This window comes from Hoplias malabaricus, chromosome X1 (assembly GCF_029633855.1).
Source record: "Hoplias malabaricus isolate fHopMal1 chromosome X1, fHopMal1.hap1, whole genome shotgun sequence".
NCBI classification, from domain to species: domain Eukaryota; kingdom Metazoa; phylum Chordata; class Actinopteri; order Characiformes; family Erythrinidae; genus Hoplias; species Hoplias malabaricus.
In genome coordinates this window covers 12,813,998-12,956,650 of record NC_089818.1, presented here as the reverse complement: position 1 = coordinate 12,956,650, position 142,653 = coordinate 12,813,998, and the positions used below count along the sequence as shown (strand labels likewise).

The window sequence follows — 142,653 nt, the reverse complement described above, 5'->3', positions numbered from 1 at the left end:
GGAGGAGCTAACAGGGTGAGTTTTTAACCACGCCTGAATCTCCTGAACCTTCTCCGCTCTGAGAAAACAAAAACACCATTATATCCATTAACAAGATTAGAACTGACAAATATATTTGTCTTTATTTTACTATAATTTGAAACTGTATGCCCATGTTCAGACATCTCTAAGTGAGAAATCCTTGTATGGTTGATGCCTATTGACCTCTGAATACTGAAAACTGCTTGCTTCTAGACAATATTTCAATATCAATATATAATTGCAATATAAAATGTTTCAATAAAAATATGATTTTTTGACACATTTTCAATATTTCAACATACATTATTTGCAACATCTGTCACTGACTGACGTTCGTTATATATCTATGTTGTCAATTCAGCACAATCAATTTAAAATTTAGCTTTAAAATATCAATATTTACAAAGCTAACTGGTTTATGTTTGACGGTGATGTCATGTGGCTTGTTGGTTCTTGGAAGTCTTTCAGTGGATTTTATACTGTTTATACAGAATTATATCATATCAACCAAAATTAAGAAATATGTTGTGATATTAATTTTGCCCATAATGTCCAGCCCTAATCTAGACTCTAGTTAACTACATCTGTCATCAGTCAAACGTTAGATTAGGAGGCATTTCCTCTACACGCAAAGGTATAAAACAATTCAAATGGTAAATAGTGAAATATATTCTTGTATTATAGCCTATAGTAACTTCTACTAGCAAACATATCTCGAAAGAGAGACTAAGTTCAGGATAAGTGTGAAGGGGAACTGTGCAAAACAAACACAAAAGCCATGTGCTGTACCCATTCTCATCATCTCCAGGCCAGATATCATCTTCGTAGAAGACGTCATCGTGGCTGTTCCGGGCCACAAAGTCAAACACCTCTGCAAATCTCTCCAAATACTCGGCTAGCAGCTCCTCCACACCAGCTGAGTATAGCCACTCCTTCTCTGTTCGCTTAGTGTAACCTGGAACCTCCTCATTCTTCTTATTGAATTTGAGATTCAGACCCACATTAGCCCTCTGCTCTCCATGAGGACTGCGGAGGAAAAGATTGACAACATCTTAACAACTCAAAATATAATCTAAGCCTAAAATATATGACATTAGCAGCAACAACAAATCATCCTCCACATATTTTATAAGCTCTGCATTTCCTCTGAAATTATTCTGCTAATATGTTACAGTTTAAAGAGACTCCAGTAGAAGAAGGATGCTAAAAATCAGAATGCTCTTTTTGTGTGCATCAATTAAGCAGATGGAGGTGATTAGTAGCGTATTCTAATAAAGACAATAACTTTACTGACTTTTTCTTGGATCCTCTTCCGATGAAGATGCTTCCGGAAAACCTGGAGACCAGGTAGCTGGTAATCCCTAGACGAGAGGCGAGGACGTATCCAGGACTGTACTTCACTGAGTATTTCTGAAACAGCAATATATCTGTCAGTCTTTGCTAATAGCAGTTTATTTCAGTCCTCTCTGTTTCCTACCAGAACAGGTGAACAGACTGTTAAACTGTTTGCTGTATATCATCATCTTAATTTATGACTTGAACAAAACCACTGCCCTGAATAACAACAATTAAATAAGCAAATAATATTTAAAAATGCATTCATATAAACAGGTGGGCTCACATGCTGGTTCTGAATTAAGGCATCGAGTTGAGGTTCACATGGCATGGTGAAGACCACCCGGACACGGCCCTCGCTGATGACATCACTGGAATCTTGCACCTAAGACGAGGGAAAATACACCGTACATTTACAAATCAACAAATCACCACCGTTTAAAAAAAATCTGTATAAAAAAATTATTGAATTATAAACAAAGCGAGTGGGTTTGGTCTGAAATGCTACAAAAATAAATCAAGAATTTCACAAAGTTGTAGAGAATGGAACCAGACATTGTAAAAATAAAATGTTTCTAAAAATAAATAGTTATGAATATATTGCCTTCTGCATCATTTTGAGGAGGTACAACAAGATGTGCTACAGCATAAACAGATTCCTAAATAAAAGATATTAATCAGATTCACATCAAACCACACACAGTCACTTAGATAAAGTTATGGACAGCCATTTCAGCAGCCCTCACCTCTCCAAGGGCTCCGTAATATGGGTTCCCAACCATAAACACGCTGGTTCCCAAAGGAAACAACTCCTCCAGAGTTTTAAATCGAGACAAAGACGAGTCAAAGGCCTTGATGTCCTAAAGAACACACACAACATCAAAATGAAAATGTGTTTTATGGTATATGCGCTGAAGTGTAACAAGTCCTGGGCTAAATAAATACACTCCAGTTTAATTCGCAGGCTGTTCCAAGCAGAATCTGTGGCAAAACCTTGAAAATAATATATGCTTTATATTTACTTTATGTTTAAACCTAGCTAATGTATGTTTCATGTTGTTTGTGTTGTGTATTCTGTAAATTATGTTTAATCTATGGTAAATTAAAATTTCTATTGTATGAATTTCACTTCTTTTACACAGGTGTCAACTGAGAAGTAAATCTCTTCATCTATCCTTTAGATGAGATATATCCACACACACCTATCCATCCAGTCTCTTTGTCTCCCACCTATCCACCTCTTTGTACATCTATCAATCAATCAATCAATCCACCTATTCATCCATATATCAGGGGTGTGTCTAAAGGGGTGGCGCCAGACTGGGAATTGCCTAGATTCAAACCTAAAGGAAATGCTTAGACCTCAATGTATGTAAGGTGGTTTAAGCTGGAATTACCTTGACAATTGTTTGAAAAGGGAAAGGCAGGATCTGTTTTCCCCACTGTTTCTCCAGATGGACGCTGCCATTCTGAGTGACGATGTATTTCCTGCCGGTCAGCAGCTGAGTGTACAGTAGGATGTCTGTCTCGTGAATCACGATCCCTTTACGTTTGTTGTGGCTGTAAATAAACATATGAGAGGCTATATGATACACAGAGAGGGTAATGTGCTATTAATTCTTCATGAATATTGTGAATCCCCTGCGTACGTGTCCTGTGTGTTCAGTGTTGTACAGTTAGATGTGTCACTCTACAGGTAGAATTTCCTGTGTTAGTGTGACACAGGGATTCTGACTCTCATTTTTGTGCTTTTGCTGTTTGGTGGGAGAGTTAGCCAGGTTGCTAACATGGTGGTCATATGGTGTAATATTTATAACAGAAGAGTCTGTGATTAAATAGTGTTGATAAAAGAGTAAGAGAAGTGAAATTTCCATTAGGATCTGGAGTTTGATTTTGTGTTCTTTTGATTACTCGCATCATTGTGGATGTGAGAGATGTCTCCTCTCGCAGTAATCTTTACTAGAGATCTGAGCTGAGCCTTTGGTTGAAGTCGCTTGATGTGACATCATTTGCTTTTTGGGGCACAGCAACAAAACACAGTGGAAACCCATGGAGCAAGAAAAGCAAGAGCCAAAGAAAGCTGAACAGCTTTGGCTACTGATTTACTGAGTCTGCACACAAAAAGGTGGATCAAACCAGATTTTAAAGCCATCGATGTTGGAGATCCAGAAGGAGTTAAACCAGTCTATTCAAAATGTATGAGGTGTTGCTGAAAGGCCACTGGTTTTGATTTGTAAAGTAAACCTTACTATTCTGTAAGGCCCTGGACATCCTTGACCCAGTCCTTCTGCTCCTTGTCACTGAGATACAGCACTTTAACCGGAGGAGGAGAACTGCTCATATACAGCTTCTGTACACCAGGGGGTTCCTCCAGGAAAAACCTGTGAAAGAGAGAGAGAGAGAGAGAGAGAGAGAGAGAGAGAGAGAGAGAGAGAGAGAGAGAGAGAGAGAGATTACAATTAGGCTGCAGTAATGTCAGGGGTCAGTAGGTTACATTTATGTGGAAATATAATTTATATATTAATTATTCACAAATAACTCACTTTGTCTCTCCATCAGAAACAGCCACCACCCTTGCCTCCTCTAAATGAGGCCAGTTTACAAACACAGATTTCCCCAAAACTAGTGCTGCTACATCCTCCACAATCTGTACACAAACAAGGGAATGTGTCACTTGATGAGGGGTGTTCAAACTTACAGCAAGCTCAGTACTGACTGTTCTGTATTTAAAATGTAATACTTAAATGCAATATTAATAAACAATATTAATTTAAAATATAATAATTCTGATTAAATCCATGGCATGGGCCCATTAACAGTTGTTGCGATACAGTGACACAATGCAGCTCACCGGCACCCCCTGCTGGCAGGGTAAAATTTCCAACATCATGTTCTCTCCTCTGCTGCTCTGCTGGAACACCATCACTCCGATTTTCTTCTTATAAAACTGAGAGAGAACCAGAATATCAGAGTTAATCTTATCATAATCTGGTCTAATCTGGTGATAATCTGAGTTAATCTGATGTGGATGAGGTTTACTTTGTGGCGGATGTGTTGAAGCGTGGGGAAGCCGCAGAAGTACAGAGTGCTGCGGTCGATTTTGCGGTTCACGTAATCCAGAGAGACTCGCCATGCACCCATAGGCACCGGGGTCACCCTAAAAACACAAACACAGGCACACAAAACACTATAGACAGTTTGTATAAACTTTATAGAGAAGCATAAAATGAAACATAGGCTCTGGATCAGCTAAACATGGGCCTAAAATCCCCACGTCCAATATCAAATATTAACCCCCCAGCACTAGGCTGTGGAACAGTGGAACTGTGTTCTCTGTAGTGAAGAAGCGCCATCCAATACCTTTATAACGAGTTGGAGTGCTGTTTGCAATCCAGACTTAATCAACATTATCAAGCTTAGTAAACTGACTTTATTAATGTCTGAATACCATCAAATCCTCATAGCAATGTTGTGGTACCTGGTGTGGCAGTGAGAGATGCTGGGGAAGATGTCTGGCAGTGGAGAAGCGAAAGGAAAATCCAGCTGTTTATCATAAAAATACAGACAACACTCTGAGTGCCTGTTCCTTTTCTTCTCTGATTGAGTCAGGTGAGGAGTGCATGGCTCCATGGCTGCCAGCAGCCGTTTCTGAAGAACACACACACAAACAGAGAGAGAAATTAAAATACACAAAAAGCAACAAATATATTTTAAAGCATTTGTGTGTAGCACAGTGGTATTTCAAAATTCAAATATTATCCATTTATTTTATAGTAACAGCTGCATAAATGAAAATTGTCATTTTATTAATCAAAAATAACATACAATTGAAGTAATTTGAAAATGGCCTGAATTTGTTATGAGCTCCATCAGGAAAAAGTGCTGCAAATGCATGTGATGGATTTGTTCTTGGGAATAATATTGCATCCAGAAAAATAAGTTTTGGTTTAGAAAATTTAAAGATGGAAATTCCGATGTTAGTGAGTGAATGTAGAGAATATTTTTTAATAAAATAAAAATTGTCATTTTAAAATTAATACTTGTACTCAATACTGTTACCTAAAAAGACAAAAGAGCATGAGAATGTTTAAATGATTTGGAGACTTAATAATAATATTTAACCAACACAACCAACTGAGTCTGTGTTATTTATTCACCTCATCAATGAAGGGGATGAGCACCACTGCTTCCCACTCCTGCTGCTTCCCATTCAGGTCAGTTTTAAAGTCCAGGGGATAATACTCGATGATGGGGGAACTCTGGGATGTCATCAGGGGCTACAATAGAAATAACACTGTAAACAATGTGAACTGTCTTTAGATTCCAGGGTAAATTCAGAGACAAAGCAAACCAGACTCCAGAGCCTATACCAACAGGGAACCAGGTTATTTAATCCCTAGTGCTAAAGAGGTTAAGCATAAGAGAGGGTAACTGCAATAAACCAAGTTAAAATCCTCCAGCTCCTCTGTGTAGGCATGTTTAAATTTGCACATTTAGCCTTTTTTCTCATATGAACTCCAGGTCCGCAAATTTTCCGGAGTGGGCCTTTCAACATGTGGAGTACAGCTGGAGATTTTCTGTGTCAGATACATTCTAAGGGGTGTGTGTATTACCTGGTAACCTGAGGGCAGCAGGTCTTTGCTGGCTGCAGGCAGGACGGCGAGGAGCTGCTCAAACGGCATAAAGGGCTTCCCCAGATCAAAGGTCAATTTTAGGCCAGCAATGTTTCTCACATCAGACAGGAAAGGGGCATAGTGGTAAGGGTAATACCTATAAAGCACAAGCAAATCTGTAACCTCCTCCAAGCATTCTTCTTCAAACTATGAAACCCATTACACTGACTGTCCCAGTCGTTTCTGCTGCTTTTTAGTCATAAAATTAATTTACTGCTCTTCTAAAACTACAAGGGAGTTACATTTATTTTCCATAAAACCAGCCTCTGTATTTCTAAACTCATTTACTATTCTCTGAGCTCCACAGACCTTATTGGTCTCTCTCTAGTTCTCCACATACTGCTCTGCATACATTGTTAGACACTTTTCTACTGTTCTTCAATGGTCAAGACCCACACAGATCAGGAGTAGCAATAAAACTGTGTAAATACAGATAAGCTACCATTTCTGACTTTACATCTACAAGGATGAACAACAATTTACGTGTGTCTAATAGAGTGGTCAATGAGTGGTCACAGGTTTTAAAACATATCTGTGTATTTTGTTGCTGGCTTAAGATGATAACAAAGCTGTCCTGACTAAATAAGAGTGTAGGGACATGATTTGACCTGGGCACCCAAACTTTAACACAGTTGTTTCCACTGTTTTCTTACCAGCTCCAAGACTGTACTCCGTGGTAATAATAATGAAGAATCCACTGAATTCCTTCCACATAGCAGCAGGCCTGATTGGCCAAAAACTCACTGAAAAAAACAGATGGAGACAGAGAATAGAAATTACATTATCTATAATCACGCAGAGCGTACAGCCTCAGTCTATACAGCTTGGGGCTTTGCTCCAAGCTTTTCCTGGCTTCTCCCTTGGCTCACTGCCTCGCTGGGGACATGGTGCATGGCCAGTAGCGAATGAAGCCCCTGCATCCGCTAGTTCTATACTGTAAAATTTACTTTTATAGTGCTCATTTCCTCAGGTTTTATATTTATATTTAATTTGCATTCATATACATATATCTTAACACTTGTTTTGATTTCCTTTAGCTGAAATACAAATTTGGACTCATCCTAATCCATCCTAGCTTCAAAACCATGAAGCCAAATGGACCTGGTTCAAAAAATTCAGGGACTCACTCAGAAACGACTTCAACTCCCATCTTGGTCATGTAGTAAGTTCTCTTATACTGCCGGAACTCTGCCTCAAACATATCCTCATCTTCACCATCCTCCTCAGTGCCTTCTGATGCATCAATAAATAAATAAATAAATAAATAAGGGATGGGGAAAAGGGGATTAAGGGGAAAAATTCAGACTGAATCAGCATCACTTTAACTAAAGCCTCATGGATTAACAAGACAATTTTACCATCTATGCAGCCTCTCTCAACTCTTTGTAACATCCTACGTTCCCATATTAAAGAACTATATAACATCTGATAAGAGTTCCTCAATATGGGAACGTATAATGTTCGCATATAAAAGTGTTTTTTGGGAATATATTATTTGCTATTTTTAAACATTCAAGGACAGCATATTGATTAATGCAAAGCCAAAGTAAATTTTATGAAGGTTAATAGGTGTGTGTGTGTGTGTGTGTGTGTTTGTGTACCTCTGCCTGAAGCACTGCGTGAGTCTTTGCCTCCATCCAAAGCAGCAAGACAAAGAGAGTTTTCAAAGGACTGAAAGGAAAACAGAACAATTATAGCTAACACCAGGAGCTGTTCCACATGTCAGGATTTCTCAGTTAGCCAGATAAACAAAGTCCAATTAAAAACGGATCCTTCAGCTCTTTTCTTATTGTACAGGCAGCAGCTTGCATGTTTGTGTTTTTTGTTGCCCACCTTGCTCTTCTTGCCCTTTATACTCAACTCCTCCTCTGCTGCCTGACCGGCCGCTTCATTCAGATATTTATTTCCTACTTTGCTTTCAAACCACTTCAGATCCACAAACACCTCGCTGAAATGCTCCCGGTCAAACTGGAGGACACATCAAAACAGAGTACAGATTTAACATCCCTGTAACTGCAGAAAATGTATATTACAAATTTGAATAGTGAAGACGAGAATAAGACAACGTTAAGGTTTCAAACTAAAAGCTCTGAAACAATAACTAATGTACAATTTATTTCTAAATCTTTGACATTGTAAAACAGCTGTTATACTGACATCTAGTGGCCTAGATGTGTCAGAATTATCATCAGGTGTCATAAATCATTAATCAGAAAGCACTGAAATCTCACCTCAGACAGTTTCTCTAGATACTTCTCAAAGTGCACTAGATTTAGATTTCCATTTTCATTGAGGTATCCTACAGAGGGGCAAACAGACAGAGGGAGGTTAACACATTACCAACCAAAAACCCACCCACACATACATGCTCACACAGTCAACTTTTTCTCCTAAAGGAAATTAACCTGGAGTGTGTCTTTACAACAATAACAGCCTCTAATTTTCAGGGAAGTCTTTACACTATACATGATATCATTGTTGTGAGTATTTGATGGTACCCATTAAAACATGAGTGAGTTGGTGGATGATTCCACCAGTTCTGGATCACAAACAACTCCAACCCATCCCAAAGGTTTTGGATGGAGCACCATCTCTCCTGAAAAGTTTCACTGCTACACATCCCAGTTTTGGGGGCTTTACACCCCTCTGGTAGACACTTGGCGCCGAGAGTTGTGACTTTAAGCCTTTGAAGCTGGTCCAATGTATGTTAATACATTGGTTAATGCTCTTCTATGGGCACCATTAGTAGCTGAGTTCAATAGTTCACGAATTACACAGAGTGTCTGAATACTTTTGGGTAGAGTGAACACAGGGAATGTCTCACCCCCCAGAGTGGGCAGGACGCTGATGTAGGTGCGGTACAGAAGGGGCAGGGCATCATGGTTGATGTGAAGGTGAGGGAGGTGAGGGATGAAGTCGTTTCCAACCAAAAAGCCCATCAGAACCCAGTCATCAATGATTCGTTCCAGATCGTATTCAAATGAGATCTGATCCTAAGATGCAAAGCAGAGAGAGAGGGGCCTTGATCAGTCAGGGTAGTTCCGATCTGGTTATGCAACTGATTATTACCTAACAAAACTAACAAGGCATATTCCTACAGAAAAACAGCCTCTTTTACATATCTTTAGTTTTGTTTTTTGTTTTTTTTATGAAAAAGGCTCCTGACCCTCAGAGAGGAGAACTCATAGTCGATGTACTCCCTCATGAGTGAAAGATGGAGCAGGTGGAAGGTGGTCTCCTCTGGAGCTGTTATTCTGAGAAAGGAAAAGAATAAACTATGCTTAAAATACTGAAATTTATCAGCAATGTCTACTCATAAACACAGATATAGCGTCATATGCACGCATATACCCTTCCCTGTGACAAAAACAAACCTCTTCTGAGACTTTTTCCCCCCAAAGCGTACCTCCTCTCTGAGGAGAGAGAAGTGAGGCTCATGGCTGGTGAGACCAAGCATAATCTACACAGAGAGAGAGAGAGAGAGAGAGAGAGAGATTCAAGCAGTTTTCATATACACACACAGGTTTATAAATATATATAAAAACACACCCACATACCAGGTCAGCGTCCAGGCCATAGAGGCAGTGTCGTGTGTTCGGGTCATGGCCAGGTTTAGCTATTTCGGAGCGAATAAACTCCATTATCTTGTGCTCACCTTCTCCGGGGGTCTACAAGATAAAGACAAGATTAGTGATGATCGCTCCCACACACAATCAATCAATTAATAAAAATATAAGGGTCCACTTTAATTATCCCCACCTCATGACCTGATAAATACACTCTGACCCCCTGCCACATTCTGTCTGTGGAGAGTTTATTGTGAACAAAGTAATTGAGCTGCTCCTGAAGCCGGGCCATGAACTCCGTCCCTACACAGACACAGACACAGGGTGAATAAACCAGAGCTCATTCCTTCATCACCTCAGCTTTCACAAACCTCTAGCACATGAGAACCACCTTCACATTTGCTTCCTACACTACACGGAGCAGTGCCAAATTAATTAATTTGGTGCTTTCATAACATCAACCCTAAAAAAGATTACTTTTGGGTTTTTTGTTAGGCACCTGAAAAGCCCCAACCCCAGTGCAGCGATTTTTACTCTGGATTCAGTAACTCCTGATAATTGTTTACAAACCTGGTGTGATGCAGTTGGAGTCAAATCTTGCCTCTGTGGGTAAAACCTCGCCTTTTTCCAGAGCCTTCTTTATTTTATCCTCCGCTTCTTTAGCAGATCTAAACACAAACAGAGCAGAATATTTTGTATTGAGAAAGCAGAAGAAGAGTGGAGTTTTAGTCGTCTCAGATTTAGTCTCAACAGTCAGAAGAACATTATTGGGGATCTCTCCTTTGGTGCAGTTTTCTAAACATTAACCCTGTCACCAGGAGATTTCCAGTTTGACTCCTGGTGATGCCTCGGCATCTAAGGCCAAGAGTCCAAGAGAGCACAAACGTCCTCATACATTGTAGGTGGTAGGAAGGCCATCCATTTCACTTCATCACAACGTGCATTGTGCTAATGAGCACAGGCTTCCTCCTGCAAGCATGTTGAGCTGTCCAGTGAGGTTGAATTAGTGGCAGAGGAATTGCATGCTCAGATTCCCCCTCCAAGTCTAGTGACACTGCATGACTGAATCCCAGCTAATGGTGTGGAATAGGTGATAACACATAACTTGTGAGAAAACTCAAGTAAACATCTTTTAAAATGATGTGTAATATTTGAATAAAACTGTGATACATATTACAAAAGAAAAAATACTGATCAGTAAGTATCCATCAGGAAAACATTAAAACTCCTTTGGTTTTATCAGATTTCTGAGCTAAACTCATACCTGAATCTTCGTCCCCGCTGTTGGTTCATTTTTGCTCGAGGAGCAACACCATCCACTGCCATGAAGAAGACTTTCCGGGGCTTGATGATGCGGAAGAGCACCTCTAGATAGTGGAAGATATCGGCAAAGATCTTCTCCTCCGTAATGCGGAAGTGCACATCCTCATCGTTCGGGTGCGAGCACTGGTGGATGATCCCATTCATGTCCAGGTAGAGATTATCAAACTCTGGGATCTGGGACAAATGACAACATGTGTTAAAAAAATAAATGTTTCAATTAATTATAATCCTCCTTTTATTTAAACTGGTATGAATACAATTCTGAGTTAACATAATTGTTCAATAATTTTAACAACTAATGAGGTAACCACATATTTGGGTTTTTAAGAGTTATATACAAATGTTTTTTTTTATACAAATCTGTTGAGCAGATTCCTCAAAATGTTCAGCATATTTTGTTGTAATTTAGGAAGCCTTTAAAATGTCACTATTATCAGGCTGGTTAAGAATTAAACCCAACAGGCACATTACTGAATATTTCAGTTTGAGACATATGCCTGAACTAAATAAAGATTTTAGAAATATAAATTTTAGTCCATAATCTGGAAGCATGTTCAGTGCCATGTCCCATAATAATTTTATGTGAGTAAATTTTAAAAGAGTCGGTCTGGTTCCACCACTTTCCCCTGTCCTGAGACTTAAATTATGTTTCTCTGAAACAGAGCATTTCAGACCATACCAAAACAAACAAATCAGGGTGTTTATAGCTTTAGCAAATATATAATTCGAGACTGTGATAATGGCATGAACTTTGCCTAAATAATTACGTTGGAAGAACATAAAGTATACCACGTCAGAAAATTTCCCAGCCTTTGTGGGAGGCTTTATTGCATTGTGTCAGTGTTAGCAGGCCAGAATCATAATGAAAATTCCATAGATTAATTAAAAAAAAAGTGTACGTGCGGTGTAAAAAGCTGAAGAAAGTAGAATTATAGAATTACAGAGAAAGAACTACACCCTTAAACACCAGGCAGAGGGGAGAATGTATAAAAGTCCCCCTGAAGTCTATATTTAAACCCTCAGCAAACAGCAGCTCCAAAAACAAACACACAGCAAATACGCTAACGTGGGGCTGGTTTGGGGCTGTTCCTGGATCCAAACCGAAAGAAAATCCAATTCTAAAGACATGTTAAGACATGTTTGTCTTTTAAATGAGCAGGCCAATAGCTTTCATCTATTTTATAAACTGTATTATTGTCTCAAACCGAGAGATTCTGACCTTCTGTTCCTTCACCACTTCACTCAAACAGGGATATCTCTCAGAAATCCAGCGATAAAATTTAGGAACCCCCATTCTGTCCGAAACGAGGGTCTAGCGCGTCCTAAAACAGAAGAATAAATCTCAAGAAAGTGTCCAGAGGTAGGAGAAAACCAGCAAAAACTTTGCCGAATTTGCTATTGCTATAACAGTGGGGGACACCGTAGATATGAGTGTGCAGCGGAAATGTCCGGGCGAGGGGCGCGTCTAAAATCCTCGCTCCTTGCTCCCTCTGTAGGGCACTAGTTTGTGAACCAGGTAGGCAAAGTGGAAGTTAAAGATTAGCTTGTTCTTTTAAAAATATGTGAATGACATTGACATGCAACTACACACCTAAAAGAATAAAATATCTAATTTAAATATAATGAAGAATAAAATAAATTTGGGGCGTGTTTTTAAGAGTTTTAACAATATTATTCCACATGCACATGTGTAACATAAACTAAACATTTTAACCAAAAGTATTTGACAGACACACATTACTTATATGTCTTTTTCTTATCACATGACAATAAAAATTATATATAATTATATATAATTGTAAAAATGATATTTATTAAACACACTAAGACCTGAAGTGAAAGTATCGTCCTCATTACATTATGATATTTAGCTATAAATTAAACCTTATTTAACAGATTGTTTAGAGAGATAATCTTTTAGAACAATAACTTATATTTATCAAGTGTTGAGTCAGAACCACTGTAAATACGTAGCGAGGTTAGCTTAGAATCATTTATAGTGTTCACCATTTCTTATAAGTCAACATGTATGTGTTTCTCATGATATGTATCTTCTTTCCGTGTGATAGTCCATTACTCTTGCCTTGTCAGAGGTGAAGAAAATGTTGTCAGAGGACCAGCATAGGAATGGTAATACTAAACCAGTCTTTCCTGACTAAATACTGTAAACACTGGTTGATTTCAAAGTAGTTAAATTGCATTTATTTTATTTCACTGGACGGACTGAACTATTTTACAGGGTAATAAATTTGTTATTACCTAAGTAATTTTACAAAGTTTACATTGAAAGTAGAATACACAGCTATATAGTTTTGCTTCAAGAGTAAGAGCTTGAAAGATTTTTTTCATATATCACTCAATATGAAGTCTGCATTACAGAAAATCCTGTTTCTGAATTCTGAAACTGACATTTTTTTTACCATAATAACTGACTTCTGTGGAGAAACACTATGTATGTTTTTTTTGTTTTTTAAATAGTGTGTGTGTGTGTGTGTGTGTGTGTGTGTGTGTGTGTGTGTGTGAGAGAGAGAGAGAGAGAGAGAGAGAGAGAGAGGGATTACGTTCATCATGAAGAACCAAAATAACTACAGCACCAAACTTCCCCACTGACTTCGGTAAAATAAGGTTAAAGTGAGTATTTGATTATGTATAAGTAAATATAAATGAATAATCACATTAGATAATTCCATATAACACTGATACAAAGTATCCTAAGGGTACAAGACAAATGTGGGAGTCCTAAAAAAGATAATTGTTCTGTATACAACAAATAGCTTAACAGTAAAACAAAACAAAACATTGACAGTAAGATTAGTTAATTATTTTATGTTAAATGTCATGCAAAGGAAATAAAGATACATGATATACGAAGACAATGGTAAGAATAAACATTTGGCAGTGGTTAGATTTTTCCATTGGAAGAAGAAACCAAAAGTAGGTTTCTTGACATCTGAAAACTGAAAAATGTTAATGGGCTGTATAGTTTGATTTTATTTGGCTACCAGAACCTAAAATTATTTGCACTGATAGTTGGAAAATTGGTGTAGGCTACAAATAAACGTTTTACTTTATGACACTTAGAGTATCTTATGCTGATAAGATACTTTACTTATAATCAAGTTGGCTAATTAACATAAAGGCAAGGCAAATTCATTTATAGATAAACTTTTACACACAAGGGCAATTCAAAGTGCTTTACAGAGTGAAAAGAAACAGTAAAAAACAGTTAAATTAAGAGCAAATATTTAAAAAGCAAAGTCATTTAAATCAATTAAAATTGTGCAATAAAAGGCATCATTAACATGATTCAAACAATTAAAATAATACAGTAAAATACCTGTTACATATTCGGCTTTCTTTTGTAGTTTCAATCGCGCGACTTTTTACCAATAGCACCTCAATATTTTTGAAAGATCTGTTAAGACGAGTGGCTGCAGAGGAAAATGATTGACAGGTGCAAAACGCGTCCCGTTACGGTTCAAAACTCTTATTTTAGTGTCCAAATACGGGACAATTCCGTATTTTATGGGAACACTAGTCCAAACACGCATGTTGGTAGATGGAGTGACTGTGTGAAACTGTCAACAGGTGTGTTTGTGAATAACTGGGTGTGTGAGTAACATTGCCCACAGGTGTGTGTGTGAGTGAATGGATGAAAGTTTAATAATAGTAATAGTATGGTACTAGTACTAGTTTACTCTGTACTATTTAAAATACTGCAGCATACATTTAATATAGAGCAAACACGTCTAGTTACAGTTAAAGTGCTGTTCAGTTACAGAAGCCATAGCCTATGAGGTGCACTACGTAGGGAGAAGAGAGCCGTTGGGAACAAACCCGGAATCTCTGACGAGGCGACTTATGTTTACATTAAAATATAAAATGACAGAGGACTGTTATGATGTGAACTAAAGAAAATGACTTTTTGAAAGGTTTTAGTGAAAAAAAGTTTAAAATGTATTTTCCGAAAAAGTGTTTTATAAGCCTTTATTTTGTCTGTTTTTCTGAATTGTAAAGCTGTGCTTTCAATAATCCCTTCCGGACTGCACAATAGGAACGGTAGGAACGAATGAATACGTTTGATCTTCAGTGGGTAAATATATATTTTTAGCTTTATCGTGTTAGTTTTGTCATAATACATTTGTTTCAAATAAACAAAACTGTATTTGTGTATTTAGCATAAATAAGTGGGCTTTAAATGGGATATACCTTATAATTGGTTGTACAATATTTTTATTTCAATTCAATTCATCCATCATATTTAATATGTGCTTATCATAAACCAAATTAAATCAATAAACCAATATAAACAAAAGCATCACTTACAAAAACTAATTACAATATTTACTGTAACATGTGGAAGAACATCTATTTATTTATTATTTACAATCAATGTGAAGATGTGAAGCATCTTCCAGAATTGGGTAATAATTCACATACTCGTTCACATACACACTTCACACACGCATTCACTCGCATCTATTCCCACTTACTCAATAATTCACATGCTCACTAACATCACATATGGATACACTCGCTCTCTTAATAATTCTCACACCTATTCAGTGCTTTACATCTGTAATAAAGTGTCTTTTTTTACTACAAAAGTAATCTCCAGTAAAAAAAAATGCATTTATTAAACTCAGTTCTGATCATAAATAATTCCAGCTGCGAAGAGTCCAGTCATAACATCAGGATCCAGCACAGAGTCCGTTCAGCCAGTGCCAGGAAAGAACAGCAGATCGACTTAGATTCTCTGGAAACAAGTGTGCTGTGTCTTTCCTCCAAGGGAAATTAATCCATTCTAATGAACCCAGTTCTCCTTCATTGGGAAGTGTGTCTGGGAATAAAAGAAGAGTCCAAAAATATATTACAAAACTCACTGAAAGGAATAATACTGAGAGTTTATTCTGGATAGAAAGCCACATATTTTTGAACATGAAGAACATTCAGTGTCTTAAGTAAAACATGCTTCTCCAAAAGCAAACTTTATAGGAGAAGGCAAACTTCAATGAAAGTTAATGTACATTCCAAATAATTTTGGAGCATTTCTATTAGTCCATTAATTTTCACACAATGTGAAGGTCAGCTGCTGTGTTCAAATGACTGAAATTGACATAAATGGAGATACATGTTAGCTTTTGGACATGTTCATATTCATATTCATGGCCTTGAAATGTTTACTTTTAAATGAGATTATAATCATCACAACTTTAATGAGGGCTGTTGTAATTAAAGTTGTTATCTTGTGTGTAAAACCTCATTCAACCCTGAGTCTCATAATAGCTGGTATTCAAGTGAAATCAAAGCTCATGTAGTGATAAGAGTAGCAGGAATAGATCTTAACTAACTAATGAGCTCTAGAACTAGGGATTAAGAGCTAAGAACATCTCTCAGAACAGGAGCTGAAGGGTGTTCCACTCTGTTCTTCTCCGTCTAGATCACACATGAAGCAGAGGATCAGAGATTGAATCTTAAAGGGAAGTCCACAGATGTTTCAAATGTTCTCCGTAATTCAGTAGCTGAGATGTGAAGGGTGTGCAGCAATGGACCGTAGAAACTCAGATTTCTCTTCAGTGTCTGTGAATGGAATCAGACGTCTCCATGTCTCCAACACACACTCAACATTTTATTCCCTCTCCACCTCCACTAGTACCTCCACCACATACAGAGTCTATATGGAGTGATGATGATGGAGGACAGTGAACATCTCAATTCAATCAGTGTGTGTCCTGCATGTCCCTCTCCACCAGGACTGGGTTTAAACACCACCACCTTCTCCAAACTATGGTCACACACATTAGCTGTGTCTGTCCCACCATTTACTGTCCTCACTTTTTGTGAGGGAGGGCGGCATGGTGGCGCAGCAGGTAGTGTCGCAGTCACACAGCTCCAGGGACCTGGAGGTTGTGGGTTCCATTCCCGTTTCGGGTAACTGTTTGTGAGGAGTTAGTGTGTTCTCCCCGTGTCCGTGTGGGTTTCCTCCAGGTGCTCCGGTCCGCGTGGGTTTCCTCCAGGTGCTCCGGTTTCCTCCCACAGTCCAAAAACACACATTGGTAGGTGGATTGGCGACTCCAAAGTGTCCGTAGGTGTGAGTAAATGTGTGACTGTGTGTGTTGCCCTGTGAAGGACTGGCGCCCCCTCCAGGGTGTATTCCTGCCTTGCGCCCAATGATTCCAGGTAGGTTCTGGACCCACCGCGACCCTGAATTGGATAAGCGGTTACAGATAATGAATGAATGAAAAAACTTTCTGTGAGGGGAATTTAGAGGAGGACATCTGGTTCCATTCAACTCCACTGTTAACTGCTCGGACTCTGCAAGTTTCTCTACAACCAGAGCTGTCACTGTGTTTACATCCCAAACATATAAATTTGGTAAGAATTTCAGAAGGTGGGTGGAAATCCTCTTCAAGTACATGTCTGGATTTCCTCACCTTTTTCCTCACATTTTATCTGCTTAAGGAAAATTAAACTCCATTTTCATTGTGTCCTTTGATGATGTGATGTGGTGGGTAGTGGATGATGGAGCCTAAAACACCTGAAACACACAAATACACTTCAGCACTGAGAAAACACAAGATACTGAAGATCTATTAAGATCTGCTGTGGCATGCAGTTGCCTGATTTCTAAACCTGAGGTCCAGATTGTAAACTCTTTTGGGTATTATTCATGTTTATAATAAATGCAAGTTTTAAAACACACATTTTATCTGAGCTGCTAATTTGCATTTGCTTTATGTCATCGTACTTAAGTACATTGACACATCATCCACACCTATAGCAGAGTTTAACCAGAAGGAGGTGTTGCAGAGGCAGAACCAACCACAGTAAGTTTTTTTCTTTTTTTTTTATCCCACATTTTAAGCAAGTGACATAGCTGAAAGATTTATGAAAACACAAAAGGTCTTAGTGTGGAGTTACCCATTAAACATATTTTAAACATGACTAAACAGTTCTAATTATTACAGACCAAATGACTGGGTGAATGTTATTCTTCAATCTTAGTTTTACTTTATCTAATCTTATTGTCAGTTTAATGCCGAAGTGAAGTTCAAGAATGAAAAAGTAACTGAAATTATGACTCACCTCCAACAGGACCTGAACCAGAGAGATGAACAGAAAATAGAAACAAAGAGAAAGGTCACATTCTTTTTAATAATCCAGTCATAACATGCAATAACCTCCAACTACCTTTTAAATTCTGTCTCTTATAAATAAAGAGCTGCATTTCTGCACAAAATACATTATATATATGTAATATTACATTGCAATGCATATTACACACAGCAAATCATCAGTAAAATAAAGATAAACCTGTGTGAATGACAACACCATTTCCAGAAATGTTGGGATGCTGACCAAAATATAAATAAAAACAGAATGCAATTATGTGCAAACCATTTAAACCCTACATTTAATTGAAAGTATAACAAAGAAAATATTTCAAATGTTGAAATCATATGGGGCGGCACAGTGGCGCAGCAGGTAGTGTCGCAGTCACACAGCTCCAGGGACCTGGAGGTTGTGGGTTTGATTCCCGCTCCAGGTGACTGTCTGTGAGGAGTTGGTGTGTTCTCCCCGTGTCCGCCTCCGGGTGCTCCGGTCTCCTCCCACAGTCCAAAAACACATGTTGGTAGGTGGATTGGCGACTCCAAAGTGTCCGTAGGTGTGAGTGAATATGTGTGTGTGTCTGTGAAGGACTAGCGCCCCCTCCAGGGTGTATTCCCGCCTTGCGCCCAATGATTCCAGGTAGGCTCTGGACCCACACAACCCTGAACTGGATAAGCGGTTACAGATAATGAATGAATGAATGAAATTGTATGAAAATGCTACTTTGTTTTTTGAAAAATATTTGCCCAGGACGGGAAACAAAAGTCTGGTAGAAAAAATTAATGAGGTTAATTTTCAACATGTCTATGGCATGATTAGGTTTAAAAAAAGTCAAGATGGTAAGGGGTTCACCGCGTTGTGTGGACAAACAGTGAAATAATTCAAGAATAATGCTTCTCAATTTGATTTCATCATCTAGAGCATATAATATCATTAAAAGTTTCAGAATATCTGTAGAAATCTCTATATGTCTCTACGGGATAAGCCCAAAGTCAGTATTATCTGGCTGTGGTCTTCGGGCCCTCAGACAGCACTAAGACAGGTTTTTGTAGGTGAAATCACAGCATGGGCTCAGAAACACATCCTGTGGACACAGCTCATCACCACATTCACTAACACAAGTCACAAATGCAGAGAGTGTCCATGATGGTGTGGGGGCGGGGGCATTAGTGGTGTGTACTAGTGGGCATGGGTGACTGTCACACCTGTGAAGGCACCATTAATTATGAACAATATATACCGGGTTTTGAGGGAAGGCCTTTTTTATTTCAGTGAGAAAAGGCCAGTCCACATTCTGCATGGATTACAACAGCACGGTTCGTTAGAGAAAGAGTCCGGGAGCTAAACAAGTCCAGACCTGTCACCAACACAGTAATGGAGAAATGGGGTTTTATTGTATTCATAATATTATTCAGATAAATTAAATTCAACACGTTTTAAATTCTTTATACAGCAGTTACTAAATAAAAAGGATTAGGCACATAATTCAGACATAAGAATGCAGTGGGTCCGGCACCTACCCAGAATCACTGGGCGCAAGGCAGGAACACACCCTGGAGGGAGCACCTGTCCTTCGCAGGGCAATACACACTCAAACATTTACTCACTTACACACTTATGGACTTTTGAGTCACCAATCCACCTACCAATGTGTGGTTTTGGACCATAGGAGGAAACCCACACGGACACAGGGAGAACACACCAAACTCCTCACTGACAACCACCTGGAGCTATGTGAAAGTGACACTACCTGATGTACCACCATGCTGCCCTGATTTGTCTCATGTTTTCTATTTTTTATTTTCCTGCCTTACACCAGTAATGTTTTATATATTGTATTTAATTGTCTATATTTATTTTTATTGTGCTTATTTCATGTTATTCATGTAAGGCCCTTGTGCAGGGTGACACACACTCACACATTCACTCATGTACTTACCCCTACACAGTAAATTCACTACGGGTAAATCAACACTATTAGCATTAACTTAACATTGAGTGTGTTTAATTATTACACTAACAGTGTTAATTTAACACTGGTGAATTTACTGTGTATGAACACTTTTGAGTCACCAATCCATCTACCAACGTGTTTTTGGACCGTGTGAGGAAACCAGAGCACCCGAAGGAAACCCATGTGGACACGGGGAGCAAACCAAACTTTTCAAAGACAGTCACCCAGAGCGGGACTCGAACCCACAACCTCCAGGTCCCTGGAGCTGTGTTACTGCGATACTACCTGCTGCGCCACCGTGCCTCCGTTTCAATAAATGCAAATAATAAATATTTTTGCCTGACCGCCTACCAGGCTGGCCTAGAAGAAGCATTTTCGCTTACTGACTGACTGAGTGACTGACTGACTGTCTGCGCCATATTTCACAGAACTTAAGGTGGTGCTACTACAACATCTGTTGTTAGTTCAGCCACATTGCAGTTCGTGAACAAAATTTGAAACTGTTCAGCATGTTTCCACCAACATATACTTGTTTGCGAACCAGAAAAATAAGTTCCCAGCTAGAACCACACAACAGTAGGTTCCCCTTCCACACTAGCAGGCCACAAAGCGACAAACATCCTGTCATTTGCATTTGTGCTGCCAAGTATGATCACCCTAATTTAGATACATATTATTATTTCACAGAGAGAGGAGGACTGCTGAATTTGTCTTGTTTTTCATGAGTGTCTGTCTTTGTGGTGGGGAGATATTTTGTGGTGTTAGTGTGTTTATAAAACTCACATGTTTTACTCTAACCAGGTACATTGAATAAATAAGTAATTGTAATTCTTAAAATCAACAAAATATTCTTGGTCTTCTTTGTTCTCTGGTGGTAGATAATTTCATATTTACTTTTAAATAAAATGAACAAGAAACACACTGATGCCTATGTTATATATTATGAACAAAACTTTGTGCTCCTTTTTTCATTTCTGCATTTATTAGTCCTGCCCTCCATATTTTCTGTACAACTCAAATCACATAATAAAAACTACATGTAAACAAAGACATTGATATGAAGCACCAAAGCTTCTCTAGGCCTTCCAATGACAAGGGTATGTCTTTTGGGCTTTCCTGTTTTTTCAAATGCCAGAAACAACTCTGTGACAATAGCTATATGGCTAAAGGTGTTCCATCAAGGCTTGCCAATTTTCTCTTTGCTGTTAATTTTAACAGGATGTGTGAGTGTGTGTGTGTATGTGTGTGTGTGTGTATGTGTGTGTGTGTGTGTGTGTATGTGTGTGTGTGTGTGTGTGTGTGTGTGTGAGAGAGAGAGAGAGAGAGAGAGAGAGAGAGAGAGAGAGAGAGAGAGAGAGAGAGAGAGAGAGAGAGAGAGAGACTCACCACGTCTTTTGGCGATCTTAAAGCTCAGCAGAACAATGCCAATCAAAAAACACACAGCCAGGACAGAAACCACTAAACCAACGATGAACAAGTCTGAAAAACACATGCAAACCTTACATTAGGTGAAATAACATTGATAGGTCTGAACTTACGTGGTGGCTTACACTGTACCACACACTGGCCTAGCTGAAATTTACACAGAGTTGGGAGTGTATATGAGGAGATACATCACTAAAATGTTTTATAACTGTAGCAAAATCAGTACAAATGTAAATGTACAACAAAATGTAGTACAAATCCACAACGACAAAGCAGAAGTGACTGAGACACCTCCAGACTATACTACAAACACAAAACCAGTAAACTCTCAGGAGCTCACAGAACACAGACAGGAAACAGACCAACTACAATACACCATCACACACATGAAAGGCTACACGTGGTATACCACACAAGCCAAGACAAGGGACATGGCAGGAGCACATGGAACACATGAGACCTGTCGGTATCTATGATAACTAACCATTCCCAGGTGTGACAGACGACACAGGTAAGGTGAAAAAAAGCAAATGGACAGGAGTGAGACCTGACAATGTTGGGCATGCAGATACAATAATCGTGTTCCTTCCTCTCTGTGTTTACATCTGGTGAATGAACAAAACATGCCATTTGACAAGGGGGTTGTTCACAAAGCAGGATTTCTCAGGATTTCTCACAATGACATTGATCTAAAGACTGATATAAACACTGAGATTGATATAAAGACTGAAAATAAGTGACATTGATCTAAAGACTGATTTAAACACTGACATTGATCTAAAGACTGTTGTAAACTCTGACATTGTAATAAAGACTGATATAAACACATATTGATAAAGACTGGTGAAACCACTAACATTGATATAAAAACTGATAAAAACACTGACATTGATCTAAAGACTGATTTAAACACTGAGATTGATATAAAGACTGATTTAAACACTGAGATTGATATAAAGACTGAGGTAAACACTGAGATTGATATAAAGACTGAAAATAAGTGACATTGATATAAAGACTAATATAGACACTGACATTGTTAGAAACAGTGATGTAAACACTGACATATAAAGACTGATGTTAACACTGTTGCAAACAGTGAGAGAACTGTATGTATTTTCTTCTTTTGTATTGTTTTGTGAGAGTTTGTTGTAATAAGCAGGCCGATAACCCCAAAAAGTTTGCAGATGTGAACCTGAATCTTAATGGTTTTTCAAAGGGCAGCACAACAGGAGCTCCTTTTGAGGGAACTTCCCATCAGCCGTTGTCATTGATAATCAAGACAATGCAAGGAGTCACAGAGTAGTTGTCTTTGATCTTCAAAACCCTGCTAGAAATTTTCTGTTCTGGAAATCAAACTGACCAACAACAGTTTAATATCATCTGTATGCTATATGTTTTCCAGAATCTTTTCATTACTTGAGGACAATGAAGGGTTTACAATGTTTTCAACAATATGCAGTCAATGACTTCATGATAGTAATTTCCTGGTGATTGAGAAAGAGAAGTTGTGATACAGATGTAAGGGCACATACTGATTTAATTTGCCCGCACACCTTTCAGATATTTTGGGTTGATGTAATTAAGGCAGATGTTTAGAAAAGCTTTTTGAAAGACTTTGCCTTTTAGGTCTAATATTTATACAATGCTGTTGCCTCAAAATCAACTTTGATATTTTAAGGCCTATTTAACCACTGTAGGCCCTGAAGTTATTTTACATGGATATTTCCAAAACCACAAACAATTTGCTGAAAGGTTAACTTGGGAAACATGATATTGTATTCGCTTATTTTTCAATTTTACAAACTACTGTTCGATTCCCTGAAATGGGAACTCTGAGCATTCGAGCCCTCACATCCAGACTCTGTAACAGCTTCTTCCCACATGCTATCAGCCTGGTGGCCAATCTTCATTAATTGCACATTCCACCAGTAAGAGCAGAGTGTGAAGGTTCAGTTAGCAGGGTAAGAGCACAGTTTTGCTCAAAATATTGCAATGCACACAACATTATGGGTGACATACCAGAATTCAAAAGAGGACAAATTGTTGGTGCACGTCTTGCTGGCGCATTTGTGACCAAGACAGCAAGTCTTTGTGATGTATCAAGAGCCACGGTATCCAGGGTAATGTCAGCATACCACCAAGAAGGACGAAACACATCCAACAGGATTAACTGTGGACGCAAGAGGAAGCTGTCTGAAAGGGATGTTCGGGTGCTGACCCGGATTATATCCAAAAAACATAAAACCACGGCTGCCCAAATCACGGCAGAATTAAATGTGCACCTCTCCTGTTTCCACCAGAACTGTCCACCGGGAGCTCCACAGGGTCAATATACACGGCCGGGCTGCAATAGCCAAACCTTTGGTGACTCATGCCAATGGCAAACATCGGTTTCAGTGGTGCAAGGAGCGCAAATTTTGGGCTGTGGACAATGTGAAACATGTATTGTTCTCTGATGAGTCTACCTTTACTATTTTCCCCACATCCAGGAGAGGTACGGTGTGGAGAAGGCCCAAAGAAGTGTACCACTCAGACTGTTGCATGCCCAGAGTGAAGCATGGGGGTGGATCAGTGATGGTTTGGGCTGCCATATCATGACATTCCCTTGGCCCAATACTTGTGCTAGATGAGCGCGTCACTGCCAAGGACTACCGAACCATTCTGGAGGACCATGCGCATTCAATGGTTCAAACATTGTATCCTGAAGGCGGTGCTGTGTATCAGGATGACAATGCACCAATACACACAGCAAGACTGATGAAAGATTGGTTTAATGAACATGAAAGTGAAGTTGAACATTTCCCATGGCCTGCACAGTCACCAGATCTATATATTATTGAGTGACTTTGTGGTGTTTTGGAGGAGTGAGTCAGGAAACGCTTTCCTCCACCAGCGTCACGTAGTGACCTGGCCACTATCCTGCAAGAAGAATGGCTTAAAACAGGACTTGTGTATGTCATTCCCAAGACGAACTGACGCTGTATTGGCCACAAAAGGAGGCCCTACACCATACTAATAAATTATTTTGGTCTAAAACCAGGTGTTTCGATTTCATTGTCCAACCCCTGTACATGCTCCATGAAAACACTTGAAGCCAAATTTTTAAAGATCTTAGAAATGGATTCAATATTCTTTAAGGATATTGCCATAACAAGCTCTGCCACCTGGCGTTGTATATAAATTTATGGAGATAGGCATTGTCTATTCTGTTATGGTTAACTTCATTGTTTTGTTTTTAATGCTTTGGACTCCTATTGTACATGGTCATACCTGTAGTGACAAAACAGTTTTGTAAATCTCCATTACGGAGAATTAAAGAGGGAGTTGATAGAAATCATATGCCTTATTCTCCTTTTTACACTTTTTCCTGCAGAGTTTTGTCTCTGGGTCTGTATCTCCTCTTTGCACAGAGGTGATAGCTTTCCCCTCATCAACTCTTCCTGCTGAATTTCTAACAACAGTGATATAAACAAAGATATAAACAGTGATGTAAAGAGTGATATAAACACTGGCTTTGTTATAAACAGTGATATAAACACTGACATTGTTATAAATAGTGATGTTTACACAGTGACATTGTTATAAACAGTGACATAAACACTGACATTGTTATAAACAGTGATGTAAACTCTATTGCAAACACTTTCACTGATGTGAACTGTAATGTAAACACTGATATAACTCTGACCTTGATATAGAGACTGATATAAAGATTGATATAACTATAAATATATTACTATAATATATATATATATCTATAAATATATTATATTGATATAAAACAGATGTAAACAATTACGATGTTATAAAAAGTGATGTAAACAATAATATAAACTTACCTGCTGAATTCTCCTTGTGATTTAACCCTGTCTCAATTTCCTCACAATGATCCAGTAGGTGTTTTGTGTCCAGCCCAGTCAGAGAGTCCTCCTCATGCTCCTCAAATACAGTCCAGGTCTGCTTTACTTTATCAAAAACTAGGAGATCTTTACCGTCCACCTGTAGGCGGTCACTCAAAAGCACCACCCTGTGTCCCTTATAGAGACATTCTCTTTTAGCGATGTCTTCTGGGGTTTAAAACACAAACAACAGTAAGTAAATATTTATCATATTTATATTTTTATATAAAACAAAGAATCAGATTGCATTGTAGCCTCTGAATAAACCAGTATATGCTCCAAAGGGTGGGTCCTTGGCATGGGGCTGTCATGATTAACCCTCTACTGTTGATGAATGCACTTCATTTGATGTGTATGGATGTAGTTTAACATTACATGATGCCTCTCAAGGCTCAGTTCTCGCCCATTGCTCTTTATACTCTCTACATGCCAAAGGGCTAATAAAAGTCCAAACAAAATATAAAAGCTAAATAGAAATGGAGAGAACGAGACAGCTTCAAATAACACTAGCAAGCAAAAGTAGATAATAAATAAAACTTTCAGTTTAAGAGATTAAAACTAAAGAGACACTTTGTTTGAGCACAACTCTGGCATGTCTCCTCATTTCCTGCCTTTGTATTCCACTCGTCTGATTGGTTTTTTTTTCTTTGTTTTGAAACAAAGAAAAATAGCTCCTTACTGCCCTCCCTTTCCGTTACACATTGGGAAACACATGATCAGATATTTCCTGAATCTGTGGAATCTGCCCTGTCCACTCCATCTCACCAGATCTAACACCATAAAACATACCATTATTCCAGTGAATGTGATGCTGTGTGTGTGTGTGTGAATGGTTTCATCTCTTCTTGTGACAGTCGAGTATTATTTGAGTTTATCATCCAATCCATAGTTTTAGTGGTTAATAAATACTTCATTATGTTAAATTAAGTGTGCAGTTGATTTAACAAATCCATACGATCAGGGAGGTACACTTTGTCCTTCACATTTGCTCACAACACATATCTTTTTACTTCTAATGTGCATATTTTTTCCTGTTTATTGTAATTATTTACATTTACATTTACATTTATGCATTTGGCAGACACTTTTATCTTACAAAAGAGGATCTAACATTCAAACTACAGCACAATTTATACAAAATACCTTACATTGAGTGCAATATGCCAGGAAGTAATAAGTGCATTAAAGAAAGACTTTCAGTGCAAGAGATACTCTCGGAAGAGCTGGGTCTTCAAGGATTTCTTGAATGCGGAGAGGGTTTCTGTTGCTCTGATAGTGCTTGGAAGCTCGTTCCACCAGCGTGGTAAAAATTATATATCCTTTTATTGAGCAGATAAATAAGACTTGCACAGTACTGTATGTTCTCTGTGAAGCTCATCAATGGGCACTCATAAGTAATACTGTGTTTTTACAGAGTTCTGATCCAGTTCTCTTTGAAAACTATGTCACCAGATTCTTGAGATGCTATAGAACAGGTTCCTGAGCCCTGTCTGATAGCCCTGAAGGACCCTAAAGAAATTCCTGCTGATGTCCCTGATGCCCCTGATAAACAAAAAGGCGTGTGATGTAAAATAATAAGGGCCACTGCACTATTGTGATTGGGTCTTGGAGCAGGTTGAGAGCACTCTCAAAGAATGAAGAATCAGTTCCTGCACAGTTCCCTGTTCTCCTGTCTCTTTATCTCTGGGAAACGACTCAGAAAACACAGTCAGCTCCTCACGTTCAGAAAAACTGTATAAACATCTTCTGAAATGAAGGACATCACTGAGGAGTGTGTTCCTGATTCACTATAAATGCCTCTAATCCTCTGCGAAAGTTTACACTGGCTCTAGTGCAACAATTCTGTGAGGATCTAATCATCACTGAGAGTCAGGGGCTGGAGTTAGTGATTAGTTCTAGGTCACGCACTCCACTCCAATTCATCCCAGAGGAAGCTCTGTTGCGTTAAAGACGGTTATTCAGAAGGTTAAAACACTTACCTTCTGAATATGCCATGCAGAAATTCCACACAAACATCAGCTTTAAAATCCACTGCATCTTCTTCGTTTCACTCTAAATTCTGGACACTGCTAGCTTTCACTTTCACAAGGAACTGTGTAAACACACCACACACTCTGCAACACGTCTTCAAAAAAGAAAATGTGACACAGCTTTAATGCTGGACTTTAAATGCTTCAACCAACACCACCACCCCGCCCCCCTCCCCAAACACATGCACACACACACACACACACACACACACACACACACACACACACACACATATATGTACACACAGAGGATAGGCATCGTACAAAACATCATGGTCCTAGGAGAGATTTGTTTCTACTTCTAATGTTTGTTCATTTACAGTTTGAAACAGTTGAAGGCTGTGTTTATCAGTGTAGATTATATTCTGAGTTGAATTGCTCACAACAAAAATTCTTCTTAAAGCTTCAAAAGAAGGTTTTTGAGCACAATACATCTTTTGTGGTGCTGCACAGAAGAAACATGTCTTTGCTGATATGGTTCTCTAAGGTTTAATGGTATTAAAATTTTTTTTCAAAGGTGTAGCAAATGGCTGGAATTTTGGGTTCTTTATAACAACCACCCAGGTCAGGATCAAGAACCAGTTGACCAAGTTAAAGCTCACATAAGCATTCAAAGCGCTCTGGGACTATCTATGGTTCTATGAGAATTCAGCGAGTTTACAGAAAAAGCCCCAGGGAACCTCCTTTTAAAGGGTGCAGCACTCGTACGTCAGGAAAAATGTTTTGTACAAATAAAAATCAATAACACTCTCTCTCTCTCTCTCTCTCTCTCTCTCTCTCTCTCTCTCTCTCTCACTCTCTCTCACTCTCTCTCTCTCACACACACACAAAATAAATCAGTCCTAAAATAGGCTCTAGTTTGAAAATTAAAACACACACAATTTGTTTCCTTGCAATGTGGGGACCTCACATTGACTTACATTCATTTGTGGAGACATAACCTAAATATTAAAATCCCAAACCTAACCATTACTCTTACCCTAAACTTACTCTGTCCCATGATTTACACTGTGGGGACTTACTTTTGGTCACAATGTGAGTGTGTATACAGATTTGGTCCCCATAATGCAAGTAAAACAGAGCAGAGTGTCTTTGTAGATCCGTATTATTGTGCAAGCCAGTATGTATATACTTATGTATATATCTTAATTTTCACTATGTACAGCAATTTATATCTTATTATACATCTAATATATGTTATACATTTTACAAATTGTCACTGTCCAATGACAAACATGTACCTTCAAAGTAGCAGCTTTACAGGAGAAGGTCATTTCAGTTGAAGGCCATTTAAAAAGATTTTGTTCCAAGTAATTTCTAAGCATTTTTATTGGTCCATTCATCATGAAATTTTCACACAGTGTGAAGGACACCTGCTGTGTTCAAATAATGTAGTAAACTTGAAAAGGGCAAAATATTTTTGATTAAATTACATATTGTATAATGTATATTGTTGTAGAAATATTTATATTCATATTCTTTGTATTAATTTTTATTGCCCATTCTTGCTCTTGCTTGCCTCTGTCTGTACATAATGCTACTACCTTCTGGTAGATGTTAACTGCATTTCATTGCGTTGTACTGAATATCTATTTATATTTAACAACATTTACCGAATAATTCAAAGTCAGACTATTATATAATATATGTAATGTTAAGAGTAATAACTGAACACCAGTCATGCAGTTTAGGAGGACACACAGAACTGTGTTTAAGTTGTTGTGTGAGAGAAGTGTGTCAGTGGGTCTTCTCATGTTTTTACAACACTGTAGTCTTTACCATGTACTGGACTCTGACTCTTCTTTACTGCCACATTCTCGTATAATGAGTGATAGAGTGTTTAATCTTAAAACCACAGCTTTAAACTTCACATGTTTAAGTTACTCCACAGTGTGACTCTTTGAAAGCAGCTTCATTTCCTCATGCAGTTTCTGCTCTGGGTGTGTTACATTGACTTGGGGGGTGGGTGGCCTTAAGGTTGGACAAGCAAGCCTGAGGCCAGAGGGTACAAATCCCAGGACTGGCAAGAGAAATTGAGCAAGGCACTGAGGTGGTCGGCAGCCCCCTGCTCCGGTTGTGTGTGTGTGTTTACTGCTCCTAGTGTGTGAGAAGAATTGCTCACTAGTGTGTGTTGTGTGTGTTTGTGAGTTCACTGCCACAGACAGTAAAATGCAGAGAAGCAATTTCTCTAAGGGGTCAATAAAGGTGTTTTTTCTTATTCTGTATATTTTCTGGAGATTTACCCTATCCTTAGCCAGAACTATGACTAACCCTAAACTTACCCTAACCCTAACCCATCTAAAAATGTAATATCTCTTCTTATGAAGAAGTCCTCATCCTGTAAATGTATATTTTTTGTAAATGTATATTTGAGTGCAATAAACACTGTGTCCTGAAACATTTCATTCAAATTAAAGCACTAAAAAGGATCAGTGAAATACAGATCATCTACACAGTTGTCCCTCTCTCTCTGTTTTACAGACATCATTCCTCAGACAAACCCAACAGAACAAAAACATCATCACACCTCTGACCCTCTAAAACTCTAAACCTTAAACTGATTTATCAATAGAATCACTCTGCTTATAAAAGCTTAATGTTTACCTGGTGTGATGAGGTGAAGGCCTGCCTCATCACTAAATCTGTAACACGTAGTAGACCATGTGTTAAAAATGTATATGTTTTAAAAGTGTTTACCTGTTTCTGCTTGTCCCTCAGGTAGCGTGGTTAGAGAAGGAGAGGTCCATCCAACTTCCTTTTTTTGGAAGCCGAAGGGCCCTCTGTTGACTAGAAAAAGGGGGGTAGGTGATCTAATATGGTACCTGTAGAGGAAAGAAGGGAACAGTTGGAATGAGATTGAGTATAATTACTGGTAAGATGAAATATATGTCATACGTATGTTTATTTTTAGGGATCAGATCTTAGGAATGAGGATAATGGAAATTAGTTTTAAAGAGGTACTTCCTGAATGTGGAGAATGGGTTGGCTCAAGTTAATTAGGGGGCGGGGCCGAAACCTATAAAGGGGAGAGAAGGAAAGTCATTAGGGAGAGCTGGAAAAAGCTGTCCTAGAGGGCTAGGCAAACCTTAATTTACTGATTGCTGTGAAGTCAGTGTGTGGTACTTTAAGAAAATAGGCCTATTGTTTTCTTTTTGTATGATCCTTTTTACTTTTTACTTATTTTTCTTTTATTATTTTTGTGTTTGGAGTAAATAAAATAAAGTTAAGCGCTTGGGGTGAAAATAATTTTGGAGTTTGGAGTGATCCTTGATTGGCGGACCCAGTTTCCTGTCCTTCCACTCAGTCCCATGGGAACGGTTATTTCACTACTTAACACCTGGCCAGACAGTTCTCAGGTTTAAAATCTAAATAGATCTTAACAGTTTCTCACTGACTAAAACAAATCCTGCAGAGTTGTGCACTTTGATGTGAAACAGGAAACACAGGCCACTAGCTGCAGGAACTATGCGGTTGTCATAGGTCCCTGTGAGACAAACAAGAGCATTTTCAAAACAATATACGTTTTGAAGTGTGAGGTTCAGCATATACACTGCAACACATGCAGATATGAACAAAATAAGCCTACTGAGTATCAACTGAGCACAAAGATACAATATCAATATGTACAAGTATACTGTATGTAGATGTACAGTTCAGTTAGACTGTGTACTCATCTATCTAATGTACTGTACGTACAGCAGAAGATTTACAGAGATATGAGGTCTGTCCTGCTGCGTCACACACTCACTCTCTTCTCTTTTCACTGTGTGTTTAGAAAAGGTCTGAACTGGAGTCCATGGAAAGTCCATAAATGGATCTATTTGGATGAAGCTGGGCTCAGTGAAGAATGAAAGAATGACTTACACATAGTTTTTAAACACAAACAAAAATTAATGTAGTTTTTAATGTTAGATTATGCATAATTCCTAAGTAGTGTGTATTGTCTGATGGTGTAATGCAGAAAGTAACATGAGAGGGAGAGTGAGAAAGAAATGAAAGAATATGAGAAAACAAAGGCGAGAGAGAAAGAGAGATATATGAGGTATTGGGTAAAAAGATGAATAATGGAAAGATAAAATCAGAAACAGGAATTATGGTGCAGCAAGACAATAAATAGAAAAAGAGAAATGGATACGAGAGCGAGAGAGAGCGCAACAGAAAGAAAATGCATGAGGCTTCTTATGCTGAACTGTTACAGTGAGCTGCGAGAAACAATGTTTAGCAGTGTGGCAGATTGAATGAAATCAATGCACCTTGTAATATATGTATGAACACAACTTCTTAATTTCACATGGTTTTATAAAAATTATAATAATTTACTCTTTCCAAAATAAACTTTTTTGAGCACAGCAGCTGCTTTTTACCTTGTGTGAAATGTTCTTGATGCATGGACCAATAGAAATTATCCAAAGTTAGTCATAGAATCTTATGACATTGAATTAAAGTTGAAATTAAGGAGCATTTTGACTGCCTTCTGTAAAATGACTGTTTTCAAGATGTTGATTTTGTAACAGTGATGATAAACACAGTAAAACAACAGAGAAAACAACATGGCTGAGCTCAGCTGTTATTTCTGTGGCAGAACTTATCAATGAGATTGGTAGAAGTCAAACGGACATTTATTCCCCTGTAATCCAGTCGTGTGGATGTGGTTTAACTTTGCTCTGGTCCAGTCTGTCACTGATCTACAGCTGTTTACAGCTCACAGTCACAGGATCTGAAACATATCAGTGTGTCATGTGGGATTTATTATGGTCGCACAGTGCAAAGCAGCACACACGGAAGCCACCCTAATTACCAACTGAAATGCAATAGCAACCAGAGAGAAACACATAAGCAATTTTTACATTTTAATAACCATCCAGGTGCTTGTGTTGGATGATTAGTTTTGACACTCCAGCTTAACTCAGATATGGGATGGAGCTCCTTCACTCCAGAGAACACAGCTCCACTACTCCACAGGTACTGTTACACCATCAGGCTGTAAAAAAAACTGTACAAATTAATGTGACTTGACTCATTATAAGGGGTGTTTACAAATCTTTGGACAGAGAGCGCTGATCTAAACATAATAAATGAATAAACAGTGTGAGGTGTAAAACTAGTATTCATGATTCTCTATTATTCCATTACTGGTCACCAGGGGGCAGTAAAAGACAGGTAATTTGGCAGGTCACTGAACTGAAGGGGTCGAATTCATATCTGAACTGATTGATGGTTTTATTTAAAATACACACACACACACACACACACACACACACACACTCAAAGCATATCTTTGACTGTATCATCTTTTTTTTATCCTCATCCTCAGCTTGACATTTTAAAAGATTTATTGAGCATTTCATAATTTTGCTCAGTACTGTGGGACCAAAAATGTTCTCCAACAAATTTGGGCAAAAGATCTTCATCTGTTTATGACTGGTCAGACTTTATGTAAACTGTACATGTGTATAATACACACTGTGTAATATTTGGATAATTATATGTCCAATATGTCATGCTCATAATTTTTCAAAGTATTTGTACATAATATGATGCATGTGGTAATGTGATTAATGTGATCTCTAATAGTTCGGTGTGGAGTGAAGTTTGGGATCTATGGGCTTTTGTGGAATCCCACTGGTTGTGGAGCTTTAGCTGAGGGAGACATCTTCTGATCCGCTTCACATGCACAGGCTTCGGCTTGTGAGGTGGTGGAGGTGAATGAGCTCAGTCCATTCACACTTGTCCACACACAGCACAATAATGACGCTGTCACTGGTTACTCACGCAGTAAACACGTCCATTATCCTCTCTCTCACTCTGTTTCTCACTCTCCTCCTGCCTCTCTCTCTCTCTCTCTCTCTCTCTCTTTTCTTGCTACAATAAAACATAGAAGGGGGGGGGGGGTAAACTATAATATCAAACGTGCAAATACATTATGGAAACCATAACATTGGAGGTGTGTAGAATAGCAGCTTATGCAGAGTAAAAGTGCAATTTATTGATAGCAGCAAATGTTTTTTGTGCGAGAATCTGAGGTAGTTCTGGTGTAATCGTGATGTAAAGTGCAAATACTGACTTAAAAAGTTTCATTGTCAATGAATGAGTTCCAGATACTTTCCTTGCACAAGTATGGTGTAATGTGCAAGAAGTTGATTTTGAAAGTGTTGATGTATTGAGTGTGTTACAGTCTGGAAGAATGGGGAAGGTAATGAAAAGAGTTCAGCCTCCTGAAAGCCTGATGGATGAAGCTGTTCAGAAGTCTTGTGGAGCAGGCTCGGAGGCTCCGGTACCTTTTCCCTGAGAAGGCAGAAGGCTGAAGAATGAGTGTAAAGGGTGGGAACAGTCTTCAGCAATGCTGAGGGCTCTACGGCTGAGGCAGGGAGTGGTAGATGTCTGTAAGGGAGCACTGAGGGGTACCAGTGATCTTGCTGGCAGTGTTCACTATGCGTTGCAGAGTCTTCTGGCGCGAGGCATTACCACCTCCATACCATGAAGTGATGCAGCTAGTGATGATGGTCTCAATGGGTGGGACCCGTGCGTTCCTTAGTTTGCGGAGGAGATAGAGACAGGTTTAAGCTTTCTTGGCCAGCATAACGGTGTTGTTGAGCCAGGAGTGATCTTCAGTGATGTGCACCCCCAGAATTTTGGTACTGCAGCACCATTGATGATCAACGGGGGATGTTGTGAGCGACCTCTACTGAAGTCAACCACAATCTCTTTGGTCTTCCCAACATTCAGGAGGAGATTGTCTTTGCTCCACTGGAACAGTTGGCTCACTTCATTTCTTTAGTTGGCTTCAATGTTGTTAGTGATGAGGCCCAGCACTGTCGTGTCATCTGCAAACTTGATGATGTGGTTGGTGCTGTAGCTAGGTGTACATTTGTGGGTCAACAGGGCAAAACGCAGTGTGCTGAGCACACATCCTTGTGGGGCCCCTGTGTGAGCATGATGGTCCTGGAGGTGTTGTTGCCAGCCTGCATGTACTGTGGCCTCCCTGTAAGAAAGTACAGCACCCAGTTACTGAGTGAGGTGTTGAGTCCCAGATGTCTGAGTTTTTGTATTAGTTGAATGGAAAAAATGTGTTGAATGCTGAGCTGTAATCCAAGAACAGTATCCGCACATAGGCGTTCTTTGAGTCCAGGTGAGTGAGAGATGGGTGGAGAGCAGCAGAGATCGCATCCTCTGTGTATCTGTTTGATCTATAGGCAAACTGAAACGGCTCATGGGACAGAGGGAGGATAAACTTGATGTGTGGCATGACCAGCCACTCAAAGCACTTCGTGACAATAGAAGTCAGAGCAGTGGGCCGATAGTCGTCATAGTCGGATGAGAGGGGCTTCTTTGGCACAGGTATAATGCTTGTGATTTTGAGACATGCAGGAACAACAGCTTGGTTCAAGGAGATATTGAAGATGTCAGTGAGGGCATCCTTGAGCTCCCTGGCACAATCCTTCAAAACACGCCCAGGTATATTGTCAGGACCAGCAGCCTTGCATGGATTTATCCTGAAGAGGGTTCTCTCCACGTTGGCTGAAGACAGACATGTGGCCTGCTCATCCTGGGGGTGAGTGGTCTTCTGTGCTGGTGCATTGTTTTGAGTGTCAAAGCGTCCAAAGAAGTCAATGAACTCAAGTGAGTGAACAAGCGAGCAAGGTAGAGAGAGATGTGTGTGAGACTTGATTTCACAATAGTACTATAAACGTGAATTACACTCAGCAGCAGGTAGGAAGTCCTCAGGAGGAAATTGTATTCCTTCTTCTACTGGTCCTTCTTCACATTCACCTAGTGGCCTGTAGGTATCTGAGAATTGTACCTAACTTATTTTATACATGGCTGCTCCCCTATGGGAAGCCCAATCTATGGAGTTGCTCATATTTGGTGGTAACTTATGTGTCCTTGGGTTTGTGAACAGCGCTATATAAGTTGAACTCATTATTATTAACTACAACTGATTGCTCTTGTAAACAGGGAATGTGTTATACTGTCTGTGAGCAGGTCTGTTCTCCCTTAATTCCTGATTCTTGGAACCTTGGTTCTTTCCTGTGTGTCTGTGGATATTTCCCACCATCCAAACACATTCTACCAGGTGGAGTGATTGTGTGACACTGTGCACAGTTGTGAGTGTGTGAGAGACTGGGTGAATGATCAGAGTGGGCCCTGGACCCACAGTGACCCTGATCATGATGAAGTGCTTAGAGAAGATGAGTGAATGAATGCATGAATGAATGAATGAATGAATGAATGAATGAATGAACAACAGAATTATATCAATATATCAATAGAAACAGAAATATATGAATACGAAGGATATGAATTGTGTATGCATTTTTGTATATTACAGGAAGAATGTTCCACTGTGTTAATTATTCATTACACAATCATGCATATATTTGCATGTGATTATCTGCTGCAGGGTGTATTGCTGTATTTGGCCGTGCTGTATGCGTGTGTGTCCTTCATGAATGTATGAATGAGTTCATTGGCTGAGTGTTGTGGTTATTTTTATCTCTCTCTCAGGCAGGGCATGAAGGAGAGATGTAGAACATGTGGGAGGAGCTGAAAGAAATAAGAGAATGGTTTAAAAAAAGGCTTTCTCTCCTTTTCTGCCGTTTTCTTTGATCTTTTCTATGTTTTTGTGCGTGATCCACAGCAGGTTACACTGCTGCTTCACTCCACCTTTCGACAAATCTGACCTGACATCTCCAGCAGAGAACACAGCTAAACCTCTCTCTCTCTCTCTCCCTCTGCTTCATCCTCCTCTCCTCTCTTCTTCATCCTTTTCTCGTCCCTTTATGTATCTCTAAGTCTCTCTTTCACTCCTTTCTCTCTCGTCTCCTTCTTTCCCTCTTCCCATTTCTCTTCTCTTCTGTCTTGCACTCTTTTTCTTTCCATTTCTTTTTCTTGTATCCCCTTTTCTTTCTATCTATCCCTCTTTCTCTCTCTCTTCTTCAACCCCCCCTCTCTCTCTCCTCTCTGTGATGTTGTATAACTGTGAGTTGAGTTCACTGAGGTTTTGTCTCTAATTAAAAGTGCTGCCTCATTAAGCTCCAGTGTACAAGAATTAGCTGCAACATGAAAGCATTCTCTCTCTCTCTCTCTCTCTCTCTCTGTTCTTCAACTCTATGGGTGTTGCCTCTTTAACATGCACTCTAATAATCCTGTAATAATCAGACTAATAACTTGTTCAGAATAAAGAAGTATTCATAAACATTTATAACCATGATCAATCAGTCTCATTCCCAACACATAATCCTTTAATGCTAATAAGGATTAAAAGATCTGACATTAAAACCTTTATATAAACACACAAATCAGAGTAATCAAATTTACATGCGGTCTAATAATCCTGAGACATCTAGTAAATATCCAGAACATCTTCAATTAAAATAAGCAGATATTTGGTGATGCCCACCCTTGTCTCCACCCTGGGACTATGTGGAGCAGTTTCTATGATGCACGGCAGTCCCCTTGCTTATGAGACACTGTTCGTTGGTGGGATGGGCTGCTCTCTAGGTGCCTGAGAATGTCCTCTACCTGGATCAGGAGCTGTTTCCTCTCTATGGTAGTGAATGATGGTGCAGCAGCAATGGTGAGTGATGCTAAACCTCAAGCACCACATTTTCCTGGTTGAAAGGAGAAGCTGAACATGCAGTGTCAAGGGGTGAAGTTATACCTCAGGGGCTGTGGGTGGTGCACTCCAGCAATGTCAGCACCAACTACAGCAACACAGACAATGACAACAGCAGAGGTGACAGAGCAGGGCAACTGCACCAGTGGTGCAGGTACATTTCTCCAGCTTCCAACATCAGATTAAAGACTGAAAATTCACATGCTGCCTGGTATGTCTCTCACCCCCAAGACAGTGGGTACTGTTACAGGTCATCAGGGTAATTTACTTTAACTAACCCTGGTTTTATTGTTACGGCTGATTGATGTATACGTATTTGTGTAAGATCTCATGCAGTGGATGAGGGTTTAATAATACTGCCTTGGCCTATTTTTCATCAAATGTCTGAATATGGATGATGTATATACACCCCAAAGGCTGATATTACTGGTACAGTAAAATATTGATGATGTAATTAAGTGTTCATTGATGCATCTCTTCACCCAGATAGACAGAAACCAGTCCTCCATTACTGAGGTGGAACTGCCTCTAATTTGGCAGCATTTTCAGACTCAACCCTTTTACTATTGAAGCTGCTTACGTCACTGAGGATTTCCCAGTGTGTGTGTGTGTGTGTGTGTGTGTGTGTGTGTTTGTATGTGTGTGTGTGTGGACTACCTAAATCTGTCCTAGCAACTGAGCAGTGCTCAGTCCCAGAGGAGAGAGAGCTTCCATCTCAGAAAGCGGAGGAAAGAACAGAGCACTACTTGTTTATCCTTTGTCTAACCCTGAGGAAATGTAGCAAATTTCATTAGTTATTAAACTGCAATAATAATGATCATAAATAAATATAATTCTTATTACCCATAGAAATGTTTTTGTTCATTATTTGTTCTAAATGGTTATCAAAGCTTTGAGGTCATTTTATGATCCCATTTCTCTATATTAGTGTGTGTGGGTGGATGGGTGGATGCATGTTGTAGATTTTTACATTGTAATCTTCATTATCATCATTAAATATACTTACTATTGTCTTTAACTTTTGTCTATTAGGAATCATTGCTTTTGATGCATGCAAGAGTCATTTGTGCGTGCGTGTGTGTGTGTGTGTGTATGTAGGGTTTTATCTTATAAACGGATCACTGAACATGAATCTGGGGGTTAAATTAATGTGCCCTTCCCCCCGCTCTCTGATTGGCTGGAGTCGGGATTAACGTCATCGCTGCTCAAAATGATTCATTTGGTTCCAGTGATTCGAATCATAGAACTCGCTGCAGCTGCCGCATTTTTCCATGTTCGGACACTGAATCGTGAATCATTCAAATGTAATATTAAAAGGCTTTTAAATCATCAGCAAAATAAATAAATATATCATATAATGACAATAAATAATAAATAAATAAATATATTATTTTGCTTATGAAATGTATATAAATAAAAATAGATATGAAGTCATATTATTACTGTAAACGTTATAATGTATTTATATTGCACCATATAATATTTTTTGTGACGTTTGATCCTCACAACTGCTCTGCGATTGGCTAGTGTAAAGTGGAACGTGCAGACCAGCAGCCAATCAGCGTCCAGCGAGAAGAACGAATCGATTTGATGATTCATTTATTTGATGATTCATTGATTCTTTACAATGATTCATTTATGTGGTGTGATGCTGATGAGCCGCAGCTCATTATAAAACCTGAGCCTTAGTCTCGGTGCACCATCAGATACAAACCACACACAGAACATCCACAGCACACACACACACACATACACACAAACCAAACACACACACATATACACATACAAACCAAACAATGTCTAAAAAAGAGGAGAAACTCGCGGAGGAAAAGGCTGAATCTGAATCCAGCTGGAAACACCTCATCTATAATCCCAGGACTGGGGAATTTGTGGGTCGCACCGCCAGCAGCTGGGGTAAGAAACAGAGGGGCATCATTTACACTCCGAGGATAATCTTTACAGCGGAGATACCTTATAAATTTAGTGCATGCAACTCTGGTTTCTCATGTGGAAATAGGTGCTGAAATAAATGACCGGTGCAGTGCATCGGATACAGCCAAATGTGATCCATGAGTTAGATCTAAAAATTAGATTTACAACGGAAATCTTCGTTCCCGTTCATTTCATGGGTGGCTTTTAAGTCCAATAGTGCATTAAATCTTAACCCTGAATTGGTTTCTTCTGGGCATTTTCAGTTCCACCTTAAATGGTGCGTGTCTCTGCCGTATAAAATCGATTCATCCAGCTGCTTTGGCTTCTTCCTGGATTTTTTAAAATGGTGTACCATTTAGGGTAGAACTGATAATACTTTTAATAAGAAGGCTTCATGTCATGAAAACAAAAGCATCCTCCAATAAGAAACGGACAATCCCATTTACAGGCTGAAAATAATGCAGCTGAATTTTATTTATATTTTCGTGCACACGTCTGTTCTTCACCTGGATGCAGGTGCTGTAATGAATGGCTGAATAAAAACCAAAACAGTGCATTGTTTTCTGTATTACTACATTTGAAAAACATTTGATTAATAATCTCAGTTGAGTAAAGAGGGCATTAAAAAGGCTCCTATTTGGAAATTTCAATTCCACCTTAAATGGTATCTTGGTTCATATACAGAGATGAAAAATGCATTTATACACCGTAATAAATATTTACTGCTGAGTTATCTTGCTATTTTGTGCATGCAGCTGTACACATCTGGAAACAGGTGCTGAAATGAATGGTGCTATTTCTTGGGGTGTATTTTGCAAATCTAATACTAGGTTGTGTTTTAATGCTTCATTTACCATTTTCTCTCTGTCTGTACTGTCATTGCTTCTAATTTGGTCCAATGATACAATCTTGAAGTGTCTTTTTTTTTTTTTAATCTTCATTCCACCTTAAATGGTCCAAATCATAGTACACAGCTATTCAATCAAATCTGTATATATCTGCTCGGATTCCATTTCATTAAAAAATACCATCAATTAGCACAATTCTACTGAGTCTAATAATGTGCCAAATAATGGCTGGCTTCTATGTGGAATCTTCCCTTCTAACCTTAAATGCTGTACCATTTAAGGTGGAATGGAAATTTCCAAGGAGGAGCTGCTGGCGATTGAAAAGGCTGCGGAGCAAACACAATCCCCTCTGTGTCCTTCCTCTTCTCAGGAATGACATCAGTAAATGAAATTGAACTCACACGCATTTCACTTATCATTGATTGAGTAATGTTTTTGTATTTACATTATTTAGCGTGTTTTTCTGAGTGTTTTTTAGCCACTGAGATATTTCAGATTTTGCAGAGGCCTGTTCTGTTATAGACATTGAAGTGATTTGACCGTGATGTTAAAATGTGGAGTGTAAGTGTCACTATTTAAATTGACATCAATTACATGCTTTTATTTGCACCAAACTGATTTGTCTTTGGCATTTACCTAGACAGCTATTAGAGATTAGCTATTAGTTATTATCTCTGGATTTATTCAAGGTCAAAATATGGCTGTTTTTTATGTGATGCTAGTGTTGGGTGGATCACAGTTTATCATCCTGTCACACTGTTTCCGAGCATGACCGTGGAGTATAGTAAAACGAGTGGGGGTTGGGAGGGGGGAGGTGGGGGTGTGGTTGCTTAATTGGGGTAGACTGGACACCTGCTTTTGCAAATAGTTTTTCCTGGAATGAAGGGAATGGACATCGGTTTTGATGTCATTCAGGTATGGGAGTGTCAGATCCTGATGTTTAATGACTGGGAGCTTTACACCCCTCTAGCCCACCTTTTATAGCAGTATTTCAGTGGCCTTCTCCTAGATTTATGTTACAATAAATAACTTTTATGATTTAAAAGTCATTAACACAACAAATTGTTGTATCTGTGATGGATTATTCAGTAATTACTTTGTTATTCATTTTTGGTGTAGTCCAGTTTGTATGAGAATGGCAGACTGAGGTGTGAAATCACATACAGACCCTTAATACATTTTTGGATATGCACAATGATATCTGATTGGATGCTGATATATCATCAGATTTTTGGCAATAAACTGTCAGCATTAAGTGAGTGTCACACTAGACATTTACACTCTGAAAAAGAATCGGAGCCAAGGCTATGGAGTAAGATTACTGTGAAAAATAAACTCACTGGACTCACAGGTAAAATGCATTGAGCAGACAACCAATCGATTTGATATAGTGCACATGAGTGGTCTGCTGCGCCTTGTTGTATTTGTGAAAAACACACACAAAATAGACTTTTTACTACAACATTAGTATTTATGCACAAATTTAGATGAGCATCCACATGTGTATTTTTGACAGTAATATTACTCCATACAAGACAGGGTCAGAAGATTGAACTGTCATCCATTTTGTTGCAGATCGCTACAAATTCCCTAAATGACCCACTGTCACAGTAAATCACAGGTATATACCAGGCTGCAGCTCACCAAATGTGTACCATTTTGTAAACAGCACAGAAATATATTTAAAAAAATTATGCCTACACACAGCTACTGTTAGCATTTTCTCAATTTCAGAGCTAGGCTATTTGTCTGTGTGTGTTCTTGTGTGTTCTTACGGTCTCGTGTAGTTGCTTGACGTCATCTTCCACTGCAGAAGTTTCATTCCAATACTCAGGAGGACAAACACCAAGAAAGTGCCCGGACATTGTTCTTGATCTGCCGAAAATAACAAGGCTGCATCGGTTCATGACTGTCCAGCGGGAACAACCTGAAAATCCTATCAATCGTTCACTGCACGCATCTCAAATTTACTCTTGCGGGGTCACTTTTCAAGAACTTTCTTCAGAAGAACGTTCTTTTAGAGAAGTCAATTTTTTATTTTTGGTATTGAGAAACAGCCCTAGGGTACTGCTGTACAAAGCCCAACCCCTTCAGATCACCACAGCCAATCCAGCAGTGCCATGGTTGAGAATTTAATTTCATGATTCAAATTTAACCAAATTTGAACTTTTTGCCCTGGAAATCTGCAGTGTGAAATTCCTCATGCATTGTAATTAAATTACAATAAATTGGATTTTACTTATAACAACACTGCCTTATTTATGAAAACATACGTTACTAATTTTATTGGACACTATGATTTTATAAGGTGGCGCAGCAGGTAGTGTTGTAAGCACACAGCTCCAGGGACCTGGAGGTTGTGTGTTCGATTGCCGCTCCCGGTGACTGTCTGTGAGGAATTGGTGTGTTCTCCCAGTGTCCACGTGGGTTTCCTCCGGGTGCTCCGGTTTCCTCCCACAGTCCAAAAACACACGTTGGTAGGTGGATTGGCGACTGAAAAGTGTCCGTAGGTGTGAGTGAATGTGCGAGTGTGTGTGTTGCTCTGTGAAGGACTGGCGCCCCCTCCAGGGTGTATTCCCACCTTGCGCCCTATGAATCTATGTAGGCTCTGGACCCACCGTGACTCTGAACTGGATAAACTGTTACAGAGAATGAATAAATTAATAAATGACTATGATTTTATAAACTATGTAAAGATAAATTTGTAAAAATCCTGATCTGACATTTCTTCAGTTTGGTGTTTCAGCTGATTTAACCCATCTACAGACATGTATTTTATATTTATTAGAAATGATTATGACTCTGAGTACCACTTTGATTACCTTCCTAAAATCCTTGAGGATGGGTCTACATTTGGTGTGAAGAAGAAAAAATTGAAGATTGTATTTTTTAGTCATTAAATTAAAGTTATCTCACAGACCCAACATGCTGTAAACTCCTGACTCTGATTCCCTATCATCTTGCAGGACTCATCCTCCTGTTTTATTTGGTGTTTTATGGCTTCTTGGCTGGAATGTTCAGTCTCACCATGTGGGCCATGCTCCAGACTCTGGACGATAACGTCCCGAAATATAACGACCGTGTCTCCTCCCCAGGTGAGTGCTCACCACAGACATCCAGCACAGAACACAAAGTTATTACACTCTGAAAAACACATGGGAACGGTTCGGTATTCACCCCGACCGCAGCGGAGGGATTGGAGCATGGAGTACACTTCTGAATATTGATTTTTCCCGAAGAAAGGAATGTAGCTTATAAATAATGAACCAAACTGGTCCAATAACAGAAACAGGGCGTGAATAACAATGACCACACACACTGTTATGGGCATATCACAGGTCTTGTTTACTGTCTACATGAGAAGTGTAATTAAACAAATATTTTTCTGCATATTTTGGTTCACAATATTAACATATATAGAATATATCTTTCCTGAACGTCTTTAGAAGTCTTCATATGTTAGAGAGGTGGTTGTAGCTCTGTTCTCCTATTTTTAAGGGTTTTATGAGGGCAGACCTTCAGCTCCAGTAGAAATCTTATCCTATTTTAAGAACCTGAATAGAATCTCAGATCTCTAGAACAGAGAACAGGGGCTTATGTAATTAATAAAAAAATCAGCATGTAGTTATTATAAGGGTTTATGTCATAATTATGAAATAATACATATTTTGATTATGAGAGTATGTGATTATTATAAGATATTACAATTGATTTGATCAGTTGTAACATTGATTCAGGTCAGAAAGACCATTTGGTAGCCCAGAGTAAAAACAAAATAATGAGATATTTTCTTGTAAATACAAGATGCTGTATGTCATAATTAGGACATGTAGTTCGTCTTATGTTTGTTATATTTTAGAATAATGAAAAATAATGAGAAATTATTTCTCATAATTATGAGGTGATGTATGTCATATATATGCCATAAGATGTCATAAAAACGGCATGACATCTCATAATAATAAAATTTTTTTCTCAGAATTACCAGATGTTTATTTCATGATGGCAAGAGATCTCAATGACAACATGTTAAAGGACTTTTTTTTATTATACACGGCAGCACTACATTTTGTAAATAACTGTGTACATGTGCAGTAAATATTTCTGAGAATGTAGCCAGAGGAAAAGAGAGAGAGAGAGTGATTGAATGTGATTAACAGTGATGACACTGACAGCTGTCCTCTGTTTTCAGGATTGGTGATCAGTCCGAAGTCAATGGAGATTGTGTACAACAGATCAGACCCTTTGCAGTATCAGGGGTTTGTTCAGCATCTGGAGGCTCTTTTGCAGCGTACGTCCTAAATCCTCTTCTTCACCTTGACTGTCATCATTTCTTTCCGCTGACAAACACAAACAGAGTCACACAGAGAACAAAGCCCAGATGATTTCTGCCTTCAGCTGGGGGACATACCTAAGTCGATGTTTACATGTTTCCTCATGCACCATTTCTCCTAAACTGCAGGCACTAAGTGTGTTCCTCTCTTCACTGCTGGAACAGCCTGTGCTCTCCTGGGACTCTGTGTTATATTATATATAGTGGCTGTAAGGATTTGATTGCATTCAGCCACATAGTCATCGGTAAGGGTCAGGGGCTGATGTTGGTGATTAGTTCTGGATCACACTCACCACTCCAACTCATCCCAGAGGAACTGGATGGAGCTCCAGAAAACACAGTCCCATTCCTCCACAGTCCAGGGACACTATATTGCTATGGTGCAGTCCTGGCACTGGACATGTTGAGCTTAGGCTCATGTGTAGCTGCTCCAGAGCAATCTCGCTGCGTATTAGTGTTTAATACTATTTCCCTCTCTCTCTCTCTCTCTCTCTCTTTCTCTCTGTCTATTTCTCTCTCTCTGAAGTGAAGTATGAGCTGTGTTCTGCTCTGTGTTTTAGAGTACAATGACTGAGTGTGTGTGTGTGTGTGTGTGTGTGTGTGTGTGTGTGCGTGTGTGTGTGCGTGTGTGTGTGCGTGTGTGTGTGCGTGTGTGTGTGCGTGTAGAGTACAATGACTCTGAGCAGGTTATGAATGAGCTGTGCTTGGCGGGACAGTATTACGAGCAGGACGAAGTGGAGGTGAAGAAGGTGTGTCAGTTCCGGAGGACTTCTCTGGGACCTTGCTCTGGTTTGACTGAACCTGGCTTTGGATTCAGAGAGGGTCAGCCCTGCATCATTGTCAAAATGAACCGGGTCAGTACAAAACCCCCACACACACATACACACGCAAATATGTACACTATGAAGTGACCCCTGCTAGATGGCGAAAGAGAATCAAATATTTCACATTTTTCACTGAATGAACCAAAGAGGGTCTCCCAAATGGAGAAACAGCCATGTTTAAAATAAGTTTAATACTGAATCTCTGCCAATCGCTTCTCGGCCACTAGGTGTCAGTAAATCATCGGCTTCATAACCTGAAGAAGAATCAGTTGAAAGACTAATAGCTGGTTTAATAAACATCCACTTTAAGTTACATGTAACAGTGTGTACTCCTTTTTCTTATTATTATTATTAATATATAAATATTACTATTATCTACAGATTATCGGCCTAAAACCAGCTGGAGATCCATTTATAAACTGCACAGTGAAGGTAAGTGTGTTGTTTAATTAATGATGTGGTAACAATTTCATAAAGTCTTCAACTGGAGTAAAATAAATATGAGTTTTCTGGAATCTTCTCTGTTGATGTTTCTGAATGTGTGATTAACATGGGTGTCGTATTTTTTTTTTGGTAAAAATTAGTGTTTGATTTCAGAGGAACCACAGTTTTGACTTATATTGTTATATTTTCCACGTCATCCAACAAAATCTTACAGTTATATTTTCAGCAAAAGAAACAAAATCATTAAACATTTGTTTAATCTTTAAAATCATTCAAAGCAGATAGTAGCTTTTCCACTAGCACGATTAAAGGGTTTATCATGTAGTATAAGCCCCAGTGACTGTAAATGATTAACTGATGGTTGATTTAAAAAAAAAAGTTTTTATGAGCTGTATTTAGTAAGCGTTTGCAATCGAGTGCAAATCTGATTGTATTAACCTGTGCAATTCAATCGTTTATTAGCACTGTTAGCTTCATAGCTCCAGCTCTAAAATAAAGTAGATGAATTCAGACTCCAAACATGCCTCGGACAATCACTTTCATTTGGGGTCAGTGGAAAATCTTGTATATTTGATTTCTGGCCAAAACCTTTAACAGTTGAATTGTGATACTAAAATCTGAATTAAACCAATGTGAAGGTTGTCGGACGAAAGTTACACCCCTGGTAATTACAGACTGTAACTGTGGGTGTGGTGTTGTCATGGTTTAGTTTATTTATTTTTGGTGGTCTGCCTGTTCTCCCTCCGTGTCTCGTCCTCTCTCAACAGCCTGTTCTTTTTTTCTTCTTTTTTTTTGTTTTCTCTTCTGTTCCTCCGTGTTTCTGTTGCATGCCGCCAGTTGAGCTCCTTGTAAAGTGATGGGTAAGATCACTGTGATGCTCATGTTTACACTCCCTCCTGTCTCTCTTTCTGTGTGAGTGTGTGTGTGCGCGTGTGCGCACATATGAGCGTGTGAGTGTGTAGCAGGAATAAATCACACTGTAAGATCAAAACCTGCTCACACTGTGGCCACACACTGCTCCCAAACTGCATTAATCATTCAGTTTTAAGTTGAAAACATTATTAAAGATAGGTTTAAGGTCAGAGTTCGGGTTAAAGTTAAGTTGAAGCGTTACGTAAGTGTAAGTTTCCACAAAATGAACTGTCGGTGTAATTGCCCCACAATGCATGAAAAATAATGTGTGTGTGTGTGTCTGTTTTATTTTTGTGTATGTGATGTAACCCTTTCATCCACTTTATTTTACACACATTAATGTTGCAGGAATGTGAGGAGTGAAAGAAAATGGGGAAAAGAGTGTAATAGATCACAGTTAGTAAACGTGTGTGTGAGTGTGTATGAAATTGCAGACTGTATTAAATGTGCTGTGAGACAGAAAAGTGAAACCAAATATAATAAGAGCTGCATTATACATTTGGCAAGTTTTGTTTGGTTTCTGGTAGAAATATATCACTGCAGAAAACGTGTGGATGAACATTGTGCAATGTGTGTTGTGCTTTGTTTCCCTGGGTGGATTTACTTGATAACTGTGTGCGTGTTCATGTTGAAGGCGTGTTCAGAGAGAACTGGATTAGAGCTCGGTGATGGAGATACCTTCTATGTTATTGAGTTAGCTTTGTGTCAAAAGGGTGTAGTTCAACCAGGCAGAGGATAAGAGGCCTGGTCCCATTACTCACACTAGCAGCCTTGCTCCCTTTGTCTGTGTTTTAAACCTGTGCTGAGGTTTTATATGGTTTTCTGAGACAGCGTCAGATCAGCGTGTTATAAGAGGTTTCTGCTTTTTTCAGGGAGAAAATATTGAGATTCAGCAGTTTCCTCAGGACGGACGCATCGACCGTATGTACTTCCCTTACTACGGCAAGAAGACACATGTAAGTCTTGACAATGAGTGAATTTTTATTGAAATATGACTGAAACTGTCCCAAAACTTTAACATAATCCCTCTCCTGTGTAGTGCCAAAAAACAAGGGGACAAGGGGAAATTAATTTCAAACCAGTTGGTTTTAATTAAGGGAATCATTTTACTAATTAGGGGTGGCACAGTGGCGCAGCAGGTAGGTGTCGCAGTCACACAGCTCCAGGGACCTGGAGGTTGTGGGTTCGATTCCCGCTCTGGTTGACTGTCTGTGAGGAGTTGATGTGTTCTCACCGTGTCCGCGTGGGTTTCCTCCGGGTACTCCAGTTTCCACCCACAGTCCAAAAAAACACACGTTGGTAGGTGGATTGGTGACTCAAAAAGTGTCTGTAGGTGTGAATGTGTGTCTGTGTTGCCCTGTGAAGGCGCCCCCTCCAGGGTGTGTTCCTGCCTTGCGCCCAATGATTCCAGGTAGGCTCTGGACCCTGAACTGGATAAGCCGTTACAGATAATGAATGAATGAATGAATTTGACTAATTAAATAAACTGTTCATGGAGAGGCCTGAATATATGCACATGACTATTAAAATAGTTGAAATTATGTTAATACAAGTTCTCCCCGTGTCCGTGTGGGTGCTCCGGTTTCCTCCCACGGTCCAAAAACACACATTGGTAGGTGGATTGGCGACTCAAAATGTGTCCGTAGGTGTAAGTGTGTGTGTGTGTCTGTGTGTGACGTGTATGTTCTGTTGTGTGCAGGTGGGGTATGTCCAGCCTCTTGTGGCCGTGAAGTTGAAGCTGAAGAGGGAGGAGTTCGGTAAAGATCTGATGGTGGAGTGTAAGGTGGAGGGGTCCAACCTCAAAAATAACGACGATCGAGACAAATTCCTTGGACGTGTGTCCTTCAGGGTTCTGATCACTGAGTAACACAAATTCTCTCTCTCTCTCTCTCTCACACACACACACACACACACGCATATATATATACACACACACACACACACACATACATACACATACATATATTAGAGCCCGACCCATATCATCAATATTATAAATAGCAATATAATCAAATCATCGTTCTGTAGTGGGTGTCTTGCCTTTATAAGGAATTCTAAGTTTAAGCTGGATTTTAAGCAGAAATCCCTGCCCCGTTTTCACACCTACACTTTGTAGTCTGGTTAAATCCGATTCTGGTTTGTTTACACGATTCATTTGTGCAGGTGTGAATGCAGTAATCGCACTTAGATGCACAAGACAACTGCACCAAGACACTTGAGATGAGTGGTCTTGGTCCAGTCCCAAACAAACTCTGCAGCATTTAATTTGTGGTGAGAACGCGATCTGACCCAAATATCAGGTGAACTCCTCAAGCTTGAGCTAATCGGCTCCCGTAGCCAGGTGTGCTTTACATTATGCACGACTCCACAACACAGGAGCTTCTTTCTGTATGAACTTTCTTGCTCCCACCTCATACAGGACTGACCAATAAGCGAAGAGGATGTTCTTACATGGGTGCAGTTAAATCCGACCAGAGCAAACGAACTATAGGTGTGAAAACACCCTGGACCTTTGAACATCAAAGTCATTTAGGGATTGGGTTAGGAATTTTTAATCACTCACTTTGTTTAAAAACACTTTTTTTCTCTTTTTTTTTACTGTTTAATTATCAATGCTGCCAGAATAAAATCTTGTATTTAAATTTTTTACACTTCTATGCAGTGTGAATATTCCTACTGCTGTTTACATTGTGCCAAATGTGTCAGAGGGACCAAAATCTTTCTACAAATGTTAAACGTTTACACCACTTAGATACAAGGTTTTGTTCTGAGAGCAGCATTATGCAGAATTTTTGAAGTATTGGTGAAAGCTATTGAAATGTATAATTTATATAAGTAGCTTACATACCAGTATAAAATAATTAAGATGAGAAACAGAAAAATTAAGGGTAATTTTATGAAAACTGAGTTTATAAGATTTTTATTTAAACCAACACATTTACGGAATGTAGATGGAACAGGTAGTTAATTATATATACTCTCACATTTCAGTTTTCTAATACAAAATGTAAAGACATTATTGGTGGTTTAATGACGAGTTATCTTTCAACGCTGTTGAATCTGTGTGAAATTAAAGGTCCAGCCAGTAATTTTAACCATAATAAAGTAGAAGACAATATTCATAAATTATTATTTATTGTTTCGATATTTCTTGCTGTGAAGTGCTCACGAGATGAAAAATCCAACTGCTTTATTGTCACTGAATAAACCAGTATGCTACATACATTGGCTCACCCACTTGGGGGCAGCTGTGTTTAAAATAGAGGCTTTTTCTCAAAGACTAGACTGAGGCACAGAAGCACACATTATTTTCCTCACAGAGCAGTTTCAGAGACCAATTTAAAAGAACTGAAACATGTGTAAGAACACTCCAATCTGTCTGAGTGTATTTTTTTCTTCTGTGAGGTATGTGTAAAAGATACATCAGGACCATCCTCCAAATTGTACCAACTAAAGCCAGCATTTTTCAACTGTACATGAAGTGTCCTTCAAACCGGTACAATGTTCAGTGATTACAAAACGAAAAATGCAGCCCAGGCTTTGAGAAATGGCTAGGGTTTAGTACCGAATCACTGATACATCCAGGCCACTAGGTGTTGGTATAATGGCTGTTTTATGATGTATAGATGAATCGGTTAAAAAAATGACTACACCTTTTTACGATTGTCTGATTTTTTCAGCTGTGTGGGATATCGGTCGGGCTCTAGCTTTCACATTATTCTTCTGTGAACTTCAAACTTCTCAGAAAATAAAAAACAAACATCTGATCTCAGGTGATCAGACAGAAGCCACGATCAATACACACTGATTAACCTGTTCAGATAAATTTATCAATATAATTTCCAGTTTCAATTATCATTAATAAAACCATAAGAAATCAGAGCACAAATTTGTCACTCTTTTTAACATTGTCCTCCTCGAAACTGCGAGGACTATTTTGTAAATAATGTGAATGAAAAGCATTTTGGTGGTGATCAATCCTGTGTTTCTATGTGTTTGTCTCGTGTGTGTTAATTGTATTTGTATTTAACGTAATGGAGCACTGTTTTGTCTCTCATACACAGTTCACTACCGTCCTATCACTGTAAAAATGTACTGTTTGGTTGTAAAGAGGGGAAATATCTAATACATTTATGAGAAACTGGAACAAATATCTGTAACATAAGAGGTCTGTGGAGCCTCTGCATGGACTGATGTTTATGCAGATGCCTTAGGAGCCATTTAACATCTTGGTTATTAAAGGTTATTTTAAGAAATAATGGGAGTGCATGGTTTTTGTTTGTGTGCAATGACACGTTTCAACCACACGTGGGAGCCACAGAAAGCTCAGCCACAGCACGTAGAACCTGGAGTTGCATTATAGTAGTTTTGAGAGAATGTATACACGCTTCTGTAGATTTAAATACTTTCACACACAGCTCTAGACATTTTCACACCCTCACAAAAACATACAAATAAATATGTGAAGATACATATTCTTACACTACCACAGTTGCATAATGAGGAATATTAGATATACAGAGCAGATTAAGACGTTTTCACAGAGTACGAGCAAATTTCTCATAATGAAGTGTTCTTGAGTAAAACCCTGCAGAGATATGAAGAGCGTCTTCAGGCGATAGCTGAACGTCTGGCTGGAGTTTACAGGGATTAGAGGTTGATTTAAGTACGCCTCGCTAATCCAGATTATGTTCTTATAAGATAAGTGTGGCCTTCTGAAAATCAGCCCAGGTCTCAGATCCAGGTAAGGCATGCTTCCGGCACAGAAATATCTCCCCTTCTTTTCTGCACTTTCGCTTGATGGGTTTCAGGTGCTTGTACTTCCAGATTTATTTGACCATCAATTGAGTTTTACTACATTTAAGTTTATTTTTGTATTAAAATATCCAACCAAATAGTGTCATATCATACATCACACACTAAAAAACATAACCAGCACTAATGTCTTGTTAATCTTTTAAAAACTTGAACAAGTTGTAACTAACCATTAATAATGTTAAGTCAAAATGATATAAAACCCAGGAGCATTTTATTGCTTTATTTACTGTCTTATTGATATGAAAATCATCACGATACAGATCTTCAGGAGCTAAAATTCCTGATATAATTTTCATTTAAAATTATACAAAATGAACCCCATTTCAACAGTTTTAGTTTCTGGTTACTTTGTATAACTGCTCTCAAGTGTTTCTTAAACCCAATAAGCAGAATGCTTTAAAAAATTACATATGGTGCTTTCCTGCATATGGGCTTTGGTTATACAAGAAACTGGAATAAGTATTTAGGTCCTGTAGTTTTAGAGCTGGAGCTATGTAGCTAAAATTGCTAACAAACACCTGAAGTCAATAGTCACCTTTTTAGCCTTTGTGTATGCCAAAATATTCATACATTTACTTAAACACATACTAAATACTTTTAGTATTTAAAAGCTTAAATTAGAATTTAGTGTTTCACATAGTATTTAAACGCTTTTATTTAAGCCCAGGACATAGCTGAACATGCGTTTAGAAAAGGATGCTTGAGAGACTACTGCTTTCCAGTGTTAGTTAGCATAGTTAGCTTTGCTCCGGATCTGAACACAAGAATATAAATTGATTTTAAACACGTCTTTGTCATATGTGGGGTCAGTATTGGACACCTTTGATTTTGCTAAAAGAATCCTTTAATTACATTTGTTCTTTTTCATCAGGACACTCATAATAAAGTTGCATGTGACATAGTGCTATGATTTTTGGGGAAATATCAGTTCATACTCATATATACTGGAGCCTTAATATTTATTCATTCCTTATCTGTAAACGCTTATCCAGTTCAGGGTCATGGGGGCGCCAGTCCTTTACAGGGCAGGGCAACACACACGCACACATACACCTACGGACACACTTTTTGTGTAGCAAATCCACCTACCAGCATGTGTTTTTGGACCGTGGGAGGAAACCGATGCAGACACAGGGAAAACAGCATTAATATTGCTCAATTTAATCAAATAACCCACAAATCGGTCAGAGCCTATGGCATAGAGCAAAAAAACACACAACACTCCTGGCATTTTTGTGGTAATAAATCCTCACTATGAATCCTCAGTGTAACCAAACATAAGTGCTTTTCCTTCATGAGGCACACAGCCTTAACACGTGACCTCCTATTACCCATAAATCCCTGCCAGGGCCAAAGAAACAACTGTACGTTCATGGGACAGAAGAGACACTTGTTTTCTCTTTCAACTTTATCTACGTTGAAAACCTAAACTCTGTACATGTAGTGCAGTTAATTAACATCTCATTATAATATATACATATTTTTACACATATAGTGCATTGGAAAATCTAGGTGTATGATCACAGTCGACCCTTTGTCTGAAACCTCAGAGATCACGGAGGCCAGGACTAATCACGAGTCAGTGAAGCTTCTTGGAAATGCACTTTTTTCTTAGTTTTTTCCTTTTTTTGTTTTTGCAAAAATATATCTATTTATATTTACTTCATATTGGTTCCATTCACTCTTTTCTGGGGCTGTATTGTTTTTATTGTTGTTTATATTATTTATTATTGTTGATGACAAAGCATCCAGAAACGAAATGCGATTAAACTGCATTCATTTGCAAGGCAAGAAATGCACGGAAATTGTAGGAAAAAGCCACCGGCACATTTCCAAACATTTGAGCCTTCCCGATATTTAAGCACCCCAAGCAAGAGCATGCTCATACACACGCATGCGCGCGCGTGCACACACACTATATTACAACAAAACACTCAGCTTCATAAAGAGAGCTGTGATGATGAAGCTAATCCTCTAATATTTTCTCGGTGGCGCCCCCTGCTGGGGACCTACTTCACAAAAACAAAGCTCAGCAGGAACAGCAGGAAAAGAGGTGAACGTGAAGTTTTCCAGCTTAGTCCAACACACCTGCGAGGGAGTGTGTCCAAACATTAAAAAGGTCCCATCACCTGAAGACAAAAAAGAAACACTCCTGTCCCAATATAGATCCCTACGACGTATGAACGGAAAGGCCTGTTCTCTTTCTGGTAGTCCTCTTTCCTGTTCTTCAGGTTTGGAGCCTGTCGGCCTGTATTCGGCATACAGACTCTGGGTTTATAGCAGAGTGCAGGTTCCCGACTTCCCGCTGTCCAGCCCGGCCGAAGACTCCTTCCGGTTGGGGTCACTGAGTTCTTCAAACAGGCCGGTGTCGACCATCTCTTTCTGCCATGGGATGGACACTGCTCCGGTGTTGAACTCCTTGAAGAACTTGTGGTCCTTCTCTTCAAACTCGATGCCCCTGATGTCAGAGAACTCTGCGATGTCACCTGTGTCTTTGGCATAGACCACATTGGGCTTGGGCTGCCAGGGTGGGGTAATGAGTCCGGCCTCGAGGCGAGGGAAGTTAATGGACTTGAACCATTCGTGTTTCTTGGGGTCATCTCCTCTGTGGACACAAACACAGAGCTGATGTTAGTGTTGTTGCCTTATTAACAGACAAGCTTTTTTGTTTGATGATTGATATATATAGTACGAAACATTCAGAAAACACCCATCATCTGACTTTAGTGACCAATCAAAACAGACTTATATTTAACACACACTCACAGAGAAGCCTCCACAACCAAATCACAGCGTCCGTTTTATTCAATAGACCAGTTTTCAGTTCCTCAAACAATTCTACATTGACACCTCCACACTTCAGTCCCAGAAGCTGCTTCTACATTTTCTGTAAACCTCAGTAAGCCTCAGACCCATTCAGTGATGTTAAGCTTGGGCCTCTTGGGCAGTTAGTCTATTGCTTCTTCTTGTCTTCTTTTGTGTCTATTTCTTTCTCTCCAGTTTCACATCCTTTCAGATCCACATGGTTGTGAGCTGTTCATCTCACAGTGGAAGATGAACACAAACAATTGCAGACATGTTCATCTCTGAGAAACATCTTAATATATTCATGGCTGTTTTGACTGAAAATAAATATATTAAAAAATAAAGTGACACATTCAACAATGCTGAGGTGTCGGTTCTGGAGTTATTTTCTCTAACTTTACACCACACTAACATATTAGCGTGGTGGTCCTGTGAGATCCTGACCATTGAAAAAGAGGGTAAAGAAGAGCAATTTTAAAAAGGATTTGTATTAATATAATTTAGAGGGTAACTGTCTTATACTATGCGTCATCTTCTTATTCCTTCAGCTGCTCCTGTCAGGGTTCGCCACAGTGGATCAACCAATCCGTATTATAAATTTGGCACAGTTTTATGCCGGATACCCTTCCTGACACAACCCTCTCTATCTATGCAGGCCTTGGAACCAGCACTATAATGTGATGCGTTCCAGTATGTCTTATTCTATGTGTAATTATATTATGCACAACAGCAAATGAGCAAATGTGTCTTTCACATCTCCAGTTACACTTGAATGGCCTGTGTCTACTCTGCATGGAACACACACTTCCAGTTCTCAGCTTTTGCTACGAGTGTGATGGATCAGAATTAGTCATTTTCATTAAAAGTGTCCAAGATTTATGAAACTGATTGTTATTATATTTCCATTGTTTTCTATAAAGGGTAACCTGAATGAAAAACCTGTCAAACATGTATGAACTAATTTATGCTCCTTAGATCAGGGCCCTTCATCAGGCAACCATTTTTAAAACAGATTTGATCAGAAACCCCCACCTCCAGTCTATAGATCTCAGTATGAAGAAAGCTCTTACTTGCAGCCAAGCCTCTCCTCAATCTTCTTCTTGAGGAACTGTTGGATGATGTCTTTGGTGGAGGCATCAAAATTCTTGTGCTCGAAATTGGGCTCCTCGTTCAGGATGCGTCTCTGGACCTCCTCCTTCTCCACCTTCTCCTTCTTGGACTCGGGACCTTTAAACGGGGTGTAGCCCGCCACCATCTCGTAAATACTCACCCCTAGAGACCACCAATCCACAGACGTCCTGTAGGGGGTCTCCATCAGGATCTCAGGAGCCATGTACGCCCCAGTACCAGCCTGAGAAGAAAGGGAGAAAGAGAAAGAGAGAGAGGAGGGATGACATTAGAAGACAAAGTTATATGGAAAAGTCTGAAATAATTCCCTGTTTCTGTTTCATCACTGTCAGTATAAAACCTTCTCCAACGTGGTGGCTTTGGTTTGAATAAGAATTCATGGCTTTAGTGTGAGATCTTTCTTTCCTACTGCAGCAAGACATATACCCTGAGTTTCCGTACCACTGACAGACACTGTGGAGCTTATGGTGTATTAATACACACTAATATTCACTGTGCTGTTTTTACTGAACCTGTTGCTGTTATAACACTGTCCCATTCTCTTTCTGCACTCACTCACTGTCCCTTTCTGCATCCCAGACTGACCACTGTTGCTCTGGGTGATAATTTATGGAGAAAACAAATCTCTAATTACACCCATCTTGCTCTTGTAATGTCATATTTAAAAGTATTTCCTAAAGTTTAAAATTTTATCAGACAGAAACATCATATAAAATTAAAATTTAAATAGACAAGAGAGATTTCAAGAGTGGTCAGTAATGAATGAATCATAAAGAACCATCATTTCATCATCTGGGACCTATACATTACATTTAATCTCATTACAAATATAAAAATTAAGCTATTGAAAAATAAAATGCTGAAGACTATAGTTCTAATTTGAAAAACAATAAAAACAGGAGATTCCAAAATATTTCAGTTGTTCTGTTTATCGTGAAATTCTGTGCTGTTTTTAAAAGGTTGTAAAAACAGAAAGAAAATGTGACAATATGATCATTTTAATAAATAATTACAAAACAACAGAAGGACAATAAAAAGCAAATGTATTTATGAGCGGTAATAACTCATCTTAACAAAGTTAACACAAAATGTTAAAAGATTGATGGGAGAGAAAGTTAATTTCAGATGAAGTGGCTAAAACAGTGCTCTCTTTTTACAGCAGGGCTCCTTTATGTAAGCTTTGGCCTGGACACTGCTCCTATCTGACCTCTCCTCAGAGCCAACCAGAAGAGGCTTAATTGTAATCCTCTACTATCTGTCAAGAGTCATGTGCCGATCCTCTGTGATGAAGTGCTTCACATTACATAAAAATATCCCTGCACACCTATGAGAGGCTTCCAGTTTTACCTAGAATTATTTATTTACCATTTAACTGAATGTATGTCTATATCCTCTGCATTCAAAAGACCTCAGTCCAGAGGCAACATGATGTAAATTAGACAGTCTGGGGTTTCTTGAGCTTTAATCTTTCTCTATTGGATTTAGTCCAGTAACACTAGCATTCTGTAATGTGAAACAGCTGAGAACCCGTTGCCCTCAGATATATGATTTGCTGCCTTTGAACTGTTGTACAAAACTAAATGGTTGACTTCATTTTCGTTTTTTTGGGGATTTTTCATTTTATTTATTATGCAAGATAGAAATATAAAAGTTGTTATCTTGCTTGCTGGTGAGGCAAACTTAATATTAAAATATAAACAGTGTCCAAAAATAAAACAAAAAAAAAAATTCAAAACATTACATTTATAATAGAATGAGAAAATGTCCTTAACTTGTAGTGTAATTAGTTTTTTTCTTAAATATTTAATTTTGCATTTATTAGGTCATTTATTTCACTTAAATGATATAGTAATAAATGGAAATGTATGTCATTCTGAAGAGCAACAAAATGTTAAGTGTATGTTTTGTATATAGATTGGGGTAAGTTCTTATCTTGCAAAATTAAATCTGTTTCTCTAAAATTAAAACTCTTTCACAGAAATGTAAAATGTCCAGGAAAGATTAATATTAGGATCGAGAGCATGCAATTTTAAACTAAAATGACTAAGATTAGCAATATTATTATTATTACTAGTATGTCAAATTTTCACCACAGTCTTTGAACGCCAAAAAAAAACTGAAATACATTGGAGTCCACTGTAAGAGTCAGAATGAATGCATATAAGTTAAATGTGCTTCCCTCCTGCAGACGTGTCTATGTGCTAAGTTCAGCAGACTGATCAGAGACAGATTTGCGTAATTCTTTCTAAGTAAGCGGATCAGGAGCACAAAGTCAACCAAGCCGTTGGGAGTTAGCTGCTGTTAGTTAGCCGCTAGGAGTTAGCCTTGGGCTTGGGCCTGCACTGGTGACCCAAGAAGGGCATGGGATAATGTTCTTAGCTTGGCTGCTTCATGAAACTTTCATTTTATCCTCTGTTCAGATACTCTGCTCTTTTAAAAACAACATATTTTTTATAGTGTCTTGAATCTTCAAAATTTGGAACATTAATGGTAAAGCTCCACCAGGCCTGTGCACTTGCCTTATATGACTTAAAATTTATAGATTATTGTTATAACATAGATATGGCACATTATTTCCTATAAACTGCATATATATATATATATATATATATATATATATATATATATATATATATAAAAAGCCGGCTTTTTTAGAAAATCAGAGATTATAAGTAACTGCACAACTACTATTTGCAGTTTTCAATTCTTTCTCAATAAATAAATAAATAAATAATGATACAATCTCTAATCTGAAAACACAAACATGGCAGATTTATTTCCCCACATTAGCCTTTAAATCTTTATTAATTTATGTTTTGATAATTAAATTATATTGTGAGGCTTTAAAATACTAAAAAAATGTATGTGGAAAATGTTTTTAGGAAATTTATGTCACATCAGTGTATGAAAGTTTATCAATGTATAACATTATAGGTTTTTAATGTTTTTCAAAGTATAATCACACAATAAATTTACCTGAGCTATAAAACCTTCCAGAGCACCAACACTGCCCCACTCCCCACGATGATGAGCAGGGCTCCAGCAGAGCAGGTGAGGACACTAAAGCACTTAGCTCAAAGAGATGTTAGAGTCTTGGGAGCTTGAAGAGTGTGAATAATTGGTGTAGCTATACTCAGCATGCGAGAGATCAGATGGGTTATATAATGCAACCCTCAGAATGTTCCAAACCAAGTAGTAATCCCTAGATTTACTCAGATACAAAATCAACAGGACACAAAACCTGGGCAGTGGGGCCAATTAAATTACCCTACACCTTAAGCAAATAGTATGCTTATGCTGCAAGTGCTGGATACTAGTGAATTATTTTATGATACAATAATCTGAAGCATTAGTTACATTTGTTTACATTTGTTACCATTGTTTAGCATTAGTAAACATTTTCTTTTTTTAAAAAAATAACTTAAATGTCAAGTCAATATGAGACTTAGCATGGGCTGAAAGTTGGATTTTTTTTTACGATTTTCATTGATGTCTATTCTGCAATTTGTACTCCTCTGTATTTGGTTAATATTTAATTGTAATTCTTTTGATACCTGCAATAATACTAACCAGATGAACACATTTGTGAGATTCAGTGAACTAAGTGATGTTCCTGATTGAGAGCTCAGTGAGGATTCATAGCTTGCTTTAAATTTATGTTATAGAAAATGTATGCAGAAAGCTGTGTTTATATGGGATAAAGATGTTTAACAGTTTACATTTTTTTGGTCAATATAGTATTGCTTGACTACATCTACTTGGGTTGGCTTATTTTTTGAATATTTTATATCATACAGAGCTTTTAGGACCTTAATAAAGATTGCATTTCTGTCAGGATCTAATTTACCCAGCTAATATTGGCTGAAACCTCACCTTCTGGGTAGTCATTTTTCCGTTGGGAAGCTCAGTGGCCAGACCCAGGTCAGAGAGGCGGCACTGGCCCTGGCTGTCCAGCAGAACGTTCTCAGGCTTCATGTCGCGGTATATGATGTCCAGAGCGTGCAGGTGCTGGATGCCCATGACGATTTGAGCCGTGTAGTAAATGATCCTCGGCATCTCTATCCCCTTCTCCCCGATGTGGTAAATGTGGTACTTCAGATCACCACCGTTCATCAGTGTCATAACCAGGCACAGGTGGGTCTTGGTGTCGTAAGCATACGCCAGATTTACGACGAAAGGGCTGTTGACTTTCTCCAGGATCTTCTTCTCCAACAGAGCCATTTTTTCACCATGCTTTTTCTTCAGGCGCTTCTTACACAGCTTCTTGCAGGCGTACATCTGACCTGTGTTTTTGACTTGAACAGCACATACCTGGGAAGATTTTGAGGAGACTCAAGATCTTTTGAAGGCCTACGAGATCATCTACCATGTTTTTTGAAGTCATTATATTACCTTCTTAATTTTACCATGGAAAGGGCTTGATAATTTTTATAACTTTGTCTATCATAATTTTTATGATACAGGCAAACACAATTTTAAATGCATCCTCAAGATTTTTCTATCTATTTCCAGCAAATGTTAGGCTTACAAAAATCAGTTCACAAGAAGAACTTACCTCTCCAAATCCACCCTTTCCAAGTGTCCTAAACTCATAAAAGTATTTCTCAGTGATTGGCTGCTTCTCATACTCTTTCCACTGGAGAAACTTGTCAAAGAAGGGGCTGTTCTGGTAATCCGTGAAAGGCTTGCCTTTAAGGAACTCCCTGGTGGCTTCTTTCACTTTTCCCATCATGACTTCTTCAAAGTCCTTGTCGGAGATGGCTTTGCACTTTGCTAGCGTGTCTCCAGTCAGGTAGGACAGGAAGCTCTTGGATCCTTCTTTGCAGAACTTGTTGATGATGTTGGTCCGGGCCTTGTCCCTGGCAGCTCCTTCAGCCAGATTCCAGTCGTTCAGTTCATCCAGGAATTCTGCAGCAGCCATGTATTCTGGTGCAGCTTGACCCAGGTACTGCCTGAAGAGCTTCTGTCCAATGGGTTGCTGTTCACAGAGAGACTCAAAGTCCTTCACCACACTGGCTCTGAGGGAGACGCACTGCTCGGGTTTGGGCAGGGACAAGCTCCGGCGCCGTTTCTTCATTTCCTTATCATCTCCTTCCTGGGCTTTCAGGTAGGCCGTATTGGCCACCAGGTTATCGAGTGCCCCCATGTCACACATTTTGGCGGCTTGTTAGGATCAGATCCCGCCCTGAGAACTTGAAGAACTCTAGTCCGAGCTACGGCTACCTCTCAGGGGGTGTGTAAGTGTGTATGTATGTATGTGCTGCTGTGTGTGTGTGTGCGTGTGTATGTGCGACTCGCTCCAAAGCCAAGGCGCGAATGAGCCGCTCAGACAAACGCACCTCCAAGACCAAGACACACTGACAAACCCAGTAATTACTCATTTAGAATTAAATACCTGCCAGGGATTTTCGCTTAAGTATCTTTGTGTGGTCTATACTTGGATGCTATTCATGGAAAGGAACTCATAAGAGGGTTCTCCCTTAAGGAGATTTGTGGCTGTCTAAATTTAGAAGCAGAACACCAAATTAACGGTTTATATGATGGATGGTGCTGTGCAAACAATAAAGCTGATGCATTGAGCAGAAAGAAGGTGTGGGAGAAAGTAACTCAGCACGATACAGAAACACTCGACTGGTTCAACTGGACCATATCTGTCTTCTGAAAAAGTCAAACATCAATAGTCAGAGAAAGAAGCCATCCATCCACATCGGGACTTGTTACATGTTCACGTTAGAGAAGAATTAAGATCTAGAATGCCATGATTCTTCAGCAGAAACTGGCAGTGGATGATATTAAGGTGATTTGCATTTAATTTCCCTGAAATATCTTGTAATAATCACATTTGATCCTGTTTCACATCAGTCGTAATATTCCGTTTCCTTCGGTATTCAGAATTACGCATGATCCAATACTTTTAGATGAAACATATTGGATCTTTATATCCGAACAAGAAAGTTAACATCAATAGACCTGATTTCTTTGTGGCTCATGTACAGGAATGCCTGATATCATTTGTAATAAAATATAGTCATATTTTGTGTTACTGTGTTTTTATTAGTGACTTTTGTTGACATTGTCTGTTCATTTGTAATAATATAAATAAAATTTGTAATAAATACTTTTTTTATTTTGTATAATATTATCTTAATCACTTTTTAATGTGTTTCAAGTGTTAAATTGGCAGCTCAGAAATACAGTTCAATTGTATAAGAGGGCTGAAAATAAGATATATTATACTCTAAACATGTAGCTAAAATAATTTTAATTACATATAACTAGTGATTTAGTACAAATTAATTATTTAAAATGAACATACATACAAAATGATTTCAAAATTTAAGTTACTTTAAAAAAGCTCTGAAGTGGGTGGGGCCATTATGAAGGGTGAAGGTTGCTGTAAGGTGGGCAGGGCTCTGTTGAGTCGTTTGTTCCATTTTTATAACAACAGAAAAACACCCATGTGGCCAGGGGATCTATGCAGAGAGAGAAAAACTGCAAGTGGTTGCTATCCATGATTGGAGTGTGGCATGGGAAGGGCGCCATCAGGGCATTAACAGATTTGCATACTGTGATGTAGCTCCGAATTTCAGTACAGAGAGAGGTCACCTTCCCCTATAGCGGAGTTGAACCTGAGGGGGATGCTGCTAAAGGAGGAACTGACAGTAATAACAATGATATTTAAAATTTGGAAAAGGTTTATGTAATTTTGGAGCAGGTGCTAAAAGGCAATATTATAATAAAATAATTTATTCACTCGTTGTCTGTAACCGCTTATCCAGTTCAGGGTTGCAGTGGGTCAGTAGCCTACCCGGAATCACTGGGTGATGGGTGGGAACACATCCTGGAGGGGGCGTCAGTCCATCGCAGAGCCACAAACACTCACACATTCACACCTGTGAACACTTCTGAATCACCAATCCACCTACCAATATGTGTATTTGGACCGTGGGAGGAAACCGGAGCACCCGGAGGAAACCCATATGGACACAGGGAGAACACACCAACAAACTCCTCACAGAGAGTCACCTGGAGCAGGGCTTGAACCCACAACCCCAGGACCCTTGAGCTGTGTGACAGCGACACTACCTGCAGTGCCACTGTGCTGCCCTAAATCAAAAAACATGTTACTGCATGAAGGTAAACACAGAGCATAAGTGATACAAATCTAAACAGCTCAAATTATAAATGAGATTCTGTGGTAATTTAAACACTAAATATTATTAGACATGTTAAACTTCAGTAGTCTACAAACACCAGTCATTTTTCTTCTCAAACATACCATCCCACCTTAAAAGATGCAGAGTTTCTGAATGTAAACAAACCAGAAAACTGTGTTTACCCACAATTGTACACATTCCCTTTAATGACAAATTTGACTTATTGGAGTTAGTTCCTGTGGTGTTAATAAAGTTATCCCGTGAACGAGTGAGTGTTATTATCTGAGTGATGTCTTCAGAGTGACCAGGTTACTGAGGGGGGTACTGTATCACCTTGATATCTAATTTACTTACAGTCTACTTTTTCAAACAGCTTACCCTCAATCTACCCCCCCTCCCCCTGCCCTCTCTTTCGTCCTGTAGAGCTGGACATGGGCTAAAATGGATTCACTGACCAGCCCTGTAAATCAGATTAACCTAATCGAGGTCCACTACTCTAGTTCCACTCCACTCACGAGTCTCACCGAAACATGATTTTGACAAGTTTCCCTTTAAATTAGACTCCATTTTTACTGAAACTGAGTCTTGTCTCTTCTGGGGAGATTTTACACCAGATGTTAGAACATTGCTATTAATATTTAATGGCAGTCAGACACATAAACACCACTCCTAGTCATCCCAGATGTATGAGATGGTGATCCATCATTGCAGAGACAACTCATTTTCACATGACCCACAGCACACTGCAGGGAGTGCTCATTTGCAGCTGCACCAGAGATGTTTTCACAGAGTTGTGTGTTTTTTTCCCCTTTTCTCTGTTGTATTGCAGTATTCATTTAGAGAGAGAGAGAGAGAGAGAGAGAGAGAGAGAGAAAGCAAGAATGATGAGAGAGAGAAAGATGGTGTTTGCGTGTGTGTTTAAATCTCCTCTACTGTAGCTGATCCTGTCCTTACACATATAATGTCATTAACTCTAAAAGTGGTTTCTAAAAGCTACTGTATCAGCACTGTCACAATTCCTAAGGCTTTTGGGGTTCTGCATCTGCAACAGTGAGGCTAGGTGTTCAGCCGAGGAGTAAACAACAGAAGCACATACAAGTAAATGTTTACTGAGAATAAGACCCTATGCAAATAGATGATAATGGAAGCAAAAGGATGGCATGCTGAGTTTTGTTTCGTTTTCCTTTTGGCACCTTCTCTTCTGGGAAGACTTGAGACAAGATGCTGGAAAATTTCTCTGAGGAAATGATGGCCTCCAGCCACTAGAGCAGGGTTAATTAGTTTAAATCCATTAAGGTCCAGTTAGAGAAAATGTTTTCAAGCCAAGGTCCGGAATATAATGTATAACTTGCATTATGATAAGTGCTATATTCTGCATATTGAAGTAGCCTTGTATTTATATCAACATGTTATGTATTTAACATCTCAAATCAACATACCCTTTATATTACATTTCAATATATTTCAACACGGTTTATAAAATATTATAAATAACATATAGTCTAATTAAAATGTCTTTTTCTCGTTTCAAGTAAAATTTACAAATAAAACAATGATTCTGAATCATGCATTCAAAAATGCATATGTAAATAAAGTCACTAATATCTTGTAGTTGAGGTCTGGAGCACTGCTCTGTGTGTGCCTCATTCCGGTCAAGGCGCTCATCATAATGCACAGAACTGATTGTAGAGTTTTTTTTTTTTTTTTTTTTTGTGTGACAATAATATATATTTAAATTAATAAAGAAATAATTAATTATAAGGAAAATTAATGAATTAAATGTTACATTAAATAATAAAAAATTGAAATATAATATAATTTTATGTGATGTATTTAATCATTATTTAAATGTACATTTTATTATTTTTTTATTATATTATTGAAATAATTTACTTAATTATTTAACTATTTATATATTTATTTCAAGTGTCTTGCAGCCTTGAACCATGAAATAATTAAATCTGTCAACACCTCCAATCATCTGACAGCTTTGCTGTCTCTTACATTGGACATTTTGGCCTCTTAAAACTATTATTAGCAGAAGGAAATATGAATTTGCAGTACATGATTTATCTGTCTTGCCTCTGCTGTGCAATCTAGCCGATCAATCTGACTGGATCGGAGTTAGGCCTGTTAGACAGCGTCCTGGTCCCGACTCGGACCGTGGTCCACCTATTCGTGACCCCTGCACTATAGCATCAGTCATAGCAGGTGCTGATAGTGGATGTTTATTTCTGGATCATAAACACAAGTCCAGCTCATCCCACAGGAACTAAATGGAGGTCCATCTGAGTTCCAGGGAATGTAAGTCACTGGTGAAAACCAGCTTTTGGGTAAATGCTAGGACTTCACTGTTTTATGTTGCACTATCTTTGTACTAGTTGCACTTTAATGTTGTGTATTGTTTTATGTTCTATGTCTTTTGCACTTTAATGTGGGTGCACTGTTTTATGTTTGCACTAGTTGCACTTTAATGTTGTGTACTGTCTTATGTAGCACCTTGGTCCTGGAGAAACGCCATTTCGTTTCACTGTGTACTGTAAACACTGTATACTGCTGAAACGACAATAAACTTCTTGTACTTGAACTAAGGCAATGGTTACACTTAAGTTAGGGCTAGAGTAAGGGTAAGATTTAGAGTAAAGGCTATAGCAAAGTTCTAGGGTTAGGGGAGCATTAGTTATAGTCAAAGTTACAGTAAGTCTGCACATAATGAAGGGCAAGTCAGTGCAATGTACCCACAAGAAAATATGGACAAATGTATGTGTGTGTGATTGTAACAGTAAAATATCATATTGTGGGGACCTACCTGTTTACACACTGATCACCAGCTGGTCCCCATAATGTAAATAATTACATTTTAAAGTGAAGATATGTTTTAAGGTTAGAGTCTTTTATAAAGTCTTTGCAACGTCCCAACAAGTCACAATACATGTTTGTGTGTGAGGTATTCTTAGGGCTCTGGGCCTGTTACGGACGACCTTTGGTTTATATATAGATTCTAAAGCAGCTCCTGGTCTCAGATCTGGTGCTGTTACCTCGCCGGACTCTTACATCAGTTCACTCACTTGCTCTCATACATATGCTCAGTCCACCCTCTGCAAGAGGGATGATAATGGGCAAATGTTACCCCATGTCACCCTGAATGACCACTTAAGCCTGGTTCTGCTTACTCTGTTCAATTCCAGTGGATTATAATCATGTGTATGACATCTGAGCTGAGTCTCAATTTTATTTCTCCACTGATAGTCATTACATCATTCTGGCAGACTAACTACCGCAGGCCAGCTCCTAAAGCTGTGTCTGTATATAAATTGACTCAGTGCTGTAAACTTGGATGAGATTATCTGCACCAAAAATGTCCCAAGATCCCAAACAAAGTGAGTCCCGTTTATGTAAATATAGAAAGAATTACTGCTTTAAGATCTTTGACCTGACTAATTTAGGTCATTTGTGGTCACTAAATATAAAGATTAATCATCACACATAACAGTTCATCTGTGTAAGGTGAAATGTACGTCACCTTGTTAGCCCCTTGTCGCAATGTTCCTCAGTGGTCGGGACACCCACAGAGAAGGTATGATTAGGGTGTTGAATCATTCTTAGCACCAGGGGGGTGTCTAGGTCCTGACTAGGGGGCTACAGCCCCGAGTCTTTTCTAACACCACATATGTATTACGAAGCCGGATCTGGCCTGATTTTTATCGCTCTAATCCGGCCCGCCAAAATATTCTAAAGACAAATAATTTTGTTCAGGGTCCTGAGCCTTCCCAAATTAGGCCAAGGCCCACCCAGTCAGCCAGAGCTAAGGCCCCGCGAGTGAGGTCACGTTCGCGGACACACTTTTCTTTCGGACTGTTCCGCACAAACGCTCATTTCCGCGAGTCGGATTCAGAACTGGAACGCGACGGGACATGATTAGGGGCCAAACGCCCCGTATTTTTAAAATAAAAACCGTGTTCTGTTTGGAACCGATACGGTAGGCGTTTTATTCCGTATTTCTGATGTGAAACTCTAAAGTCGACGCTCCTAAACTCTTCCTCAAGCAGAGGGAGAGGCTAATATAGCCTCAAGAGAACCATAGCTCAAGAGAATTTGCTTCTCATTGGTCGTCACTTATTTAGCCAATCAGCAGCCAGAGTTAGCTGTCCATCATTTAGTGCTGCAGCCAATGGAAACAAAGTCCCTCCTAGATAAACTGCATTTAAATACAGTTTTAATCAGTCATTAATAACCGATGTATTTTCAGAGATATTCCGTTTATTAAATATTAAACCATATTTGTTATATCTAATGAACTGCACATGTTCATCTATTGTGTATGTTGAAATTGTGAACTCAGCATGCACCCTGTGGATTAATTTACACATTTAAGAGGAGTTGCTGATATGACATTGATTAAAGCTATTGAACTGAGTGTAATGTGGCCCGCTACCCACTGAGTTTGACATCCCTGGTGTATAAAGCACAAACGCACTGTAGTTTTTTCTGAATCCGGCAAAATGCTGTGTTTTCCTATGTTTTTGTTGACATCATGCTATTCTGAGTGTATTAGTTAAGTAACTTCAAAGTAAATTTACATGTGCGACAAACGTATTATTTTTTTTTTTTTGCAGTTTTAGAATTTTACTATTAAAGGAAAGGCCCTCATAGTAATTCTTGCTGAATTTGACCTTACAAACATTTGGTAAAAATCTCATAGAGCAACATCTCTTCTTAAGGCTAAGTCCCAGGTCTCCTCACAGTATAGGCATGCCCCTGCTCAGCGCTGCATTGACATGATTGTGTTGGTGCTGTGTTATTGTGTGTTGTGCTGGTACGAGTTAATCAGACACAGCAGTAGCGGCTGGAATTTTTTATATCACTGTGTCAATGCTGGACAGAGAATAGCATTTTATGACTTTGTTTCATGTGTAAGGACACTGTATAAAATCATTTTAATTAATAAAAACATAGGCCTGTTACAACATTTGTTTTTGTGTTGGATATATTCTCACAGATATAATTGTGATGGATAATATTATTGTAATTTTAAGACAATTTATGCCACTAATATAATGATACTATAATAGCATAATTTTGAAATGTCTGGAAAAAAATGAAATATAAAATATTTAATCCTATCTTAACCATATACAACATAAATAAAGTAAAGCCACTATTTTAGAACAAATTTATTAACAAGCTTCAGAACAGAGAGAGCAGAGAATAACTGAGAGCAGGACAGAGTGAGTAGCTAAAACACTGGAGGCCTTTACTCTAATGTAAACAAACACACAGTAAACACAGTGGACAAAACTGCAACAATTACTGAGGAAATGTACATATGTGATAAGTTGATAATATAATTATTATAGCAGGCCTAATAAATTAGCATGAATTAATATTTACAGAAGAATCGTCACCCATAATATCCGCACAAGACACTGTCACACAGCACTGAGAAAGCACAAAAAAATTTAATTTACAGAGAGAACACTCACTGAGCCAAACGAACCAGACCCAAAATTATACAAAAAAACAACAAAACAAAAAAACGCTGGTGATTCTCAGAACAGTGGGCTGACCACCCCCAGAGCCCACACCTCAACCTCACTGAATGTGCTTGTGATTCTTTGCAGTGTGAGAAACAGAAAATGCCTAATATCTCAGACTGGATTTTGGGAATTTCCTCCAGGGGTTGGCTCAGTGTAATCTCTCTCAGATCTTGTTTTTCTTTGCTTTCAGCCTGTTGTTCCTGTCCTTCACGCCATTGCTCTCCATCTGTTCACTAAACCCCTCAGACCATACACATCAGAGGCTGAGCATCAATCAAATGACAAAAAATAACAAGTAACCACCACACGTCACTCCTGAGAACACAAAAGTCTTAGACGACTTCAGCACACTTATGGCATTTTGCAATGTGACTTTAGGCTCATGTGCAACTGCTCCCGATAAATGAATGCAATTTACATTTTCAGCTCTAAACAGCAGACGGTCCCTTGTTTTCATGACACAAACTATGAGTACTGCCGCCTGGTGGCTGAGCTGGTTTATAGCGACAAAGCACTGCTGCGAACATTAATGTGAACAAGCTGACCATTAAAATATTTTAATTTAAATATTACAGGACTAACATACATCGAAGTTGAACAAATTACCATAAACTGACCTTAGAATAATTTAAACTGCGGAAGACTGGGTTCCACAATGAATGCAAAAACAGATATTTGGATACGTTATTGCTCTGATTATATTCAGGCAATTCCCAATTCCTGTGGTCTACACTTAGGTGATGTCTTCAGGTCTGGAAAGAAAGGACCTGAAGAACGGTCCTTCCGAACTGTTATCATTCACAGTGGAAGTGAATGGAACCAGACATCTGATGAGTCTCAGAAACTTGAAGTGAGATGTCCACTCTTTTCTTTCCGTCAGTGTCACTGCAGCACTGAGACTTACCACCATCCAAATCATACCTGCTCTGTCCTGTGCATTAAAGAACAGGGTGAAAGGGGACAAAGTATGCAGAGTGTGTAGAGGATGTGTTCCCTTATTCATGCTCAGAAACTCAGCAGGAACATGTCACCTGAGCAGAAGGGGTTTAAAGAGGTTCATTAGCATGAGACTGCAGAAACTGAATACAACATTCACATGGGAGTGTTCTCCTCATTTACATGTGTATCTCTCTTACTCTCTCAGAGATCACCATTCCCTTCTGGAGTCTGTGAGGTTGGACATGTGCATATAATTGACCCCAGAGTGTATGTTTCAGGGCCAAAAAGATAAGTTTTATGCTGCAGACCTGGAGGTAAATCCCAGCTCCTGAGTTTGAATAGTGAACAGAGAGCTGAAGGGATGAGAAACACAATTCCTCAGAAGATTAACCCCTTTACAGTGTGGACAAACATACGTAAACCCACCTGTATAATGTGCTAAATCTCCACAGAATCATTTCCATATGACACACACACACACAGTTGAACCCAGAATAGCATCATTTGGGAAATCACTACATTGTGTATTCCTCGTGGATTGCAACATGTGAAATGAAATAGGACACTTGGGAGCAGCTGCACATGAGCCCAAGGTCACATTGCCAAATCTGGTCAAACCTGGGCTAAAGGCATACAAAACACTGCCCCCCCCCCCACCACCACCAATCTTCATTCCAGAAGAAATGTTGGGCAAATATCCAAATACTTCTGGCCATGTGTTGTATATCACAAAGGGTGAGTTTAAAGATGTTACAGTACTTTGTTCAACGCTGGTCAATGATTCAGGGCACATCTATGTGTCCTCAGAAAAAAAAAAACAGCATTACATTATTGTAGTTGCTGTGACCTACATTTACTGAATCTTTAAATATGAAAAGAAAACAGAATCATAAAATGACCCACATAACATGAAAATGACAGACTGCAGAACACACTCCTGATTAATGCTGTCAGGAAATTAACAAGTCCCTGTTTCTCTTTTCTGCTTTTTGTAATGGCCACCTCTTCAGCTCAGACTCTGAGGTGTAAACGGGACACTCCCCGCACTGCTTAAGTGTAAGTCCTAAAAAACGGTCAGAGCTTCTCCAACACAAAGATGGACAGTTTGACCCAAACAATGACATTTAATCCAATCCTCAGGTATGTTTTGCTGCTGCAGAACACATCAGTTTGTAGAAATATATTCAGAACAATGTGGGTTCTCCACCGGAGCTATGGAAACAGTTCTAGGTATCTTTTCAGTGCCTGTAAAACAATACCAACTCCAAAGACCAACTTCAAGACCAGCTTCAGCCTCTCTTCTTCTTTTCAAAGCGAGGAATACTTACTTATCCCAAACTCACTCAAAGTCTCAGTCACTTTTTGCTAGAATAAAAGATATCCTTCATTCAGGATTTCACGAGACATTCACCTTGTTGAGCTCCTGGACTAAGGAGCACATTTCATCTGCAAAACAAAACGTATGGGAAGAAATAAACAATCCCACCCAACCTCAATCCAAATCTCCATCACCCAACCCATCTTGTTGGTGTACGGGATATTTTTCACATGTAGAACCCATTCAGGACAGCATCCGAACCTCTCAGAGACAATGTTGGATTTTTAGACTCCCTGTCACTCCCCAATGTACTGACTCCAAGTCTCAGGCCCTGGTCACACGACATTAATATGCATCTTTGAAAGCATTTAACAAATAACTGCCAAAACGTATAGCTGTTCAAACCTGCAATATTTAATGTGTCTCTTGTGAAGCTTGTGATCGGAATTCTGACATAATTTCCACTGGAGAAGGGGTGTGGCAGAGTCAGTGCTCCAGTTTTCGTTGCAAAACTTTAATTTTCTCAGAGATTTTGACCTAAAAACATAAACACAAATCCAAAAACTTTGATCACTGTACTTCAAAAATATACAGCATATAGGCCTTTGTGTGAGAAACATAAATAACAAGAGGCATTTCAGTCTGTGAGTCAGAGCACAAGCCGTGTTGACACACCAGTTAAAACACACACAGACACACACACTACTTACAGCTTGAGACACCATTGTTTATTGGTAAACCCCTGGCTAGAGCAGCTGATATGGGCGGTGCATATTGCTGTTGAAGACACATCAAGATGCTTTGGTGTTCACACCATAGGAATGACATGCTCATATGTGTCTCTTACCACCCCCGAATGTGGTTTTAGTGATTACTTTGTATCCTCGAGACGCATTGTACCCCTTTCCCACCTACATTTTATGGATTTATGGTTAATGCCTCAGTAATTTATAGAAAACACCCCTTTTGTGACCCATTCCGGCGAATTTTAAAAGATCTCAGATCTCAGGTTTCTAGACCACCTTTTAACCCTTAGTCCAAGACTCTGTTCTTATTGAAGAGTACAAGATCTTTCCTTTTTGGGTGCATAGAAAAGTCTCCAGGGTGCACCTGTAGACTGTATCCCAATCACTTCACTTTGTGACTTGTATCTTGCTCCCAGTGTTTCACAGTAGTTTGTCCTTGTCCTCCAGCACAGTCACGATGAAGTGGACATGCAGCTGTTGGCTGGGCAGGAGGATGCGAGGGTCTGAGAGGGTTTTGTAGTTGGTCCTGCCCTTGCTAGGAGTTGATCCATCCTCTGAGGCAATGTGGAAGAAATCGGGGAAGTTCTTCTTGGAGTTCCCTGCAGCGGAGACCGTAAACCACAGGGCTGAGAGACTGGGCAATGCTGAACACCAGAAAGGTGGCCAGAGCAACTGCTAAGGTTTGCTGTAAGCGGGTGATAATGATAACTGCTGGTAAAATCTGGAAGCTCATTTGGAGGCTGTGGATAAGTATAGTTTGGCGGCCCTTGCTGTTGGATTGGGAGAAGTGTCCAGCTCGACGTCCTTCAAGATAAATTAGTAAATAACTGCTGATAATGAGCAGGACAATGACCACCAGCAGCAGAAGAGAGCTAGTGATACAGGCCTTGCCTTCCAGAGCTGTAGAGCACTTAGCGTCCAATCCGATCACATATTCCCAAGGTTGATGGGTGCAGGCCATCACGGTAAAGACGACCGGATTGACCAAAGCCAGCAGCCAGATCAGAAGCATGATCCACAAAAAGGAACGTCTGATTAGTATTGGATATTGAAAAGGCTGGCAGATGGCTAAACAAGTGCACAGACACATCAGGGTCAGGGTCATGATTAAACTACGAGCCATGACCACCTGTGAAGAGCAAACAAATGAAAAAGAAACTCTTACAACTGAAAATTAAATTTGACAAATCGTACAATTGTATGGGGGCTTGCCATGTTTACGTACAGAAACTCTTAAAAATATTGCTCTTCATAATGAATAATAATAAAAGAAAAAAGATGGGCTGCACCTTTAAAGTATGCAAATATGTTACCTGTAGGTCAAAAAGGATCCAGCAGGTGATGCGAGCAACGTTCCAGCGGAGAGATCGTAAACAGTGCAGAACAGCGCCAGAGATGTTAAAAACCGAGATACACACACAGTGCTGACATAGGAGGACGTACCGTGGGTTCTGCCTCAGTCCTGGAGAACCTAGAACTGTCACTGTGATCAGGTATGTGAAGAGCCCTGTAACCATGAAAGCCATGGAATGGACGCAGGCTTTTACTGAGTCTAGAACCTGCAGGTTCTCCAAGCTTGAAGAACTGTTCTGTAAACCTGAGGAAATAACACATTAACAATCCATACACTAAACAGCCATAACTTTAAAGTCAGTAAGGTTTTTAAATTCTTTCTCCATACATGTCCTCTACAGTCAGTGGAGCTGAGAGAATGGACAGTGGGTGTGCATATAAGGAGGTGGCTTTAAAGTTATGGCTGGTCTGTGTTTAATACTGTAGAACATAATGTATTTAAAATCCAGAATAAAATATATCCTCTTTGGACAGTTTACCAGACAGAAAATCATTTATTTTCTTGCAACACTCAATGAGGAATATTAGACATACTGGCCAGATGAAAGGTCATTTCCACATCACAGGATATTATATTTTTGCAGAGATGCATGTAAACATTGAAAAAATAAATGTGCCATCTCACCTGTCTGGAGCTCTGAAGGTAAATCCATGGCTCGGGTGAGGTTAGACATCTCTCTGTCTCTGACCCTGGAATTAACTATGATCTTAAGCTTAGCATCCAGCTTTTTTAAAGACTCCATGCTGTTCCAGCCTCCTCCATGATTATTTATTATCTTAAACCCACTCGTCCAGTGATTTAAAGCCATGTCTGAAAGTTGAGTCTTCAGTTTAATCTGCCTAGAAACACACCTCTCTGGCTGATGTCCTTTAGTTTGCAGTGGGCAGCTGTAAGTAAAGCAGGAATCCCACCCTGGTCAGACAAGAAAGATGTCAAGGGGCGGTCATTAACTGTCCACATTATTTCTGCAGATATCAAAGACCACAAAAGCTCTGCAGAAAAAATGATGGCTGTTACAGAGAGGAAATAACAAAGCCTTCACTTCCCAAAACCAGCTCAGCTTTTAATTCTCACAGCAATTCACCACTTCACCCTCATGATTTGAAGTGAAAGATGAAAGTGCGGTGAGCTTCACAGACTGTCCTTCCATGTTAAAAGACGGCAGTGAGGTCAGAAGCTATCGATTTTATTTACAAACCCAGCAAAATTTTATAAATTATTTTACAGGAGATATTAAAGCTAGAGTAGGTGGTTTTGTACAAACCAGTAGTTTTTTTTAGAAATCCAACATAACAGTCTCATAATATTTAATTTGTATAGAGCGCTGTGTGCCAGTCCCATAATTCTTACATATTTGTAACCTGTCATTCAAGAAGAACTAACTGATATTTGGGATAGAAACAATTTTATTAAATAAAGTGATAATATCACAAAGTATTTCCAATCCAGTATTAAACATATTATTTAGAATTAGAGGAAAATAGAGAAATGTTCTGGACATGGAGCTGTTCTTGTGTCAGTGATCTGTAAAGCTGTAAACACAAATTACAAATGGATGCATTGGTGGGCGGGGCCTGGAGAGGACAGTACACCACTGAAGATGTGTATCATTCTGTAGTGGGTGTCAGATTAAGTTAGCAGTTTGCTAAAAGCATGCTGACATATAGTCATATTTTGGCTCCTTAATGAGCTCATAATGGCAAACAATTTTGGCTGTATTCATTTCTATCATTGATAAATCCAGCTATGACCCAGAAGTCTTTACATAGGTATGAGTCCCACTACAGAATAATCACATGACCTCAGTGGTGTATCGTTCACTTCAGTCCATTTTTAATGTCATTATTCCAGTCTTCATGTCCCTGTAGAGGGTCCATCCTCAGCCCCAAAGCACTGTCTGCTGCATTCTGCAGCTTCCGGCGGCTGATTTGTTTCTGCAGCTGCAGTTTGTTGGTGAAGAACACCGTTCTCCAGCCCACTTCTTTGGCCAAATCCTCCATCCCTGCAGTAACAGTGTCACAGTGTTTCCTCACCGTCTGCTCCCAGAATTCCTCTGAGCTACACAGCTGGAGAAAATTACAATCACATCTTTTCACCAAGTGTGTTTCAAATAGGAGTTCATCTTCATGACACATAAATGTATGACATATGACACTTTTCCACTGCAATGTACCTAATTTACTGGACTCTACTCTCTATTTGGTCCCTGGTCCCTGGCTGGTTTTCTATCGTCAGCCACCAACCCAAGGAGCGTTTGAACCTCTTCAAAAGTCCATGGTGTAATTTTTTACGAGCTGCCATTGTGAGTAGGATAAAAACAAATTTGATCTATACTGTAGCTAGTGATTTTACAGATGGAGAGTTTGTGCTGGACATCTGCATTGCGTGGCATAGAGTGACAACTCTCTCTGTACAGTCAACACTCTGCAAGGTTTACATGTCTCGGTTTTGTCCCTACTTGGCTCGCTCTGAACCACGAGAGAACAAGGACTAAAAAAGAACCTGGATTCCCAGGGATCAGGACCAAAAGGCGAGTAAAGTCTAGTGCCATTGTAACAAATGAATAACCTTCTGAACATTTTATTAAATAAATCCCATAATTTAAATAAATTTAGTGGCCAAAGGTAAGGGTAGCTACAAAACCTGTTTGAACCTTCGGCAGGTCTGGGCCAGCTGGGCCGCGTCCTCCAGGTCGAGCCGGGTTGAGATGTTCAAGAGTAAAGAGTCTGGGAGACGCAGGAGATAATCACACTGACCCTTACACACATCTCTGGAGTACTGCAGAACCTCAGGACCAAACACCATCAACACCTGACCTGCGGTCAACACCAGAGTCTGTTCATCATATTCATTCAGGAATCAGAGAATAGGCTGAACACATATTCACCATAAACATGCTGATCATCCTACAGTCACTGTTTAGGTTAATATCTGTTACTTTTCCACATATCTGCTAATAACATTTACATAAATGTTTCGAAAACGAATATATCCCAACTGGTACAGTGGCCTAAACTCCATCAGGAGATGGGGGTTCAGTCCTCGGTAATGCCTTAGGAGTCCTAGGCCTCTTTTCCACTGCAGGGCTGAATGGTTTATGCCACATCATTCTGAGATTATTGGCTAGTTGCTAGTTGAAATCAGATTTTTTTGGCTTGACTTATTAGTAAACATGACTCATGTAGAGTCCCCCTCACTGCTGCAGATGTTTAGGTTTGGCAGATGTTTCAGATCTGCTGTATTAGGTGTACAAATATGTTTTACAGTGTTGTCAAAATCCAAACTCCTGCTCTTTTGTCGTTTTATGTTAACTGCTGTGTCGTATAAAAATAAGAATAAGAATAAAAAGAAGTATTAATACACTTCATTCACAATTACTAACATTGAATAACGTCTTTAAATTTTCTAAACCAAAACACACACATACTTTTGAATACAACAGTATTATCACTAAGAACAGAACAAATCCATCACATGCTTTTGCAGTGCTATTTCTGGATAAAGCTCATAACAAATGCAGCGACCAATACATTTTTCATTGCCATTTTCACACTACTTCATCTTTAGGTTATGTTTTGTTGAATAAAATGACAACTGTGATACTGTGATTTTTAATACTACACAAGTTATCTTGAAATCACAGAGGAACAGGAAAATGTTTCGGAAATACAATTGTTACAAAAAAAAATGTTAAAATTTATTCATACACCTAATATTTCTTTTTTCATACTCTGCAGACTGCTGTCCTCTAAATAATCACTGTGAGACTCTATCACTTCTCCCGGCTTTGTGTTCCTTGAATCTATCCTCAGTGAGATCTTCCACCACCTCCAGATCACCTGCAACAATAAACAAACATATGCCACACTATAGCATCACTAGGAGTGTGTTCCTCTGCAGCCTTTAAACTTCAGGGAAGACTTCACAGTACGTATAGGCACATTACTGTGAGGATACGAATACTAATGTGGTCAGGTGTTTGGATGGTTAGTCCTTGCACTTTAAAGGCGCAATCTGTAATACTGACACCAAGCGTTTAAAATCGGAACTACAGGTGCTGGTCAAATTAAAATTAAATTAGAATATCATGAAATGGTTGATTTATTTCAGTAATTCCATTCAAAAAGTGAAACTTGTATATTATACTCTTTCATTACACACAGACTGATATATTACAAGTGTTTATTTCTTTTAATTTGATGATTATAACTGACAACTAATGAAAACCCCAAATTCAGTATCTCAGAAAATTAGAATATTGTGAAAAAGTTCAATATTGAAGACACCTGGTGCCACATTGTAATCGGCTAATTAACTCAAAACACCTGCTAAGGCCTTTAAGTGGTCTCTCAGTCTAGTTCTGTAGGCTACACAGTCATGTAGAAGACTGCTGACTTGACAGTTGTCCAAAATACGATCACCAACACCTTACATACACAAACAGGGCAAGACACAAAAGGTCATTGCTAAAGAGGCTGGCTGTTCAGAGAGCTCTGTGCATTAATAGAGAGGCGAAGGGAATGAAAAGATGTGGTAGAAAAAGTGTACAAGCAATAGGGATAACCTCACCCTGGAGAGGACTGTGAAACAAAACCCATTCAAAAATGAGATTTACAAAGACTGCTATGTTTATGGGACCATTATATGAACATTCCACAGTAAAATCTCTTCATATTCAGGATATTAATATTGTTATATTGTGTCTTCAGTGAGCCTTTCAGGTGTTTGAGACACTTTGAAAATAAAGAGGTAATATCCACGGAATGAAGCTAAAAGTGTAGTTTTTCCACTGTATGGAAGTTCGTACTTTGCCTTCTAGCGGCGACAGAATGCAACTATTGCACCATTTAAGGTGGAACAGAAAATCCGAATAAGAAACTGGCGAATAAGTAACGAACTTCAGCGTCGTGAAGCTGCGAGGCTTTTAAAACACAATTTTTACTCCTTAATTTGTTTAAACACACACACACCATCGAGAAATACTCATGAATCTGCTTTAGCATTGCTGTGAGAGGCAGCAGTTTTTAGCTTTGCGTGTTTCCTTTATCTATGATCACACACCCTGGACATTTTATGACTAAGTACAGTACATATACAGATTGCTCATTTAACTCACTGCAATAGTAACACAGTTCCTCTGTTGTATGTGGCTCTTGACACTGTATATGTTGTCCTTACACTTGAGATTGTACAAACTGAATGCGTGGATGATTATCTCTAGATCACAAATACCACTCCAGCGCAATCCAATGGAATAATATAGAGCTCCATCTCTCCAGAGAACACATCCTGTGCAGATGTATTGTTTATAAGTGTGTTTAGAGGTAAACAGAGTGAGTGTGTTTTACCTGTGTAGTATTTATCTGTAAATGAAAGTAATCCTTCATGGGCGCAGGACCCTGAGCGCTCTTCTCAAACAACACGGCCGACATTACACACACTGGCGTTGCTATGGCGACGGCTCGGCGACAAACTTGGTGACGTAACGGATATGGGAGGAGTTCACTAAAGTGAGCTTTGATCAGTTCCAAAGACCATACAGCGGTCACTCTGTAGATTTACCACCTGTTGCTCTGCATACTTTGTGAGTCAGTCAGGACCCCCACAGAGCAGGTATGATTTGGGTGGGGGATCATTCTCAGCGCTGCAGTGACACTGACGTGTTAGTAGTGCGTTAGTGTGTGTTGTGCTGGTACGAGTGGATTAGACACAGCAGTGCAGCTGGAGTTTTTAAACCCTGTGTCCACACTGGATGCTGGATTATTTTCAGTCCAACAGTGGCAGCAAACATATATCGGTCCACTGGTCTAAAATTCAGCACACCGCAGAGTGCAGGCCACTGCATGTCCACCATAAAACCACCCAGATTACTGTCCTTTCGGAAGGATCTGACGAGTTTGTAATCTCCTCATACTAATTATAAATTCAGAGAGACCTTTATTTTGGAAAATAAGCTATTACAGATATTACCAACAGCTATGAGAGATTCAGAAATGAACGAGCCTGATATAAAATGATTATAATGAAAATGTTGACACTGTGCTGGATTAAAATTATTCACTGATCTGATTTACAAAGAATAACAAAAGAAAGAAATTAAGGAAAATTCAATAAATTGGACTGTGAATGGAAAAGTGCTAAAATGATACATTTTGTTTAAATTTCTATTTAATGACCGGTGGTCTGCCCAGAAAATGCTGTGAAAAACATGAATGGCCCTCCATCTTTTTTGTCAATGGAGCAACCATGGTCTTCTTGCTATTAGGTCTGATCCACTCAAACCTATTCTTAATTATCTTTATTACTCATTATTAGCGATAACTTCTCCCGACACATTAAAACTGTATAACCTCCTTTTGCTTTCATTCACTACATGCAGATTTATGAATATGCTATAAGTCGTCCCCCCTCCATGTGCACCCACCCCTACACCACGTCTGTAGCTGGAAAGCCCCGCCCGATTGGTTCCTTATATGTGTGAGGTATGAAACCATGGGCATCTAAATCTATGTTTCTGAGACTGTTTGGACACTGCATTTACATTGGGGGAGAGGTTAATGCACAAGTAAAAAACAACAAAAGCACACTTCATACAGTAGTTAAAAAGCTTTAATATTTTTATACATGTATTTATATATGTACACATTAACTTATACACTGGTAAATGGTCAATCTGATGTGGTTCTATTTGAAAACACAAGTGAAACCTGCTTCTGCAACTAAAGGCTTCTGAAGCAGATCAGATATATATATATATATATATATAAACCCTTATTTATTCATAAACTACTGACCTTCTCCTTCTTCATCTAGACTCCAGAACTCGACCGAAACATCCAGCAATCGATAAAATCAGCCAATGTCAGTAAGATTTATCAGTATTAGATGGATAAAGCTTAAGACTATTGCTTTGAAATGACTCAGGATTTATTATGAGGCATCCATGTTTAGGGAAATGTTTCTGTTCTGATAAGGATCAGAATTGAGGTCAGGGAATGATAGTGGAGAAATACATCTGCCTAGTCCATGCTTGGAATTCAGAAACGCGACCTAGAGGCTCATATGTAGCTGCTCCAGATTTTCTAGAGAGGTTTTAGTGCTTCCACAGTGGGCACAGCTTAAAGCAGCTGAATACACTCAATAAAGAGGTCTGAAATGTTTATATCGGTCGAGCCCCATTACACCGTGAGAGGTTGTATTTCCTCAGCCATCATCTCCTCCACTGAGAAATCTGCTCTTTGTCATTTTGCGGTTTTGGTTTCAGTCTTTAAATTCAGTCATTTAACGTCCTGTTGGAGCCGCACCGAAAAGAAAAATCACTCCTTTCAGTCAGTCTTCACAGTGTCTGTAATTCACGTCTTTCACTTAGAGGAATAGTTTGATGAAAAATAAAATATCTGATTCACTGCTGACCCAGGACATAGTTGATCAGTTGTTTGGATTCTGAATTTGACTTTTTTAGTTTAGAGCTGGAGGTACAAGGCTAATTTTGCTAACAAACACTGGAAGTCAATAGTCACCCAAATAGCCTTCATAAATACACGTCCAAAGCCATGTCCATATTGTTATGAATGTGGAACAGATGAGTGGGTGTGTTTCAGGACGCAATGTGACTCACTGGACAATAAACCCAACAAAACTTCACAAGAGAGCTGGAACAAGAGAACACCATTCTGGATTAACCAGAATCACGTTTTCCCTTATCACAGTTAGCATCATTCCTCGTAAGAAGTTTCAAAACATGCTCTGTGCTCAGGCCTCCTGTAGAAGGTGGGATAGTATGGGAGAGCAAGGTGTGATACGGATGATAATGTAGTCCCAGGTTGAGCTGAAAATTGTGAATAAGGTCAGTCTGTGAAGTTTTATTTAAAAAAAAGTAAACTATTTGATCCAACTTATGAATATATGAACTGGCATATATTAATGGAAGCTATTTGGGTGACTATTGACTTCCAATGTTTGTTAGCAATGTGAGCCTCGCAGCTCCAGTCCTTAACTACAGAAGCAGAATTTTGACTCCAAATTAGTCTTGGCCGATCGACTACATCTAGGGTCTGTGGAGATTTGAAGACATTTAATTTCTCATAGAACTCTTCCTTTAAAACCTGGGTTCTCATTGCAGTCTCATAGTGAATAATGTGTTTAAAGGATTACAAATATTGATATGTACAAGGAGCTGAACTTCTAGCATAAAAACATTACTGAGTCAAAGCCATACACTGCCTGTCAAAAGTCTGGGGACACAGAGCACAAAGCATTTTAAATAAATGTGCATGTTTTCATTTGTCTGTTTTCTTTAACATAAACCCTTCATGGTCAACTTACTTTAGCATAAGGAAACTTGACAGAGTTTGGTTTAAAATGATAAAAGTTTAGTGTTAAAGCTGCATTCAATATTCATTCATTGCCTGTAACCTCTTGTAACCAGTTCAGTCGGTGGGTCTGAAGCCTACCTAGAATCACTGGGCACAAAGAGGGAAAATGTTTTTTGGAGTAGCCAATCTACCTAGCAACGTGTGTTTTTGCACTGTGGGAGGAAACCGGAGCACCCAGAGGAAACCCATGTGGACACAGGCAGACCACAGAAAGTCACTTGGAGTGGGTCTCAAACCCACAGTCCCAGGACCCTGGAGCTGTGTGACAGCGACACTACCCCTGTGCCACCATGCTGCCCCTCTTTACTCAATAGCTAATATATAAAGGTATATATACATTTCATGTGTGTGGGTCTAGGGCTTGGCCTGACTGAAAAGTCTCAAAAGACTGAAGTGATAAATGCTTTTTTTCACAAGACTGGGTGGCTGCTGGAGATGGTGAGGCTAATAGGGCCATTCTCCTTAATTAATTAATTCCTTCCAATTCGTCCATATTCTCTCACTGGTGAGCTCCTGCTGGTGTGGGTTTTCTCTCAGTGATGCACACAAAAGCTAAGTGGATACAGCTCCTCTTTGTGAAGACAATTCAGACTGGCTTTTTACTATGACCTGCAGTTTCCATTTTTCATCCAAATGGCAAACTTATTACTGAGCCAAATTATTAGGAACATATTAAATACATACCTTGAAAATGTAGTGAGTGATACTGAGTAATAAGTTCAAGCCTGCTCAGGTTTATTTTGAGTCTCACTTCTGTGAATAATTGTGCTGACATTAGTGACATATTAGTGCTTGGGAGTAAAGGTAAAGGTCATGCCCACTCATGCCAGTGTTTGTGATGGCACTAATACTACCTGACTGGGATATAAAGCACCTTTAGGACTTAAGTGTTTCACTATGTGCTTTGAACCGTATATTTGGAAAAGGAAATAATGCAGACTGTGATGAAAAATGGTTAGGTTTAAAAATTAACATTGTTTGTGAAACCAACGCGTTTATCTGCAATATTGTCACTTTATGACAAAATTAATACAGCCAGGTGCTGTTTACACTGTGCGCAAAATGTCATTCGGACCTCATCAACTGGAATGGTCAACATCTGTTTGGAAAAATGATTTCTCTTAAATTCTCTCTTGGTGAAAGTTAACGATGCAGTGTTTCCTGCTGCACAGGTCTTGTCCAACAGTGACAATAAACAATTGTTTATACATCAGTATCTTACTGATGCTATGTACTAATAAAAATAAAATGTTTTAAAAGAAAGCCAAGTGTCCCAAGGCTTTTGACTAGGGGTGCACATCTGGTGGAGTTTTTCAGAGACTCCAGATGTTTGCAATTTTGTTTTTGTTCTGAACACACAGACGAGGGAGAGGTGAAGGAAAACTTATGCATCTTCACAACTCTTTACTCTACAACTCACACTCGCAGTGCAGTGAATATAAAACACTCAGTTCAGTGTTGAAGCCGCGCCTTTGTGTGTGCGTGTGTATGTGTGTTCAGAGAAATGGATTAGTGGAAGATCCTCCCGAAGGATATGGCCCAGCTGGAGCTCCACTCTGGAAGAAAAAATTTATTATCATTACTCATACGTTCTGGACAATACACACACAATTTTATAGGAGAACAGGCCTGCTTAGTAACATACCACTGACACTTGAGGGGGGGTTGTTTGCTTTTCAGTTTGTACATAGTACAAAGGAGCTCTTCTAAAATTACAGACAATTTTCAGACCACTGCTGTGTCTGATCCACTCAAACCAACAAACACCACCACAACAGTGTAATTTAAAATGTCTAACAGAACCAGACATGACATTTAAAGTAAATTATATCAGCAATAATGTATTTCTTTCAATACGAGGGCCATATTCTTAAGAATATTCCATAAACTTATTTCCAAGTAGCAATGCAATGTGATGTGATAAAACAAAACAGACCAAAAGCTGAAAGTTAACTCCACAAAGAGCATCCAGGATGAGGACAGAAACATTTGATCCTTTGTGAAAGCTTCTTCGAAGCAGCATGGTATAACTCTTAAGGATTGGGGACCTCTCTGGTGGAAATATGTAACTGCATTTGACGTCTGCACATGCGCTTCCCGTTAGTTTGGATCACAGATGTAGAAAGGTCAGTAACTCTCTCACCATGAACGGGTTACTGGACATTTGAGGCTGACCGTAGTTTGGTGGAGGTTTGGCCTGGACATATGGGAATCCACCTGGAGGATGAAAGGCAAATTGACAATGATTTTAAAGTTTGTCATCTGCCCAACTGAATCATAGATCACACAACAAAACAGTGATCCGTATTTATTAAATCTGTGTTTGGAGTCTATGGGTTTTTCTGCTGTGTTTATAGCAGTTTTCTTCAGTATAAGTGAGTTAATGCACTGTTCAATCAACACCTAGTTTCTCCCTACAAACAAACAATACACAGGCTAGGTTTAGCTTGAGATATAACCCTATAGTTTTTTAAAACTGCTTGAGTTTCTGTACCGTTTGGCTGTGCATACGCTGAAGGAGGAAGAGGGTGGAAAGGTCCCTGTCCTGGAAACTGCTGCTGGAAGGTCCCACTGAAACTGGTGGGCAGGCAGTAACTCGCAGCATTCCCGAAACCAGCCGGCATACTCATAGAGCCTGGAACAGACAAACAGACAGCGTCCAAAAGATTGTAGACAAGCACAACAACAACAACAAACTCAGGGGCACCCATTCATGAGCACCAATTGCTCATGAATTTAGCCAGTCGAGAGAAGCTGCTCATGAGCCTAAGGTCACCTGCTCAGTCCTATAATTGGGGATGAATTGGATCAGTGTGTGGGTTCCAGGAAAAAAAAAATACATTTCACCCAACACCAGCACCTAACAACTGTAGTTGATATAGGCTGAATGCCATCAAATCCTCACAGCTCCCTTCTTTCTAACTTTAGGTCAAACAGTTATTTTACCTGAGGCGGACGCTCTGCCATTTGTCTGGAACGGATTTGTGGACATCTGCTCCCCAACCACTCCAGATGCCAGGAAGGGATTTGTGGAAGGAGCAGCTGCAAAACATAACAAATGTAAACAGATTGGGAAGATGTCTTCTTTGTGAGACCTGTCTCCATGCACTTGAACTTGTCTCACCTGTGTAACCCTGTTGCATGCTAGGAATTCCAGGAGGAGGCGGAGCTGCTATAGTCCCAGGAACAGCATCAAACACACTTCTCACACACACACACAGAGAAATAAGATGCAGAACTTTTTAAAAAGGAACTGAATGACACTTGTAAGGGTAATGTGCACATGTCCCCAGTAAATATTCTATAACAGCTCACTATTGATCTGAACCTATTTCCTGAGACGTCTTCCTTTCAGACACTGACCAGCTTCATACACAAGGACTGAGTTTCTAAATAGGAAAACAGGATTTGAGCAGCAGCTGATTGAAAGTAACAGCCAATCCACATAATAATAATAATAATAATAATATGCTTTTATTCCCCAAAATGAAGCAGGACGTGCTTGAGAGTATATTGCAGTGTAAAATGCAAATTGAACCCTCTGTGGGTACAGCCTCAGTACTACACCAGCAGTTAGATCTCACTGTAAAGAAGAGAGCATCGTTTATATTTAGACAGAGATCAGAAGCAGGCCTGATAGTAGAAAAAGTAGTCTGAGCTTTAATAAAGAAAGTCTTACCCCTGTGAGGCTTTGAGAGTGGAGCTGAGAGCACTGTCCAGTTCAGCGAGAGCAGCGTATCGATCCTCACTGGACAAACTCGACTGGACACCGGGCACAGGTACACTTGGCAGTGGGGGAACAGACACACTCCCTACACACACACACACAAAATAAAATATATAAATTAAAAATAGTATGACAGCCCTGTCCAGAAAATATTCCTCAGCATTCTACAGCCTGAAGCTGGGGCCTTATAACCCTCTAGCCCACCCTTGGCATTGGGCATGATGATCATTGGAGGCACTGGGAGGCTCTTGTGCAGCTGCTATATATTCCTTTTTTACCATATGTATAATGCACAATAAAATCAGACCTAAACCAAAGCCCAGAGGTGTATGGTACCTGTTTGTGTTAGGTGAGGGGAGGGCTGCGGATGAGAGGATGATAATGATGGGGGGAAATGGTGGGACACACTGGAGCTGCCAAACGAATCAAAGTTGGCAAAATCTGTGGTTGAACTGTTTTGAGCTATGGAACGCAGAGTGAAAAACACAAACAAAAAAAGAATAAATACACAAACAGTAAAAATAAACATGAAGGATGATGACATCTGAGTCACAGAACACACAGCACTGTGTTTCTGATATTGAGCTTTTACAAAAAATAAAAAATAAATGGGTGTGGCTTCTTTAGATTGAATTCACATTAAAAAAAAATAAATAAATAAAATAATAATAATAATAATACAACACACACCTCTGGTTGCCTGAAGAACCTTCAGAGATGTTTACAACCCGGGTTCAATTTTACCTGAGGGTCTGTTGAAATGTGCAAAGTTGGCAAAGTTGGAGGCTCCAGCTGATTGAGACACAGGAGCAGCGAATATATCTCCACCAAGATCCGACAGGAGATCAAACTTCTTCTCCACAGTGAGCTGAGAACGAGCTGAGACAGGAGACTATGTGAGAGAGAGAGAGAGAGAGAGAGTGTGTGTAACCTTGCTGGTTGGAATTGTTGTTGTTGGAGTTGTGTAAAAACCTGTATTTCCCTGGTGGCATACCAATATGTACAGGTGCAATTACCTGTCTGGTTGAGTTTAGCACAGGTGCGGTTACCTGGTTGGACGGAGTCTTGTTGAGGTGCAGGGTTTTAATTGGCTGGGGCAGGACCTCTGGGGTGCTGCTGGTGCTGCTCGCTGAGGAACCAGAAATAGAGGCTTGAACAGAAGCTAGAACCTTGGCCTGCTCCGGGGGAACGTACCTGTGATTGGAACAGGTATAAATACACACAGTTGTAAGGATTCTGCCTTTGTCAGTGTACTGCAGCTGCCAAACATGGTTCCATGATTGGCCCTCCCTCTCCCCAGTCAGGCACGGTAGTGCAAGTCCTCCAAGTATGACAGGTACACATGGCCACTAAAAATGCCCGTTTGTTTCCACCTGGTGTGTTTTATTGAAGCATACCACCACCCTTTTCATTTGATTTCAGGTCTAGTTAAAACACGCCTCACCATCTCTTCTTCTCGTACTTCTCTTGGAGGAACTCCTTCACTTTCTGAGGCTCACGAAAATCGGGAACAGCAGAACTATGGTCATCATACAGCCCCAGCCAGATGTGCTTACACACCTGTACAAAGAGAGTGAGCGAGAAAGCAGAGAGAGTGGTAACTTGGAGCCCAGAACCCACAGTTTTCACCCTCCACACCTGTTAATGAGAAATAGCAGTAGTACCTCGTTGCTGTGTTTCTGCAGGAACTCGATCTCCTGCTGTGTGAATGTGGTCATGGAGATGGACTTCACTCTGTGCGGTGGGTTAAGACCTCGCCTGGAACAAAAATGTAAACAATGGCTTTGATCAGTAAAGAAAATTATAGACAGGTAACAACAGAAGACAAGAGCTCAGAGACACTTGGAGGTTTTATTTCCAGAAAACAGCAGTGTTCTCTTCAGCTGTGTCTTATTCACTTTCCAGTGCACTATAGTGAATATAGTTTACTTTACAATTTGGAATACTCAGTGCACAATAAAAATCCCACAATGCAGCACAATAAATAGTATACATATTAGATACCATAGTGGATAACTTATACCCACAACACACTGCAGTGTTAGGCTTGATGACTTCCGCTCAGAAAATGGCATGAATTTAACACAGCCTTTGTGTGTCAGGTTTGTTTACATCAAGATCCCATTAATTTCTGACAAAGTCCTCCCCCCGTGTGGAAATTGGGACCATTTGGTGCATTTGCAGGTCTTGAAACCAGTAATGTTTTTTCACAGTTGGAACCAAAGAATATTAGACAGACTGGTCTAGTTCCCTGGTCTTTACCCAGAACACCATGGAGGACAATATAACATTCTGCAAATGACCCGTCCAGTTCCACAATGCCATAACACTTTGAGACTCAGCTCTTTCTGGAGCTTCTTTATCTCGACTCAAAACACTGTCAAGTTTCCTGCGGAGTTTTGCCTTCTGAAACTGGGGAAATACAAAACTGGAAAATGACCTTTTAGCTGATTTGGAAAGAAAATCTAAAGGTAATTAAAACAGGAACATGCTGCGGGTGTGTTTCTGGGGCTGTGTTCAGCACGAATCGAGGGGCCATCACATTTAGGCAAGTGTTCTCCACTGTTCTGGAGCTCTACAGGCTGTTCTGAAACCAATCGGAAATACTCTGTCTGTAACTGACAGAACTCATAATTTCCACGTGTATCATACTGCACTCTGATCTGACTACACTGTAAACAGTGGATAATCCATGACTCTGTCCTAACCATTTATTTCCGGCTCTGAACCCAACTCGACAACACCCCCTGCTGATCATAAGTCCTTGGTACAGGCAAAAGAAAAATTCCAGTAAAAACTGAGGTCAGGCACTGGAACTACCTTACCATTTAAGGTGGACTAATTCTTTCTAATCAGAAGTACACTGCTCAAAAAAAATAAAAGTGAACACGTTAACAACATAATGTAACTCCACGTCAGTCACTTCTGTGAAACCAACCTGTCCAGTTAGAAAGCAGCACTGATTGTGATGTGCAAATGGAATAGACAACAGGTAGAAGTGAGAGGCATTTGGAGGGGGCCGTAGGAGGGTAACAACCCAGCAGCAAGGAGGTACTTTTGTGCAAGGAAGAACAGGAGGTGCAGTGCCAGAGCCCTGCAAAATGACTTCCAGCAGGTGACAAATATCCATATTTCTGCTCAAACTGTCAGACTCCTTGAGGGTGGAATGAGGGCCCGACGTCCACAAGTCTGTGCAGGGTGATGGGCATTTGCCAGAGAACACCAAGACTGGCAGATTCCCCATTGGCGCTCTGTGCTCTTCATGGATGAGAGCAGGCTCACACTGAGCACATGTGACGGACATGACAAATTCTGAAGACGTCGTGGAGAACGTTCTGCTTCAGGAACATCATTCAGCATGACTGGTTTGGCAGAGGGTTAGAAATGGTGTGGGGTGGCAATTCTTTGGAGGGATGCACAGCCCTCCATGTGCTAGCCAGAGGTACCCTGACTGCCATTAGGTAGCGGGATGAGATCCTCAGACCCACTGAGACCATATGCTGGTGCAGTGGGCCCTGGGTTCCTTCTGATGGATGACAATATCAGGCCTCGTGTGGCTTAAGTGTGTCAGCAGTTCCTGCATGATGAAGGCATTGATGCTATGGACTGGCCTGCCCATTCTCTAGATCTGAATCCAGTCGAGCACATCTAGGACATCATGTCTTGTTCCATCCACCAATGCCATGTTGCACCACAGACTGTCCAGGAGTTGAATGACGCTTTGAGGAGATCCCTCAGGAGAACATCCGCCGCCTCATCAGGAACATGCCCAGGCGTTGGGAGGTCAGACAGACACGTGGAGGACACACACACACTACTGAGCCTCATTTTAACTTGTCTTGAGGAATTTCCACGGTTGGATCAGCCTGTAATTTGATTTTCCACTTTTATTTTGAGTATGATTCCAAATCCAGACCTCCATACGATAACTTTGATTTACATTGATCATTTGTATGTTATTTTGTTCTCACCACATGCCACTATGTAATGAATAAAGATTTTCAACTGGAATATATCATTCATTGATATCAATATCAATTATGTGTTATGTTAGTATTCCCTTTATTTTTTTGAGCAGTGTATTTTAGGTGTTAGAAACACCATTAAATATGTAAAGGAAAAACAGGCAGGAATGCAACTGCTGTATAAACTAAGATGGAATGAAACATTGGAATTGCAGCAATGTAACCGCTACATCATTTAAGGTGGAAAGGAATATTGGAATACTAGGAATGTAACTGCTGAATCATTTAAGGAGTACTGGAGAAGTGGAATACTAGGAATGCAACTATTGCATCATTTAAGGTGAAACAGGAATGTGAATAGCAGGAACGTAACTGTTGAATGATTTAAGGTGGAGTGGAATATTAGAAAAGCAGGAATGCAATTGCCGCATCTTTAAAGGTTGTGCGAGAACTCCCAACAAGAAATCGAGTTCAGACGCCAGAAGCAGTATTTAAGGTGGAAGGGAGAATCCAAATAAGATGCCACCTCTAGCCCGATTCCTATTTAAGATTCGCTATGACATAAAGGGATCTTCTGTTATGCATATCGTGACGTTTACTCACAATATTCCGGAGCAGGTTGTGCAGACGAAGGAACCCACGGTCATGTTGGCGTAGGTCGGTCCTTTCTGCGCGCAGTCGAAGCAGCTTCTGTTCGGCGGCAGCGCCAGCATTTCCCGCAGCAGCTTCAGGTGCTGCTCCTCCTGCCTCCGCTTCGCAGACATTGTCACTTTTGAGGGGAGTTTTAAAAGACGTTTGAGCGGGCAGGAGGGCAGCGCAGGTTCCTACAGCCCCAGCACAGGGCGCAGACCTCGGGCAGAACAGCCGCAGCCTCCAAGAACCACCTTAAAATCACTCTGCTTCTGGGAAATAAGGGACAAACACCAAGGCCTCTGCGCAGCTCCTTGTTACCGCTCTCTATAGGACCGGAGAGGGATAGGAATGGAAGTACAAGTCCACCCGCTTAACAACATTTCATTAACATTTCAGGTTACCTCCCTTTACAGCTGTTAAATTCGGTGGGATTTCTCTTTCTAGCAAATCTTTTTTTATTTATTAAAAAAGTTATTTTTTTATTAACATTATAAATAACTTTAAATAGTGTTAAGGTCACCATTCCCAAAATAAACAATCCTTAGAGGAATAAAAATCTCAACATTTTGCTGTGAAACACATTCCCTGGCATGGCGTGTTCCAGAAATAAATCCAACATCAGTCACTGACCTCTGTAATGTTTATTAGGTGTACAAATACATTTTAAAGCATTTTTTGTAACTTACAATTGCTATTCATAATTCAAACTTTCTCCCGCTCTTTTGTCATTTTAACTGTTGTTTTGTTAACTGTTGTGTAGTATTAATAGTGTCAAATGTGATTTTATCTAACAAGAAAATAACCTAAAAACCCAGTATTAGTACGCTACGTTCACAATCACTAACATCGAAATCCCATGTTTAAATCGTCTAAACCAGTGGGCGGCAACCTTTACCACTCAAGGAGCCATTTGGACCCGTTTCACACAGTAAAGAAAACACTGGGAGCCACAAAATCATTTTGAAATTTTATATGAAATAACACGGCACATAACAGGTTTTTTTGCCTTTGTGCTATGTATAAACAAACTATACTGTGTTACATTTATGAAATGAATGAGCAGAAAAATGAAATAACTATTCTACATGCAACAAAACATTTTTAACTCCGAAAAAAAGACGTTGGGTTGACGGTTAAGTAAAATACTCAATGTCTGTTTGAGTCCTTGTAGTAATGGGGAAATAAACTTCAATTAACCACTGGCAGCAAACAAAAATATTGTCCTCTCTCTGCGTGCCGTCATCCTTTTACTGGCGCCGTGCAGTCACCTGTCAAAAAGTTACAGAAACCGCACACTGGCGGGTGTCGCACGTTGACAGTTGTGACGTGTATTAAGAGCGACAAAATATTTTAAGATAATAAGATTAAGATAATATTTAAGATACAAGATCGTCATAATCCTCATAGAATTACATTTTAAAAATGAACGAACAAAAATAAAATACATTTTAATTAAAAACTCAGTAATTATTTTCAAAAGCTGAGCCGCATCAGAGGGATCAAAGAGCCGCATTTTCACACTACTTGGTTTTAGGTTATTTTTGTTAAATATAATGATAATTATCATTTTTAATATGGCACACAAGTTATTATAATATGTCAAAAGGGCAGGAGAATGTTTGAATCTGTAATTTCAGTCATACGTTAAGCAAAAAATGCAAACATCTTAGTACTTAATGTGATCAAATTCTTACAGACATATTCTGACATCTGTTGTAAAGCCATCCCAGATGAGTAGAGGTTGTGAAAGAGAAACAAACTCCAGAAAAATGCCCTTCCCCTTCAGAAAAAAAATGTTGGAGGCTCAGGTGTTCACAGACTTGTGTATTTACATATATAAACACTTCTGTCTCAGGTTTAGGCACTGACTGGTCAAACATAATTGGTAACTGTTTTTTATCATAATTCTCCAAAACAGGACAGAGTCATTTACATGTAATGCATTTAAAAAGAAATAAACACCCAGCAAAACGACATTAGAATAACAAGAAGACACAGCCTGGGCCTCAGCCTTAGTAGGACAGTTCTTGAATGACACATCCCAAGGAGCTGACAGCTCTCTCAAATGAAAATGGCAGACGTGGTGACATGGTTCACATAAAGTTTTATTTTTCTCACAAAGCAGATTCAGAAACGAGTTTAAATGCATTCCTATATTTTTTAACAAACTTAAGACTTTGGTTTCTACCAGGATCTGGGTTTGGTCTCCTCCAGGCTGAAGGCCTGACTTTGAAAAACAATGCTGTCTTTAATGCAAAACTCTGAACATCGCTCCCTGTAGAGCAGCTGCTGAAAGTGAGTGACTGAGTGTGTGAATTAATGAGGAAGTGACAGTATGAATGTGAGTAAATGATTATGAGAGTATGTATGAATGTGTATGTGACTGAGTGTATAAATGAGGTTAAAAGCGAGTGATTGAATGTGTATGCAAATGACTGTGTGAATGAGGAGGTGAGTGAAAATGTAATTGAATTGTTATGTTAGTGAACGTTTAAATATATGAGCGTGAATGAGTATGTGGGTGAGTGAGGGAGTGACTGAATATGTATGCGAAAGAGATTGTATGTGAGAGTGAGAATGTGAGTGACTGGGTGCATAAATAAATATAAGGGAGTGAGTGATTGATTATAAATGTGACTGAGTGAGTATGTGAATGAGTGAGTTAGTATGAAACAAGTCAGTTCCATGAGGTGGTTTGCTAACTATATAGTATTTTAAGAGTGAGATTTCAGACACATGATTTAAAATAAAAGTAAATAAAAAAAGTAAAAAAAAAAATCTTCATCACTATAAGGGCATTATTGACAGTGTTTGCATAAATTAGCCATTTCAGCCTATCTGGCAAAACATAATATCTCAGTAAAAACTAAAGGTCTAAATTAAACCCTGTGTCATGATGTAAACAGCTTGCAGCAGCTGTGTGGGTTGATTGTATCCCTTACTGAGTTCTCAGTTATTTAGTCTTTGCTCTCTTTCTTGAACTGGAACCCATGGCATCTTCAGACTGAAAAAAGAACCCAACATAGTTTCAGCATGAGCGCAATGCTACCTTCATCATTAAATGTTTATAAACACAATGTAGTATAAATACAGAAGAAAAAATTAAAGAGCCCATATCCTATATTTCTCTCCAGATTTAATATTATGAGCTCACATTAGTCACAAATACTTTTTACATGATCATTTTGCTTATTTTGTTACTGTGCCTTTAAACTGTGTATATGTAAATGACTGCAATGATTGGCTTACCCAGTGCTGTATGTAAATCAAAATGTTAAGCCAGGATAAAAATTTTCATCCCCTCTATTTGCTACCTGACAGCCAGGAATAATACAACATTTAATCGTTTCTCCCAACTTCCCAGCTAGAATGGGTGGGGCTAAACTACAGTTGAATCAAGGGTGGGGCTAAACTGCTGGTTAGATTCGATGGAATTTTTTTTTGTAGATAAGGACCTTTCAATTTTTAAATTATTTTCATCTCTTACCGCTCTCCTGCGTGTCACTCTGAAGCATTCATCTAGTCGTAACTGTCTCGTTCGTCCCGCTTTTTCATCTGCCTCTCTTTCTCTCCTACGTTTGGTGAGAGTCTGCCGAAAGTTTTCCATCCGTTTTCGGACCCTTTCCTCCCTAAAAGAAACAGCATGACTTTCTGATCAAATACAAACTGTGGTTCCTATTTTTTATGTCCCTATTAACCACCTTGTTTATTTATTCATTCATTCATCTTCTCTGCCAATTCATCCTCATCGGGGTTGCAGTAGGACAAGAGCCTTCCTGGGATCACAGGGGGCAAGACAGGAAACTGTGGACAGTTTCTCACACTAACCCAGTCACTCACACCTGTGGACAGTTTCTCACACTCACCCATTCACTCACACCTGTGGACAGTTTCTCACACTAACCCAGTCACTCACACACTCACACCTGTGGACAGCTGCACACACTCAGCCAGTCACTCACACACTCACAGTTTCTCACACTAACCCAGTCACTCACACACACACACCTGTGGACAGTTCCTCACACTAACCCAGTCACTCACACACACACACCTGTGGACAGTTCCTCACACTCACCCAGTCACTCACACCTGTGGACAGTTTCTCACACTAACCTAGCCACTCACACACTCACAGTTTCTCACACTAACCCAGTCACTCACACACTCACACCTGTGGACAGCTGCACACACTCACCCAGTCACTCACACACTCACAGTTTCTCACACTAACCCAGTCACTCACACACTCACACCTGTGGACAGTTCCTCACACTCACCCAGTCACTCACACCTGTGGACAGTTTCTCACACTAACCCAGTCACTCACACACTCACACCTGTGGACAGCTGCACACACTCACCCAGTCACTCACACACTCACACCTGTGGATACACACTTTTTTGGATTGCACACACTTACCCAGTCACTCACACCTGTGGACAGTTTCTCACACTCACCCAGTCACTCACACACTCACACCTGTGGACAGCTGCACACACTAAGCCAGTCACTCACATCTGTGGACAGCTGCACACACTTAGCCAGTCACTCACACACTCATACCTGTGGATAGTTGCACACACTCACTCAGTCACTCACACCCTCACACCTTGGGACAGTTTCTCACACTCACCCAGTCACTCACACACACACACCTGTGGACAGTTGCACACACTCACACCTGTGGACAGTTTCTCACACTCACCCAGTCACTCACACCTGTGGACAGTTGCATACATTCATTCAGTCACACATTCACTATTCTTACTTCACATGCTTCTCAAAACACAGGAACTGGACGATTCCCTCCTCGTTCAGATCTTTCCAGGACAGTGATGGAGTTTGAGTTTGAGGTTCGTCTAGAAACAGCCTCCGAGCTGCTGGGTACTGCCAGCCCAGAGGGACTGGGTGTGTCTATAGGGGCGGTAGGATTAAAACTCAATATGTTGGTTTCTTGGACAGGGACTAAGACTAGTTCTGGACTATATCCTCCAGTCAATGAAAAATCACAATTCAAAATGCTGTATAGTCCAGGTCTAAGCTTAATCCCTGTCTGGGAAACCACCCTGTTATGTTTAAATCAATTCTATTGGTCTGTTAAAGCAATATTATATAATCCATTTTTATAGCATTGTTCTGAAATCAAGGGGGAGGAAGGCAGTGTCCTGGCTGCCTTCAAAATTTACATAGTCCCAAGCCTGGAGTAGCAATAATAGAGGCTATTCTCCCTATTACAGCTCAGTGGAGCATCACAATGATTTTGAGGCTGTAATTTTAACTTAACAATACTACCTACTGTTGCTTTAAATAGCTAAAGGAAAACAAACACCAACACTGGCTTATTCATTTGCATACTGTGACATGTCATTGTACGTTAGAAATAATTGTCCTTAATTATATACCTTTCTGTTGATGTTATGAACCACTTTCTCTATGCAGCGATGTTTCTGGATCAGCTTAAGAGCTCGACTCGGACCCAAACCCGGGATTTTATCACAGTAATCACAGCCCAGTAAAATACACAGGTCCACAAACTGAAACAGAACACACAGTAACAGTGGGGAAAGTAAGTTTCTGTACAGTTACTAGGTAGGCACCACTCTGGGGCAGCCCATGCAACAAGGTGCTACCTTATTTTTCAGAAGGAGTCAACACTTGTCTGAACTGTTTCATACTCATTAAAATCATTAATAAGTGTGTCACGAAAATGGTTTGTACTGCCGGTTTTCTTTTATCATTATTATTAGAGTCATTATTCCATAAAAAAAAGTGTTTTTACCTCTTTCTGTGTCAGTTGTAGAGTTTCCAGAAGCTTTGGCAATGAATATTCTGTGACCTCACTATAGAATAGAGAATCAGAATTTATCAGCGTATTATAGTTGTTTGGTATAAAAACCAGAGACCCTCATACATGTATAACATTTCAGTTCACCCAACCATTAATCCTTCAGCATCAGGAAACAAGCAGAATGTCCACATTTTTGTTTCAGCTTCCGTTCCCTTCAGGAAATTCACTTTCAGTTTCTTAAAGAAACCTGCAGCCACCCCTCTAAAATTCAGTCTCAGAAATTGTATTTACATTTTCTGAGAGCTAATCCCAAACCCATTCAATGATGCTGAGGTCTGGGCTTTGGAGAGATAAGTCCACTATTCTGAATTGTGGGATTCAGCTTTTGTTGTACTCCATGTCCTTTCAGACCCATGATGTGGAGCTGTGGTTGTGACAGTGGAAGAATAGACACAGACTGCAGTGTGAGTGAAGAGGATTTCCTCTTCTCTCTATTATAAATAAAAGCTATATGTGCTGTTTATATGAGGGGGCTGGATTTTTGCCTCCAGCTTTCAGTGTATCTCTGTTACCTGTCTCTGAAATCCACTTTTAGAAAGCCCTGTCTGTCACCTCACCTGTCTCTTTTTGCATTCAGCTGGCGGAGGAGTGTGGTTCCTCCGAACGGCAATGTGTCCATGTCTTCTGAAGCCACAGCATCCGCCAGGCCGCATCTGACCAGGTGTGCACATAGTGCTTCTCCATCTGCAGAAGCCTGGTTCACAGAGACGTGAGTAAAAACAGAAGACTTTTAACCAGAATAAGGGAGATCACAGCATGTTTGTGTTAAACACAGTTAATAAATGTGTAGCTACCCTGATACAGGGTACACCCATCAGCTCCAGGAGACGCAGTAACTCCTGAGTTTTGTTAGAGACTGGAGGGAAAAGGGAAAATATATATGATTTCAAACAGATGTCTGAGATATCACAGATTCGATTCCTGGTGATGCCTAAAGTTATGTATTCAGAAAAAAATTACTTTTATGTTTTGGCCACAATTTGTCTTTTTCTGACATTACAGAAAACAGGTGAGAGAAAAGGAAGTGAGTATGTATTAAGCTAGTGTGCCTCACTCAAGTTGTTTTTGAATTTCAGTAAGGTGCTTTATTTCTCGTACCCGTGTTGGAGTGATATGAGCTATTCCAGCCTGCATTCTGTGCTCTTTTCTCCAGCTGGAAAAGATTAGAAACAGCAAGAAGACATGTGGAGCTTTAAGGGGTAGAGATGCCAGAACTCTGTTTTACTGTGATGAGTTCTTTGAGCGCTAATAGGTTACCAGAACAGTAACATTTCTATTTTTGTTCATTTCAATAAAATGTGTAAATTTTTACTAAATACTACATTTTTACAGTTTACTTTGGGAATTCCAAAGAAATTTCAATTCTAAAAGCTAAATTAGTCTAAAAACTAACTGGGTTTAAGAACTAAATGTGTCTAAGAACTAAATGAAGGAGTGCTTATGTGTGTCTCACCACAGCTCTCTTTTGAACAGGTGGTTTCCCATCAAAGACAAACACAGGCTTGATGTCATGCTCCAGAAATGTGAGAGTTCGGAAGAACAGTCCGAGGAGAGGACTACAACACACGCAGTAGCAGAATTACCGAATTTGTTCACCACCACTGGAGAGAAATCTGAGTCTCTACAATCAATCAGCCACTGACCACCATAACACAGTCCAACAGTTTTTTTTTTATTTTTTATCCGAACTGTAGTGTAATGACTGGTACTGACCTGAGCTGTAGGCTGGGCACCGCTGCGCGAAACTGGTTCACTACGATGGAGGTGTCGAGTGCGATCACTTTCCCTGAAACACAAACAAAAGTAAAGACATATTCATAAAGCTGCGCAAGGTTAATCAGTCTGAGGAACTGATTCTCAGACATAAATTAAGCCTAGTCCAGGGCTAAACTGCAGGGTTAAAATTCACTCAATATTGGAAAAAACTGCCAAATCCCAAACTCTTATCCCCATCTTTAAATTTGTTCTTGGTGTATGTAGAAAACTAAAAATTTCATAAACTTTTCAAATAAACATGTCATAAACAAATATGCAAATATGTTTCTGTGCCTATCCTCAAAAATAACAGCAACACTCATCTTGACATCCCAGAGAACAATAAGTTATTGAGAAAAATGCTGTACCTGGGACATAACTTCCCAATAAATAAGGTATTTTAAGACTTAATAATGCATAAGAATACGTTAGCATAATAAGGTATGGTAATTACTTAAGGAGAACAACACATACAAGCCTGTTTGTTAAGGTAATAAAATGTGGCAACGAGTAAATAAATATAAATCTTGTTTCATGACTTCATTTATTTAAAAGGTGTGTCATCTGCTGGGCTCTGCATGCACCTTTTAAGGTCGAACGAAGAATTCAATGAAGATGAAAGCTTTCATCTTAAAATAACGCTTGAAAAATACAAAATAATCTCAAAATACTCTCTGGGCTTCCGTAGCAGGAGGCTAACTTGGCCAATAGGTTTATTGCTGTTTATCTGCCTAAGCTAAGCTAAAGCTAATCTGTCTGTGTTTTAAAGGTGTTAAGTTCTTTACCACTGTAATCTCCGATTTCTTTTCGGGACACAGCGCCCGGAGCTTCAGTGCGGATCAAATCCGCCAATTTAATGATCCCCATTCTGCATTATCAGTTTAATCCCGACAGTATAACTTCACCGCTCCACAACAGCTAATACTACTGCATGACAGGGATAAATTGGGTTGCCAAATCCTTAAAAACACACTGCAAATTATTTTGAAAACCCACACTGCAAATCTACAAGCTTGGACTACAGCTCAAAATGAAATGCGTTCATTCATTTTCACACCTGTGGACAGTTTTACACACTCCCTAGTCATTCACACACTCACACCTGTGGACACTTTTGCATAGTCCACCTACCATGTGTGTTTAGATTTTGGGAGGAAAGTTTGGAAGAGCAGCTTGAGGAAACCCACAGAGACACAGGGAGAAAACAACACCACTCGTATAACATTTTGATAAATAGGCTAAACTTTGTAGGGATAACTGCGGACCTGGCAACTGTTTAGCGAGAATCCGCGTTACGTATATGTGGAGAAATGTCCCTATTGGGGACCGGTGTGGTGTGGAATAGAGAGGGAATGGATTTGAAAATGGAGCAGGAACAGTGTCAACAGTGGTGAGACAGAGTTGAGACGGGACAGGGTTGAGACATAAGTAACAAGGCTAAGACAGAGGAGACAGAGGACAATGCTGAGGATGGAGCAGGGTTTGGAAATGTCAGCTATGATTCCCGCTCTTCAGGAGTTAACCAGGTACAGTAACGTATGTACACACACGAATTTAACAGGATTCACATTTACAGACGCCTGAAGTTTCTTTTTTATTTGAAATTTTCGATGCCAGTTAATGTTAAAGCAGTATCCTTCAGCTGTACTCAGGTAATCTCATTTATATACGTTCACAATGAGTACGTGTCCCTTCAGAATTAAGGAATAATAATTCGTGAGAACGAGTTAATTAACGTTCCCACAGAGCAGATATGATTTGGGTGGTGGATCATTCTTAGTGCTGCAGTGACACTGAGGTGGCGATGGTGTGTTAGTGTGTGCTGTACTGGTGTGAGTGAATCAGACACAACAGTGCTGCTGGAGTTTTTAAACCATGTGTCCACTCACTGTCCACTGTTAGACACTCCTACCTCGTTGGTCCAACTTGTAAAATCAGCGACAGTAGCTCATCTTTCGCTGCACAGTTTGTGTTGTTCCTCCTCTAGTCCTTCCTCAGTGGATACAGGATGCTCTTGTCTGGATGTTTTTGGTTGGTGGACTATACTCAGTTCAGCAGTGACACTGAGTTTTTCAGTTTAAAAACTCCAGTGCCACCAGTATAGCTAAGAGAGTGGACAGTGAGTGTAGAAACGGGAAGTCAGTAAATCTTTGTTGTTTCAGTGCCACCTCGGGGGAGTACAACCGGACGGTGCAGAAACCTCGCCAGATCCTTTGCCAGTTCATTGACAGGATCCTCACTGATGTTGATGTTGGTAAGCAGAAATATCATTTCCATTTTCACACTGTATATAAAATAATCACTCAATGAAAGAAATTTAAATGCTGCACTGTATTCCACAAATGACTTTAGATTTTATTGTTAGGATTCCTCTTAATTGGAATCTATTATATCAAAAAGTGTTCTGTATCAGCGGTCTTATTATTTTCTTAACCTTTTCGGTCTGCACACAGAGAAACTCTGGATATTAGTTTTATTCCTCATATTTATAGCTTTCTCCCTCATTTTGCTGTCTTCTACAGCTTTGTTTATTATTACACATCCACATTAGATATTTCTTTATACTTTAAATTTTTTTGGCTGCTTCCTTGTATCCACCTAAAGATTTTAAAACTAGAGGAATTGTGCAGAATGGATCAAATAAATTAATTTTAATATACTTGCAGCCATGTCAGTTTTACGTTATTGAAATCAATGATTCCAGATTTTTCTTTGTTTATATTATGAATTAGAGTGGTGTCGTAATGAGGTATTGAAACTCTTCAGGAGATAAAATGTGCATTCCTCTGGTTTCAGTGGCTCTGGAGCTGTGTAAGAGGAGCTCAGGCGAGCCAGCCTGTGTGATGCTCTTGGACTTTGTTCTGCACATCATTAAATCATCCTCACTGATGTTCATTAACCCTGCGTGTCACTCAGAGAAGTTTAAAGATGTGACGAACAGTTGCAGTGGTAAGTTCTGAGTGTAAACCGTAGTCATTTTAATGGAGAGAAATCTGGGCTGTGTCCTAAATCGCAAACTGTACTATTTTCTACTCTCCTAAACTATACTGTAGTCTAATTTATCACATCTAGTGTGTGACAGCACCTCTTCTAAACTGACCTGGTGTGGCATATGCACATGGAGACCCAGTGGCTCATGGGCCTATCGCTCTAGTGGATATAAAGGGCCAGGGAGAGTTGAGGAGCGAAAGTGAGAAACAGAGATGGGTTTTATTTGGGATTGTGTATTTATAGATGACTGCATCTAATTACTAAATTGCATAAATCATACATTTATATGGGGTGCAGCAGATAGTGTCGCAGTCACACAGCTCCAGAGGATTCAAGTCTCACACCAGGTGACTGTCTGTGAGGAGTTTGGTGTGTTCTCCCTGTGTCCACGTGGGTTTCCTTCGGGTGCTCCGGTTTCCTCCCACAGTCCAAAAACATACGTTGGTAGGTGGATTGGTGACTCAGAAGTGTCTGTTGGTGTGAGTGTGTGTCAGCCTGTGAAGGACTGGCAGCCCCCTTGTGCCCAGTGAATCTGGGTAAGTTCCAGACCCACTGTGACCCTGAGATGGATAAGCGGTTACAGACAATTAATGAATGTATGTACTTTAACCTGCATGATAAAATATCTAAGATTTCCAGAAATGTACAGATTGTATTATTATAGTTTTATTATTGACAAAATCATCTGTTAACCTTAGGCAGGCAGAATGGTTTTATTATTCAAGTTAAAGTAGAATATATTGACCATGCTCTAAATGTATGGTTTATGCAATTTAATAATAAAATGGTCAAATTACAGTGCACTATAGTGTGTTTTCTGAGTCTATCAAATCAGAAAAGATAGGACATAAAAGAAAAATTAAGGCCAACTCTAACTTGTTAACTTATTTTCCAAAATATTAAATAAATAAACCTGTAACTTGATTTGCAGGAAATTTAAAATGACAGTAAGATGTTTATCTATGATCTGATTTATGTGATTAATTAATTAGTCTAATCTCGTTTCCAGATTTCAGTAAATGGATAGTGGTCCGCCTGCTGCGGATCTCTGCTACTCCAGAGTGTTCGTCTCTTCACCAAAAGATCTCCTCCGTCATCTGCTCCCTGCTGCACCTCTTCAGGGCCAAGGCTCCCATTACTTTCAGGGAGTTTGCGAGGGAGTTTATTGTAATGGCACAGGATTTGGCACAGCTCCTGGCTTCATCTGGTTCAGCCTCGTCGAAGTGGCCTGTAGTACTGCAGCGTTTTAGTGTCAACACTTTGGAGGCTGCGGTTTATCTCACTCCTACTACTTTGCAGTTAAACTCTAGGGCTTCTACTCAGGCTCTTTTAGGAGCTGCTTTAACTGTGATAACTGACATTATCCAAGGAATATTCTTCCCCAGAGAGGTGGGAAAAATCTGGGACACTTCTTGCTTCATCCTAAACAACAGCAGCCCAAGGTTAAAGGCCAGCGGTATGGCGCTCTTAACACGAATTGTAACTTTAGGAGGCTTTCCCGAGCTTCATTCCCAAGTTTTTTTTGCTGCTTTTTTGTCTCTCCTTGACTCCTTCAGCTCCTATGAAGAAAAAGAAGCCCAAATCCTCAGCTCTGAGTTCCATCAGCTGTTATGCTGTGTTTTCCTCTCAGAGAAAGGTGCACACACTCGTTTTGAGAGGGTTCACCTCAACATGTTGATGGAGAGCCTCCAGAGGCTTGTTCTGAGTGGAGAGATGGAGAGAATAAAACTCAAGGAGATAAGGACAAGTCTGTGTGAGGTTTTCCGCTTTCTCCTGGAGTTTGTACCTCTGGGATATGAGTGTGCGGCTCAGATCAGGAAAGAAAGAGTGTTGGCCCTCTGTAAAGCCATGGTCAAAGCAATTGGAGCTCAATCAGACCAGCAGGTAAATACATTACTTGATTTATTAAAAAATAAAAAGGGATGGGTACATTACAATCCAGAATTCAGTGCTTTTGCATAATCTCAGTGCTGTATCAGCTGAAAAGACATTTTTTCCACTTAGAATTTTTGATATTTAATTAAGCCATTGTTTCAAGTTCCAAAGTTTCCGCAGTCGAGTTTTTAACTCTGTGGTCAGTGGCTATACTCTGCACACTGTTTTATCTGTGTTTGTATGTATTTCCAGTATGTGGTGGGGTATTTATGCACTGCTCTGAGGGCAGAAGGCCTGGCTGCTCTTCAGGATGCTCAGAGCAGTGTGTGTGACTCAGTGGAACCAAACGCCGGATATAACGAGGATATTCCAGCTAAAAGGATTCACCTCTCTCTTCCCTCACAACTAGCGTATGACACATTTCCAGCTCTGACCTTCTCTTCTCTCTGCTACTTCTCTTTCTTTAACACTGATCTGCAATTTCACAGAGAAATGATTGACCATCATGTACTTTTCCTTTTAAATCTCCTTTGTTTTTAGTTTATAAATAAATACAATTACATTCACTTTCCATTCTATTTGGACCTGTATGCACTGTCATCTTCTTCAAATTGTAATTATAATTTTAACATCTGTGGTTATAGATACTATATGTTAAATATGAGCAATACTTTAAATAATTTAAATATATTCTGTGCATTTATTGTGGGAAGTTACTGTGACTTAAGAATTTAACTGTAGCTTGCATTAATTATATTGTATTTAAGGTGTATTTATTTTCATCTAAAATCCTAGACACACAAATGCTTTGTGAATTTAATTTTCTCTCTGTGTGTGTGTGTGTGTGTGTGTGTGTGTGTGTGTGTGTCAGTGAGGTGGATATGAAGAGCATTAGTGAGATCTGGACTGCAGTTCTCTCTCGTCTGGAAGAGATTTTAAGGAGCCTGAAAGACTCTGAAGCTGAGCAGAGTTTAATCTTTATGGAGGGTCTGAGCATCATCCTCCACCTCGCTGCTGTCTGCTCAGAGTAAGGCTTACTTTAACACCATCCTTTCTTTAACACAACTCTTTCTTATTTAATAACAGTGAAGAGGGAGAACAGAAGACAAAGACTAAAAAGAGAGAACAGAAACTGAGTGATAGAGAGATGTATACATAGGAAAAACATAGAATGAGGAAAAACAAAACGAGAGACAGACAGATACATAGAGAATGTCAGAGAGGAAGGGGACAGAATGACAGAATGGTGGAGAGGATAGATAGACTGATGGATAACATGTGAAATGGCCATCCTGGGAGTGTGAGAACTGCAGTTTGTGTGAATGTGATGCAGAAACGAAGTGGAGATGGAAGTAACTTCCTTGTTGTGTCATGTTTGCCACAGTGCTGTACGGTCTGCGGCAGTGAAGACCACAGAAACCACAAAGTTAATCTGGCTGAAGGCTGAGATGCTCGCTGTGATTGTGGAGCACTGTCGGAGTTTCATGACCAACATGAGCAGAGACGATCTGGAGCCAATGGTTGACAGAACTGTTAAAATACTTGATGCCATTCTCTTCATGAGCAGTGAGTTATAAGCCCTATTTGAACAGAATTATTATATATCCAGGGGAGGTGGGTGAGGTAATTTTACCACAGTGACTTTGTATTATTTATAGCTGATTTGCATTAGCTTGTAGAAGAGTACACCCCAGCCCTCTGATGACTGACTCTGTTTCCCTCAGTCCACAGTGGTGCTGATGCTATTGTGTGTCGGAGTGTGTGTTCCCTGCTTTCCGTTCCCTGGGTACATGAGCACTCGTCTCTCTCTGCCTATCAGGCAGCTTCGTTTCCTCCTGGGTTGATTGGACTCTCTCAGAAACTGACATCCTTTTACTGTAAGACCTCAACTTTCTGTTCAAATACACAGTAGACATTTGTTTTCTTATATTGGGTGTGTTCTCTCATAAGGGTGTAAAATCCCTTCAGAATAACATGAAATTAAATTCCACGTGACCAAATAGTTCTTTTTATCCCTTTTCCTCTGTGTGTGTGTTTGTGTGTGTTTAGCCCCCAGGACCCGTGCCAAGTGTGTGTTCCTCCTGGCTCTGCTCCCGGGTCAGTGTTGTGCTGAGTGGCGCTTGGCTGTGTATCGCTACTCCCTGCAGAGTTTGAGTGAAACTGAGAGATGCAGCGCAGTCAGGGGCTTCCCTTTATTGCTGCACAGACTTGGGGCCAAATCACACACACTTATACACAGTATACTGCTGTACGTACACACACACATGCACATACATACACTTTTATACACAATATAATGTAATTACTGCTGTAAACACTTTTATGTAAGTTTAATATATGATCTTCTCTAAGGATGCTTATATTGATTAGATTTCATAATAATTGTATTTATGATGGTTTATTTTGTCCTGTAGAGTGAGTAGAGTGGTGTCATCCTGCAATGTGTAATTTTACTGTATTTTCATTCTGCATATAGGACCAGGCTGCAGGACACGTCTCCGCAGGTGAAGATGGAGCTGGCTGGAATAACCGGCTCTCTGTTCTGTTGTTTATCCGAGAGCTCTGAGCTCAGAATCAGTCAGAGCAAACCCTCCTCCGAGTTCCTGTGTGCGAGGATTGGAGTTTCGGAAGTTCACAGCAGTTGCCCCAAAACCATCTCAGTGTCCATCCTCACTCCGTTCCTCCAGCTGCTCCAACACAGACAGGAACCCAATGTCAAAGAAGGTCAGAACCCTAAGACGTCCTGTAGAATTTGTTTTTAATAAAGCACAACTGATGAAATGAAGTGAAATAAGGAATCAAATTGTTTTGTAGTCTCTGAATGAGTGAGGTTATGCTCAATAGAGTGGGTCCCCGACTTGACCGTGGCCATGTATAAAATCAATGATACATGATACAATGATTAATAATACGAAGAAGAACCACCGGAGAAAATGACTGCACCTATAAAATATTTGAGAAACAAAATTTTTTGTGCTCTTTATTTTTTGTTCTAGCTTTTATAAAGAACATTCCTCACCTGTGCATGCATGTGGATCTAAGCAATGAAGGTCCAGACACTAAAGCCCTGCTGAGTGCCCTGATAAACCTCATCGAAGATCCACATCTGAACGTCCGCCAACTCTTCAGTCAGAACATTAAGAACCTGCTGCAGACGCACAACCCAGACGGATTCCTTAAAGAGGTGCACAGAGCAAATGTTGTTGATCAAGAGAAAGCTTTTTTGTGTTTGAAGTTTGCTTCTTAACTTTCATCTCTGGAGCTCCACAGCTAAGTTTAAAGGCCACACTTTGCCAGTGAGGTTTGAGTCTCAGTCCAAAAGTTTGTGCTCTTTATGCTCCTGAAGTTCTGAGTGAGAGGGAGCTGTGGTCAGTGATGTGAGGACCACTTTGTTCGTCTCCATCTGGATCATTCTTGTTCAAGTTTATTTTCAAGGCTGGATTGTCATTCCAGCTATAAACAAGCACAAAGTGAAATGAGACACCGTTCCTTCAGGACCAGGGTGCAACACAGAGCACGAGTGGACACAATACAATGAGTGCAGAACAGAGAGTGGTTCTAACTATTAGCCTGTACACAGTACTGAGAACTGAGTTCTTGTGCAAAATAAAAAGCTGTAAGTCCAAAATCAGTGGTGCAACCCAATCAAAAGCAGCACCAAAATACAGAAGGGTCAGGGACTGGAAGTGAGGGAGAAACTAGGTTTCTTTTAATATGATATAAATGTGATTCAGCTGATCAACTACATCTGCTTAATAGGAGGTGATTTGTCAGTGATTTTTCATGTATATAATCATGTTTGATTGTGTCTACAGCTCCTGGTATCCAGGCTGAAAGAGGCATTCACAAATGCAAAGACGACCAGAAACAATGAGCTGAAAAACACTCTGATTCTCACCACAGGAGAGATTGGGAGGTAGGCTAAATGTTTTATAGTTTTTAATCTTTGACTTCATAATAAAGGAAGCAAATCCTGTACAGTGATAGGAAATGCAGCATATTTAACAGTAAAACTTGAATACTGTTTGTTTTTCAGAGCTGCTGAGGGGAACCTGGTGTCTTTTTCTCTGCTGCGGTTGCTCCACTGTCTCCTCTCAAAATCCACTCCGATTTCAGTGGTGGCTCACACAGAGATCCAGGCCCTAGCCACGTCCAGAGACCTCAAATTGCAGTCTTTCTTCAACCAGTACAGGAAACCTGTCTGCCAGGTCAGAACTAAACTCCTAACTATAGGTTTAACAGGATATCTTTGGGTCTATCCAGATAATCCAACGATCATATGGTTTATCCAATGATAGTAACACATTTAATACAAAGTACAGAGTGCATCAAATTGCTATGTCATCCCTGGATGAACCAGTTTGTTCTCCATAGTGTGGGTCCCTCATATGGAGTAGATATGATTAAAATAATTTTTAGTACAGAATCAGAAATGCAGCAACAAGGTGTCATTGTAATGTCTGTTTTGTAACATAAATGGTAGCCAGTGGAGATATCGGCTGATTGCTGCTTACCTCTTGATTCTGAGATTGTGTGTGTGTGTGTGTGTGTGTGTGTGTGTGTGTGTGTGTGTGTGTGTGTGTGTGTGTGTGTGTGTGTGTGTGTGTGTGTGTGTGTGTGTGTGTGTGTGTGTGTGTGTGTGTGTGTGTGTTTTATTAGTTCCTGGTGGAGTCTCTCCATTCGCGCCAGGCCTCAGCTCTGCGCTGCACTCCTGATCACAGCAGTGAGGCTCTGCAGGAGGAAGCAGCTCATCAACGAGAGGTGGCGCTAGAGATCCTTTCTCATGTGGCTCATGCATTCGACTTCCCTGACCTTAACCGCTTTCTCAACGTGAGCCCCTCCACCCTCGCAACACGACACACAGTGCTAATCATGCTCAAGGCAAATGGTCACTGTTTGAACAAAAATGACCTGCTTAAGTTCTGGGAAAAATTCATAATGAATAGAAATTATCTAAAATATTGGAAACAGGAAGTAGCTGTTGTGTTCAGATGAATGCATGTTTTTCTTTGGACAGTGATAATGTCCAGATCTTCATGCTACAGACACTTTAATGCAGGTCTTGAAGGGTTTGATTGCTTGTGATTGATTGTAATTGTGATTCTCATTGTTTTTTAGCGAACTTTGCAGGTTCTCCTGCCGTTTCTCGCAGCAAAAGCGAGTCCCACAGCCTCAGCCCTCATCCGCACCATCGCCAAACAGCTCAACGTCAACCGCAGAGAAATCCTCATCAACAACTTTAAGTACATCTTCTCCCACCTCGTCTGCTCCTGCTCCAAAGAGGAGCTCGAGAGGGCCTTCCACTACCTCAAGGTTTGTTCCAGAAAAAGTAATACCAGAGTCACCAAACAGTTACTACCTTAATTACCATAGCGACCACATAACACCTTAGCAACCACCTAGCAACATCTCAGCAAACATCTAGAAATATCCCAGCAGCATCTTAGTCACCCAACTATATTGAATACCATAGTAGCCACCACCTAGCAACAGCCTAGCAATCACATTGGGAACCATGCAAATATCTAAGCAACACTTCACCAATTCACATACAATAGCAGCCACCTAGCAACACCTTAGCAACCACCTGACCACAGCTTATCTCCTTGGAAACTATAGAAATGTCCTCTGAACACCTTAGCAACCCAAGGCATCCAGCTATTATGGCAAAGGGACCACTCAGGAAACCACCCTGGAACATTATAACAACCACTTAGTGACAACCTAGCAATCACCTTGGAAATATTAGACATATCTGGCCCATCATTTTGGATGCCATAGTAATAACATAGTAATCACTTGGCAATTGTGTATGATATGCACTTACTCTTAGTGATCCGACTCTCATTGGACATTTAGCCACTAGTTGTTCCAGGTCTGATGCCGTGTGTGCTGTCTCTGTGTGTGTGGCCTGTGTATTGCTGTAGAATGAGACGGAGATCGAACTGGGCAGTTTGCTCAGGCAGGACTTCCAGGGTCTACACAACGAGCTGCTGCTGCGTCTGGGAGAGAATTACCAGCAGGTTTTTAATGGACTTTCCATCCTGGCCTCCTTTGCCTCCGGGGACGATCCGTATCAGGGTCCGAGGGAGATCTCCACTCCGGAGCACATGGTACAAACTTTTTAACCTAGGCAGAAACAGAGGGCAGCACAATAAACAGGGGACATTGCCCCTGAGGACAGAAGCACTGAATGTGTTCCTGAGCTCGCCTGCTCTAGTTTGAGTGCTTTTAAAGAACCTCTGTGTTTCTCTGTGTGCAGGCTGATTATCTGCAGCCAAAACTCCTGGGAATACTGGCTTTCTTCAACATGCAGCTGCTCAGCTCCAGTGCTGGAGAGAAGGAGAAGAAGAAAATGGTTAGTTCTGCTCAAAATTTGGATGGGTCTCGACAATGGAACACAGTTCTGGTTCTTAATGAAATGTCTGCTAAATGAAATGTCTGCCCCACAGCAGCATTCTTCACATGTCTAAACAGCCTGTTCCTTTAAATGATAACGAGCCTGAGCGCACAGCAGTGAGGAGCAGAAGCTCTAGTTTTTAGCCGTTTTCTCTTGGTTCTCTTTCTACTCCATTCTTGTTTTCTCTTATTTCTCAGTGCAAGTTGTGTCTCTTTTGCTGCGTTTAACTTTGTGTTTGCACTCTCAAATAAATGTGGGTTCGGCACTGTGATTGGACAAACGAAGACGAGAGGGCTGGCAATTCTAAAGTCTCTACTCTTGATGTCAGACGTGGAACAGAATTGAACATTTTATCCATTTTATGTTATCTACCAGCAAACAGAAAACTGACTGGGGGTGTCTTGTTTCACATTGTGTGGGTTGGTGGGCTCCATATAAATAAATAAGTGTGCACATGAATTGAATAAGAGATTTTTTCATAAAATATATTTTTAATAGCATTCCTAACCATGAGTTTACTATGTTTTAAACTATTAAAAACCTTTAAAAATATTTATGAAATGCATTCAGTGACCGAATTACCCTTTAGGCTCTGGACAGTCTGATGGCTCTGATGAAGCTGATGGGCTCTAAACACATAAGTTCAGTGCGAGTGAAGATGATGACAACTCTCAGAACCGGACTCAGATACAAGGAGGACTTCCCACAGCTCTGCTGCCAGTGAGTTCTAGCTTTTATCCATTTGTGACTGTGTAAAATGTTCTGACACTTTATGGTGTTAAGTCTAGATATTAAAGAGTTCCCTATCAATGATTCTACATGCACCAAGCTAACACTGCTCTGAATTAACAGTTCATTATGGAACCCTGTGTCAATAATGCTATATGCTACAAGCTACAACTAACACTGGTGGCACTGAAATAGCACTGTAGCATTATAAACCTACAGCAGGTCCTCAAACAGGAGCCAAACACTGACAAAACCTCAGCTCCACACTGTATGGAGCCGGTGTGTCTTGTGTCGTATGCTAATATATTTCCGTGCACTGTAGTGTTAGCTTGTTAGCATGTAGGAATATACATTTTTGGTTCCATAGGAAACTCACTGGAGGATCCCAAATAAAAACAGATTATGAAACATCTGATATGTTCATCAAACAACATATGATGAAATTAAATTTGATTTAATTAATTTAAAACATTTGTCTGTTTTCTTTCATTTAAACACAAAATATAGAGAAGAACTTACTCTGTTTCATTTTAAGGACGTGGGATTGTTTTGTGCGATGTGTGGATCCTTCATATTTGGGGCCGTTGCTGAGTCATGTCATCGTGGCTCTTTTACCTCTCATCCCCATTCAGCCCAAAGAAACCGCTGTGATCATGCACTTCCTCATCGTGGAGAACAGGTGGGGGTGGCTTTTATTATAATTAAAGAATTACAGTCTTTGTAAAACTATAGTTTTGGAGTGTTTTGGAGTTTATAGACGTAGTCATCTTGTACCTTTTGATTGTATGTGATACAGTAAAGTTGTATCTAACTGCAGGGAAGAGGTGGAGGACTATCTCCATGAAATCTACTTTCTTCCTGATCACCCCGAGCTGAAGAACGTCCACAAGGTTCTGCAGGATTACCGCAAGGTACATTTAAAACTTTGTTATTCACTATGTCATTGATGCCTGGAGTTTAAATTGATTTTAAGAATGAATTTTTAGATATTTGTTCAGAAACTCCAGACTATTTGAAAACTGTAAAAATGGTGTTAGTATTTAAAGTTTTTTGTCTAATATCCCTTGTGTTTCTGCAGCAAACCTCTAAAAGCACTGATCTTCAAGCGGCTCTGCAGCTGTCAATGCGAGCAATTCAACACGAAAATGTAGATGTCCGCATCCACGCTCTTAACAGCCTCAAAATGATGATGTACAAAAACCAGGTGAGAAAAACTAGGGTTTCAGTAGAAATGTTTACTGTTTGATGAACTGCAAATGTTTCATACATCTGAATAAAGTTCAGAGCATTGCTGTAAGTATTGCAGAGCATGCTTAAATGATGGAAAATACCTCTTTTTACAGATGTAAAGCGTTTATGAAAAAAGATGATGAGGAGGATGATGTTGAATAAATGTTGCTTTTGTCTGCGTCATTTAAAAAGAAGGAACACCTGTTTGTGTCACAGCTGTTAAAGCGAGAAGCTTAATGTTTTGATTATTTAGTGTAATATTTTTAATCATATGATGTCTTATAATTGCACTGTCATTTTAGCGATATTTAGTTATAGTCACATTATTTATATTTGTAATACAAGGGAAAACACTGTTAACCTGCTCTAAGCTCTGACCTCTTTTGTCTAGGACACCCTGCTGAAGCTGGTTCTAGACAGCGAGACAGTGGAACCTGTGCTGTCCCAGCTTGTGACTGTGCTGCTTCGAGGTTGTCAGGATGTGAGCCCAGATGCTCGGCTGCTGTGTGGAGAGTGCTTGGGGGAACTGGGAGCCGTGGACCCCGGACGCCTTGATATGAGCAGCACACACACTCAGGGGAACGGAGCAGAGTTTGTGGTGAGGAATGCCTTCAAATTTGTTAGTGTTATGGATGGAGCTGGAAAACTGCAATGCCTAATGAAACAATGTGATAATAGGACAGTAATTTAAGGTGGAACAGTAAATACAAATAGAAAATATGATGAAAATAAAGCCAATATATTTTCTCATCATTGTAAACATAGACATGTTTCAGAAAGACTTTTTGCTCCTGTTTTGTAGGTTCTATCCTCTGTTCTTTGTTTGATGTGGTATAGAGCATAATTTCTAAGGTTGTAGCATGCCTACTTTGAATTTCTTGATATGTACATGGGTTTGAGAGTAATTACTTTTATAAGTTTCATACAAAATAAATGACAAGAGCATATTTAATATGTGTTGAATAAAGGGAATTAATAATAAATAAGTCTTTAACAATGCCATAAGTAGATGTTCACAGAAATTGGTACAGATGATGATAACTTTTTTTTTTTGTCTGTTCTCTGTGCAGAGTGGCATAGATGACCCAAACTTTGCATTTGGTCTCCTGACTGAGCTGACCCGGACATTTTTGGCATATGCTGATAATGTACGGGCACAGGATGCAGCTGCTTATGCAATGCAGGTCTGAAACTTACACATTATTATTTTATTTCTTATTTATGAACCTCTAAATTTTGATATTGACAAAGTGACTTTATTCCTGTGTAGGGCTATTGTAACGAGATGAAATCTCTATTAATTGATTGTATTTCAGGAGCTTTTGTCTATATTTGATTGTCGTGAGGGCCGCGCAGACTCTGCCGGTCGAAGGTTGTGGAGGAGGTTTCCAGAGCAGATTCAGGAGATCCTGGAGCCTCACCTTAACAGCAGGTGAGTTTATATCTTGTAAATCAGTCCACAAAAAGTGTAGCACATTCTAAGACTTGAAATTGTTTTTAATTTCAATCATTAAAACTCTCCTCTTTCTGCAGTTTCCAAATGTTTAATATAACTGTATTGAAAGCTGATGTCTTTACATTCCACACTACCACCATCAAGTGTCACAGGAGATTTTTTTTTTTATCTTAAAGGATTTAACGTAAATATCCAGATATGTCAATTTCTGAGCTATTGACAACACTTGCAAACTAAAACCTTTATTACTTTCAACATGTTATTTCCCAGCAATATTCTATACTCTGTTACAGAAGGATTTTTCCTGATGCATTTCTGGAATTATTAGAATACCAATAGCTGAATGATGTAGATTTATTGGGATATACTTTACCCCTTTGGTGTCTGCAGTGGATCATGAATATTCATGAATCTATAATCTTAGGTATAAAAGCTCTCAGAAAGTGATGAACTGGTCCAAGTTGGCAAAACCCATATATCTCAGCAGCCGTGGGAGCAAGTTCTCTGATTGGTCAGCCACCTGGGCAGGTTACCTCATCAGCAAGGTGTGTATGCTTAGATTTTTCCCAATATTCAGTAAGTAAACAGTAGCTTTTTATTAAAATGTGCAGAAGAGGGTTATCTTTTAAGGGTGGTGTTGCTTATATTCATTTTTTTATTCAACATAGAGAATTGAGTACCCTCAACATTTCCAAAGTGTTGTGTTGTTTTTGTTTTGCATGTTTTAGGTCAGACACGAGTTGGCCAGTAAAGTGTTTAACTGCTGCAGCTTCATTATTAAACACGATTACAGAGTGACCATCTACCTGCTGCCCCACATCCTTGTCTATGTCTTGCTCGGATCCACTTCGGATGAACAGAGGGAGGTGAGAGAGGGATTTAACAGAATTCTGTTAAATGTACTTATGTTATTGCAAGCAGTTGATTAAATATTGCTAGGATTTTATGGTGGTGTTCCAGGCGGGGGGCAGCACTGTTCCGCAGCAGGTAGTGTCGCAGTCACACAGCTCCAGGGAACTGGAGGTTGTGGGTTAAAGTCCCGCTCCAGGTAACTGTCTGGTAAGAGTTTTGTTCTCCTCGTGTCCGTGTGGGTTTCCTCAGAGTGCTCTGGTTTCCTCCCTTGGTCCAAAAACACACACTGGTAGGTGGATTGGCTACTCAAAAGTGTCCAAGTGTCCGTAGGTGTGAGTGAATGTTTGTGTGTGTTGCCCGGTGAAGGACTGGTGCCCCCCTCCAATGTGTGTTCCTGCCTTGCGCCCAGTGATTCCAGGTAGGCTCTGGACCCAATGTAACCCTGAACTGGATGAGCGGTAACAGATAGTGAATTAATGTTCCAGGTGGTGTTTAGGGTGTTGCAGTAGTGTTCCAGGTGGTGGTAAGCGTGTTGATTTGTTGTACCAGGTGGTATTTAGTGTGTTGCTGTAGTGTTGCAGGCGGTGTTTAGGGTGTTGCGGTAGTGTTCCAGGTGGTGGTTAGTGTGTTGATGTGTTGTACCGGGTGGTGTTTAGAGTGTTGCTGTAGTGTTCCAGGCGGTGTTTAGGGTGTTGATGTGTTGCACTAGGTGGTGTTTAGGGTGTTGTTGTGGTGCTTCAGGGCCTGTCTAGGAATTTTACTGTGGTGTTCCAGGTGGCTGTTAGGGTGTTACTGTGGTGTTCTAGGTGGTGTCTATGGCGTTGCCATGATGCTTTATGTGGTGGTTAATGTGTTAATGTGTTGTCTCAGGGCTTGTCTAGGATTTTACTGTTGTGTACCAGGTGGCTGTTAAAGAGCCTTTTCCCATCTTGGCATCCTTTATGGTGAATGGTTTGTATGTGATTGCTACTGTGTAAAATATTATTATACTATGTCAAAATATGTCTGTGTAAAGGTGACAGAGGAGATGATGGCAGTTCTGAAGGAGGACGATCCGAGGCTGACCCAACTCCAGGAGAATGCCTCCAGTTTGAGTCAGCTCAGCACCCAGACAGTCTTCTCTATGCTGGACCACCTCACCCAGTGGGGGCGCCACAAACTACAGACCCTTAGCAGCACCAAAACATCTGGACACCACAGCAAGGAACAGAAAGACACACCCAACAACGGTCAGCGCACACACCAGACACAAATACACACCTCAATCAGTGGGGGTGCTACAGTCTACAAACCCTCAGCAGCACCAAAACATTTGGACAACGTGTAAGGGAAGAGATACACACAACAGTGGTCAAAAACCACACAAACACACATGGAAGGCAGATGTAGCCTAAATGTAAAATATGTGGATTTGGGAATGAAGGGTCTCCAGTTCGATCCTCTTGAGCAAAACTAACTCCTAACACTACATCATCTACATCTAAAGTTGCATTGTTCATCTGGATAAGAGCAACCACCACAAGGCATAAATGTGAAAGTAAATAAACATTTTTGTGTCGTCAGGTGCAGAGAACAGCGAGTATCAGTGTGTGGCGTTGTTCCTGAACAGAATTCCTCAGGACGTTCTCGCTAAGGCCTCCTTTCGCTCTAAAGCGTACACTCGCGCCGTCATGCACTTCGAATCATTTATCAGGGAAAATAAGCAGGACATTCAGGACCATCTCACATTCCTCCAGGTGAGACACAAGGGAGAAACTTCACAGGAAAGATTATGTAACATGCATTTAATCTAAATACCTACCTGCTCATACATCACTTGATGGATATTAATCAGGAGGTTGTTTCCCCATATAGTCTTCAGGGATGGCTGTATACTAGATGTTGGAACATCGACTGTGATGGTTTGATGGTATTTAGCAACATAAACCTCACTGATGTCAGGTATTGATGGTGGATGGTTAGTTCTGGTTCACAAACCCCACCCCAACTCATCACCCCAACCTGGTGCTGGAGGGATTTAAGTCATTCTAACCCATGCGTAATGGTGAACTTAGGCTTATGTGCAGCTGCTCCATATCAGTATGACTAAAGAATGATAGATTGTGATGGGGTGCACAAATGATAAAACCTGTGAGCACCTATGATTCTGTTGCAAGTGTATAGTAGTGAAAAAAGAAAGAGAGTCGTTTTTTTTATGAACAATGACTGACCTCAGTGTGTGTTCTGGTGTGTTTTTAAGGCTCTCTATGCAGCGATGCATGAGCCAGACGGAGTGAGGGGTGTAAATGCTTTGAGGAAAGAGGAACCCTCTCTTCGCGAACAGATTCTTCAGCACGAGAGCATCGGCTTACTCAGAGAGTCCACAGCCTGCTATGACAGGGCCATTCAGCTGGGATCTGACCAGGTCAGAAACACACACACACACACACTTTATACTTTGTGAGGGGCTTGGGGTCTTGGGGGGCCTCTGGTCCCTATATATGTGGAGTGGATGTGCTCCTTGTTCCGATTCCAAGTGCAGTTTTTATTGGAGGGTTGCACCAAAAAGGGAATTCGAAAAAAACAAGTTGACTGTAGAGATCGGTTGATCCGCTGTGATGACCCCTAGTGGGAACAGCCAGAAGTGGAACATTTGTTGTTGTATTTTGTGTTTACAATCAAGAAACACCAACTTCTGTGGGCTGGAAAAAGACAGTTAATTAAAGGCTATATTCTTCAAGTCCTCCCCATTCAGTTTATGGCCAGTTAAATGTCTCCTCCTCCTCCTCTATTAAGTTTCTGTTGAGCTACACCCTCCCACTTTGCTGGTGTACAGTTAAAGTGACTCTAAATTGAAATTTGCACAGTGTAATATTACAATGTAAATGCCAGGTGGATTTAGCTGTAATTGTTAAGGTTTCATTAATTTTCTCCTCCTATTTGCTCTGTGCAGATCGTACATTATCACGGCGTGATGAACTCTATGTTGGGGCTCGGGCAGCTGTCCACTGTCATGACTCAGGTCAATGGAGTACTGGCCAGCAGGTGTATTTTAATTATGTATTGTGAGACTATAAAGTGAAAGAGATTGAAGCTTGGTGTGATTTTTTTTTTTTTTTTTTTTTTTCATTTTCTTTAGTTTAGTTTTCATAACTGTAAACATTTCCTCCAGTAAAAATGAAAGGACCTGTATTGTGGGGTAGTTTTTGTACCAAAACATTTTGACCAATTTTCAGTGTTTTCACTTACAATTAATAAGACTATGCCTTCAACACTGAGATATATAAACAATCTTTGTTTAGATTGTATTTTATGATGTTTTAAAAATGATTCTGAATCTTACCACTTTAATTAAATTTACCTGCATTGTAGTGAAATGAGAATCACAAAACCTCTGTTTTATTTCCTCAAGAACCATAATTGAATTGAATTTTTAACTAACTGTAATTTCTTTATTAAGGCCTCACTGGAAGTCTGATCTGAACACGTATCGTGTGGAGGCTGCGTGGAAGCTTTCAAAGTGGGATTTGCTGGAGGACTATCTAGCGTCCGGTAATTTTTATACTTGTGATGTGAGCTAAAACATTTAAATGCATGAAAAGACCTGTGAACCTGCTGTCTGACCTGATCTGTGTGAGTTTAGATCAGAAATCAAACACATGGGGGGTGAGGCTTGGTCAGATGCTGCTCGCCGCGAAGAAACAGGACTCTGAGATGTTTTATGAAAAATTGAAACTGTCCAGAAAGGAGCAGGTGGTCCCTCTTTCAGCCGCCAGCTTTGAGTGTGGGACATACCAGAGAGGATACGAGTACATTGTCAGGTACCACATACAGTTCACGCCCAAAAATTTGTGGACACTTTTTATTATTAGTGATATCAACTTCCTCTTCTGACATATGTTTTGTAGTCTCCATAGAAAAACAAGAAATTAGATGGTAGATTATGGAACAGCTGCAATAGAGGCTAAGGTCCAAGGTCCAATGCCAAATGGCAACAGAGTCTATAACTCCCAGGATTGTGTGGTGTCCTGAAGCAGCTATGTTCTCTGAAGTGATGGAGCGCCAGTTCAGCCCTTCAGTTCAGATGAAATGTTAGATGAGCAGATGTCCAGAAATATTTGGAGTTTATTGTTTTGAAGATGAAAGGTTTTGTCCCAACTGCAACACTTATGTGTGCTTGTGTGTGTGTGTGTTTCCTAGGCTGCACATGCTCAGTGAGTTGGAGCATGCCTTCACAGAGCTGCAGAAAGAGATCACAGGAGCTGGGGACAAGACTGGGGCCATGGTCAAAACTGAGGGCAGAGTGAGAGGATCAAAGCCTGAGCTAATGCAGAACTGGGATGCCCGCCTCCTCATGACCCAGAATTCCTTTAGAGCCAAAGAACCAATCCTAGCTCTGCGGAGGGCGCTGCTGAGCCTCAGCAAAGGGTGAGAATTAGAGATGCACCGATTGATCGGCAGGTGACTGGAATTGGCTGGTTTTCAGGGGTCAGTGACCGGCTGACCAGTCTCATATAACAGATTCTGTGCCAGTCACATTTATACTGGGCCACCACACGAGGGCGACAGTGGCACAGTGAGTGATGAAGACAACACGGTTGCTGTTTGCAATATATGAAAGAGGGAAGTAAACTGGGGGAAGTACCTGGGGCACATCTTTTCTTTTGGAAAGGAAAAATATTGATCATTGATCAGTGGAACATTGGAGCAATCATCATTGATAATTCTTAGAAAGAAAAATATCTAAATCAGCCAAAATCAGAATCTATTGGACACATCTATTGAAAAGCGATATATAAATAAAATGTGATGGATCGATATGCTAAAAAATCATATTCACAAAATACATTTGCAATCAGAACATCTCTAGTGAGAATAAAGAATATAATCATAACTGACGAAGCCATTATCTGAAGACATTTCTGAAGTTTCTTAATTTCTGGCAAGTCTAAATTTTTGCTGAGCAGTGTGTAATTTCTCCAGCGAGGGCGCCAGCTCTGTGAAACTAATTCATTCAAAATTCTAAGAGGTAGTTTCTTCAATAGTAATGGAATAAATTCTCTCTCTCTCTCTCTCTCTCTCTCTCTCTCTCTCTCTCTCTCTCTCTCTCTCTCTCTCTCTCTCTCTCTCTCTCTCTCTCTCTCTCTGTCTCTCTGTGTGTGTGTGTGTGTTATAGGCATGTGTGTGAGGAGCAGGTTGGGGAGTGCTGGTTGCAGAGCGCTAGAGTTGCCCGCAGAGCCGGACACCATCAAACTGCCTTCAATGCTCTGCTCAATGCACAGAATTCTCATATCTCAGAGCTCTTTGTGGAAAAGGCAAAGTGGCTCTGCTCAAAGGTATGTTTCACTTTAGAGTTCCAGTACTTGTATAAAAGCCCTTAATGAAGAAAGATGTCTTAATCCATCTAAATAGCAACGTATCATCTCTAAATCTTCTTCTGATAATTGATGAGATAATCATACACCAACGGGTGGGACAAATACATATTAACCCATAACATCATGTTTGAACCAGTAACATCAAGCCTGATTAGGGTTTAAATCATATTTGAATTTTCCATTCCACCATAAATAGTGCAGCAGTTATATTCTGGAACCCAGTAGATGTCACGTTATTTAATGCAACTGCTGCATCATTTAAGGTGGAATGGGAACTTCAGCCTTGTTTTTAGTTGATGTAGGAATGTTGTCACAATCTTCTACAGAAGCTGACTAGATGAACTGCAGCGCTCACTTTTTTCGTAAATATACGGATTCATCAAAATTTTCGTAGACTCAAATTGTTTGTAGGTATGAACAAAATTTACACCTGCTCTTGAAAACGGGGGAAAAGTGTGCATAATGTCTGAAAGACGTTGAAAGTATCATCTGACGTGATTGGACTTTAAATCAAAGTAATAAAAAATAATTACGATGCACAAATTAAATAATCAAACAGTAACTAAAATAATCAAACGAAATTTACAGCTAAAAGGCAATTATTTGCTGAATTATTTTGTTATTCATGTGGTCAGACTATTATTATGGATTATTTCTGTATAAAAGTTTTTAGGGTCTGTAACTAATGATGTTGCACTGGTGCTGGATTCAACAGACAGCTCTCCACAGAGAACTTCTTGGAGAGGGTTTTAAAACTTCAAAACACAGACAGAACCCTTTTAAAATGTCCGTATTCATCTTGAGGGGATCTAAGACCCCCTGTCCAGTTTGTCCAGTTTGTGTTCTGTATGTACTAAAAGTAACTTAGACTCCCAGTAAGGGTTGGCTGAGGTGTAAAGTGTGCTATTATCTGTTGTTTCTCCTCAGGGGGAGGTGCACCAGGCTCTGATTGTGCTGCAGAAAGAACTGAAGCAGTGTTTCCCAGAGGACAAGCCACTTTCCGACCCAAAGAGGATCCAGATTAAAGGGAAGGCTCTGCTGCTGCTGGGCAGATACATGGAAGAGACAGCAAACTCAGAGAGCAATGCCATCATGAAGATTTACAGGGTACTGCAGCTAGGCCTGGACTTGAGAAACATGTTTTCAGAGAGTATAACACTTAAACCTCTTAGGCTTTCAATTATGAAAGTATCAATGAGGGTCAGGAGCTGGTGTTGGTGATTAATTCTGGATCACAAACAGCACTCCAACTCATCCAAAAGGAACCGGATGGACCTCTGCAGCCCTAGATAGATGGGCTTTATGGGGGCCTTCTGATGGATTCTTCGTATTGGACATGGTGATGCTAGGCTCATGCAGCTGCTCCAGATCATCACATTTTACTCTGTGTTTTTCTGAGGAGATTACACACACTGAAATTTCGAGTGTCTGAATTCAATTATTATAATGAGTGTCTGCATACTTTTGCACATGTATTAATACATTTTAAGCTCTCTTTTGTTTTCGTCTATAGGATGTTACGACTCTGTTGCCTGAGTGGGAAGATGGGAATTTTTACCTTGCACAGTATTATGACAAACTGATGCCCATGGTCACAGACAACAAGATGGAGAAGCAGGGAAATGTCATCCGCTACATTGTCACTTATTTCGGAAAGTATGACTGCTTTTCCAGCTGTAAATATCTTTAAAATTAAAATTTTGTTTCTGTTTCTGAGGTTTCTGCCCCCAATGTTTCTCTAGAGCTCTTCAGTTTGGGAATCAGTACATTTACCAGGCCATGCCGCGCATGCTCACTCTCTGGCTCGATTTCGGTGCCAAAGTTTACGAAGTGGAAAAAGGTAAGGTCCCTATAATCACTGTGGCATTGAAATGATAGGTTGACAGGTTCTTGTGCTAAATGTAGTCAGTGAGCTGTAAAGGCATCTTCTGCATCCACATAAACAGAGGATCAGACTGAAATGAGCTCCTCAAGAACCATAACGACCCGTGGTGTGGATATGCAGAGCTGTGCGTAACATAAACACTGATAGGTGCTGATATTTTTGCCATGGTCAAGTGACCTGTGTATGTTGCTCGTTTTTTTTATGCAATCTGGTTTGGACACTACATCCTAGTTTACGCAGTCATGTCATATTGTTCTATGTAGACTGACACCCCCGCATAAATCTGTCTATCGTGCCACCAATGTGATGCAGAGACATGTACATAGATCTTCACCAAAGTGTAACCCAGCCATAAGGACTATAGAGACTATAACAGCTGGTCATTAAAAGGTTTAAAGAGTCTGAGCTATTTTTAAATCTGTTTTACATGTATTTCATGTTATGGAGATTTAAAACTTTCTTTAAAATGGAATACAATATAATGTGCTTTTCTGTCTCCTAAGCTCCTCCTACCTGTTGCTGAGTGTAATTAACGTTTACAGTACTGTCATGAAATCAAGTCTCACACACACCACCTTTCTCTCTCTCTCTCACTCACTCTCTCACACACAGCTTCTGAGCAAAGGGATATTCAAATCAGAAGCAAACGGCTCTCGGGACACACACACTACCTTGCTAGATTCTTCTTGTAGCTAGACAAGCACCCATGAGATTTGTGCCGTGAAGTTTTACGAAGTGTTTTCGCGAGAACCCTCAGCCCCTTTATTCAGAAGTTGCTTACTCAAGTAAGCCAGCAGAGGACCTGGCGTAGCAGCCACAGAGACCCTCATCTCCCGGTTACAGCTCTGTGGAACATCACAATCATTTAGAAAATGTAATTTTAAGCTAGAAATACTACATAATGTTCCTTTAAATGCTTATAAAGCATTATAATTATGAGAAAACATTCATTCCAGGCTTTAAATAAAGTGAGATCCATCTAATTGATGCTTCAAAACCAGGACAAACAGCTTAGTAATTTGTTTTCAGTATTATATTTTTCAGGAAAAAACCCTCCACAGTTTTGCTTTTGAGACTTGGTTCCTCTCAGGGGCAGTCCGTCTAGTGCCAACGGATCAACACTAAAAAGCTAGTGTTTGCACAAAAATCTTGAACTAAAAGTGTTTAAAAATATATATATACCCAACAAACCAAGTCAGAGATTTTACAATACACTGAGTATTTTTTGGCAGAGGAAAGGGTGTAGGTTTAGTCTCAACAGCAGTAGGGAGACAGCTACCTGTCCCACATCCCCAGCATTGGTATTTTCCTACATTTCAGCCAACCAAAAACTAGCATATGTGCTCTTGGAGAGGTATCCTTACAAGTGGTATCTAACAAGTGCCTTTGATCAAATCATTCATGAATTACATAAATTAATGTAGCAGAAGGATGGTGTGAAATTTGAAAGAGGTATCTTCCACTGTTAAAAGTGTGTCCCTCTAGTGATTAATCTCCCTTGTATTGCAGCCGGCCGCTCGGACAGGTCTCAGATGCGCTCAGATCTGAGTAAAATAAACACAGTGATCAGTGAACATACGTCCAACCTCTCTCCGTATCAGTTCCTCACGGCCTTCTCTCAGCTCATCTCCCGCATCTGCCACTCCAGCGATGAGGTCTTCTCTGTCCTCATGGAGATCATTGCCAAAGTCTTCCTTGCATATCCCCAGCAGGCTATGTGGATGATGACTGCTGTCTCCAAGGTATGTTCTGGAGGGATATCTGGCATTTAAAATTTCCCTTAACAATTGTTTACACTTAAACTTATTCAATGTTAGGAGTTTTGCCCATGGCGCTGATTAATACATGGCAGTTCTGTGTTTGTGCTTCTGTTCTCTTTCCCTCACAGTCCTCCTATCCCACCCGGATGAACAGGTGTAAGGAGATCCTGAAGAAAGCTGTGAGTCTGAAAAATTCTTTCGGGAAATTCATTGGAGACGCCAACAGACTGACAGACAAACTGGTGGAGCTCTGCAATAAACCGGTGAGAAATGTAATAAACTTTGATAAACTGAGAAGGAAACCCTCACACAAACAGTACAGTGTGTTAAATATTAGATTATTTGATTATTTTTGTATTGATTTATTGTAATGAACCATAGCAGTGTTTCAGTTTTTAGCAGAAATATGTTGGAGGAAAGACTTGATCACAGCCCTGTGGCATTTTGGTGTTTTTGAAAGTAAATTACTTTTATTTATTTCAGTATAAATCCCATCCTAGATTTCTCTTCCTTCCCCACTGTGTTTTTATAGCTCTACAAGCAAGAGCCTCTATATTTGTACTCATAATATACAGCATATAGTCAGGACATGCTGTGTTTTGCCCCCAAAATTTCATGTCCAAATGGTTTCACAAAATACCAAAATAACCAAATTACATTCACCTAGGTTGAAAATTGAGACACTGAATTGTTTTTGGTGGTATCAAGGGCGTATGTTTGGTCTCAGCCTTGATGTGTACACACCAACAAACCACCAAAGCACTTCCCATCTGTCCCCACCATTTCAGCCAGTGAAATGCTTGCATGCATGCTTGGAGGAACAACCTCTGCTATTGCTATGGACATTTAGTATTGCTAAGGACATGTCCCTACAAATACAAACCTAAGCCTTGGGCATAAATTATACTGCATCTTAAGTCCAGAGATTTATACACACCCTGGACAGTGAACTAAAATCAGTGTTGTGTGTGTTTTATGTTCTGCAGGTGGATGGGAACAGTTCCACTCTGAGTATGAGTGTTCACTTTAAGCTGCTGAAGCGCCTGGTGGAGGAGGCAAGTTTCAGTGAGATACTGATCCCTCTGCAGTCCGTACTCATCCCCACACTGCCCTCAACCGGAGGAGCTAACCCCAACCACGATGCTTTCCCAGGACACTGGGTCTACATCTCTGGCTTCCATGACAATGTCAGTACTCACCCTTCACACAGCACATGTCAAAGTATTCCCTCTGCCCTTCCACATGTACCCGGATAGTTTTAAAACTGAGGTTCTTTGTCTGTGTTATCAAAAATATCCACGAGACCTCAAAAACCTTGTCCGTTCTTTTTATTTTCCATCTGTGTTTACTTTCTCTTATTTTCTATTCTTATCTCTCTTTTTTGCCATTTGAGATGTCTGCCTTATTTTGTCTCTCTCTTTTCCATTTGTGTACACTATCCCTTCTTCTTTAGGCTGTAATGGTCTCTATCTCTGTCTCTCATGCTCTCACTCTCTTTTTTTTTTCTCGTGCTCCCTCTCTCTCACTTCACATGACCCCTTAGTTGCACAGAAAAACGTTTACTTAAATGAGCCAAAAATATATTATGCAAATAGACATCTTTCTCGCAAATAGACATCTTTCTCGCAAATAGACATCTTTCTCACAAATAGACATATTAATATGTACACACACACACAAATATCCAGAGTCCCAAGAATAGCATTCTGAACAGGTTCTGCTAATGTAACCAGAAACAGACCTGTATGACACATTGTGGGATGTCAGCGTTTTCAAAATCTTCAGTGACTTAAAATGCTGTATTTCTGTGGAAAGAGGCCAAAACACAAACAAAAAATTCAATTTCTAAAAATATACGGATGTGTGTCAATGGGGCCTATGTGCTGCATCCATTGCTGAAAACGCATGTACATAATAGATAAACACTGACTAATAGAATGGGATGCTTTGAAGCAGAGACACACCTCACTATGCCAGCAGGGTATCAAAGCGATGGAGCTCCATTGTGAGGTTAAATTTATAAGTTGGTACCAATACCACTAAAATTCTACGATTCACGATACCAGTCAATACCACGGCAAAAAATATGCCAACGAAATGCATGCATGTCAACATAAATGCTTTATTTAAAAGTCTTTTTTCCAGAAAAAAGGTGGAATTTAGTTAATAATGTTTTTTTTTCTTTTTGTTTATTGTTCCTAACCCAGTACTTTACCCCTTTAAATGCCAGATGTGTTGGAAGGTGGGAGCTTCACCCTGATTGGCTGTAGAGTGAGACCCGCACTCTGATTAAATGGTCTCAGTGGAAGAAAGAAATCTAAGCTTTGAAAACATATTTATTGCCTTGATCATTGTTTGTTGAGCTTGTGGCTGCCAAATAAAACGGTTTGAGTTGTCTTTTGCGCTGCGTTTGTCCGTTAGCCACTGAAACCGAATGCACTCTGCTGAACTATGGGTCTTCTGGGCTCGTCAGGCTTTGTGATGCAGCAGTTTTATTTGGTTGTCAGCCTTAAATGTGTATTTCCATATTTTTTTTATTTTTTTTTTAAACAGTCGCAACAGGTCTATTGCTTCTCATCATCTGGTGAGCTTGTCTGGTCGTGTGAAACCTTTGGTACCTCTGGTACCACAGGAAACAAGAACTGGTATCAACTTGATACCGGAGTATTGGTTCTTGTGATTTCTCTTGAGGTTATTATGAGCATGCCACTGTCTAAATGTGCTGATTTAATTTCCGGAAGGTGGAGATCCTGGCTTCCCTCCAGAAGCCAAAGAAAATCTCTCTGAAGGGATCAGATGGGAAGTTTTACACCATGATGTGTAAACCCAAAGACGACCTGAGGAAAGACTGCAGACTGATGGAGTTTAACTGCCTCATCAACAAGGTACAGCACACACACCTGGAGTTCTAGGCTCAAACCCATTTCTTATTTTTACCCCTACCCCTTGTCTTTGAGTGTCCTCTTGCCCCATGGAGCTGAGTTACAAGGTGTAGAGGTTAAAATCTTCAAGTCGTGCTCCACAAGACTGTCTGTATGGAGTTTGATGTGTTTTCCCCTTGTCTGCATGGGTTTCCTCTGGGTGCTCTGTGTTCCTGCCTTGCGCCCGGTGATTCCGGGTAGGCTCCGGACCCACCACCACCACCACCACCCTGACCTGGATAAGCGGTTACAGACAATGAATGGATGTAGCAGCTCTGCCAGTCTGCAGTGATGTCAGAGGAGCTGCTGGACTTTTGTTACATTTAGGGCCTCATTCGTCTTTAGAAGAATTCAACAATCATATATTATCACCTTCCACTCAATCTTATGTGATTATGGAGCTGAATTCACATTCTTATTCTGCAGATTTTACCTTAAATGCAGCAGTAGCATCATCGGGTTTCAGAATGTAATTGCTTCACCATTTAAGGTGGAACTGGATATTTATATCTAACTGCAGAGACAACAGCTACTACAAGTGCTGTTTTCTGCTTGTTCTGATGTAAAGGGCCATAATCCACTCAAACTACATTAAACTAAGATAATACACTGGTGATCATAGTGTTTAAAGAGAAAATACTGACATTTATGGGTTTGTTTGGTCGCTCCACAGCGCCTCGCTTTGGGCAACCTGTGAACCGTGCTTTCTAGAAAAATGTAATACCAATAAATCACTTTTTTAAAAATGTTCTAGTTTTTGGTGGTATAATAATTTTTTGTGTGTGTGTATTCAGTGTTTAAGGAAAGATGCTGAGTCCAGACGGAGAGATCTCCACATCCGGACATATGCTGTTATTCCTTTGAACGAAGAGTGTGGCATAATTGAGTGGGTCAACAACACGGCTGGTCTCCGTCACATCCTCACAAAGCTCTACAAAGAGAAAGGTCTGCTCTCACGCACTGAGAATGCATTCAGAGTTTGGACACCCCTCACCAAACCTGCTTTAAACATGACTGTCTCTTTTGTAATGTGATGTATGATGTTTATTGATGATAGATCTCTGGATCTTTGTTTATAGAGTACTGTAATTTATACCTTATGATGATAATTCTCCTGATTTCAGGCATATATCTGACTGGGAAGGAGCTGAGGAAAATGATTTTGCCCAAAACTGCGTCCTTCCAGGAGAAACAGAAATTGCATAAAGACGTTCTGTGCGCCAGACATCCTCCTGTTTTTCATGAATGGTTCCTCAGGACCTTCCCTGACCCCACATCATGGTAATAACACTCAGCCTTTTGCAGGAAAGTAGAACCTGGAGCTGTTTGAAGCTTTTAATAGTGGGCCAACATTTACAAAAATTAGATAATGGAAGGACACAAGGAACATGAGGAGGATTAAGAAGAACATGGTGACAGAAGGGTGTAAAATGTTTCATGTTCCAGTGTTAAAATTCTTAAGCATATTGTTGCATGTTGTTTACTACTGGAAGTGTAGGGGGCAATATGGCTTCATTTAACCCTCTATAGTGCTCTGCTGAAGATCTTCACCTGCATTCTTTCAATCCAGTTCTGATTTAGTAAAAAACTATGTCATTTTTTTTGTGATGTTCATGGCGCAGGTATAACAGCCGCTCTGCGTACTGCCGCTCCACTGCTGTCATGTCCATGGTGGGGTACATACTAGGACTGGGCGATCGACATGGTGAGAACATTCTGTTCGACTCTCTCACTGGCGAATGTGTCCATGTGGACTTTAACTGCCTCTTCAACAAGGTCAGATTCACAGTCACAAAAAACAGTTTACCGCTACAGGGCTAATGTCCCTATCAAATACACTCAACATTAATGATCCTTTATCCAATGCAGTTTCAATGTGTAAGATCTTTGTATAAAAACATCTTTATTGTGTTTATGTGTGAGATCAAATAAAAATATGGATTACAATATCAATTAGCTTAAGATTTGTTTCCATGTTCTGTGATTTCAAATGAGGTGTGATAGGTATTTTTTATTTTTTTTACATGGTGCGTGTGTGTTCCAGGGTGAAACGTTTGACGTTCCCGAGGTGGTTCCATTCCGTTTGACCCAAAATATGGTGGCAGCGATGGGTCCAATGGGAACTGAGGGTCTGTTCAGACAGGCCTGTGAAGTCACACTCAGACTAATGAGAGACCAGAGAGAACCGCTAATGAGGTTTATACACACACACACACACACACACACACACACACACACACACTCACGTTAACACAGATGTAGACATATAACTCATGGGCTTACGCTCTTTAATCTTCGTTGTAAATGTTGCTGATGTAGCAGCCCCTCTTTGTTGGTTTGATGGCTTTCGCAGTGTTTTGAAGACTTTCCTGCACGACCCCTTGGTAGAGTGGAGTAAACCAGTGAAAGGACTGTCCAAAACACAAGCCAACGAGTCCGGAGAGATTGTAAACGAGAAGGTACTTCATCTGCATTTAAACATTAAAAAACAAGGATAAAGCTTCAACTACAGCTACAGTATATACACATCCACCAGTATTATAGTATCATCTCTTTAACTGGACAGTTACTGACCTGCAGTAGAAATTATTAAAACATTGAGAGGTGTGAAAGCACAGCAGCAATTGATTTTGGCTAATGGAATTCACCTTTAAATGGTGCCCAGACTGTCGATGAGGATAAACAGTTCATAATCAAATTCAATGCTTGGCAATACTGTTTGTAAATATGGTCATACCAATAAAGCTTATTGAATTGTATTTTGTAGTAACTGCAGCTTTACTGCATTGCACTACTGTTTTAATAGGGTGATAAAGTGGTGGTGCTAATCAAACAAAGCCTAGTGTCTCTCCTTTTCTGGAGATATTTCATTTTTTTAAACCTTGTATGAAAACACCAGTCGTCTTTAAAGCTGTGTGATATTTTCATTCTAAGCAAACAGACAGAATTGGCCAGAAATGACATGGAATTAAATGTTGATACATTGATTTGCTTTGGCACTTTGATTTGGCACTTCTGAAAAGCAAAAGGACAGTATATACAAAATTTAAATTTTCTCTTCTTGTCCCCAGGCCAAAACCCACGTCCAGGACATAGAGCAGCGTCTGCAGGGTGTGATAAAGAACAGAAATAAAGTGATGGGTCTCCCTCTATCCATTGAGGGACACGTCCATTATCTCATTCAGGAAGCAACTGATGATAACCTGCTGTGTCTCATGTATCTCGGCTGGGGGCCTTACCTCTAACACAACTTAAAGGGAGCAGTACCAGTGGAACTCAGCTGTGGAGGTGAATGGAACCAGACGTCGCACATACAGCCATTTTAATTCCTCTCCACAACCACGAGGCAAACTTCATGGATAAGATTAGTTCTGGATCACAAACACCACTCCAACTCATCCCAGAGGAACAGGGTGAAGCGTCATCTCTTCAGAGAACACAGTTCCACTACTCCACAGCACATTCATCATTCTGTATAAACCTCTTTATACGGGTGGAGATGAGATGAAACTCTGGATATGTTTTGGAAATTTGGAGACACTTGGTTCCTGGAGTCTCTACAATCAACACTGCACAGTAAAACAAACAATCACTCTCCATTAATCTGTTCATATTTTTGGGGTAATTTTGATGTCAGTGGACATTCCTTTATGACCAATGCAAAAGATCTGTGTGCGCAACTGTGAATTTATGGTCCATATTTTTGGACTTTTTTTTTCTGGATGATATAATCCATGTTTTTCTAGGTTAAAGAGGTTAAATTTGAACAATTACATTTTAGTAATTTAGGTTTCAGCTCATAACACTCTTAACACTTTATTACAAGTGCTTGTTGTGGCTTGTTTATTTTTTCATGTTGTAATATAATAGTTTTGGTTCTCATAAATAGATTCACCGAGAAGAACATGTGAAAGGATGGAGAAATAATTCCTGCTTTAGTTGCAGTGTTTGTTTTGTCTCTGTTGTTACAATCTCCTATTAAAATCCTTTTGGATGAAATTAAATGTGTGTTCATTTAATATAATTGAAGTGTTACAATATTAGCAAACCTTTGTTAAACAGAATCAAATCTCTGCAGAGTTGCATTTGTCTCAGGCTTTTAGTTTGTGCAGAACACACTGGTGCGATGTTTGATCTTGTCACAGCAGTGAAAACCAGCAGATTATATTTAGATGAGGATGCAGGGGACAGGGAGTGTATTGGGTTTATTTTTGGTGCTTTTTCTGAAGTGTCTGTGCCTGACGTTAAAAGTCCTGAAGCTGGAGACTTGCAGCACAATCAAACACACTTTTTTTTTTGACAGCAGTGATTTTTTTTTTTTTTTTTTTTTTTTTACCATAATAGGTTAATATGTCAAAGTTAGATTTTTCCTGAATTTATGACTACAATCTTATCCACAGATATTAGATTATTAGACTGCTGAAATTATTTATTTGTCTGTTCCAGTATTTTCACTTGTCAGTCCACCTCAAATTACTCCATGGACCCCTTAAAGGCGACATTCATAATTTTAATCAAAAATCACTTTTCATAAAATTTTGAAGATGGTTGCCCCTGGCTTGCTCATAGGAAGCTTGGACCTGGATCTCTGTAAAGCTGCTTTGTGATGACTTTTTGTTGTGAAAAGCGCTATATAAATAAAATTTGATTTGATTTGATTTGATTTGCTGCTCTCCAGTCGGTTTGCACTCCAAACTGGTCTAGTGTGTTTAAGAACCCCAGTGTCTGTAAACATGTAAAAAAACAAAGTGTCTCGGTTGGGTATGCAAGGCTTTCTCTCTCATCTGGAGCCTCTGAGGGTTTTTAGACAATGGGGAGAACTTCAAATGTTGAAAAGCATGAACAGAGATGAAGATATTGGTGGGTAATATTCCCATATTTTTGCTGTTTCTGATCACTTAAGGTGGTAATATTTCTAAACTTGGGAGACGGCTAACTGCATTACAAAAAGGGCTACAAAACTAAACAACTCGAGTTACAAATGAGTTTCTGTGGTAATTCAAACAGTGAATAAAAATGTACAAACAAGTTACACTTCAGCCACGTACAAATGACAGTCGGTTTTCTCCTCAAACACTCCGTTCCACCTTAAAAGACAGCTTCTGAACATAAAGAAACCAGAGATAACTGCATTTCCTAACAATCTTAAACTTCCCATTTAAATTATTACTCCCAGTAACAAGAACATAAATACATCCTTCTGGAAACAGGGTGTCCAAAGACTCGACTGGAAAATAACGTTTTAATTCAAACTAAAAAATTAACTCATAACTCACCCAGTCTCTTACACCTGTGGACAATTTCACACACCCTTCCACTCACACACATACCGTGCTGCCTGTTTTGTTATGATATGCACAGAGAATCAGACAGTGACTGATTATTACCGTGTATACGTATCTTATACATATTGATGTGTTTTCTGATCAGTTCAGAGAGACAAATAGGACTGTGTTGTACAATATGTAATCTGGGCACTGCTCGACGTTCAGCATTGCTGTATGTAAACTCTGGGGAAAGATTTATTAAAATAAGGAATATTTTACACGAAGAAAACCATTTATTAAAATAAGAAACGACGTTTCCAACCTTTAATTTTCAGCCTTGAAATCCTACACAGACACAAGGGAACAAATATGAGATTTCTTAATTGTCCACCAGGGGGCGGAGTTTTCCTCACTTTATTACACACATCAGGTACACACTGCTGCTGGTGGGTTTTAAATGTGAGCATCAGATGCTGCAGGGATCATCATCATCATCATCTTCCTCTTCCTCTGGACCTGCTCGAATGCCGATGCGTGTTTATGTTAAACACCAGTGACAGGGCGTTGCTTTGCTTTGAGGACTCCAGTGTGGTCCACAACATATGGGCACTGAACTGTTCCTGCATCCTTTTCTTTTTTCTGCAGAATCTGAACCTTACAAAGCTGCGTGGAGATGCTGAGTGCGCTCTGTCATCTCCCTGATCAGCTCTGGGTGAGTTACAGGCTTTTAAGTAAGCTTAACAAGGTGGCTATGAGTGCTGCAATTGGCTCATTATGTAAGATTACTACTGGGATTTGTCATTCCACCTTAAATGGTACAGCAGATAATTCTTGTGGGTGAGGCATTGGAGTTGCAGTTCCACCTTAATTGGTGCAGTAGGTGGATGAGGCACAATAGGTTTTTATTGTAACTGCTGCACTATTTAATGTGTAACAGAGAAATCCTGTAAGAGGCGCCAGAATTTAATTTCTGCTCCATTTAATGTAGAATGGAGAATTCATACACCATTTTATTCACTGAGGGGGTATCAGTTTCTGTGTAAGGCCCCATAAATAATGGAACTAATGTTTTAATGATGAAGTAATTTATAAGCTTCAAATTATACTTTATGTAATCATTATCATATTTTTTCCCACTTAGTTTAGTTAGGCATATATTTATTTGTATTTTATTTGTTAGTTTTATCTGTTGTATGTAATATTTATAAATCAAACATTTAAGTAAAATGAAATATAATTAAAAAAATACAATTAAAAAATAAAATGTGAAATGATTAATTGATTGTGTCAAAGTGAACTCAATCATTCAACAGTGTTTATATGGATATGAAAACCTCTATTTAGGGGGATAGTAATTTTATAGTTTAACCATTTAAAACAAGGACACTGTCTCTTGGGTGGCATGGTGGTGCAGCAGGTAGTGTCGGGGACACAAAGCTCCAGGGACCTGGAGGTTGTGGATTGAAGTCCTGCTCTGGTTGACTGTGAGGAGTTTGGTGTGTTCTCCCTTTGTCCGTGTGAGTTTCCTTCGACGGTCCAAAAACACACAAATATCCACAGGTGCGAGTGAGTGTGTGTTGCCCTGTAAAGGACTGGCAGCCCCTGGGCGTAAGGTGGGAACACACACTGGAGAGGGTGCTAGTCCTTCACAGGGCAGCATACATTTACTCACACCTAGGCACACTTTTTGAGTCACCAATCCACCTACCAACGTGTGTTTTTGGACTGTGGGAGGAAACCGGAGACATGGGGAAAACTCACCAAGCTCCTCACAGACAGTTACCCAGAGCGGGACTGGAACCCTCAACCTCCATGTCCCTGGAGCTGTGTGACTGTGACACTACCTGCTGTGCCACCATGATGCCCATTAAAACACATTATAATTAAATTTATTTTTTACAGTTGCCACCAATTGCAGTTTTTTTTTCTAAATGAATATATTTTGTTTAACTGCATTTTGATTTGTTATTTTAGCTTGAAAACAAAACCTGTCTCTTTATTTCCAGTTATGAATGTAACCAGGCTGCATGGAGTTGCCGATGAACCAAAAGCAGCCTCTAGGGGCCAGGAACAGCCCTAAAACTGATCCTGAAGAGGATGAAATTCTATGTGATTTTGGAAAGGGACCTTTAACAACATTGAATTATAGAACGTCCTCTGCAAATATTGTAGCTGTTCCAGAACCCTTGGATATTTCTTCCCCAGAGAGCTGTACCCAGGAACTTAGCTTGGTTAAAAAGAGCCAAACCTATGATTGTGTTCTAGATACTGGGTTCCGAGATGTAGTTAGGACTCCTACTATAAACTGTCATCAGAGGCTTGTTACCAGTGCCAGTTTTTCTGGATTTGGATCCAGTCCTTTGGTGCTACGAGAAAATCAAAACCCATCTGGCCACAGCCGGGAAATAATTGACTACCGCAATCTTACGCCTCAAGTACCATTTGTGCCTTCCATCGCCAAGTCTATCCCAAAGAAGAGGATCTTTCTAAGGAAGCCCAAGAAGGCCATCAAAGACTTTTTTGTCCCCAAGAAGCACAGCAGCGAGAAAACTACATCTCCATGTGCACAGAGTGGACGTAGAACAACATCAAAACCAAACAAGAAGCCCTTGAGACGTCGCAAAACCTCTCGTGAATCCAACACCACACTTTCAGACTCCTCAAGTGAGTGTGGCGACAATGTCTGTGAAGATGCAGTATCTCTCAAAAGCTTTGGGTCTCAAGCCGGATGTGGCGAGATCTTTGTGGATGAGGAATATCTTGTGTCACTTGAGGGATCTCTGAAGCTTGAGACGGCTCATAAAATGAGTGATACTCCTAGGAGGAGTCCTTCTGCTACTGCCCTCCAAGGAGGCAAAGAGCAGCTGGCATCTCCTGCTCAACCAGAGGTTTTAGACCTATTTGGAATGTGGGAGACCTTCAACAGGACGATTTTTACAATGTCAACACCAGTTTCTGTATCGCCATCTACAAACAAGAGGTCAGATCTTCAAGAGTGCCCTCTCATCCCAGAAAAAGGTTCAGAGGCAAAGGTCTCAGAATTGACAGCTAGCATAGACACACCCAAAAGTGAGAACCAGGAAAGCACCAGTGATGAAGGATACTGTGATTATGTATCTAATGAAGACCACACCAGAAGCTCACTGACACCAGTCCATTCCAAAAAGTTCCCTAGAGACACTTACAGTGGAGATGCCCTCTATGAGCTTTTCTATGACCCTAGTGAAGCAGATATGACCCCAATCTTCGACGATGAGATGGACCTAACCCACAGCATCATTGGCCAGTCAAGTGACCTTCCATTATCCATGTACAGTTTCCATGTTGGAGCCGAGGAGAACCTGGCTCCTCCTCTGGCGGTGGACTTCATCAGCCATGAACTTCTGCAGAGCAACTGGGCTGGGAGGGATTGCTTATTGAAGCTGTGTGACACTGAAATATCACTGGCAATGGGTATAGTCAACTGGTTGAAGCAGAAGGCGGTCAAAGGCAGCCCAGAGTTGAGTCCTCCCATAAATAGCAGTGGTGATAGTGGATATCCTTGTCTTGGTGACAAATCACAAACAACCAAGACTGGAAATATACAAAGAGTCTCAGTTCTACAGACTGAAAATAGCCAAGAAGACATAAATAACTTTAAATCAAGTGATATTAGTCAGCTAGATGCTGGTCATCTTGCACTGGACCCCCAGAAACATAATGCACTTGTTTCAACTGTTACAACACCAGAGAGTCAACCAAGGACTCCAACAAGTCATGTGTGCTTCCGGATATTCAATATCAATTCCCCCTTGACTCCTACCAGGGATTTGCAGTCTCCGGTGGCACATTCTCCTGGCTCTGGAACAGGTTCCTTGTTTGTGCTTGCCATAAACAAAGAATCTCTTTGTGATTCTTGTAAGGCCTCCCTGAAACATGGTGCCAAAGAACTGCACCTGTGCCATTCCTGCACCTCCTTTATTGAGCAAATAAAAACATCAGAGCATTGGGCTCATGCCAGCCTCACACAGTCCAGGCCTGCAGGAACTCCCCAGACACTAAAGGGTGGGCTTCTCCCATCGCCAAGTAGCAGTTGTGGGGTGGCAAGTGACATCAGTATCCTTTCTCTGGTTGAGCAATGTGCCAGTCAAGTGTCCTCACTAAAGATTAACAAGCATCAGAACCTATCTGATTGTGGAAGAAAAGATAGCGCTCAGCCAGGGAAAGATACACAACCCAAGAAAGATCATTCCAGAAAGTACCTCAAGCACAAGCACAAGAAGAAAATGAAGGCAGCAGCAGTAGGCCTGGATGTTAGCTACTATGCTAATGGCAGGAATGGTGCCAGCCATCATATCCACAGTCCTTCTGTGCTGGAAGCAGAGGGGCTTGGCCTGGTCACAAGCAACGAATCTGATGACTTGTTTCTGGAGACCTACAAGAGTCCCTGCTGCTCACAAAGTAATTCACTCAGTGACACAACTTCCAGACCAACTTCCCTGCCTCTCTCTGGTGCTAACTGCTCTGAGATATCCAGAAAAGAGCGGCACAAAATCAAAGAGAGACAACATGAAAAATCCCAAAGGCACAAGAAGTCTGTAGTGAACAGGCATGGACCATCAGACAATGTCTTCCTCGTGGAGAAGGTGGAACAGAAGTGCAGGAAGCAGAAATGAGGCCTGAACCAAGCAGGTGCTTGAACCTTTCAACTCTAATTCACATATTGTTGTTTGTTGGTCTTCAATGTGTCTGAGGTTAGGTACAAAAGCTGACCAGGTTTGGCTGGAATACACATTCTAGGTTGTGTCAAAAGTTAGTATTTACCAGGAGTGGGGTTCGAACCCACATGGGCTTTAATCCCTGGGATATTAAGTCTAACACCTTTATTACTTTGCCATACTGGCTGACCTTTAGATGCTATCCATGTTGATACATAAAACAAAAGTTAATTGTACACACATAAGATCCATTAAAGAAACACTAGTTAAGGGTGGGTGTTTTAGCTCCTGGGCTCTCCCTACAGTTGCTGTCCTGAAATCAAATGACAGAGTCAAGGAGAGTATGTGGTTTTATATCCTCCTCCAAAAGTTAGTGCAGTTTCTGCAATGCTGAGCTTTAAGATCAAGGCTGCATATTTATCTACTGACCACAGCAAAGGGTTTACCAGGAGTGGGATTTGAACCCACACAGACAAATGTCCATTGGAGCTTAAGCCTTAACACCTTAACCTCTCAGCTCTCCTGGTTCACTTCCAAGTACTGTCCAGATTGTATTTGATCTATTGACCACTGCTCAGCCAGAAGAGGGGGTAGAACCCAGATGGACACATTTCGTTTGGATCCTAAGTCCAACACCTTAACATCTCTGCTACACTGGCTAGAATCTCATTTTGAGCTCAGCAGAGACTGAACTTGTCTATAAGATGTCCTACTCTACTTAGCATTGTTTAACATCCAAGTGCTTACCAGGAGTGGGGTTTGAACCCACACAGACATTTGTCTAATGGAGCTTAATTCCAACACCTTAAACAGTTGGCCATACTTGTTCACATATATATCTTAACCTATTGAGACATTGCATACCAAGACTAGCAATGCAAACAAAATAATTAAAGTGTACAGACCCAAGATGAAAAGCAGTAAATTTTGAGGCTGAATCTATATCTGACCACACCTCAGCATTTATCAGGATGGGGCTTGAACACAGGCAGACAGGAGCTTAAAGTCCAAAGCCTTAACCTCTCTGAAATCCAAGTCCATTATTGAAAGTTAGACAATATATACAAGGTCTACCATAACTGGCAACACATTCAAAATAACATATGTGTACATACTCAAGATCAAAGTCAGTAAAGCTTCAGGTTAATACTATATATACTGACCCCAGTTCAGTTTTTATTAGGAGTGGGATTCAAACCCATGTGGGCGTTTATCTATTGGATCTTGGATCTATTGGAAGTCCAAAGCCTTAACATCTCAGCAAAATTGGCAAGTGCCTAAATCTAAACATATGAATATTGAACTTTTTAAACTTCAGCTGGTGAGAATTTCAGATTTCAGAATTGCAGCTCAGTGTTTAAGAGAGGGGTTTGAGCACACACTGATCTATCAGCTCTGAAGCCCAATGCCTTAATCTCTCATCCATCCTGGTTCATATTTATGGCTTTTATTGAGAGCTAATTTTAAAAAAATCTAGCTATTATGGAGAAAGTTTACATGGCTTGTTTATAATTTTAAATATTCATGAAAAAAATAGGATATTAACTGGATATAAACTGCCAGGCCCAGCTGGAGTGTGTGTGTGTGTTTGAGACTCATTCCCTCTGTGTGTCTGATTTGTATGATGCTCCTCACACAGAGTCCTCTACTTGGTCAGAAAGGTCCTCCAATCTCTGAACGGATCTACAGATGCACAAATTAGTTTTGCACTGTACTGACTGATATATTTGGTGCAAAACTGAGAATGAGCGGAAGTTGTCACGTGTGAGCGGACGAGACCGCATTTGTGACTCGTAGCTGCTGGTAAACAGCAAATGTGTATGTGTTTGAGACTGGTTCCCTCTGTGTCTGATTTGTACAAAGCTCATCAAACGGGCACTGTGCTAACACTAAGCTGGTGATTTGAAGGAGAAAATAATGGCTGTGAGAAACTGGCAGCAAGGACAGAGTTTTCCCTCAAGGCCTGAGAGTCATCTGTATCCTAGTGTCTGTTACTCCACCCTCCACCCTCATAATCAATGACACAGCTTCAGCTCCTCCACATCAAGGCTGAAAGCATTTATCAGAGCTACTGTGCAGATAAACAGAGTTGCAGAGGAGGCAGATGTTGATGTGTGCTGTCAGACAGCTGTAAATAGATGAAAATGTGCAGTTTTTCTCTTTTCTTTAAAGCTGCTTTGTGCTTGTCTCAGAGGAAAGGTCTGCTTTTCAGTTTCTCTGCATTTCTGCAGCGTTCCTTTCTTCTCTGTTGTTGTAATGATCGAGTTTAAAAGCCCAGTGTCAATCAGGGGATGGAGGGATGTATAATTAGATGCAGGAAAAGAGGAGCATCTGAGGGATTATTATTAGCTCCTTCTTGCACACTGTACCACAAGGAGAACTTAAGAAAAATCATCAGAGCATCATATGACTTCAGTCTGACTCAGTCCAAAAATAGCTAATAATGATTATATTAGTAATCAATGACAATATGCTCATTTGATTTTGGACAAAATGCAATTCACAATATTGTCACAATTTTGAGACAATGTCTCAAAATGAGTAATATAATTTATACAGCTCTGTTTGTAAAAATAATAATAATAATAATAATAATTAGACATCATATGTAACAATCAAATTAATAGATTACATTTGTGAGGTTTAAGAAAGATTGTAAATTGTTTCCAAAAGAAATGTAATCTGATTGAATCTCAATCAGATATTTAAAGGGGAGGAGAGGAAAATGAGCAGAGAACTGATGACAGACATGAGAGGTTTTGTATTTTAAAGCTTGTCTTCACCAGCATCCAAAGATTTCCTCCTTAAAGCTCTCTGCTCTCTGCAGGAAACCATAGCAACAGCATAGCAACCGCATCACTGCAGAGAGTCAGATGGATAAACACTGCCCTCCTCATGTCCGCACACTGTAGGTAATAGCCTCGTTTGATTGGCTGAGCAGTCCTGGCTCATTTAGCTTTTTGAGTATCATTGCTGTATCCAGAGTTTAAGACTATCCATTTAACAATGGAGATATTATTACCCCTAACACTGTCTTTCTGAAGACCTGCCCACTGGACCAAACCCCTCTCATCGATACAAATCCTCCCTCTTCTTTTATTTGGCCAGTAATTCAAAGCTTTGTGAAGTGCTGTTCATTCATTCATTGTCTGAAACCGTTTATCCAATTCAGGGTCACGGTGGGTCCGGTACCTACCCGGAATCACTGGGCGCAAGGCAGGAACACACCCTGGAGGCGCCTGTCCTTCACAAGGCAGCACACACTCACACTTACGGACACTTTTGAGCAGCCAATCCACCTACCAATGTGTGTTTTTGGACTGTGGGAGGAAACCCACACGGACACGGGACTCAAACCCACAACCTCCAGGTCCCTGGAACTGTGTGACTGCGACACTACCTGCTGTGCCACCGTGCCATCCCAAGTGCTGATCAATAATGTTCAATAATCCATGTCGATATATTGATATGTAGCACCCCCTGTTGTAGCCTCTGTCATTTCATGTCCTAAGCACTGTTCTCTCCACGTCTCCTTCCTACTTTCACCCATTCATTTGTTTGGTTGTTGATTGACTGGTTGAGTGCTTGTCATCAGGTTATGATGGTGTTGTCTGTTGGTTCTGGCTATTTTTCACTAAATAACAGAATACCACAAATTTTCAGTGTCTCCACTGTGTTGGGGATGATGTAGAGATTATTTAAAATCGACGGGAGGATGTGCGGAGGTTATATGCAAATATTATACCATTTTATATAAGGTACTTCAGCATCTGTACCCTCACTCCATCTAGACTGTGTTTCTGCCTTGTGCCCAACGATTCTGGGTCAGTTCTGGAACCATCTTAACCAGGGCTCTGGTTCAAGCTTGCTTGGAGTGAGACTTGGTGGGTATATATTACCTGATAATCCGACAGAAAGAGAACCCGATAGTTCTCTTTCACCTCCAGCTTGCCCCCCTGTCGACAGAACACCACTCCCCCCAAAAGCTCACTCAAGTAAACTTGGAAAATTGAGAGCTCTGTTCACAGTTGAGGGCTAAAATTCAGCCTTGTTCAATTTTTATTGACTATCTGAGCTATTTCTCCCACCATTCATGTTTTTATGCTTTTTATAAGTATTATTAGTGGACTACTTCTATTCAGATACCTTACTGACCTCCTGTGCACCAGGCTCTTTAATAATTCAGCTTCAGTACCGAGGAAATGGAAGCAGAAATGGAACCTAAGTAGAATTGGCATTAATAATTCAGCAAGATTGTCTGCTGCTGTTGATTTTGGAGGTGGTGTTCAATCAAACCCACATTACAGATTTCTGATGCTTTTGTTTGTACTTGGATGGAAAAGGTGCAGGCCTTGTTCACACAAATTTGGAGATTTTTTGGAGATCTGCGTTGTGCCCTTCCACCCTTTCCAGACACACTTTTACAGTGTAAGAGGAGATGTTTGGAGCTTTTGGAAAAAGCAGATACAACACATGGTTCTGTGTCTATTGACGTTAATGCATCCCCACCAAAGGGGCACTACATTTGTGCAGATTCTCTGAAAGCTTACGGATACAGATGGAATGGAGCAGTACCACAGTGACACATGTGAGAGGGCAGCAGCCCATAGTGAAACATGACCTCCTCATAACCACCTCACATACCACTGCTGTTTATAATAATTTACAGTAATTTATTCTCTGATTCTCTGATTCTAGTGTGATGTTCTCCTTTGTGACGGTGTGTAGGCAGGGTTTTGTCCTCCTTTTTGGGGAGTCCCAGCGTAGCGCCAACATTTTTTATAGAGCGTTGTAACTACAAATGTTTGGTGTGATATTTGAGCTCCCTTATAATCTCACATTTTAGCTCATTATCATTAATGTATTATTGTATTATTATTCAGTCAGCATTTGCCTCCACTGGAAATATTCATGATAGCTGTTGTATTGACATCAAGTGGTTGTAAAAGGTTTGTCTGCATGTGGGGGACCCATTCTATGGCATATACTGGTTCATTTAGAGACCACACAGTAACTTGATTTTTCAGCTTTATCAGATCACACTTTATAGAATACAGTTTTACAAATAATAAATAATCACTCTCATAAACACTGTTTCTGTGTTGTGGTAAAAAGACTGATTGCACCTTATAACTCTTGTCTGTTGTGTTAGGGATTGAAGGCCTGCAGCTGCCTTGGTTCTCAGGGACTGGTTGTGAAGCTGTAGTTAATGAGCTCTTAGTTAGATGTAGGTCGTTGTAAAAACTGGCAGCACATTAAACAGCAGCTGCTGCTGAAGTCGTGTGAATACTACTGGCATTTAACTTTAACTGGGCAGTGAGTAAAGAGGTTCAGTGTTTCTCTGTCTGGAGCACAGCCTTCACCATTCAGCTTTACATATTCTGCCAGGGTGTTCAGACAATACTGAGTCATAGATGGACTGTGGCTTGAGGCGGTTACCATGGCACCATGGTTTATTGTTTATAGTAGCATATATATATACACACGTTGGTAGGTGGATTGGTGACTCAAGAGAATGTGTGTGTGTGTGAGTGTGTCACCATGTGTAGGACTGGCGTCCCCTCCAGTGTGTGTTCCCACCTTGTGCCCAATGATTCCGGGTAGGCTCCGGATCCTCCTCGACCCTGAACTGGATAAGTAGTTACAGACAATGAATGATCACACCTATGGGCACTTTTGAGTCACCAATCCACCTACCAACGTGTGTGTTTGGACTGTACCAGGTATGGTATGTATACACAGACAAACCATATACTACATATATATCATTAAATACAGCACATATATACTGTCACTGAAATGAAGGGTGTGTGTAGTAGCTGTTGAAAAATAGCTGGTGATTAGTTCTGGCTCACACACACCGCTTCAACTCATCCCAGAGGAACTGGATGGAGCTCCCAGTTCAAAGCTCCTCTGGTGAACCCTTGGCATTGGGCCTGGTGAAGTTAGGATCTTGTGCCACTGCTCCACAGCCTCCTATCAATCAAAGGAAGCTTTAATATGGTCAGTTACACTTTAATAAATGTAAATAAAGTAAATGAAAGTGTTCTGAGGTCAGTCGGACAGTAGATCAGTGATGAGGTGACGTAATGGGAGGACCCAGGAGGACCATAAACACTGAATAGTCATTTTATTTCACCACTTAGTTTTGTTTTTCTCTGTTTTCACAGCTGTTTCACACCACATCTGGAAAGAATGAGAGGACACTTCCTCTCTAGCTGCCCCCAAGGTTCTCCCCTCAGAGAGAAACATGGTTATCACTGTTTAATCAGCTGGTTTTTATCCTGGGTGTATAAAATCAGTTCTTTAACTGTGCCTTTTTAAGCTTATTTATATATATACCAATCAGCCACAACATTACAGCCACCTCATTGTATCTAAACTCACTGTCCGCTCTCTCGGCTCTACTGTCCATTCCTGTCATTCTGTAGTTTTGCAGTTACAGTGTATTCAATTTGTTGTTCTGCATACATTGTTACCTTCCTTTGCTCATGCTCTTCAGTGGTCAGGACCCCCTCAGAGCAGGTATGATTTGGGTGGTGGATCATTCTCAGCGCTGCAGTGACACTGACATGGTGGTGGTGTGTTAGTGTGTGTCCTGCTGGTACGAGTGGATCAGACACAGCAGTTCTGTGGACAATGTTTTGTGTCCACTGATGAGGGACTAAAGGACAATCGACTCTGAGCTAGTGACCCACTGAGAACAGAGCTTATGTGTTCTGCCATTACACGTTTCTGCCCCTGTGCGGCAGTGCTTACATTTTATTTCCCCCTGACACTATTACCCCCACCCCTTAAAAAGTTTGAGGACACCTAGCTCCTACAAATATGCCTTTATGAAAAGAAGGGTATTTGTTTCTTTTCACTGGAATTAAACAAAGGATTTTCTCTCAGTAAACACACGGATCCTAAAACAGTGGAGAAGACTGAGATGTGTGTTATGAAGCAGATGTGCTGCAGCTGGTTTCGAGGTGTGTGGGGGTAGGGTGGGGGGCTCTGGACCGTCCTCGCTTCTTCAGCGGAGGAGTGGAGTTGGATAAAGCCTCTTTCTGTTTATTTTCGGACAGTGACTCCACTGTGGATTCAGCCCTGTGGCGTTGTGACTTTAAAGCCAACAGAGGAGTGTAATTTCTTATGAACTGAGGGGTTTATATCAGAACTCTGTTCCTCTTGACTGCTCTCCTGGGAAAAGATTATTTGAGCATAGCTCTGAGGATCTGATGGTTTTCAGCCTCATAATCATCAGTGAGGATCAGGGGCTAGTGTTGTTGATTAGTTCTGGATCACACTCACCACGCTAACTAATCCCAGAGGAACTTCATCGCTCCAGAGAAGACAGTTCCACTTTACGCCCCACTAGCCCTGGCTTGGCATTGGGTCTTGTGATGTCAGGTTGTGCTTTTCATGTCTGCTTTTTAGTGTCCTATATTTTGCACTATGTTTATCTATAGGGTTTATACATACTATGTACACAAGAAGTGCAACTTAAGCAGCTGTAGTTCACACACACAATAAAGGGTGTCTACAAACATATGGACACATAATGTGTATTACATGAACATAGTTTTGCTTTTTCTTTTTGATATTGTTGATGCAGTATATCATTGCTGTTCAATTAACAGCATGTACCTCTCAAAATAGTAACTTTCCAGGAGAAGGAAAAAACCTTAATTTTCAATGGAAGTCAGTTTAAAAATGTTTAATTCAGAGTAATTTTGGAGCATTTCTATTGGTCCATTCATTATGAAATGTTCACACAATATGAAGGACAGCTCCTGTGTTCAAGTGAAGTAGCAGCAACGATAAGTTATATGACTTTTAATGAGTGCAGGGATTATGTCAATTCATTGTATTATGGTGTAACTTATGGGTCCAAAGACCCTCACTGCTGCAGTTCTGTACTCTTAATATATGCATGGATACTGATGTGTTTTCTGCATCTGTTACAGACTACTACGCTGTGAATCCAGGACTGTCTGCCCGGAGCTGAGTCCAGTGGGAAAACTGAGGCAGCTAAAATCTCCAGCAGCTGTCGGGATCCTGTTATTTCTCTGGATTTATCAGTACTGCCGACCGGGTCATCTGTAGCTCTTCACCTGAACTGTTCATCTGAACTCTTCATATAAACGCTTCATTTGTAATTCTTTATCTAAACTCTTCTTTACTGGCAGTTCATCTGTAGCTCTTCACTTGAACTGTTCCCCTGTAGTTCTTCATCTGAACTGTTCCACCCCTGACTGAAAAGAAGTTTAAGCTCCTTCTTTTTTCTTAGGATCTGGTTCCTTTCCTTCAGAAGAAGTGATGTCAGCAGCGGCAACTGATTCAAAACAATATTCTTTTCTTTTTTATGAATATTTACAAGTTTATTATCAATTTCCAAGCAAAATTACTGTAGCATACTGCACTGAAACACCACAGAATTACTATACTGTACTAAACGGTACTGTACTAATATATTGTAGAATTACTGTACATAATACTGTAAAGTTACTATAAAACGGTCATAATTTGCCAACATAAAATTGAAATAAATCATTATATGCACTATACTGCACTATAATATTGAATATGCTAATACTAGAATATGTTTATGAGTTATTATGCAGTGATGTTTACAGTTAGTACAGCTTCTATAGAATGATCATATATGAATATATTAATTATATTTAAATTATATCAAAACTTCTACAGACCATACACTGATTAAAGTACAGATGAAGTTATATTAAATATATTTAATATATAAGATATGTTAAATGTGCTATCTATTTACGATAGTACAGTATAGTAACAGTGAACTACAGTGTGTTTCTTAAAAACTGCAGTAGGTAGTGTGTACTGTTTTGTGTGCTACATGGGAATGTGTGTGTGTGTGT

General features: G+C 40.0%; 9 protein-coding genes and 1 long non-coding RNA gene across 15 annotated transcripts in view; 3 read left to right on the top strand and 7 right to left on the bottom strand.

Annotated features, from left to right (window-relative positions):
- The window catches only part of LOC136675997 (5'-3' exoribonuclease 1-like), a 22,959-nt gene extending 10,631 nt beyond the window's left edge, over positions 1-12,328 (bottom strand). For 3 of the 4 annotated variants that reach the window (XM_066652840.1, XM_066652841.1, XM_066652842.1), the window contains exons 1-26: positions 12,138-12,328; positions 10,860-11,092; positions 10,166-10,263; positions 9,789-9,898; positions 9,587-9,697; positions 9,404-9,489; positions 9,196-9,283; positions 8,854-9,022; positions 8,261-8,328; positions 7,863-7,997; positions 7,631-7,700; positions 7,157-7,262; positions 6,683-6,772; positions 5,970-6,126; positions 5,514-5,633; positions 4,835-5,004; positions 4,396-4,513; positions 4,208-4,303; positions 3,900-4,003; positions 3,606-3,737; positions 2,754-2,916; positions 2,103-2,216; positions 1,643-1,741; positions 1,316-1,431; positions 811-1,047; positions 1-58 (exon numbers count right to left, since the gene is read on the bottom strand). The exon at positions 1-58 is cut by the window's left edge and continues 78 nt beyond it. In XM_066652840.1, the coding sequence (XP_066508937.1) occupies positions 1-58; positions 811-1,047; positions 1,316-1,431; positions 1,643-1,741; positions 2,103-2,216; positions 2,754-2,916; positions 3,606-3,737; positions 3,900-4,003; positions 4,208-4,303; positions 4,396-4,513; positions 4,835-5,004; positions 5,514-5,633; positions 5,970-6,126; positions 6,683-6,772; positions 7,157-7,262; positions 7,631-7,700; positions 7,863-7,997; positions 8,261-8,328; positions 8,854-9,022; positions 9,196-9,283; positions 9,404-9,489; positions 9,587-9,697; positions 9,789-9,898; positions 10,166-10,263; positions 10,860-11,092; positions 12,138-12,212 (3,123 nt within the window). In that variant the 5' untranslated portion in view covers positions 12,213-12,328. Of the gene's footprint in view, positions 59-810; positions 1,048-1,315; positions 1,432-1,642; positions 1,742-2,102; positions 2,217-2,753; positions 2,917-3,605; positions 3,738-3,899; positions 4,004-4,207; positions 4,304-4,395; positions 4,514-4,834; positions 5,005-5,513; positions 5,634-5,969; positions 6,127-6,682; positions 6,773-7,156; positions 7,263-7,630; positions 7,701-7,862; positions 7,998-8,260; positions 8,329-8,853; positions 9,023-9,195; positions 9,284-9,403; positions 9,490-9,586; positions 9,700-9,788; positions 9,899-10,165; positions 10,264-10,859; positions 11,093-12,137 lie in introns of those variants that run through there. The other variant, XM_066652843.1, reaches the window with a different exon arrangement.
- A 26,316-nt stretch (positions 12,329-38,644) lies between these two features.
- On the top strand, positions 38,645-50,486 carry LOC136676108 (sodium/potassium-transporting ATPase subunit beta-3-like). The gene is made up of 7 exons (XM_066652968.1): positions 38,645-38,869; positions 42,702-42,830; positions 43,928-44,026; positions 44,735-44,922; positions 45,274-45,324; positions 47,121-47,204; positions 47,948-50,486. Exons 1-7 carry the CDS (start codon positions 38,752-38,754, stop codon positions 48,113-48,115), a joined length of 837 nt encoding a protein of 278 aa, XP_066509065.1. The 5' UTR covers positions 38,645-38,751; the 3' UTR covers positions 48,116-50,486.
- An 802-nt stretch (positions 50,487-51,288) lies between these two features.
- Positions 51,289-62,498, bottom strand: LOC136675887 (rhodopsin kinase grk7a). Its single transcript, XM_066652684.1, has 4 exons — positions 59,555-62,498; positions 58,873-59,310; positions 54,942-55,222; positions 51,289-53,671 (listed from the first exon to the last, which is right to left on the bottom strand). Exons 1-4 carry the CDS (start codon positions 60,152-60,154, stop codon positions 53,341-53,343), a joined length of 1,650 nt encoding a protein of 549 aa, XP_066508781.1. The 5' UTR covers positions 60,155-62,498; the 3' UTR covers positions 51,289-53,340.
- Positions 62,499-70,855: 8,357 nt separating this feature from the next.
- LOC136675334 (probable G-protein coupled receptor 148) lies at positions 70,856-73,130 on the bottom strand. Its single transcript, XM_066651821.1, has 3 exons — positions 72,675-73,130; positions 72,010-72,293; positions 70,856-71,825 (listed from the first exon to the last, which is right to left on the bottom strand). The coding sequence occupies exons 1-3, from the start codon at positions 72,856-72,858 to the stop codon at positions 71,232-71,234; spliced, it is 1,062 nt and encodes a 353-aa protein (XP_066507918.1). The 5' UTR covers positions 72,859-73,130; the 3' UTR covers positions 70,856-71,231.
- Positions 73,131-73,464: 334 nt separating this feature from the next.
- LOC136675849 (F-box only protein 36-like) lies at positions 73,465-77,556 on the bottom strand. 2 transcript variants are annotated; one of them, XM_066652623.1, is made up of 4 exons: positions 77,399-77,556; positions 75,760-75,889; positions 74,694-74,866; positions 73,465-74,116 (listed from the first exon to the last, which is right to left on the bottom strand). In XM_066652623.1, exons 1-4 carry the CDS (start codon positions 77,480-77,482, stop codon positions 73,868-73,870), a joined length of 636 nt encoding a protein of 211 aa, XP_066508720.1. In that variant the 5' UTR covers positions 77,483-77,556; the 3' UTR covers positions 73,465-73,867. The 2 variants fall into 2 exon arrangements, with proteins under 2 accessions (XP_066508720.1, XP_066508721.1); XM_066652624.1 differs by having other exon boundaries at positions 73,466-74,116; positions 75,781-75,889.
- Positions 77,557-78,713: 1,157 nt separating this feature from the next.
- LOC136675748 (arf-GAP domain and FG repeat-containing protein 1-like) lies at positions 78,714-89,099 on the bottom strand. Of its 2 annotated transcripts, XM_066652487.1 has the most exons (12): positions 88,721-89,094; positions 85,817-85,910; positions 85,597-85,712; positions 85,202-85,346; positions 84,897-85,044; positions 84,489-84,614; positions 84,105-84,237; positions 83,550-83,626; positions 83,372-83,467; positions 82,920-83,060; positions 82,569-82,642; positions 78,714-81,981 (listed from the first exon to the last, which is right to left on the bottom strand). In XM_066652487.1, exons 1-12 carry the CDS (start codon positions 88,879-88,881, stop codon positions 81,922-81,924), a joined length of 1,371 nt encoding a protein of 456 aa, XP_066508584.1. In that variant the 5' UTR covers positions 88,882-89,094; the 3' UTR covers positions 78,714-81,921. The 2 variants fall into 2 exon arrangements, with proteins under 2 accessions (XP_066508584.1, XP_066508586.1); XM_066652489.1 differs by lacking the exon at positions 84,489-84,614 and having other exon boundaries at positions 88,721-89,099.
- Positions 89,100-90,332: 1,233 nt separating this feature from the next.
- Positions 90,333-97,301, bottom strand: LOC136675749 (probable flap endonuclease 1 homolog). The gene is made up of 11 exons (XM_066652490.1): positions 97,143-97,301; positions 96,316-96,388; positions 96,056-96,158; positions 95,701-95,755; positions 95,397-95,458; positions 95,160-95,296; positions 94,534-94,594; positions 94,157-94,288; positions 93,523-93,668; positions 92,238-92,379; positions 90,333-91,754 (listed from the first exon to the last, which is right to left on the bottom strand). Exons 1-11 carry the CDS (start codon positions 97,222-97,224, stop codon positions 91,704-91,706), a joined length of 1,044 nt encoding a protein of 347 aa, XP_066508587.1. The 5' UTR covers positions 97,225-97,301; the 3' UTR covers positions 90,333-91,703.
- Positions 97,302-97,547: 246 nt separating this feature from the next.
- Positions 97,548-127,784, top strand: LOC136675746 (serine/threonine-protein kinase ATR-like). The gene is made up of 47 exons (XM_066652485.1): positions 97,548-97,883; positions 98,520-98,611; positions 99,154-99,306; positions 100,358-101,232; positions 101,476-101,633; positions 102,095-102,250; positions 102,608-102,789; positions 102,948-103,100; positions 103,273-103,471; positions 103,700-103,947; positions 104,220-104,407; positions 105,039-105,139; positions 105,260-105,431; positions 105,883-106,053; positions 106,342-106,536; positions 107,151-107,336; positions 107,486-107,581; positions 108,213-108,343; positions 108,888-109,031; positions 109,170-109,263; positions 109,431-109,556; positions 109,974-110,180; positions 110,653-110,766; positions 110,899-111,014; positions 111,463-111,583; positions 111,767-111,904; positions 112,906-113,119; positions 113,454-113,626; positions 114,130-114,294; positions 114,823-114,914; positions 115,330-115,421; positions 115,513-115,690; positions 116,070-116,297; positions 117,046-117,205; positions 118,175-118,354; positions 118,761-118,903; positions 118,990-119,087; positions 120,642-120,874; positions 121,021-121,155; positions 121,879-122,079; positions 123,634-123,777; positions 124,608-124,758; positions 124,938-125,094; positions 125,436-125,589; positions 125,858-126,009; positions 126,167-126,272; positions 126,885-127,784. The coding sequence occupies exons 1-47, from the start codon at positions 97,819-97,821 to the stop codon at positions 127,056-127,058; spliced, it is 7,911 nt and encodes a 2,636-aa protein (XP_066508582.1). The 5' UTR covers positions 97,548-97,818; the 3' UTR covers positions 127,059-127,784.
- Positions 125,546-129,173, bottom strand: LOC136675750 (uncharacterized). Its single transcript, XR_010796216.1, has 3 exons — positions 129,090-129,173; positions 126,097-126,281; positions 125,546-125,958 (listed from the first exon to the last, which is right to left on the bottom strand). It is a non-coding gene; the product is annotated as an uncharacterized lncRNA (long non-coding RNA).
- Positions 128,541-142,398, top strand: LOC136675747 (uncharacterized). Its single transcript, XM_066652486.1, has 4 exons — positions 128,541-128,673; positions 129,726-129,792; positions 131,087-133,751; positions 141,727-142,398. Exon 3 carries the CDS (start codon positions 131,108-131,110, stop codon positions 133,733-133,735), a length of 2,628 nt encoding a protein of 875 aa, XP_066508583.1. The 5' UTR covers positions 128,541-128,673; positions 129,726-129,792; positions 131,087-131,107; the 3' UTR covers positions 133,736-133,751; positions 141,727-142,398.
- Positions 142,399-142,653: the final 255 nt, after the last annotated feature.

Coding starts and splice junctions, on each gene's coding strand:
- LOC136675749 (XM_066652490.1), bottom strand. CDS start 97,224: ATGGGGATCATTAAATTGGCGGATTTGATCCGCACTGAAGCTCCGGGC. Junction 95,297..95,396: donor TGGGTGTACCCTGTATCAGG/GTAGCTACACAT, acceptor TCTGTGAACCAG/GCTTCTGCAGATGGAGAAGC. Junction 93,669..94,156: donor TTCATAACATCAACAGAAAG/GTATATAATTAA, acceptor CCGCCCCTATAG/ACACACCCAGTCCCTCTGGG.
- LOC136675887 (XM_066652684.1), bottom strand. CDS start 60,154: ATGTGTGACATGGGGGCACTCGATAACCTGGTGGCCAATACGGCCTAC. Junction 59,311..59,554: donor GAAAGGGTGGATTTGGAGAG/GTAAGTTCTTCT, acceptor AAATCTTCCCAG/GTATGTGCTGTTCAAGTCAA. Junction 53,672..54,941: donor GAGGAGAGGCTTGGCTGCAA/GTAAGAGCTTTC, acceptor TTGTGTCCACAG/AGGAGATGACCCCAAGAAAC.
- LOC136676108 (XM_066652968.1), top strand. CDS start 38,752: ATGTCTAAAAAAGAGGAGAAACTCGCGGAGGAAAAGGCTGAATCTGAA. Junction 45,325..47,120: donor TTATAAACTGCACAGTGAAG/GTAAGTGTGTTG, acceptor TGCTTTTTTCAG/GGAGAAAATATTGAGATTCA. Junction 47,205..47,947: donor ACTACGGCAAGAAGACACAT/GTAAGTCTTGAC, acceptor TGTTGTGTGCAG/GTGGGGTATGTCCAGCCTCT.
- LOC136675747 (XM_066652486.1), top strand. CDS start 131,108: ATGGAGTTGCCGATGAACCAAAAGCAGCCTCTAGGGGCCAGGAACAGC.
- LOC136675849 (XM_066652623.1), bottom strand. CDS start 77,482: ATGTCGGCCGTGTTGTTTGAGAAGAGCGCTCAGGGTCCTGCGCCCATG. Junction 75,890..77,398: donor TACAGATAAATACTACACAG/GTAAAACACACT, acceptor TTATTGTTGCAG/GTGATCTGGAGGTGGTGGAA. Junction 74,867..75,759: donor TATGAAAAAAGAAATATTAG/GTGTATGAATAA, acceptor TGTTGACCGCAG/GTCAGGTGTTGATGGTGTTT.
- LOC136675748 (XM_066652487.1), bottom strand. CDS start 88,881: ATGTCTGCGAAGCGGAGGCAGGAGGAGCAGCACCTGAAGCTGCTGCGG. Junction 85,911..88,720: donor ACAACCTGCTCCGGAATATT/GTGAGTAAACGT, acceptor TTTTTGTTCCAG/GCGAGGTCTTAACCCACCGC. Junction 85,713..85,816: donor TGCAGAAACACAGCAACGAG/GTACTACTGCTA, acceptor CTCTTTGTACAG/GTGTGTAAGCACATCTGGCT.
- LOC136675746 (XM_066652485.1), top strand. CDS start 97,819: ATGCTGAGGATGGAGCAGGGTTTGGAAATGTCAGCTATGATTCCCGCT. Junction 98,612..99,153: donor CCTCACTGATGTTGATGTTG/GTAAGCAGAAAT, acceptor CTCTGGTTTCAG/TGGCTCTGGAGCTGTGTAAG. Junction 122,080..123,633: donor TCTCTGGCTTCCATGACAAT/GTCAGTACTCAC, acceptor AATTTCCGGAAG/GTGGAGATCCTGGCTTCCCT.
- LOC136675334 (XM_066651821.1), bottom strand. CDS start 72,858: ATGGCTTTAAATCACTGGACGAGTGGGTTTAAGATAATAAATAATCAT. Junction 72,294..72,674: donor ACCTTCAGAGCTCCAGACAG/GTGAGATGGCAC, acceptor TTATTTCCTCAG/GTTTACAGAACAGTTCTTCA. Junction 71,826..72,009: donor GGATCCTTTTTGACCTACAG/GTAACATATTTG, acceptor TGCTCTTCACAG/GTGGTCATGGCTCGTAGTTT.